General features: G+C 41.7%; 8 protein-coding genes across 13 annotated transcripts in view; 6 read left to right on the top strand and 2 right to left on the bottom strand.

The window, feature by feature from the left end:
- LOC134334333 (protein Smaug homolog 2) overlaps positions 1 to 3,143 on the top strand; it is a 13,623-nt gene extending 10,480 nt beyond the window's left edge. Inside the window, exon 12 of the mRNA XM_063016589.1 lies at positions 666 to 3,143. Coding sequence (XP_062872659.1) covers positions 666 to 694 — 29 coding nt within the window. The 3' untranslated portion in view covers positions 695 to 3,143. The remainder of the gene's footprint in view (positions 1 to 665) is intronic.
- Positions 3,144 to 5,186: 2,043 nt separating this feature from the next.
- Positions 5,187 to 12,878, top strand: LOC134334326 (cilia- and flagella-associated protein 251). Its single transcript, XM_063016577.1, has 6 exons — positions 5,187 to 5,199; positions 6,565 to 6,593; positions 6,758 to 6,836; positions 7,035 to 7,100; positions 9,626 to 10,212; positions 10,319 to 12,878. The coding sequence occupies exons 2-6, from the start codon at positions 6,588 to 6,590 to the stop codon at positions 10,385 to 10,387; spliced, it is 807 nt and encodes a 268-aa protein (XP_062872647.1). The 5' UTR covers positions 5,187 to 5,199; positions 6,565 to 6,587; the 3' UTR covers positions 10,388 to 12,878.
- A 1,065-nt stretch (positions 12,879 to 13,943) lies between these two features.
- On the top strand, positions 13,944 to 17,167 carry psma6l (proteasome 20S subunit alpha 6, like). The gene is made up of 7 exons (XM_063016578.1): positions 13,944 to 14,128; positions 14,785 to 14,879; positions 15,162 to 15,243; positions 15,353 to 15,508; positions 16,104 to 16,282; positions 16,412 to 16,506; positions 16,944 to 17,167. Exons 1-7 carry the CDS (start codon positions 14,053 to 14,055, stop codon positions 16,999 to 17,001), a joined length of 741 nt encoding a protein of 246 aa, XP_062872648.1. The 5' UTR covers positions 13,944 to 14,052; the 3' UTR covers positions 17,002 to 17,167.
- Positions 17,168 to 24,631: 7,464 nt separating this feature from the next.
- otx5 (orthodenticle homolog 5) lies at positions 24,632 to 28,673 on the bottom strand. Of its 2 annotated transcripts, XM_063016783.1 has the most exons (4): positions 28,577 to 28,673; positions 28,366 to 28,380; positions 26,645 to 26,796; positions 24,632 to 25,267 (listed from the first exon to the last, which is right to left on the bottom strand). In XM_063016783.1, the coding sequence occupies exons 1-4, from the start codon at positions 28,671 to 28,673 to the stop codon at positions 24,632 to 24,634; spliced, it is 900 nt and encodes a 299-aa protein (XP_062872853.1). The 2 variants fall into 2 exon arrangements, with proteins under 2 accessions (XP_062872853.1, XP_062872854.1); XM_063016784.1 differs by lacking the exon at positions 28,366 to 28,380.
- A 10,962-nt stretch (positions 28,674 to 39,635) lies between these two features.
- On the top strand, positions 39,636 to 67,357 carry LOC134334669 (mitogen-activated protein kinase kinase kinase kinase 5-like). Its single transcript, XM_063017089.1, has 32 exons — positions 39,636 to 39,848; positions 53,486 to 53,543; positions 53,784 to 53,874; positions 54,161 to 54,225; positions 54,757 to 54,812; positions 55,071 to 55,118; positions 55,699 to 55,741; positions 55,903 to 55,975; positions 56,802 to 56,933; positions 57,026 to 57,088; positions 57,690 to 57,771; positions 57,953 to 58,069; positions 58,669 to 58,750; positions 58,967 to 59,025; positions 59,589 to 59,653; positions 59,741 to 59,785; positions 60,058 to 60,078; positions 60,213 to 60,264; positions 60,480 to 60,642; positions 60,804 to 60,895; positions 61,271 to 61,312; positions 62,275 to 62,353; positions 62,478 to 62,554; positions 63,452 to 63,512; positions 63,672 to 63,774; positions 64,466 to 64,524; positions 64,872 to 64,975; positions 65,082 to 65,259; positions 65,717 to 65,785; positions 66,235 to 66,327; positions 66,450 to 66,576; positions 67,034 to 67,357. The coding sequence occupies exons 1-32, from the start codon at positions 39,693 to 39,695 to the stop codon at positions 67,128 to 67,130; spliced, it is 2,652 nt and encodes an 883-aa protein (XP_062873159.1). The 5' UTR covers positions 39,636 to 39,692; the 3' UTR covers positions 67,131 to 67,357.
- Positions 67,358 to 69,069: 1,712 nt separating this feature from the next.
- zmp:0000000529 (WD repeat-containing protein 20) lies at positions 69,070 to 76,195 on the top strand. The gene is made up of 4 exons (XM_063016471.1): positions 69,070 to 69,420; positions 72,806 to 72,988; positions 73,309 to 74,667; positions 74,820 to 76,195. The coding sequence occupies exons 1-4, from the start codon at positions 69,076 to 69,078 to the stop codon at positions 74,877 to 74,879; spliced, it is 1,947 nt and encodes a 648-aa protein (XP_062872541.1). The 5' UTR covers positions 69,070 to 69,075; the 3' UTR covers positions 74,880 to 76,195.
- Positions 76,196 to 80,520: 4,325 nt separating this feature from the next.
- On the bottom strand, positions 80,521 to 97,733 carry sidt2 (SID1 transmembrane family, member 2). 3 transcript variants are annotated; one of them, XM_063017092.1, is made up of 28 exons: positions 97,072 to 97,733; positions 95,332 to 95,456; positions 93,705 to 93,869; positions 93,139 to 93,184; positions 92,863 to 92,964; positions 92,113 to 92,196; positions 91,536 to 91,635; positions 91,249 to 91,314; positions 90,982 to 91,075; positions 90,835 to 90,893; positions 89,850 to 89,861; positions 89,461 to 89,499; positions 88,896 to 88,973; positions 88,721 to 88,777; positions 87,741 to 87,856; positions 87,510 to 87,583; positions 86,905 to 86,971; positions 86,632 to 86,705; positions 86,267 to 86,390; positions 85,749 to 85,866; positions 84,931 to 85,067; positions 84,727 to 84,835; positions 84,524 to 84,600; positions 83,229 to 83,275; positions 82,654 to 82,759; positions 82,420 to 82,530; positions 81,326 to 81,439; positions 80,521 to 80,989 (listed from the first exon to the last, which is right to left on the bottom strand). In XM_063017092.1, exons 1-28 carry the CDS (start codon positions 97,288 to 97,290, stop codon positions 80,927 to 80,929), a joined length of 2,583 nt encoding a protein of 860 aa, XP_062873162.1. In that variant the 5' UTR covers positions 97,291 to 97,733; the 3' UTR covers positions 80,521 to 80,926. The 3 variants fall into 3 exon arrangements, with proteins under 3 accessions (XP_062873162.1, XP_062873160.1, XP_062873161.1); XM_063017090.1 differs by lacking the exon at positions 88,721 to 88,777; XM_063017091.1 differs by lacking the exons at positions 88,721 to 88,777; positions 89,850 to 89,861.
- Positions 97,734 to 104,937: 7,204 nt separating this feature from the next.
- sik3 (SIK family kinase 3) overlaps positions 104,938 to 107,500 on the top strand; it is a 40,127-nt gene continuing 37,564 nt past the window's right edge. For all 3 annotated transcript variants that reach the window (XM_063017269.1, XM_063017268.1, XM_063017267.1), the window contains exon 1: positions 104,938 to 105,219. In XM_063017269.1, coding sequence (XP_062873339.1) covers positions 104,938 to 105,219 — 282 coding nt within the window. The remainder of the gene's footprint in view (positions 105,220 to 107,500) is intronic.

The raw sequence follows: 107,500 nt of genomic DNA, 5'->3' as shown, positions 1-107,500 counted from the left end.
AAAATTAATAATAAATAATCTAAAAAAAAAATAGTAATAATAATAATGGTATTAATAATAATAATAACAAAACAACAGTAATAATAATATATTAATTAATAATAAATAATCTAAAAAAAAATAAAAAAATATTAATAATAGTAATAATAATAGTAATAATAATGATAATAATATTAGTAATAGTAGTAATAATAATAATAGTAATAATAATAATAATAGTGATAGTAATATTAATAATAATAATAATAACAACAAAACAACAATAATAATAATAAAAAATAATAATGGTAATAACAAGATAATAATAGTAATAATAATTATAGTAATATTGATAAAATTAAGTAATATTAATAATAACAATAATATCAATGATAATAAAATAAATAATAATCATGAAAATAATCATTAAAAAAATAATGACATTGACACTAAAAAGTAATAATAATAATGTATTAAATAATAATAAATTATCTAATAATAATAGTAATAGTAATGATAAACTACTAATAAAAATAATAACAATAATGATAATAATCTTGATACAATGAAGTAATAACATTAATAACAATAATAATGATAATTATAATGATAATAAACCAGAGTTTCTAACACTCATTACTTTATCACTGGCAGCACCGTAAAGCTTTTGTGTGTTTATGTTACAGATGGGATGGACCGAACGTCGACGTTATGAAACTAAAAGAAGCCGAATCGAATCTGAGCTCCTTCATCACTTCATGCAACCGAATCGCCTGCTCGCTCGCTCGGCCCCCCGCAGCCTGGAACACAAGGACACGCGTCACTACAGAAGAGATGAAAGCGAAAGTGAACATGTTCTCCTGATATTTTTCTACTTTATTATACTGAGTTTATTATAAATACAGATCACTATTATATAGACGGGACACGGTGGAGTGTGTGCAGAGCGCTGGGCATCCTCTCGCTCCCATAAGCTCCGCGGGGTGTTGGCACCCTGGCACTCTTCCTCCAGCTATAGGGCCTGAATTGAAGGGAGGGGGCGCAGGGGAGAGAAAGATTGGTGCTGTTTTTAAGGGCTCTTGATTAGCCTGTTCTGTCCTTTATTCAGGAGATGTTACCCCACACACACACACACACATGCGCACACACACTCTACGTGCTGACACGCTGCATGAGAAGCTTCTGGGCACTTTGTGAATTCCGTTGGCAGATACAAACACGTGGCATCACCGATGCTTTGTTGTTTATTATTATTATTATTATTATTATTATTATTATTTTTATACACCAGCCTCGATTACTGTTACTGTTCTGTGATGATGAATCTCCAGGGAGGGAGAAACTGAACGTCTGGGAATCCACGTCTGATCATTTAAATGCGGTTTTATGCGCCAGACGAGCACCAAAAACAAGAAGAACTGACGAACCGATGGCAGGTCGACTTTGTTAGGTCAGCGTGGTTAGAACTTCAGTCACATTCGATCAGTCTGCGCTCAAATCTCCAGGGTGTTGTGCCAGAACAGTGTCAAATTCCCTCTGGTCCTCAAGTAATGGAGCATCAATCATCTAAAAACGAAATCCTTTCTGGATTGTTTTGCTCACCTCTCTCTCTCGATTGGTCTGTAGATCTAAAATCGATCCTAAAAGCCGTAACATTATGACATCATTTTACTTATGACATCGTTCGACACCACTGTGTTCCCTTGACGATGCCGCTTCCATCGACACGGTTCCAGATGAATCGGTGGACCATCCTGTTCCAGCAAAACAGAACCGCACGACTCCCTGACCGTCGGGGTCTAGCATTACGGCTGCACCCTTCTCCCGGTGCGCCCGCTGTAGACCAGTGCCTTCGCTTTCTAAACCCGCTCAGATCTTTCCTTCTCCTCCATCCAGCCCCCCCGGTTCTGATCAGTATTTGTGCACTTGTTATATTTCTCCGCTCTTCTTTCATTCGGTGCATTTTCGGTCCCGGCCGGCACCTCTGAACATGCAGCTTAGGTTCGGCGCCACCTCGGACCTCGAAACGGTCCGTCGCAGGCTCTCAGGGATGCCCGTGAAAGGCCAGATATTAATTAATCAGCGCCTCGGCACTAAATTTCCCAACAAAACGGATCAGATTAACAGCTTACAAACATTTATTATTTTTATGTGTTTTATCCCCTGTCTTTGTGCAGTGCCATCGATCAGCCAGCAGAGGGCATCAATGCTGCATTCCTCATAACTGCAGCATTGACGCCCTCTGCTGGCTGATCGATGGCACTGCACAGAGACCCTTTGGACCAGCTGATCATCGTCTGTATGGGCGCCTGACCGGCTGGTAGCAGTGTCCACAGTCAAGTCAGCTTTATTTCCATCGCTATAGTCATACATCAAACTACTTTGCTAGTGCAGACGGCTGTAATCTGGCGGCATCTAGAAAAACGAGCGTCCAAAATGCCACCTCTTACTATTGCTTCATCCAGGTCAGGGTCGCGGTGAGTCCTGAGCGCCCGAGGAAACCCACACAGACGTAGGGAGAACATACAAACTTCACACAGAAAGGAATCGAACCCAGGACCTTCTTAAAACAAGAACAGAATCTTCACAAAGCACTTCGCTGTCAGTCAGAAGGAGGGATTACGCTGATAACTTAATAGCACTTGTTTCGCAAAAAAAAAAAAAAAGACTCACCACTACGTACGTCAGATATTAACGATATTATTAGCCAGACCGTCGAGACGCGTGTTCGATTAACATGTTTACACTTCACGTCAGTCGCCAAAGCAGAAAGACACTTGACACTGATTTTCTATCAGCAGGGGATTGTGGGAGTTGTAGTTTTTTGAACGTTAGAGCTGGACTCATTCATTCAAATCACTCAACCCCCAAAATCCTGATCATCAGCGTTTGTTGAACCCCGTCTCGTCTCGTCCCTCCCTGCCAGTCGAGAGATTTTATGAATCCCAGCCTGAAAGGTGCTTCTATAAATATATCTACGAGAAATCATTTGTATTTTCGCTTGTTTTTTGGATCTCCTTTATTCCTTGGATGGTACAGCCCGCTAGCGTGACGAACTGTAATAAAAGTCTTGAGGCCACAACAGGAGCGGAACGAGGAGCGTGTACAGGTCTCCCATTCGCTCCTGATTTCCTGTTTCTCTAGTAAAATGTTATTTCATCAAATCTGTGTTTTTGGTTCCTTATTTCACTTCACTGTGAATGTTTGCACTGTTGGGCACTTTCAGAACGAGAGGTGGAACGTCGAACCTCAAGAGCGTCTACAAACATACAGCACAGCTTAAAAGTTTACATACACGTGTACGACCCGTGGATTTCGGTGGATTTTGCAGCTAGGCTTTGATTGAAGGGGGCAGGTGGAGCCTAGCGGTGAAGATACTGGACTAGTAATTCGAAAGGTCGCTGGTTGCCACTGTAGGGCCCTTAGACAGTAAGACTGTAAGTCACTTTAGATAAATGCGTCTGCTAAATGCTGAAAATGTAAATATAAATGTACATTTAATGGGATATATGGGCAAGCCTTAGCCTAGTGGTTGATGTACTGGACTGGCAAACAGAAAGTGCCCACCACTGCCAGGTTGCTGCTGTTGGACCCTTGAGCAAGGCCCTTAACCCTCAGTTGCTCAGACTTTATATTTTAACAGTAATGTAAGTCGCTTTGGATAAGGGCGTCTGCTAAATGAATAAAAATGTAACTTAAATCATATAAACGAAGCATAAACACGACAAAATAGGTGTCCAATTATTCTGACTGCACACGTATCGAGCCACAGATATTACAGTCAGGAAAGATCTGGACAAGATTCCAAAAACAGGATAATAGATTTACAGATTAGATTACAGAATATTTTAAATCAGGACTGTTTGTTATTTTATCGACTTCAGGTTCCACAATCGTCCGAACAAACTACTTTGTTTGGAAGGAAAATCCAACCTCTCCGATTTCAAGTCGAGTCAGATGTATGTGGACCACACTTGATCACAATTCACAGTGACTACAGCATCCAGGATGAAAAAAAACCCTGATGTGTGATGAAAGTGGCAGAATAACTACAAGGAAGAAACCTTGAGAGGAACCAGACTCAACTGGGACCTCCATCCTCCTCGGGTGGCTTAAAATTAGAATTTGATTGAATAAACTTACATGTTTAATCAGAGTACATTATTCAGTTCAGTCTGTGGTAGAATAAAGTCTAGTAGTGAGTTCTGGACATTGTGAGGGCATCATATCCAGCAGGCCTGGCATTGTTGGCCTCAAGCTTGCAGGTTTCAACCACAGGTGGGTCAAAAGGTTCCCATTAGAATCACATCGTACATAGTTAAAATGTGACATGAACAAAATTATTAATAGTAAAGCAAAAAACGAGACCCCAACGCCTGTTATGTTTTGCTGACGAAAAAAAATTTTGGGTGATGTAAAAACCACCAAAAAACTTTTTTTTATTTATTCATTTTTTTTTTTTGGGTGAATTAAAAGCTGCTGAGAGACAGTTTAGACTGGTTACAGTCGAGCAGGTTTTATATTACCATGTGCTGTGAGGCTGACCAGTATGATGATGTTTTGTTGAAGCTGCCTCACAGAGATTTATTTCAGATGTTTTTCATATCAGTGATTTTAAATCAGAATCAGAAACTTAAACTTCTGCTCACTGACAGAAGTGACCCTGAACATCTACTCAGAAATATTAAATAAATAAAATCAATACTGGAGAAATGAAGGGTTCAGTACCACGTTCAGTGAACAGCACCGACTCCTAACGGGACCTTGCCAAGCTCGGTTGCCAGATACACTATTATCATGCACTCTGTAAAACAGTTAAGACTACTGATCACTCTGCTAGACAAATATTCTATTATTGATTCCAATATTTAGTTTGACACAGACAAAAGGCTGGGTTAATAGATATTGTTAATAAATTACTAGATCTATCTTTAAAACCATTACTGTAAATTAGGTGTTTTTTTCTTAACGCGAATGCGGGATTAATGCACAAGCAATGCGGGGTTTCCAACCAGGTCAGGCTAATCTGGCAACCCAGTATTTATGCTGTACAGTGTGTTCAGTACCGCAGCTCAGGTTCCTTCAGTCAGTCCGGTTTAATCTTAAAAACCGGGATAATTTCTCTCTGCACCTTCTTTACTACAAGCACAGGATCTGAATTTGAAGTTTAATCGATCATGGTTTTGTTTTACACTTCGATATTGTGCATATTTACAGCAGGTAAGGCGTTTTAAGCTGTAGCAGTCTAGACATGTTTGGCATATTAATCTGGGATTCAGTATAGACAAATTATTTATTTACATTTTGGTCGTTTTGTTATATATATTGAGTTTATACATTAATATCACAAACCCCATTAAGAAATAGGGGCTTGTTTATTTAAATGTACAATAGCTCATTTTCCTTAAGCGGTTCCTAGACCGTTATATTAGGGATATAAATTGATACACATTTGAACGTAGGTACCCTAGATAGGGTTTAGAATTCCATTGTTTCACACCCTATATAGTGTACTAATATAGGGTGTAAGAAGCTATTGGATGTTGGCGTCTTTTAAGTGAAATTTCAGGACGCAAATCATCAGCTTAGCCGTAAATCATCACAGACGTGTAATAATATACATTATAAAGCATAGATGTGTGTTATATGTACCATTTAATCGTAATTAAACCGTAAATATAATGTAGTTTTGTTGTAATGTCATGAGGACGTATCAGCGATTTTACCAAATACCTACATCATCCCTACATAAGTGCACTAGAAAGTGTACAAAATGACAGAGTTCTAGACTGTATCAAGTGCACTTAGCGACTAACAGAGATGCGTTTGGGATTCGACCGTTATTTGATTCATATCGTTAATTTTGAAGATTTCTGCAACTGTTGTTTGTCTGTGACTGAATAATTCTATTAATCTGGTGGTGTACAAAGCTATAATGTTCTGTAAGGCCGTTTAACTTGGTGGCATGTCGCACAACAGAAGGTGTCGTCAGTGTGCCCATACAAATAGGGCTAGTTTGATTGCTCCCATTTCGAAGTAAATGCTACAGTATAGTTCTTGGACTGATGTTGCTTCCAGATGCAGTTTGGTATCTGGTAACTCGGTAGTGAGCAATGTAACTGCTAGTTTGAGTAAATTAAAAATACGATGTATTTACATAGGTGGGTAGCACTGTCACCTCACGGCAAGAAGGTCCTGGGTTCGATTCCCAGGTGGAGCGGTCCGGGTCCTTTCTGTGTGGAGTTTGCATGTTCTCCCCGTGTCTGTGTGGTTTTCCTCTCACAGTCCAAAGACATACATTCAGGTCAAGGTATGAGTGTGTGTGTGTGTGTGTGTGTGTGTGTGTGATGGACTGGCGACCTGTCTGGGGTGTTTCCTACCTTTTGGCCATAGAATCGGACCCACTGCGACCCTGATTATGATAATGGTCCTAAAACACACTAGAAATTAATAAATGAATGTATTCATGTTTTAAATGTACTAACTGTAATCAGTTATTTATTAACATTTAATAATATTTCCTAAATAATGTTTCAGATTTATCAGTAGTTTTAATATTTTTCTCTGTTTTGGTTCATTTTGCAGTCGGATGTTTGCCGATATCAAATATGAAGGTTTGAAGTAATTTTTTATTCAATATTCATAATTTATATCAACAAATAGCCTTATTCAAAGATCAGCACTGAAACTGGTGAACTGTTGATACACTGAGCTTTACTCTGTGTGTGTGTGTGTGTGTGTGTGTGTGTGTGTGTGTGTGTGTGTGTGTGTGTTTTAGGGGGGTAGCTGTCTGGAGGACATCAGTATGAGGACAGATGCAAACCTGCCGCTCCCAGGTTGTGATGGAGGTGAATCAGGTGAGATTTTTTCTTGCTTTCTTTCTTTTTTATTTCCTTTAATTCTATTTTTCTTACTTTTACTGTATGTGTGTGTGTGTGTGTGTGTCTGTATGTGTATGTGTGTGTGTGTGTGTGTGTGTGTGTGTGTGTGTCTGTATGTGTGTGTGTGTGTGTGTGTGTGTGTGTGTGTGTGTCTGTATGTGTGTGTGTTTTCAGATGATGTGATGGCTGAACAGCGACATCAGGCTCTGCTGAGAGAGCTTCAGGAACTTGCTCAACATGGTCTGTAACACACACACACACACACACACACTGACAGGTACAGAGCTGACAGTTTACTGAAACTGACAGGTATAAGGGCCACGCCTCCTTTACTGAAACTGACAGGTATAAGGGCCACGCCTCCTTTACTGAAACTGACAGGTATAAAGGCCACGCCTCCTTTACTGAAACTGACAGGTATAAGGGCCACGCCTCCTTTACTGAAATGAAAGTGGCATAGGCCACGCCTCCTTTACTGAAACTGACAGGTATAAAGGCCACGCCTCCTTTACTGAAACTGACAGGTATAAGGGCCACGCCTCCTTTACTGAAATGAAAGTGGCATAGGCCACGCCTCCTTTACTGAAACTGACAGGTATAAAGGCCACGCCTCCTTTACTGAAACTGACAGGTATAAGGGCCACGCCTCCTTTACTGAAACTGACAGGTATAAGGGCCACGCCTCCTTTACTGAAACTGACAGGTATAAAGGCCACGCCTCCTTTACTGAAACTGACAGGTATAAGGGCCATGCCTCCTTTACTGAAATGAAAGTGGCATAGGCCACGCCTCCTTTACTGAAACTGACAGGTATAAAGGCCACGCCTCCTTTACTGAAACTGACAGGTATAAGGGCCACGCCTCCTTTCCTGATAATGACAGATATAAAGGCCACACCTTCTCTACTGAAACTGACAGGTATAAGGGCCACGCCTCCTTTACTGAAAAGAAAGTGGCATAGGCCACGCCTCCTTTACTGAAACTGACAGGTATAAAGGCCACGCCTCCTTTACTGAAACTGACAGGTATAAGGGCCACGCCTCCTTTCCTGATAATGACAGGTATAAAGGCCACGCCTTCTCTACTGAAACTGACAGGTATAAGGGCCACGCCTCCTTTACTGAAATGAAAGTGGCATAGGCCACGCCTCCTTTACTGAAACTGACAGGTATAAAGGCCACGCCTCCTTTACTGAAACTGACAGGTATAAGGGCCACGCCTCCTTTACTGAAATGAAAGTGGCATAGGCCACGCCTCCTTTCCTGATAATGACAGATATAAAGGCCACACCTTCTCTACTGAAACTGACAGGTACAAAAGCCATGCCTCCTTTACTGATAATGACAGGTATAAAGGCCACGCCTCCTTTACTGATAATGACAGGTATAAAGGCCACGCCCTGTTCAGTGGGCCTTAAAGGCTAAGCACCACCTAATGGACAACTCTAAAGATTTCGCATTAGTTTAGCTAGTTAAAAACCATAAACATGAATAAAATGTAAATAACTTGTTTAATTCACTAAAAAATCGACGATTTCAAGTAAATTGACGGAAAAACCCGAGGTCCCTCCGGAAATTCCAGGAAGTTGCAGCGTGACGTCACTGGTGGACAACAGTGTACTCCTACACCGTTATGACTGACTTGAACTGCGAATTTTCCAGTGCTGGTTCTTCAGATTCCGAAGCTATTTCTGAATTTAATGAAGAGGATGAATCTGCAGTGACAGTGGGGGTGCCTGTATAACATTTTTTCTCTTTCTTTCTTTCTTTCTTTCTTTCTTTCTTTCTTTCTTTCTTTCTTTCTTTCTTTCTTTCTTTCTTTCTTTCTTTCTGAAATGATTGAAATGTATTTTTTCGTTGAAAAAAAATGTACTGAAACGAATAATAACTTAAAATGTAGTATATATTGTTATGGTAATTATACCTACTAAATAGATAGTTAATAGTGGCGCAATAATAACGAGGCTAGATTTGCTTTGCTCTCAAGTCACATGCAGGTGCAGTACAGGTGTGTATTAGTGCACCGAGCACCATCAGAGAGAGATTTAGTGCTGAGGGGAACATCAATACTCCACTCAGATCCTCTCTAAACCACATCAGGTGAACATGTTGGTTTTTCTAGCGCGCATGATAACGCAGGTTTAAGGTCTTTCAGCCTTTATTCTATTTTTATTTATACCATATTTTGATCAGATTAGTGCATTTAAAATATTTAGCCTAAACACTTTTTTTTCCTTTTACAGTGTATATCTAGCCTAGGATAGAAGCTTAATTTAAACCTTTTTTTAATAGAGAAAAGAGAGGTGCATTCTTATAGCGCATCCCTGCTCTGTTCTGTATTTAACAATAAACACGCATTTGATTTGTCCTAAAGCTGTGTCATCTATATATCTATCTATATATCTATCTATATATATATATATATATATTTGGCGATAATATCAAATCGGTGTTGGTGTTGAATTGAATTATTGCAGCCAAACACAACGCACCTTTTAATCATTTTGCATCGCCTTCCATTCTACTTTTTGAGTTGTTGTCCACCATCTACGTCACACGTGCGACGCCTGTGACAGATTCCGAAGACCGCGAGCGACGCAAAACAACAGAATTTTAAGCCGTATTCCTTTAATTTGTAAAAAAAAAAAGTTTTCTAACTATCAATAATCACAAGTTAGGAACTCAACTTTCGATGCATGTATTTGTTTAAAACTTCAATATTAGCTGGTGCTTAGCCTTTAACTAAAATGGTTGTTATTTCCTCAGAGATTGGACGAGAGAGCGAATATGAAGTGGGCAGACAGGAGCGCGGCTGGCAAAACCAAAACGACGCAAGATGGAGGGACGAGGAGGAGGAGCAGGAACGAAAATGGGAGGATGAACAGGAAGACGATAAAGAGGAGAGCGCCCGGGAGCTGGAGGAGCTGCTGGCCGAGGAGATCCGTAAGAAAGAAGCCCTGAAAAACCAGGAGCAAAGACAGGCTGAGCGTGACGCCGAAGAGGAGGAGAAGGAGAAGAGGAGGAGGAACGAGGCGGAGCTGATGATGGAGAAGATGAAGGTGGAAGGTGAGCTGCAGGCACTGAAGGAGAACGGGACCGGGGCGGGAGAGCGGCAGGACAAGGAGGAGGAGCTGGAGGAGGTGCTGAAGAAGCTGGAGAGAGTGAAGGAGGAGGAAACAGAAGAGGGGCGGAAAGAGGAGGAGGAGAACAAAGCTGTGGAGATGAAGGAGGTGCAGCAGAAACGGGAGATGGAGAAGGCGAGCGATGAGAGGACGCGGCAGTTTGAGAAGGAGAAATACGCCGAGGAGGAGCAGGAGCAGGGAGAAAACGAGGAGCTGGAGGATGAAGCTGAGGTGAGGATTTATTCCTACATCACATAACGTCTCAACGTCCAGAAAATTACATGAACACACTGATAACCTGCGTGTGTGTGTGTGTGTGTGTGTGTGTGTGTTACAGGGGCTGGTGGAGATTGAAGCTCAGTTGAGGAGAGTGGCTACAGAGCTGAGGAAATTACACAGGGGTTAAACACACACACACACACACACACACACACACAGTACAAGCCATAATCTTTGCTATTCGTCACAAACACTGTCCGGTAATATCTCAACAACAGCCAAGTTACTCTCCATGCTGTGTGTGTGTGTGTGTGTGTGTGTGTGTGTGTGTATACAATTATATACAGTCTGTTTCATTCTATAAACTAATCAATATTTCTGTTAATCAAACGTACCATCAATCATCCTCCAGTTATTAGATTAATAATTAAACAAGCGGTTTGTGGTGTTTGTGATTTGTGCTATACATTATATTATCTTAATATATATATGCAGTGCGTGTGTGTGTGTGTGTGTGTGTAGTGCTCGGCTCTTACACTGTTAGGACGTGATCAGACTGTTAGTAGAGGTGCCAGGCCGTATGCCAGGCCGTATGCCAGGCCGTATGCCAGGGCTTTCACAGGGAACATGCCACGTTACATATAGATTATATTAGATTGTATTTATTTTCATTTAAAGAGGATGCCGCTAGTTGTGCCACGCTGCCGGTACAGGAATCTCTGGAATCGTTGGCTGCCACTACAGATGCCAAATGGGCTTACGATTAGTACTCAGCGCCCCTTTTCCTCCCAATTTAGTCGTATCCGATTCCCTGACGGTATTTCACCTCTACTGATGCAGACTCCTGACTAGCACACGCCCCCTCCGACACGTGTGCAGCACCGACCGCTTCTTTTCACCTGCACTGGGCGGGTTGATATGGAGATCCGTATAGCGCACTGATCGCCACCATCTCCACTCCAGTACTCTATAGATAGACAGACAAACATTTACATTTTCAGCAGACGCTTTTTATCCAAAGTATACAATCTAAGTGATTGAGGGTTAAGGGCCTTGCTCTAGGGCCCAACTGTGGCAACCTGGCAGTGGTGGGGCTTGAACCGGCAATCTTCTGATTACTAGTCCAGTACCTTAACCACTAGGCTACAACTGCCCATAGATAAACAGACAGACAGAGATACAGTATATAGATAGACAGACAGATAGAGAGATAGATAGAGAGACAGACAGGCAGACAGATAGACATACAGGCAGGCAGATAGATAGACAGACAGACACACAGAGATAGATAGATAGAATTGATAGATAGATGGATAGATAGACGGATAGACAGACAGACAGATGCTGTCCAAGCAGTTACCAGTAACCTGGCTGAAGGGCCCCCAGTGGCAGCCTGGTGCTTGAACCAGCAATATTCTGATTACTACTCCAGTACCTGAAGCTGTGAGCTATAAAACAATTCAACATAAAACTAGACCAGGGGGTGAATATTTTTTGGCACTTATTAAAAGTGTACCAGGTGTGTGTGTGTGTGTGTGTGTGTGTGTGTATGTATGTGAGTGTGTGTGTGAGTGTGTGTGAGTGTGTGTGTGTGTGTGTTCCATGTTCCCTAGGAAACCGCCCTGAGCTCTCAGTATTTAACCTGCCACGGAGGACGACGCTGCTAAGCCATCATAACGGACGATCTCAGTGTTAAATGTAATATTTATTATATTATTATATATGATATTTATTTCTGTATTATCGTGTATGTAGAGGTGTGATCCAGGGTATCCAACCTAAAGCAATGAATGAATATTAATCTAAACTATTTATCAACGATGCACTTTTCTTTACCGTCACTAATCATGTTTGTATAACCTGCAATATGTGACGTAAAAGCAACACGTGTATAAACCGTGTATTTAACATAAAGACTCGGAGAGGAAATAATAATAATATAGTAATACTGAATTTTAGAAATGTTTTGATGTCGACTGTATAATAATGATTAGTTTTATTGAGGATGGAAGAGTAGACGCTCTCTAATCTGTTATTATTACCTCTGTATAAGGAATCAGTCACTGTGTTTATTCTCACTCGTGTCCCGATTCACAGCGTCTGTACTTTTGCACTTAAAGCGCCGAGATTGAGCTAAAACTTGATTGTAATATGGCTAATATTAGCACACGGGCCAGAATCGCCTGTTTTTCATGCAGTTTTCCTTGTATATGTTAGCAAAATGCTCTGTGCTCAGCTCAAAGTCACTAATGCAGCATTTTCTCCTTAGTAAGTCCCGGCCAGCCCAAGCAGTGGCCTCACACCATGATTCAGTTCTGATTGGTTAAGAGGGAGAAAATAAAAACAACACAAATGCACAGAAATGTGTTTAAATGAAATCAAAGTATTAAATCATAAAATTTTTAAATAAACCTGTAAAATCAGGAAGGTTATTTACACAAGAGCTTAACGATAATTCTATAATCTAGAATCCTAGTTTGCTCAGAAGCTCAGTGATTAAAGGGGCGAGTTGCTGGGTACCATTGGTGTAACCACATATGAACTATTTAAGCTAGCCCAAATGCTAATGTTAGCCATTGAACGTTTGATGCTTGTAATAAACATGTTAATGACGTTATTGTTACCTAATGAATGAAGGCAATAAATCAGACTCACTCGAGTCAATCAAAACATGTAAATGGCTGCTGCTTTTTATTTGTGTTCCAGTAGCGTTTTATAACAAACAATTACACAGAAACACAGTCACTGTGAAACAGCCTTCCCCAAACTGTTGCCAATAAGTTGGAAGAATATGATTTCTTTTATATCATTAGTTATATACAGGTTAGGGTGTCACTAAAAGACCAGAAGTTAAAATCAGGGAGGTACAGTGTAAAGTGAGGAATGATGTGGCTGCGTGGCCGGTGTGACGAGGATGTTCAGTTCAGAAAAGGGGAAGAAATTCATCATGAATAAAGTCCAGAATAAAGTCAGAAATATTGTGTCTAAGAGTCGCATCCAAAATAAATGAGAATCTCTGGGTTTAATCCACAAAATGCACATTTTACATCAACGGATACCTTAAAAAATACCTTGACACCAGGAGGGATTTTACTGGGTACATGTGGTAAGTAAGCTTATTAGAAACCTGCTTAGTTTTATGTGTAAATAAATACCTGTTGGTGTCAGGTGTGTGTGTTCGTTATACCGAGTTACCTGTGCGACGTGATGACGTCAGGGACTCACGTCGCCTCTTAATATCTTAATATTTTACACACACACACACACACACACACACACACACAAACCAACAGAATAAAATGATTTAGTTTATAATATTTAATTATAACATTCAGGGAACAATTCAATAACAGCTCACACTTTAAAATCATTATTATTATTATATTATTATTATTACAGAGGTGTTTATGTACCAGCCTATTCAAATACTCCAGTGGTATAATGAACAGTATTTTAACAGATTAATACGGTAATAAAATGAACATATTATTTAAATTAGGTTTGTAGAGTCTCACAGCAGCTGCATGATAAATAAAAATAAAAATATGAATAATTCAGACTTCCTTGTGATACAAACTTCCTTATTCTGGGTGTAAATGTACTTTATACTAGCATACTAAACAGTATATGAATCCATCAGTGTGCAGCCCTGCTTCAGCATACTACCTAGTACAGAAGTGCAGTATACATGATCTACTGTGACCAATGACGAGCTCAGAAGAAAGAAAGTGAAAGTAAATTTAGAAGCTCAACACTGAAAACGTCCTCTCAGATAAAGTCTTCATTATCAATGTTTTAACTCTAATTTCTTAGTAGAATTTTATTTTGAGAACATTTGAACATTTATTTGAGATGGCTCGGGGTTCGAATGCTGGATTTGATCGTCACATCACCATCTTCTCACCTGAAGGAAGACTTTACCAAGTCGGTAAGATCCACACTGTGTCCACCTGAACATCAGAACCTCATTTAAGGTGTTTTAGAACCTGGACTCTGTGAAATATCTAGAGATTAGCCACTATTAACCAGTCTATTCTAGCCTAAATCAATAAATAATAAAGTTCGGTTCTTTGTGAGCTGCTTTTGTTTGCTGGGCTGATGAGAGTTTCGATGTGGTGGCCAAAATTACACAAATGATCAAAACAGATGATCGAATCACAATTGCAGTTACAGCCGCACAGGTGAGTCTACAGGTGAGATACTTAAAAAGCGTCAAGTAAATAGCAACATGAGGCAACTCACAGAGTTCCAGAAAGTCTGCACAGTGGGTGCATGAAATTAAGCTGCATTCATAATAATACATGAAAACAGTGTGTAATCTTTTAAAGGTAGGCATCAGCAATGATGAACCTCTGGTGCAAACGGTCAGACTTTACACGAGCACAACAAAAACACGACCGTCATAAATTACGATTTAGAATAGAAGAGAATCTTTTGTCACTATACACAGGTACAATGACATTCTAATGAAAACACCACCCTCCATCACACACATTCTGATAAAAAACCTTGAACTTTAAACGGCAGGTCCTCTGAATCGAGTCACGTATTGCAGCTTTAATAATAACAGACTGTTTGTTACAGAGTACGCCTTTAAAGCCATCACCCAGAGCGGCCTGACCTCGGTGGGCATCAGGGGGACCGACTGCGCCGTGGTCGTCACGCAGAAGAAAATTCCGGTGCGTATAAACACTGAATTAATGCATGTTATTTACTGAAAAGTACAACAACGTCTTGTGGAGAGCCGTATAGCGCACGGACAGTCTGTTATCCCTGTCTCTGTGCAGCGGCATCGATCAGCCAGCAGAGGGCGTCAATGCTGCAGTTATGAGGAATCCCCTCAGCATTGACGCCCTCTGCTGGCTGATCGATGCCGCTGCACAGAGACCCTGGGACTCTAATATACTGTAATTGTAAGAGTGTGTGTGTGTGTGTGTTCATGCATATCTTCTAACACACAGGACAAGCTTCTGGACGCTTCTACTATTACAAACATGTTCCGCCTCACGCCGCGTATCGGGTGTTTGATGACTGGACACTACGGTGAGGGTCTCACACACACACAGACTAACTTATTTATGTTGCTATAATGATCCTCATGTTGTAAACAAACACTTCTCTCCTCCTCCCGCTCTGTCGCCGTGGTGATTAGCGGACGGTCGCTCTCAGGTGCACCGCGCCCGTCTGGAGGCGGCCGAGTGGAAGCACAAGTACGGCTACGACATCACGGCGGACATGTTGTGTCGCCGCATGGCCGATATCTCACAGGTCTACACGCAGAACGCCGAGATGAGACCGCTGGGCTGCTGTAAGAGACGCCGTGCTAAACACAGAACCATAGCGGATAGATGCTAACGAGACTAGCTAAATATAAAGCTAGCTATGTACGAAACTAGCTATAAACAAGAGTAGCTACGTACGAGACTAGCTAAATATGAGATTAACTAAATACAAGACTAAACACGAGACTAGCTAAATACAGGACTAGCTAAATACGAAACTAGTTATATACAAGACTAGCTAAATACAAGACTAGATAAACACAAAACTAGCTAAATACAAGACTAGTTAGTTACAAAACAGGTGAAAAACAAGACTAACTAAACAAGACTATCTACATACAGACCTAGCACACGTGAGACTAGCTTAATACAAGACTAGTTAATTACAAAACTAGTTAAATACAAGACTCGTTAGTTACAAGACTAGCTAAACAGAAGACTAGTTATGTGCGAGACTATGTAAATAAAGACTGAGACTAGTTAAATACAAGATTAGCTAAATACATACTGGGAGTACCTAAATTAAAACTGATGCTAAACAGAAGATTAGCTATGTACAGGATTAAACTCATGCTAGCTTGATGCTACGTCCCTGTGTGTGTGTGTGTGTGTGTGTATCAGGTATGATGCTGATAGCGGTGGACCCTAAGCTCGGCCCCGTCCTGTATAAATGTGACCCCGCCGGGTATTTCTGTGGTTTCCACGCGGCGGCGGTCGGGGTGAAACAGACGGAGGCGAACGGCTACCTGGAGAAAAAAATCAAGAAACGTCCAGAGCTCAGTTACCACCGCACCGTGGAGGTAAAACCGACCGCGTTATTCTGTTCTTACATTCTTATCAACCGCTGCATCCTGGTCAGGGTCACGGCGGGTCCAAACAAATAAATAACAGAATCACTGTGACGTCTCTTTTTACCTCCGGGTCTCTAGATGGCGATCTCCTGCCTCTCCACTGTCTTATCAATGGACTTCAAGGCCAGCGAGCTGGAGGTGGGCGTGGTTAGTAAAGACACGCCCAAATTCAGGTATGTAGAACACTGTATGTACACTATATGACCAAAAGTATTTGGACGCCTGACCGTGAGCTTGTCGGACGTCCCGTTTCAGCCAGAACAACATCCGCACCTCTGAGAAGCTTCTTACAAGACTTTGAAGTGCGTCTGTGGGAATTTGTGTCTGTTTGGTCAAATGACAGCGTTTGTATGTGTAAGGCTGGGCACTGATCGATCAGTCGGTGTTCCGGTTCATCTGTTAATCTGTTGCTGCCCAGTCTGAAGCATTTCCTTTATATCACTGATTTATCTGACCTGTTAGTGACTGTTGTGGCTGAAACACACGAGTTCAGTCATTAAAAGGGGCGTCCAGATACTTTTGTCCATATTGTGCATCATTCTGTAGAAACACTGTGATGATTTGGCTTTTACTTTGCACTGATTCGAGTCTTTATGTCTCTTACGTTCAGAACTCTGAGTGAGGAGGAGATCGAGACTCATCTGGTAGCGATAGCAGAGAGAGAGTGAACCTGACGCCCGTCCGGTCCTCCCCACAGACGTTCCTGCTTCAAAAGCATAATTCATCTCTCATGTAGTTTAGTTTCAGTACAAACTCACGTCATGTTCGGGTTTTACAGAATAAAATTCATCACGTTTGAAATAAATCGCTTCTAATAAATGTTGTAATACGTCCTGCCTGGTGTGGCCCTCGTGTGTGTGTGGGGTCGAAGCCCTGAGATGGAACCAGACCCATCACGATCCTGATCGGGATACAACAGCTAGATTTTATATAAATAACTAAACTAATAAACATGATAAATGCAAATTAATCCATAATCAGAAAATACAGAATAAAAAAACCCACAATTGAACTAAACTTGTTAAATGTGTTAAAGATGCAGATGTTGGATATTAACTGAAGTTTCTGCTGTGGATGTTAAATATAATAATGCCACACAGAACGAATTTTATAACTTTTTATGCCACAATCAGAAAACAATAATATTTTAAAAGCTGAAACGTTCACGATCATTGTGCACAAGTGACCAGAAGTCTCAGACTACCAGTGAAAATGCTTTAGTTTTGGATTTTTCTCGTCATTCATTAACATCTTTCAGCACAAATAATCAAATCAGCAAACAACTTAAGTAAAGGTGAAACCTTTAAAAACACTCACATTTACTTTTTATTTAACACATTTAAAGATGCAGAGATACACACTGTTAGAGTGAGATTCTTAAGATATTTTAACGTGTGTAAATGAACTTTAAATAAAATAAATGGTTTAATAAAAGTGTTTATTAATTAAACTTCTAGAGAAATGCGATTTTGTTCAGTGTACACTTCCTGATCTGAACACTGGGTGGCGACAAATGCAACAGTATTCAATATTGATTGGCCTGATTCCACAAACCTGCTTCTAATTCGTCTAATTATTAGATTATATAAGGAGCCCAAATCATAAAATTAGAGAAACTATTTGAGTAAAAAGTAAAAATCTTTTTTTTAAAAAGCTCACATTTTTTTAGACTGATTTCTTGATTCTTTTCATTAAAGCACATGATCAGTCAACAAAATCAACATTTCACTCAAATTCTTCTTCTGATTGTGTGATTTGTTGTGATTTGGTCCACATCTATGTATATTTTAAATATTCTTTCAAAAACAAAAATATGTGCAGTTTCTTTTAGAATTCCTAAAAACACAATGTCACATTAAAACAATAGTGACACATTTTTAAGATGCAGAGATACACACTGTTAGATTGCAATCCATGAAGCTGATATTTCAATGTGTGTAAAAGAAGTTTAAATAAAATAAATGGTTTAATAAAAGTGTTTATTAGTTAAATGCCTAAAATTTAAAAAATCAGTTCGATTTTGTTCAGTGTGCACTTCCTGATATGAACACTGGGTAGCGACAAATAAAACGATATTCAGTGTAGATCGGAACTGATTATTCTACTCGCCTGATTCTAATTCGTCTAATTAACACATTGAATTTGTTAGGTTATAAAAGGAGGTCTGATCATCCCGGTTCAGGTTCGATTAACATATCAGCGAGATTCAGAATTTATAGACGTTTCAGCGTTTTATCCAATTGTATTTTCAAAGCAAATTTCAGAAGGTTGCAGGTTCAAGCATCACCGCTGCCAAGTTGCTACTGTTGGGCCCCTATGAATGGCCCATAACCCTCAATTATTCAGTCATATAATACTGGTCAAACACCTAACACACCTAAAACATGTGATCATGAGGAACAAATAACTGGTTCAGGAATCCTGGTTTTGGAATCTAGGAACGTGGTTGGATGTAAAATGGGGTCTTCAAAGGCTACACAGTCATTATTACGGTCAAATCTTACTGACCCCCTAAAGCAGCATAGCCCATCACTAGCACGTCACTCAGCTGATGCAGGAATTTCTAAGTTTTAAATACATTAGGGACTCGACTGTGTACAATTCTGTGTAATATGGAGTGATGCACTGTGTGTGTGTGTTCACCTTCCTGAAGGTGTGTGTGTGTGTGGTTTCATTAGCAGAAGGATTACTGACCGGCCTTCTGTCTGCTTTTCCAAAATGCTGACCAACAGGATCCAGATTAATGAGAGGGAGACGCGGGCGAGGAAAGAGGGCAGATGTCTGGAGGGCTTTAAAGGGTAAAACAGGACGCTTAAAGCCCTGGTGTGTGGGTGTGTGTGTGTGTGTGTGTGTGTGTGTGTGTGAGTGTGAGTGTGAGTGTGAGTGTGAGTGTGAGTGTGAGTGTGAGTACAGGGTCGGGAGTGTTGAGTATTTATATCCAGTCCAAGATTTTTGTTTTCCTCTTATTAATCACTTTTTTCCTGATCAGCAGGAATCGATCATGGTCAGGGTGCCAATTCATCTCAGGGCAGCACCCACACTCACCCACCCACTCTCTCACTTACACATATAGAAAATCAACATCGGTCAATCCATATTCTGCATACTGTGAGGAAAACATGCAAAACTCAGACAGTGATCACAAACAAGGATCAAACCCAGGTTCCCAGGTCTCATGCTGATGTGCAACACCTACTGTACCAGCTGTGCCACCCTTAAATACACCAATCACCAATCAAACAAAACCACCCGGAAATAAAAGTATTATATTAATGATAAACAGATCTGGTAATTATACATCTGAGCTGAGGGAAATCTCACCGAGTGGCTGTTTTCCTCACGGCGCTCCAGACAGCACCAACAGTCCTAAACACCAAGAGTTCTAAATGTGAAGATCAGAACCCTCAGAACCCTCAGGTGTTTCCCTCATGGTCCTGTTAACTTGGATAAGTGGTTTCATAATTGTTTTACTAATACAAACCTCATTTTCAAAAAAGTTGGGACGCTTTTTAAAAATGCAAAAAAAAACTAAAAAGTCTAACTTGTTAAACAGCTTGAACTTTTATTTAGCTGATAAAGGTACTAAAACATTTTCAGTGTTTTCAATGATAAATTATTCTATTTTATTAATATAAAAAACAGAACGTGATACCAGCAACACACTCACAAGAAGTTGGGACAGAGACAAAATAAAAATGATCATGTAAAGGTTATACAAGTAACACCGTTCTGGAAGCTTCCACGATAAAAGGAGCGTCCACCAAAAGTGAGCAAGGAAGGGTTGTGGGTCACCACTCTGTGCCAGACTCCCTGAAACATCTTCAGTCAGTTTAAAGACACACAGGAAGCACAAGATGGGACAGAATTTGGATCTTTTACCATCTACATTTATAACATCATGAAAAAGTTCAGGAAACCTCAGTGTGTAAATGCGCTGCTGAACTTGTGTGACCATCAAGCTGTCAGGCGGCATTGTTTGAGAAGTCGCTGTGTTACCATGATGGACAAAGTCACGTGGACTCGGGAGTACTTTGGAGAACCGTTGTCACTTAACACAGGCCGCCGCTGCATCAGGAAATAGCTGCTTTTATTCCTGATAAATATTATATCATTCCCTTGATGCGCACACACACTACTTGGCCACACACACACTGAGCAGCAGGTGTTTAGGAGGGGGCGCCCTCAGGAGGCTTTGTCCCTGACTGGTACCAGTGTGTGTGTGTGTGTGTGTGTGCAGGGGGGGGTTAATCCCTTTGTGCACTATGCTGTACTAATCACTGTGCCTCTCTGGGTCACGTAATCTACACACACACACACACACACAATATGTCATGTCTATATTGAACACATCGACCGTAGATGCTGCGCAGCACCGTGAGTCTCAGGGACGTGGGTTTGAACCCTCTCTGTGAGGAGTTTCTTCTTACATCCCAGAAACATGCAGGAAGTGGATTGGCTGATACAAACTGTTCAAGATAGCACACGTTTCTAAAACACAAATCACACTGTCCACAGTCAAGCAAGCTTTACATCACCATGGGTCTAAAGGATGTCACGCAGGGAAGAATCCTGATTTACCTTCGTACATTATTCAGCATCAAACATCCGAAGATCCTGAAGGTGCAGATTTAAAGAAGAGCTTGCTTGATTGTGGACAGCCCTAAATCAGCCCTAAATCTCTCTTTCTCTTGTACGATTATATTGACTCACACTTTAATTTACAGAAAAAAACATGTTATTGGTTTAAACCTAAAGAATTTAACCTTCAAATCTAATAAACATGTTATTCTGCACTGATATCTTTGTGTCTCCTCATCACCTCCAGAACTCTCACAACCCCGAAATCTGACGGACTCTCCTGATTGGCCGAAACGACCTGCACTTATTTGGATTACTGTGTTTTCCATTAGTCGCTGCCCCTGTTCTGCATCATGTGACCAATTGCATCACAGGATTGAGGCCATGGCTGGATTAGGATGCTATGATTGAAAGTGAGGAACACAGAAGGAAGGAAAAACAAAAACAGGAGCACAGAAGCACCGTCTGAGCTCCACATATAAAAAAAATGAAACAATAAGATGAACACAGAGTAAGAAAAGAGACGAACACAGGGGTGTGTTACAACAACACCAGCTACTCGCTCCACCAGTGTGCAGTAACTTGTTTTAGTGGTTGGTCACCAGAAGCTTCAAGTCATTTCCAGAACCTCTCCACATGAAGGAGTTCTACTCCGAGAGCTCATTTTGGCCGCTTGTATCCACGATCTTGTTCTTTCGGTCTGTACTCAGAGCTCATGACCATAGGTGAGGTTTGGGACATAGATCAACTGGAGGATCATGTGGACCCATCACCCGCAAGGTCCAGGTTAAGGGTGAAGTGCAATGCTTTTTGGGCACAGGACCGGGGTGAAGGGGCCCTTGAAGGGTGACCCAACTTCAACCCCATGCCACACAAAAATAAAATGAAAATCTTTAGGAAACTCTTCCCAGAACATTTACAGATGGTTACAGCCACATGGAAGAGTGGGCGCTCCGTTATAACACTTTTTTAAAACTAGAACTGTGTCCACACACTTTTGGTCACGTAGTGTGGAAACATCTGAGCAGAGAGGATGATGGACATGGTGAGAGAGAAGAAGAGAAAGTAATCCTGATTAATTCACTTAGTGAAGTGATGAGGAGCAGGAACAGTAAGAGGATTGAAACGGTTCCTAAATTAGATCAGGAACAAAACAAAAAAAAACGTAAGGAGAGACTGAGAACCAAGAAAGAGACGGAGAGAGAGAGAAGTGGGTGTCTCCTTTATTCGGAATAATCTGATGCTTATTTTGGGCCTCTGGTTGTAAAGAATGTGAGGAATTTGAAGAGAACACTGGTGAAGAGAAGTAGAAGCAAGTGTATCATATTTGATACATGAGGTTTAGAGACCTCTACATCATCAGTGTGTGTACTGTTTTCCTAAAAACCCTGATGTGTAACGTTAGAGACATGTCTTCTGCCCCCTGGTCAGTTATCCATGTACTGCATGTACCAGAGACCCTTTTATTGGGTCAATCTGTGACCCACCTGTGGTTTGGCATTAATGTTTTTACCAATTCTATGACATACAGGGTTAAAAAAACACTCACATCAGGAATATTTAATAGATTGATGAAACTTGATATTTTGTCATTTATTTTGTTGTAATATTGTGTTAAAAATGTTTGTATCAAATTATATACAGCAGGTATGTAAAGTCTTTATCAGTAGATTGTCCTTTTATGCATTTCATCCATTATGAATTCCATCATGCAAAAATCAACACTATTTAATTATTTATGTGAAGTAATTAAATGTATAGATGACATATTATAGGTTATAAAAATGTCAGTTTTCATTCTAATTCAGTCTAATTATAATTTTTATTAATGCAGCCCGCTGACCCTGAGGATGGCATCTGGACAACTAAACTAAAATTGATCTTTTCCATTCAATTCAATTACTTAAACCCACACCTACTTAGTTATACCAGTTATTCTTTCATAAGGTGAAAAAATGCCTGATGTATCAAATATGCTACAAAACAAAACAATAAATGCAAAGTCTTATTTACAGGGTTAAAAGAAAAGCTTTTCTGCTTCTTCCTTGAGAGACTTTATTACTCGGTGAGACTGGCAAGTGGTGTCACAGTAGACGTTCCAACTCCTGCCTTTCTTAAGGACAGACTGAATGCATGAGTGTTAGACTGTGGAATGACAACGAACATAAGATTACCTAAAACTTTGTTTACTTTATTATTTTTTGTTCTTGTTTAAGTAGATAAGCTACAGAACTGTCAGGAATTACATCGACAAAAGGCACAAACACGTGATTTAGAGAAGCGTTTTAATGTGTTAAAAGAAAACCATCAAACTTTAAAATCTGAAGATCAGAAGCAAAAACACACAAAATAAAAATATTAAAATTAATAGCAAAAGCAGAACAGAAGCTTCTAACAGTTGAAATGCAAGAATGATTTTCGTCCTGGCTTTTACACACCAGCATGATCATGGAACACGTGTAGGCCGATCCCCTGAGCTCAGAAAGCAGGAAAAATCATCAGAATTAAACGTTTTTTAGGCTGTTTTTACAAGTCAAGATTCGAAATAAATGCAAAGATTTATAACTTATTATAACTGATAATAAACATGATTAATATTCACAAACGAAAAAACAACAATCAAAAACACAATCATGCAAATTTTAAATGTTATTCAAATTATTCAGATATAAATGAATCAGTTTTATTACTGAATAATGTTGTCATGTTAATTATTACGTTATAAATTATTCAAAACTATGAACCACAATAAACAAAGAAAATTATAATTACATTAAAATACAGAAACAGTTCAAACACAGAACATGTAGAAATGTGTTTATAGTTTTGCTTTATATTCTGTGATTTTAAAAAGAGGATACAAACCATTTTATTAGCACCCATCCCATCTTAGTCGTATCCAAATCCCCTAAACTGCGGCAGACCTCCACTCCTGCCCGAGGAGGGTCATGACTAACACACACCCTTATCTAACACGTGTGCAGCACCGACCGCTTCTTTTCACCTGCACCGGGCAGGTTCATACGGAGATCCGTATCGCGCATGGTGCAGGTCTCTGTGCAGCATCATCGATCAGTCAGCAGAGGGCGTAACTGCAGCACTCTCACCCTCGGACGAGCTGATCGTCTGTACAGACGCCCGGGTGGCCGGTAATAAACGATCAAACTTCGGTGAGTCGATCAGAATTTTGAGAGAGAAAAACTACAAACACGAACCTAAACTAAGTAAATAACTTAACACTCACTGGTCAAACTAGTACAAACAGAAACAAAACCTCTCAGCTGCTTGAATTAGTAACAGTTGAGGAAAATAAATGACTCATGGCAAATCTGTACTGAAAAAAATGGAATTTGATGTTTATTTCTCAAAATGTTTTATGTAAAATAAAAAAAATTAAAAGAGCAAAATAATCGTAATAAAAACGACCTGGAAAACTTGGATGAATTCCTGTAAATTAGCGATCGTGAGATTGTGCTGACGCTATAATTGTCATATTACAAACAGCTTCACATCAACTCCAGTTTATTAATTTGCATAAATTTGAACGACTACTCGACAAACGACTTTCATTTAATAGCTTGATATTTTGTTTATATTAAACGCTCGTCTATCTGAGTGTGTTTAATAAAATTACAGGCAATACATGAAATCTAAGACGTTAAAGACACAGTCGTTAACTTTCTGTTCATCTGAAATTCCCTGCTCAGCGGCGCCCCCTGCCTATAACACCTGGAACTTCCAGGAATTCTGGTCCTTGTAGTCCAGGCAGTCGGCCGCTCCGAAGTTAAGCTTCCACGCCATCGGGTCTTTATTATAGTCCAGACAGTCGATGGTGCTGAAACCGAGGGACGCGGCACCGTAACCCTGTGCGGCCTGAGACTGCCCGAGAGTCATGGAGGACGAGGAGCCGATGGGGCTGAGAGCGCCCCCTCCGGTGGCTGAGAGCGGCGCGTGCATGGGAGACAGGTACGAGCTGCAGTCGAGGCCGCTGAAGTAAGACGAGGTGGTGGCGTAGGCCGGAGCGTAGGCGGGCGTCTGCGCGTACGTCATCGCGTAAGCGGTTTTACTCGACACGCAGAGCGGATCGGCCAACGGCGAGACGGAGGCGGGGCTCCAGATGGACACGCTGGCGTTGGCGTTGGACCCGCTCGAGCTCGGCGTGACGGCCGGCGGTGGGATCGGTGGTTGTAGAGCTACAGGGCTGTACGGTGCATTGATGTTAGAGTTAGCCGTAGCGGGGTCAGAGGTCGTCTCTTGGGCGGGAGATGATTTCTTTTTGGTAGGGCGGGGTTTGGGCTGGCCGCTGCTCTGCTGCTGCTGCTGGCGACACTTAGCACGACGGTTTTTAAACCAGACCTGAAAATTACAGAAACACGAGACTTTAAAATAAAAACTGTAAAATACGTCGTCGTAAATGAACCTCCGTCTACACTGAGCGTCCAGTGAAACAACAAGCTCAGGATCCGTCAGCTCACCGTGTAGTTCAGATTATTATTATTATTTCAGATAAGCAATTAAAATGAATTATTTTATTCTTATCTCGTGGTTTATATTTGTGTTATGATTTATATTATAAATTACTTAAATGGCTAATAGAGACTAAACCTGTGATTACCTCCAAACTGCAGTGAAACCAAAACTTGGAATTGATTCAGTGTCTGGAATCACAGAATCGATTCATTGTTCCAATATTCATTCTATTATTTATCCTGGTCAGGGTCACAGTGGGTCTGATTTAATAGGGAAAGGCAGGAAACACCCCGGACAGGTCACCAGTCTGTCACAGGGTGATTTCTAATAGCTCTAATTGTCCTGACTGCAGGTCTTAGGACTGTGAGGTGAAACCGGAGCACCTGGAGGAAACCCACACAGACACAGGGAGAACATGCACACAGATAGAACCCTGGGAATCGAACCCAGGACCTTCTTGCTGTCAGGTGACCCCACTGTACCTCACTGTTCTATTCGCCCCATGCAAACCAAACCAGACCAAAGCGTGGGATATGACAGACCCAATCAGACCCAATTTTACAACTTAATGCTAGTAAGTAGAAGGTAAAGATTTTAAATAAACTAAAACTACTTCATTGTACCTATAAGTAACTGTTGGTATTTTTGCTACTTTCCATTTTTAAGACCAAATAAACCTTTTCTGTAAATTGTCAGATAATTTATATATATTTAAATACAGTGAATAATATAAGTAATGTAACCTTAGATAAGTTTAGTACTCATAAGTTTTTAAAGTTTGTTTTAGGTTGTAAATTTTATGTTCTGGAACATCCTGAACATTTTGGTTCCAATAGGCACATAAAAAATGTTTTATTAACTAACTGACATTTACTTTTATTTATTATTAAGTAAAAAGCTGTAAAAAGCTTGAAATGTAATAAATATAAAAGTGTAGTTTAGACTAAAAGCATTTCCAAAAGTTAATAATATTTTACATTCTAGATTAAAGGTGGATAGTAAGACGCCACATATTTTTTTTTACCTTTGTTTATTTACCTGTTTTTAAGGTGCACTAGACCTAAAAACAGACTGAATAGATGCAGAAAGGCGGTTGAACGTTGATCAAAATTCATTTCTACAGTAACTACATCCACGCACCGCTGCAGCCACGCCCTGACCACGTGGGAGCGTTTACCCGGTTCTGCACCAGCACCACCATCACCTGTGCATGTACAGGTGAGAGGGGTGGCGGGATCACGTGATCGGGTGGAACACACTCACCTGGACCCTGGACTCGGGCAGGTTGATCTTTAGCGCCACCTCCTCGCGCATGAAGATGTCGGGGTAGCGCGTCTTAGCGAACAGCGACTCCAGCACATCCAGCTGCGCGCGGGTAAACGTGGTCCTCTCGCGCCGCTGCTTCCGGGGCGTGTCTGCACATCAATCAATCAATCAATCAATCAATCAATCAATAAGTTACATTAATAAATGTGTCTGAAATAAACAATAGAAATGACTTTACATGGTCTCCAGATAATCAAATATTTTAACTTAGTGTCATTTACTTATAAAAATGTCAATTGCATATTTTTTTTAATAAAGGAACAAGTTGTGGATTTGTTGTAAAAATAAAATATTAATAATAAATATAATATATTACATATAATAAATATAATAATATTATTAATAAATATAAATGCTTTAATTGTATAACAAAACAAAATTCAATTTGAATACCAAAAGTGGAACTTGATAATGCTTTGAATGCGTTAATCTGTGTGTGTGTGTGTGTGTGTGTGTGTGTGTGTGTGTGTACCTGTATGAATATTTTATTTTAGATTGTTGCTTTATTGACATAACTGTCACTTATGTAGATATTATTATTATCCTTATTATTAACTATATTAATAGTAATAATAATATAAATATTAATAATAATAATAATAATAATAATAACAACAATAATAATAATAACAATAATAATAATAATAATAACAATAACAATAATAATAATAATAATAATAATAAGAAATAACTATTTAACTTTTCCCTCGTAAATTACATTCAATGTTGGATTTATTATTTTTCATTATCCATAATAGGAAATCTTACATTAAAATCCTAAATGAATAATAAGAAAGCTGATTCGTGTTGTGTCTGCTAATGAATTAATTCACTGATGAATTTTATTTCATTTATATTATTTTTTGTCTATTTATTTACACGACTGGCCTCGAATGATTGATGAGAAATGAAGAAGCTCAGGTTTGATCCTGTATCGATATACAGAGGATTTAATGAACTTTTCAGGCCAGTTGTTTTTATATTTGGACATTAAATCGAAATCAGGTCCAGAATTAATTGTAGGTAATTAAACTTTTACTTTATTACTTTATGAGTTTTATTCTGTTCATTAAACTGGGCAGGTCGTAGATGCTGATTTTAACATCCATGTGGGCATTAACAGACCCCCAGTGAAGCTGGAAGGGTTCAGACATCAGCACATCAGCACATCAGCACACATCAGTCTAATGATGATTATAAGAGTAAGAAACTTTATTTGTATGGATTCAGGATGATGTTGATCGATACCAAATACCAACCAGATCACATCCTCACATCATATTTATTCAGTATATTTATCACCAGTCTGTCTGAATAAACCTGTCCTGTGTTGGGACATTTTATTAGACATTCTTGTGCCATCTACCTTCATCCGATCCCATTTAACCATGACTGAAAGATCTAAACTAAAGTTAAGACATGCAGTACTCTGCCTACCTAAAGGGGTTTGGTTCTAAACCTTCAGCAGAATCTCTCTGGGTGCTTAACAGTCCAAAAAAAACAGCATTACTTTTCATTAACTCCCAGTTAACCAGAAAGCTCACTGGACCAGCATGTCCAATATAATTAACCAATCGCTCTGTCTTTACCTGATTCCAAATATTATAATTATATAAATTCTCACATTTAGAATTCTAAAATCTGCTGAACCCCAGCACAGTCTGGACAGTTTTCTTTTCAAACACATCTGTTAAACCTATAGGATTAGTTTGAGCAGAACATCACCTAACTATACTGGAATCTGGACCCAGTTTAATCAACACAATTTAATGGCAAGATTTGTGGTGGTAAATTAAACTTGGTGCTATTATCAGTTATGAATATTATTATTAGTTTATTAGTAAATAAAATAGAAGTTAAAGGACTTACTTTGGTATCCCACGGCGGTGTGGAGGAGGTCCATGCCCGGCCCGGACAGTGTTAACCCGTTCACTGCGTAATGGGGCTGTTTAATGTAGGACATCATTCCTGCACCCCCTATAAACTCTCTCCTACTCTCTCTCTCTCTCTCTCTCTCTCTCTCTACCCCCACGACAGGTCCTCTCTCTCTATATTCCTCTTCTCTCTGCTGAATTGTTGCTGTTTTTTAAGCAAACAGAAAAACGAAATGTTATTTGTACTTTAATTCTATTTTCTCTCTGCGCTCTGATGCTACTCTGGACTGGATCTGTTTCTCTTCACCGGTTACGCGTGCGCACTGGGCGACGATCCTGATCCTTCGGTGAGTCTGTGACTGGGAGTCTGGGAGTCTTGGTCGGTGTGTTGAGCTTGAGACTCAGCCGAGGACTGAGAGGACCAAGAAGGAGACGGGCTAATTAGAGAGGGACAAGGTGGAGAGAAAGAACTCCCTCCTCCAGCTCTCTCTCTTTCTCTCTCTCTCTCTCTCTCTCGTCTTACACCTTACACCATTAAAGTTTCAACAGAAATACTTTACCCCAATCAAAAAATATATAAAATAAGATGAAATGAAAAGATTCATAAAAGATTAATTAAGTTAAATTATTTCAGCTCAAAAAGCCTTCAGACGAACTTACTAAGGCCCCAGAACTTACTGTACCAGTGAACCACAGTAAGAGTAATAATAATAATGATAATAATAATATTAATAACAACAATAGTAATAATAATATTAATAGAGCCCTTGTTTCCTAAATGAAAATGAAAAAGAAACTCAAAACATTAAATGAAGAAATTATATTCATAATAATAGTATAAAAACTATTAATCCTTAGAGGTTAATTGTATTCTTCATAAATGTATTTTGTATTTAATAACTATTTTAATTATGAAAAATGCATCATTATGCACAATGAATGATTTAAGGTTGTAATAGTGTCCCAAATGTGGCTGGCCTGAATAAACTTTAAGATTCAAGAGGCTTTATTGCCATTTCAGCTTTATACAAGTACATACTGAAACGAAACAACGTTCCTCCAGCACCGGGACCGGGACCAGGACAACACAGAACACAAGAGCAAACAACAGAACACACACAGTGGACAGAATAACAGAAACACGCTGTGACGCGGTTATAAGTAATTAGATTTAAATACTGGAGCGTGTAAATGATCATTTATTAATAATAAAACTCTTAATTCTCCTGTAATAAATTCTGTTTGGTAAATGGTGACATGCTGCTTAAATTCTGGTACTAACAGCACAAAATTCTGTAAAATTTGCGACACAATTATAACCTAAACTCATTCTGTCTAATTATAACATTGTGCGTAATGATGCATTTATTCATTATAAATCTAGTTATTAAATACAAAATACAATTATGAAGAGTACAATGAACTTATATGGATTTATAGTTTTTATAATATTATTATAAATATAGTTTGTTCAGTTTAACTTTATTAATCAAACTAATTCAGAATAAATGAATCCATGAATAATAAGCACAAAAATGTATAAACGCCCCCATATCAAACTTCTGATTTACAGATATTTTCCAACATTAAAGTTTTATAAAATAAACAAAGTGCAGAAATTATTATCGCGCTGGTGGTGCGGGGAGGGTGTGTGTGTGTGTGTGTGTGTGTGTGTGTGTGTGTGTGTGTGTGTGTTTGGGGGGGGGGGGGGGGGGGGGGTATTTCGGGTGTTATGGGGGGTGTATTCTGGGGATTTAGACAACACAAACCTCAAACTGTTCACCTAAATCTAAATCCACGTCAACTTTATTCTTACAGAATTGATTTCATCCCAAACAACACATCCACATTAACAACCGACAACCAGCAATAATAATAATAATAATAATAATAATAATAATAATAATAATAATAATAATAATAATAACAATAATAATAATACTACTAATAATAATAATACTAATAACAATAATAATACTACTACTAATAATAACAATAATAATAACAACAATAATAATAACAATAATAATAATAATAATAACAATAATAATAATAATGATAATAATAATAATAATAATAATAACAATAACATAATAATAACAACAATAATAATAATAACAATAATAATAATAATTTAATCCACCTGTAATGTTAATTGTTCTTGTAACAAGTGTAAATTTACAGTTGACCTCTACAGTTGACTGGCTTTTTCTAAAAAAGGAATCTTATTTAAAATGTAAGTAAATCGAACAATAAATAAATGCAGTTGTTTTATATAGACTGTAGGCTATATGTTTTTCTTTTCTTTTTTTAAGTTTTTATAATTACTTATCTATATCTAACATTTTTGTGCTATTGTGCTATTGCTTTGTATGATTTTGGTTTGTATTTTTAATTATGCGTAAAGATAAAATAAAAAGTTTTATTATTATTATCGTCGTTGTCATTATTTTTATTACTATTATTATTTTTATTGTTGTTTTGTTGTGTTGTTATTATTATTTAATATTATTATCATTATTGTTAGTATTTATTGTTATTATTATTACTACTGTTATTATTATTATTATTTACTTATTTATTTATTTTTATTATTTATTATTATCCGGAGCAGAGAGGTGCTGCAGTTTGTCCTGAGCTGTCCGGGTTCTACATTCAGTGATTGTAAAGCCGATTCTCCGCGCTTTGTTAACGGAATCGGATTTATTATAAGTTTAAAATCCAAACTACAATAAGGGGTTTATCTGAATCTGTAAAGCCACAGCGCTGATATAAAGACAGAGAGGAAGAGAGACACACTGTGGCCTCTTTCAGGCTCCATCTCCATCATTTCAGACCCTAAAAAATTAAAACTAAACCTGCAGCATCGGCGCGTCTGCAGAGCATCAGCCGCCCATCCGACTCACCTGAGGGGGCAGGTACAGGTAAGATCCGCGGCATCCTCATCACTTACTCTCATTTACATCATGGGTATTATAGAAAAATTACAATTTCAAACAGAAAACTTTTAATGAACATAAAAAAATCCCAGATACAATCAGATTAATTCCATACGTGAGGATCTAAAATGAGAGGATTCCAGAGCAACATGTAACTCGTTTCCTTTCTTTATTTATTTATTAAAAACATGAAGAGAACACAAATATAAGCTCCTTCTTACCTGTTTAGTTAATAAAATGGCAATGATAACAATGATAATAATACATTGGCATTTAACGATGATAATAATGATAATAATAAAATATAATAATAATAATAATAATTCAGGGTAGATGGAAGGCCTTGTACAGAACAGGGCGAAGTTTGGCTGGGGGCGGAGGGCTCATATATGCTTATATTATAAGTAAATGAGTAATAAAATCTATTCAATTAATAATAAAAAAAGAAATAAAATGTGAGCTATTAACTTGTTTATTCACTAAATTCTTATATCGGTCCAGCTGGAAACAAGGTTTATTTAGCAGAAGTTCTGCTCACAAGTTTTACTCACAAATAACAAATAAAATATATTTGTATTAGATCACATTAATTTAAACAAAAAAAGTCAAACAGCGCGTTAAATTCTCCTTTTTTTAAATCATTTTTACTGCAGTGGAATTTTTCTTTGTGGTTGTACATGTGGTACTTTTGGACCCTGCAGGGACTGAAATTAAGGACACAGCAACCCAATAAGAGGCTTACAGTATTTAATCTGTACACACACACACTCACACACACACATACACACACACACACAACTCACACACACACACACACACACACACACACACACACACACACACACACACACACACGCACACACGTGGCCACATTTTAATCAGCGTCGCTTCCTACAAATGTTTCCATATTTTTGTTTTTCATCTTGTAATTCTGATGATTTCTGCATCTGTGTTGGTTATTTTATGTAAATTTTGACCCAGCAGATCATATTTATTTTACTTTTTAAACCTTGTTTTGTCTCAAGGGTCAAAAATGACCCACCAATATAATTATCACCAGATCAGATCCCATCAGCCTATATTCACATATAGGTATTCACACAGTCTGAGATGAACCACAGGTTGGTTCTGGATGTTTTCTGTATGTCTGTAAATTGTAATTAAGCTGCATTATTTTAGGGATTTAGTGAAAGTGGGTCATTTTTGACCTTTAAGACAAGAGGAGTTAACAGAATGTTGAGACTAAACAAGAATTTAAAACTTTATGAAAATGTATGTGGCAACAAAGTGATTTAATTATTCATCAAATCTGATCAGTTTTCTGTCTGGAGTTTTTCATTCCCGTGTGGATTCACTTCAAAACTCATAAAAGCATGCCAGTAGGTGGACTGATTGCTTTATTGCCACTAGGTGTGAGTGCGTGATGCCCCGGGATGGACTGGTGCCCTGTGTGCCCACTTCAGTTCACTACATTTTTGGTGCCCTTTATTTACTTATATTTTTTCTTGGCTTAATTGCTGGACTAGTAATCAGAACGTTGCTGGTTCAAGCCCTTCCATCACCAAGTTGCCACTGTTGGGCCCCTGAGTAAGGCCCTTAACCCTTAATTGCTCAAATTGTATTCAGCTGATGTGGATAAAATCATCCGCTGAATGCTGCACATGTAAACGTAAATGCAGTTGGTGGAGTGAACGTGGGTCCTGGGAACCTGGGTTTGATCCTTATTGCCTCTGGTCACTGTCAGGAAGACGTTTGGCATGTTCTCCTCTGGGTAGCACGGTTTCGTTGCACCTTCCAAAATAACAATAGATTGGTGTCCCAATGTGGCCCTAATCAGGACAAAATCATCACAGGAGATGAATGAATGACACTGGCTTGATCTTTACTTATGGTCAGTTTCTGTGTGGAGTTTGGTATGTTCCTGCTGTGTCATTGCGCAAGGAGCTTAAAGTTTGAACCCATGTCTGTAGGACCTTTATATAATGTAGCCACCCAGCCCTAATTCTGTATAATACTTTGTACAGCATGCCAACAAAACACAAAAAACATGCAGGAGGTGGATTGGCAGAGCTGGTTTGGGTCTAGAGTGAGAATGTGAATCTGTCTATGATGTCCAGCACTGGTCTGGTCCAGGCTGGGGTCTGGTTGGTGATGATTGAATGAATGAATAATTGTAGGATTTTCAGTACACACACACACACACACACACACACACACACACACACACACACACACAAACACTCTCACACACACACACACACACACACACACAGTTTAGCCGGTTTATCATAATGTGCTTTATCTGAAAAGTATCTAAGCTCGGGATAAAGAGAGAAACGAGCCGTTTGGACTCAGATTGACGGTGGATGGCAGGATGGATCGAACTGACCGGTCAGTGGACAGGAAACGATAGAAAAATAAGCAGATAATTAAATATGAATAAACTTTATTACAGGTGAGGGTCATAGAATGGTCACGTGATCTGCTGGATCTGTAAATATCTGGACGAGCGATTGGACGTGAGGAGGAACGGAGGGTCAGAGGTTTGTAGAAGAACGTGTGTGTGTGTGTGTGTGTGTGTAGCCCTGCATGATTTCTCACTGTCGTTCATTCATCTTCACCAACTGCTTCATTATGGTCAGGGTCATGTTGGGTCCAGTGCAGCCCAGAAACCCTTATTGTTGTGACGTACACCTTGGCCAGCATGCCAGTGCATTACATTAACAACAATTGGGGCCAAGGGTCGAACCCAGGACCCAGGACCCTGCTACTGCGTGGCTCCACCGAGCAGTTTTCTGGGCCTTGGCTCGGCAATCCGGGTTTGAGCCTACAGGAACATTAGAGGACCAGTACAGGAACATTAGAGGACCAGTACAGGAACATTAGAGGACCAGTACAGGACCAGTACAGGAACATTAGAGGACCAGTACAGGAACCCTACAGGAACATTAGAGGACCAGTACAGGAACATTAGAGGACCAGTACAGGAACCCTACAGGAACATTAGAGGACCAGTACAGGACCAGTACAGGAACATTAGAGGACCAGTACAGGAACATTAGAGGACCAGTACAGGAACATTAGAGGACCAGTACAGGACCAGTACAGGAACATTAGAGGACCAGTACAGGAACCCTACAGGAACATTAGAGGACCAGTACAGGACCAGTACAGGAACATTAGAGGACCAGTACAGGAACCCTACAGGAACATTAGAGGACCAGTACAGGACCAGTACAGGAACATTAGAGGACCAGTACAGGAACCCTACAGGAACATTAGAGGACCAGTACAGGACCAGTACAGGAACATTAGAGGACCAGTACAGGAACATTAGAGGACCAGTACAGGAACCCTACAGGAACATTAGAGGACCAGTACAGGAACCCTACAGGAACATTAGAGGACCAGTACAGGACCAGTACAGGAGCATTAGAGGACCAGTACAGGACCAGTACAGGAACACTAAAGGAACATTAAAGAAAGATTAAAGGAACATTACAGGAACCCTACAGTTGTTTCCTTTGTTTTGCCCAATGAATCGGACCCACAGCGACCCTGACCAGGATAACGTGGTGGTGAACTTTGTGTACTTTGTCTATATGGGGATGAATGTGGAGGTAAAGATTGTAGGTGAGTAATTATTATAGGCTGTTCTTTATGTATTAGGGGCCTGGGGTCGACCTTCACATCCGAGTTTTGCATGTTCTCCACATGTTCGTATGGGTTTTGTTTTTGTATCTCCCACCTCTGAGAACTTTAAACTGCTCCTAGTTGTAAGTAAGTGACTGAATGTGTTACACACAGGTGGCCTCTGTCCTTTGATTGTTCTTTCTGTGGGACTGGACCCACTGCAACCATGACCAGGATAAAAATACCTCACTGCTGGTGATTGGATGTAAGTGTGCTGTAACTGAGAAGAAAGATCAAATCTGTCTATAAGGAACATTTTGTTCTCCTGGGCTTTAGTTTGGACTGAATTGTGACAGAACACACACACACACACACACACACACACTCACACACACACACTCACACACACACACACACACACTCACACACACACACACATACACCACACACACACACACACACACACACACACACACACACACACACACACACACAGTCCTGTTCTGGCAGATTAAGATTAGTAATCCCTGGCAGACGACAGCAGGTGGGTGTCTGAGTGCATCATCGCATCAGCAAAATGTGTGTGTGTGTGTGTGTGTGTGTGTGGTGGGGGTGCAAGAAGGGCCTGGGTTCAAAATGTGTGGAGTTTGCATGTTCTCCCTGTGTCTGTGTGGGTTTCCTCCGGGCGATCCGGTTTCCTCCCACAGTACAAAGACGTGCAGTCAGAAAGTGTGTGTGTAGTATATGGTGGAGTTTTACTTAGAAGGTAAGGGGGTACAGTTGGTGGGGGTATGTGTGTGTGTGTGTGTGTGTGTGGTGTGTGTGTGTGTGGTGGATTGTGGGTGTTTGGGGTCAGGATGGTGGTGGTGCCACATGTGTGTGTGTGTGCGTGTTTGGGGGGGGGGGGGTAAAATGCATGGTGTTGTGCTGGTTGGGGGTTTAGGGTGATGGGTAGGTGCATTTTTGGGGTCAGCTTATGGCACGTGTGTGTGTGTGTGTGTGTGTGTGTGTGTGTGTGTGTGTGCTTGAGTGCATGCATGTGTGTGTGTGTGTGTGTGTGTGTGTGTCCATATGGCATCAGGCAGAATGCGAGGGCACAGTAATCAGGGAAATGGTACAGCAGCCTAATCCCAATAATCTTCCTCTGCACTCAGCCACGTGGCACACACACACACACACACACACACACACACACACACACACACACACACACACACACACACACATGCACACTATATAAATACACTGTATGGACAAAAGTATTGGGACACCGTTTCTAATGTTGAATTCATGTGTCTCAGTCACAACAGTGTGTAATAAATCAATCATATAAAGGAAGTTTTAAGCTTTTGACTTCTGACTGCAGCAACAGTTTAGGGAAGGACCTTTCCTGACCTCAGCCCCACTCAACAGCTCTGGGATGAACCGGAACACCGACTGATCTCAGTTCAGGGTCTCATGATGTCTGGGGAAAAGCAAATAAAGCATTTTAGAGCACAGACAAGATAGCGGAAGTAAAATATGGTGGTGGTAGCATGATGGTGTGTGTGTGAGTGTGTTTAATGTACAGTCACACAAGGTGCTGAACTTTCACACACACACACACACACACACCACAAACACACAATAGCCCTCTGATGCTTAATTGGGAGTGTAATCCTGTGGAATGTGTCTAATTAGCGCACACGGCCGGACAGGCTCTTACCCAACCACACAATGGAGCACTGTTAAACACACACACACACACACACACACACACACACACACAGCACCATGTGCTATACACTCACAGGGACAAAACTGATGCCCACAGTCCCGATAAATCAGTAAATACACACAAGAATTACTAATAAAGTTCTAAACTTTTCGCTGCATTTATTCTGGTGATTCTATTAAAAATAAAACATGACGTGTTACATTTAGGAATAAGAAGAAGAAAGAAGAAGCGTTTTTATTAAAGGTCTCAGACTTTTGGCCATCACAGTAAAACAGTAATATTTAATATTTATTTTTTACTGAATCATTTTTCTTTAACTGAGATCCAATAAACTGAACCCAACAAGCAAATTCCTCCAGTAATTTATTACAGAATTTTACTTCAATATTACTAAAATATACAAATATCTTCATACCAGGGTGATAAATGCAGACACGTGATGGATTAATGTGCATTTAAACTGGTTCAAACTTGCTAAAACAAGCTGTTTTAATTATGCAAAATTATTTATTTTTATTATTATTATTTTATTCATTTTAGATGTTCTGGAAGACACGCGACCATCAGGCTGTTCTGCACGACAGGAACTGCTTCAGCAGATATGGTTTGTGTTTTCTACACGTAAAGCAAAAGATTAACACACGCCCCCTCTGACATGTGTGCAGTACCGCTTCTTTTTACCTGCTCCAGGGTTCATACGAAGATCCGGATCGCGCATGGAGAGTCACAGACCTATCTTCATTATCCCCCGTCTCTGCAGCGCCATGATCAGCCAGCAGAGGGCGTAACTGCAGCAGTAATGATGAATCCTTACGACCCTCCCACCCTCGGACGAGCCCATCATTGTCAATATAGGTGGCCAGCTCTCTCAATAGCAGAGCTGAGATTTGAACTGTGCGACCGGAGCACTTTTTAACTCTATTTCTAAAATAAGTTGTACAAATTTAGTCAGCAGTTGTAGTTAAACAGTTAAGTTACTAGACTAGTAATCAGAAGGTTACTGGTTCAAGCCCCACCATTGACAAGTTGCCACTCTTGGGACCCTGATCAAGGTTCTTAACCTTCAATTGCTCACATTGTGTGTCTGCTAAATGCCATACATGCAAACTTATGAACCAGGAACTTCGTTAGGACCCTGTACACCTGCGTATTCATGTAATTATCCAATCAGCCAATCGTGTGGCAGCAGCATAACGTATAACATCATACAGACAGTATAAGAACCACATCAGGTTTCACTCCTGTCATCCAGGAACAGAAATCTGAGACTACAGTGGGCACAGGCTTACCAACACCGACCAGTTAGAGGCTGGAAAAACATCGACTGGTCTGATGAATCCTGGCTTTCACCTCAAGGTTTGACCCGTTTATATTGCTCACCAGTTTTAATAATGAGGTTCTGTTAACGTGAATGTAGCTTTTATTTGCATTTTCTTGTCAATAAAGCATTTCTGCATGCCGAACTGCCACTTACTGGATGTTTTTTTTTTTGCTTTTCTCACCATTCTGAGCTGTAAACTCTAGCGTTTGTGATGAAAATTCCAGAATATTTTGCTATTTCTGACTTACACAAACCAGCAACCACGACACTGTCAGAGTCACTCACATTTTATTTATTTGTTCTCCTTATGCTGGCAAATTGTCGAGTAACTTTGATCTAAAATCTAAATAAATCTTAAATAAACGTTTTGTGATTGAATAAAAAGTGTCTTTGTGCTATAATATAGTTTGTTTAATGATCTGAAATCATTGTACAGTATATTTTTACTCACAGCACTGTATCTATTCAGGGTGGCATCACAGCAAGAAGGATGTGGGTTCGATTCCCGTGTCTGTGAGTGCTCTCGTGTTCGACCAAAAAGTCCAAAAACATGCAGTCAGGTCAATTGGAGCTACTAGAAATGGCTCTAGGTGTGTGTGTGTATGTGTGTGTGTGTGTGTGTGTGTATCCTGTGATGGACTGGCGACCTGTCCGGGGTGTTTCCTGCCTTTCGCCCAGTGAATTAGACCCACCGCGTCCCTGACCAGGATAAAGAAAGTGAAACAAACAGTGAATGAATGTTGTTTGGTAACAAAAACAGCGCTTTGTCGCCACCTGTTGGTTATTTTGTATCACTGCAACACCAACCTTTTTTCCTTCCTTGATATGGGAAGGTTGTTCGACAAGATTTTTGAACGTATCTGTGGGAATTTATGTCCGTTCAATCAAAAGAGCATTTGTAAAAATAGTAACTGATGTTTGATCTGAATGCTTTGCTCACAACTGACATTCCAATTTATCCCCTATGTGTTTAACTGGATTAAGGTGAGGGCCCCATGCAGGCCATTAGATGTGTTTTAATGAGTTTCACACGTTTTAATGACTGAGGTCAAACTAACCTTATTTATATGGGCAGATAAAAGTCCTGAGCTGCAGTAAATCAATGTCAGCTTGTGTGTGTGTGTGTGTGTGTGAGTTCAGGTGAAGGTTTTTTCGTTTCACCCCAAAGAGCAACCGGAAACTGAAACTTTTAGCAGTGCAGCTTTGCAGAGGCAACACACACACACACACACACACACACACACACACACACACACACACACACACTCACTGTACCTCTGTGGTGCTCAGTTGAATCAATCTTGGTTTTATTTCCTGTTTGTCATTGTGTGTGTGTGTGTGTGTGTGTGTGTGAGGGAGGTTCCAATATGTAAGGAGGAAGAACGTGTACATGCAGTTCAGTGTGTGAGAGCCGGAGACTAGATACACTGCTCTGCAACACACACACACACACACACACACACATTTACACACACACACACACATTTACACACACACACACATGCAACAGAGTGTACGTTCATGCGTGTGTGTGTGTGCTCTTGTGAAGATGGACCATCAGAACCGAGCAGCTCTGGACATTTCCACCAAAAACCCTCAGGAGGACTTCGAGATCCTGCAGCGTGTCGGAGGAGGGACGTACGGCGAGGTGTACAAGGTCAGAGGTCACCGCCAGAGAGAGATATAATAATGCAGGTTTTATCTGTGTGGAATTAAAACTGTGTGAGAGCAGATAAAACAACACAGAGGAGAGAGAGAGAAGTTATAGTAAAAGTATTATTATTATTTTATTAATATTATTATTAGTAGTAGTAGTATTAGTAACACGATTAGTAGCACTAGTATTACTGATAAAAGTAGTATTAGTATAAATAAAAATAGTAGTATTACTAGAAGTAGTAAAAGTAGTAGTATTAGTAGTATTAGAAGTAAAATAGTAGTATTATTATTAATATTAGTAGTAGTATTGGTATTAAAAGTAGTATTAATAGTAGTATTAGTGGAAGTATTAGTAGGATTGGGATTAGTATTAGTAGTATTAGTATAATTGGGATTAGTAGTAGTATAAGTAGTAGTATTAGTAGTAGTATTAGTAGTATTGGGATTAGTATTAGTAGTATTAGTATCATTGGGATTAGTAGTAGTATTAGCAGTAGTATTAGTATTAGTAGTATTGGTAGTAGTATTAGTAGTATTAGTATCATTGGGATTAGTAGTAGTATAAGTAGTAGTATTAGTATTAGTATTAGTAGTATTGGTAGTAGTATTAGTAGTATTAGTATCATTGGGATTAGTAGTAGTATTAGTGGTATTGGTAGTATTGGGATTAGTATTAGTAGTATTAGTGGTATTGGTAGTATTGGGATTAGTATTAGTAGTATTAGTAGTATTAGTGGTATTAGTAGTATTGGGATTAGTATTAGTAGTATTAGTAGTATTAGTGGTATTAGTAGTATTGGGATTAGTATGAGTAGTATTAGTGGTATTGGTGTTGTAATTGCTGTAATTTTGAGCAAGCGAGTTTAAAAAAAGATCCCAGCAGAGCTATCGACCGGCCGGGTGCCCTCACAGACACAGGCCGTGTCAAGGTCGACAGTTTAACAGGTTTAACAGACCGGCCTCTGCTGGCTGATCGAGTGAATAATGGAGATCAGTAAGTGACTCTCTGTACGCGCTGCTGCTCTCTGACAGACTCTGTATCGGTATGTAGTGATGGGGGGGGGGGATTACACTGGTGATAAAATAGAACAGTGACGGTTCCTGGGGGCCCAGAACTGAAGCACCAGAGTTTATAGACTGATGGAACGAACGTGTGATTTTATGAACCTGCAGCACCTGAGAAGAACTACATCAGGAACCACAGAGGTGCCGAAAACAGCCCCAAAATAGAAAGATAACAGGAAAAGCAGAACGAGTGAAGAAGTCACTTCCTGTACGAACACGTCTGCTGAATCTGTGTAGAATTAAACACCACAGATCATTTCTACACAGTGTAGAATTGTCTGAACCGCGTGTAGAACAGCGTCTGTGTGTGGGGTTCACATTTAGTGATCGGGGGAGAGGATTAAACCCGGGTCCTCAGGACCAACACTGCTGAGCAGCACCCACACTACCTGCTGCACAGTGAACTAGTGCTGAAGAGGGGAATCGATCTGAGACGTTTCTAATAAACCTCGACTTTTGTGACAAATCATCCAACACCCGAGAAGGTTTTCTTACACTTAAAAAAATACAAACAATTATTTATCATTCTATAAAGGGTTTAAATGAGCACCTTAACGACATGTTTATTATTGTTTCTGTATTAAAGATAAAACAATTAGCTCATACACTCACCAGCACTTTATTATTTTTTAGATTCATTATTTTATAAGCTACAATTATTACAGAAATGAACTTATTGGTATTCAACTACTGACAAAATATAAAGCCGACAGCATCACATGATCAGAAATCATCCACTGATAAAAGGCTGAAGAACCAGCTCTAGTACCTTGTGTTCCTTATAAATACATTTAAATAGTAATTTAAAATCCCAACAACACTGCTGTACCTGCTACACTACCACGTTATCACCAGGTCAGTGCTGAGAATGATCCACCACCCTGCATTATCTGGTCAGTGAGGTGCAGCTTTTGACTGATAAATGAGGTACAGGGGGAATGGCAACGTGTTTGGAGCAACAGACTGATACCCGTCAGTAATTGTATACCCAAACATTTCATGATGAATGAGAGTATCAGACAGGTAGCCACAATCCTGCTTCTAACCATCAGTTTCTGACCTGAGTGTTCCCCACCTACCTGAACTTAACAGTCAGTAAAGTGTGTGTGTGTGTGTGTGTGTGTGTGTGTGTGTGGTGTGTGTGTGTCAGTGTGTGTGTGTGTGTGTGGTGTGTGTGTCAGTGTGTGTGTGAGTGTGTGTGTGTGTGTGTGTGTGTGTTGCTGCTGTGAACTTTTCGGAGTGTGACTGAGGCTCAGCTGTGGTTTTGTTTGACAGGTCGACGTTTATTTTTATGTTTTATGTGAAGGATAAAAGTTCTGCTTTCCTTCTGAAAACTGAGGACCAAAATTAAACTGAGAAAATAAAAAATAGAAATGAAAGAATTATTATTATTATTATTATTATTATTATTATTATTATTATTATTATTATTATTATATTTATTATTATTATTATTATTATTATTATTATATTTATTATTATTATTATTATTATTATTATTATATTTATTATTATTATTATTATTATTATTTTTTTTTATTATTATTATTGTTAGTATAAATATTATTATTATTATTATTATTACCATTATTATTATTAATATTAGTAGTAGTAGTAGTATAGTAATGCTGTAATTTTGAGCAAGCAAGATGCCAGCTGTGCTATCGACCGGTCGGGTGTCCCCACAGACGCAGACTGTGAGGGGTAGAGGTAGTTGAAGAGGTTCATCACTGCAGCTTTCACTCTGCTGGCTGGTCGAGTGAATAATGGAGATCAGTTCGTGACTCTCCGTGCGCCATGCTGCTCTCCGTCAGACGGGACGCCCGACTGTCTGTTCCTCTGGGTCAGGTCGATCCAGTAAAGAATGACGGGGTGATTAGCACCTCACGATGGAGGGTTTAGGTGTAACGCGGCACCTGCAGTGTTAAAAGGGAACAGAAACCGACTGAGGATGTTTAAACAAAACGGACTGTAACTAGAAATGGGCTAAAAAAGAACCGAAGCATAAACCGCAGTCCAGAGCGGTAAAAAGGAATACAACAGAGAGGTGAGCGCACATCGCAGGACCGAACAAGCTCTCGAAAAAAAGGAACAAGGGCACAGAACTAATAACAAACTGTAGTGATATAAAACACAAAAGCACTGAGAGATTCTGATGAACCTTGTAAACTAAAGTGTCTGTAAAAGCTGAAAAAAACAACAAAAGCTAAACATCACCAAACTAACAAACAAAGCCATGAACTAATCAGGCCTGGAACACGACAGGAACCAAGAGAACCAAGAGTAATGAGGCCGGTTATCCAGGCTGAAGCTAATAACGCTTGATTAGGCACAGACACTGCTTCTGAAGTGCCATTTAAAGCAGCATTGTTCTTCTTTCTTTTCAAGCGACCCACATTTTGTCCATGATTTTTACCGCAACTCAGGGTTGACAATCTGGTCCCACTGTGGTTCACAAGATGTAACGTAAAGCCTCCACAAAGGGGGCGCTTGTGTACAAGTTCATCTTGTGTCTGTGTGCCTGTTAAAATTCATTTATTTATTTAATTATTATTATTATTATTATTATTATTCTCCTCAGCGGCCCTAATTTAAAAGGACCGGCACCATCAATCAATCTGCGCAGCAGTGCCCCCTGCTGCCCCATAATCAAACCCAATTCCCAATTTAGTCGTATCCAATTCCCCTGTAGTGCTGCAGACCTCCACTCCTGACCACGGAGGGTCGTGACTAACACACGCCTCCTCCGACACGGAGAGCCACGCACTGATCTCCATTATCCCCCGTTAGGAGTACATAAACGTTGTGGGCCTCGTCCCAAATAACAAAGCAGTCTTGTTTTAAATGACGATAACAGTGATCACAGTAATTGTGGAGTAAAGTAGGGCTCCGTCCCTCATACCTGAGACCTGTTAGTGTCTCTCTGTCAGTGTGTGTGTGTGTGTGTGTGTGTGTGTGTGTGTGTGTGTAACAGGACTCGTTACACAGGTGAACAGCCGAACCGGTATGAGATGGTTTTAAATGAATAAACAACAGCGTGTCGGGGTGGTACGTGGAACGGAGGACGTGGTACAGCGCTTTCAGACAACAGTTACAACCTCAAGTTCCTCTTTTTTTTAAACACACACACACACACACACACACACATGATACACGTGGGCCGGTTGACTATATTCATAAAGGTCAACATGCAGAAAAAAGCCCTCTTATTTATACACAGTATAAAGAGGAACCAGTTTGGGAGATGTTCTAAACCCTCGGATGTTCCTCATACGTTCCTCTGCTGCAGCTCAGGGGTGTTCCAACTACAACGAGGAACACGAGGAACATGAGGAACATGAGGAACATGAGGAACATGAGGAACGCAGATATCAGTGATGTATCGAGGCATCTGAAGGTCACACGTTTCCTGTATAGGGTGTCTGTTTTTGAGACGTGTCTTCAGGGGCCTTAGGGGTTCTCAGGCTGTTTGAGGGCGTGGTCCACGTGTCTGTACCTCAGCCCTGAGATCTGGGTGCTGTTAGGAACTGTCCACAGGGGACCGATGATGTTGAGACTTTTGGAATGGTCTTTATAAACCCTATAGAACGAACAGTGTGTGGTTTGGGACACATTTACGACCTCAAACCCCTCTCATAAAAGTTGGGACGGTGTATAAAAGTTTAATTTCTTATTTTTGGCGTTTATTAGATTGCAGACAGGATGAAGCTGAGATAGTTCATCTTCTCTCTGCTTGACTTAATTTCATTTATTAATAAACGTCCATTCCTGCATTTCAGACCTGCAGCACCTTCCAAAAGAGTTGGGACGGGGGTGAAATTTAGTGTGACTAATGAGATAAAAACCTAAATAATGATGTGATTTCAAAATCTGGAGTCTCTGAGGAACAAAGATGATCAGAGGATCTCCAGTTTATCCACTAATGTGAGAGAAAACCACGTTCCTCACAGAAAGATCTGAGGGGATTTGCATGTTCTCCCTCTACAGTGCAGAATATCATTAAAGGATTGAAGGAATCTGGAGGAATTTGGGTGTGTAAAGGGTGACGGGGTGAGTCTGAGCTGAACCCCGGTGATCTCTGATCCCTCAGACGCCGCCACATCAAGAACCCTCGTTCATCACCAGCTGATAGAACCACACGCTGTATATGTTACAGTAAAAGTTGGGACAGTAAAGCATTTACCGCTGTGTAACGTGTAAAAAGACGTTTTGGCATCGAGGACACAGAGCGATGGCGTGTGTCCGTTATTTTGTCCCGTTCTTTTCTGCAAAAGTGTCTCAAGGTGTGAAACAGTTCAGGGTTCAAGATTCTCCTCACGTCCTCTATCAGGGACAGATCAGGACTGCAGGCAGGACCTCCAGCACCCGTACTCTCTGTAATGAACGAGGGTTCTCGATGCGGCGGCGTCTGAGGGATCAGAGATCACCGGGGTTCAGCTCAGACTCGCACCGTCACCCTTTACACACCCAAATTCCTCCAGATTCCTTCAATCCTTTAATGATATTCTGCACTGTAGAGGGAGAACATGCAAATCCCTTCAGATCTTTCTGTGAGGAACGTGGTTTTCTCTCACATTAGTGGATAAACTGGAGATCCTCTGATCATCTTTAGCATCAGGTCGTACATTTTAACGGCCACGTTATCGGGTGATTGTGAAACAGTCAGATCAGATCTGAGCAGATAAAACACAGGTTGGTGATGAGCGTGTCTGTGTGTCTCTAACAGAAGAGAAGACGTCTGATGGTTGGTGTGTTGGTTCTCTCACTTCTTCCTTTTAACCTGGTTAGCAGCTCTGCTGGGTTAACGCGCTGTGCAAAATGCAAATGAGGGGACGCGAGCTTCTTCCTGCACGTACCGGGACAGGAAAAACAAAAACTGATAAAAAACAACAACAATAACATTAAAAAAAACCTCAAACAGGCTGATGTTCACCTCCCGAATATCCTGCTTCAGTTATTAACCTCAAACCTTTCAATCTGGTTACGTTAGTGGGTTAGTATTTTAATGGTGGGCTGTTAGTGGGATCTTTGTAATGGTGTGTGTGGCCTGTGTAGTAGAGTATGTATGAAGTGCGGTTTGGGATATGACCTCATGTGTGAAACACAAAACGGTGTGTGTGGTTTAACTAATAATATTTAACTAATAAAAATAACGAATGACTAGTCCAGTAGTTTCGGACAAGTGATTAGAAGGTCGCTTGTTCTAAGCCCTCCACTGCCAAGTCCTCAAGTGTGATGTAGCAGAAACACAGAACAGTTTGTGTGGTTTGGGTCGCGTCCACACTGAAGTGATGATAGAAGGGTGTTTAATTGTTTTGTGATAAGGGTGTGCGGTTTGGGACGTGTCCACAACAGAGTGACAATTGTGAAGAATTTGTGTTAAGGTTTATGTCGCCTATGTAGGGCATATGGAGTGTGGTTTGGGACACGTCCACACTCAAGTGATGCTAGACAATTGTGTATGTACCATGTGTGTAATGATAAGGGTGTGCGGATTGGGACGTGTCCACAACAGAGTGACGATTGTGAAGAATTTGTGTTAAGGTTTATGTCGCCTATGTAGGGCGTATGGAGTGTGGTTTGGGACACGTCCACACTCAAGTGATGCTAGACAATTGTGTATGTACCATGTGTGTAATGATAAGGGTGTGCGGATTGGGACGTGTCCACAACAGAGTGACGATTGTATGAAATTTGTGTTAAAGTTTATGTCGCCTATGTAGGGCGTATGGAGTGTGGTTTAGGACGCGCCCACACTGCAGTGATGATAGAAGGGTGTTTGATTGTTTTGTGATAAGGGTGTGTGGTTTGGGATGTGTCCACAACAGAGTGATGATTGTATGAAATTTGTGTTGAGGTTTATGTGGCCTATGTAGGGCGTATGGAGTGTGGTTTGGGACGCGCCCACAGTGTGAGAACGTGTCCTCTGAAGACGTTCGTATTACGTGTGCTCTCAGTGAACAATTAAAAGAAATCTGAATATAAAGTACAATAAAGTAAGTGTGTGTGTGTGTGTGTGTGTGTGTGTGTGTGTGTGTGTGAGTGTGTGTGTGTGTGTGTGTGTGTGTGAGTGTGTGTGTGTGTGTGTGTGTGTGTGAGTGTGTGTGTGTGTGTGTGTGTGTGTGTGTGTGTGAGAGTGTGTGTGTGTGTGTGTGTGTGTGTGTGTGTGTGTGTGTGTGTGTGAGTGTGTGTGTGTGTGTGTGTGTGTGTGTGTGAGAGTGTGTGTGTGTGTGTGTGTGTGAGTGTGTGTGTGTGTGAGTGTGTGTGTGTGTGTGTGTGTGTGTGTGTGTGTGTGAATTATTCAGCAGAAACCGACGCCTGCAGGTTTGGTTCAGTTTTCATTTCTTCCATCCAGTTTGAATGACGTAGATGATGTGTGAACAGGGCTGTGTGTGTGTGTGTGTGTGAGTGTGTGTGTGTGTGTGTGTGTGTGTGTGTTGACACATACAGTGGTCCCACAGTGGTTTGGAGTGTATAGTCTAACGTCTCCAGCACCTACGTACTTCAGTTCTGAGTAAACAAGACTCACGTTACTTTCACCACTGTTTATAGAGAATTCAGTGTAGAGCTTTAAGATTTAGACTTAATTCTTAACACACACACACACACACACACACACACACACACACTCACACACACACACTCTCTCTCACACACACTCACACACACAGGAAGCTCTATAAACTTTAAGGTGTTAGAGCAGAACGGTAGACGCTCAGGAAGATGGTGTGAATAAACGTCTGAAACGAACAGCCTCGACTAACACTAACTAATTGCGTGATTAGAAGGTCGCTGGTTCTAGGCCCTCCACCACCAAGTGGCCACATTTGGATTTGGACCCTCAAACCTCAAGTGTCTGGATTGTATTTGGTCAGAAATGCGAGTCTTCAACTTTTTTCTTTTAGCTGCTTCCATCTCCCAGTTTAGTCATACCCAGTTCCTCTTCCTCTGCTGGAGACCCCTATGGTGTATGAGGAGGGTATATTCTCCTGACACGCCCTCCCTCCGACGCGATCCCTTCTTATCCCCCCGTACTTTGGTGGATCGGCGAGAGTCACACGCTGATCTCCACGTTCCTCCACTTCTGTACAGGCGCCTCGGGCTACTAACCAGGGTCCTCACACAGAGCCGAAGGCCATGCCCACTTTCAGTCCTGTCTTTTCCCACCCAGCAGACCAGTGGATGATTTTGTCAGCGGCACCGTCTGCACTGCCAGTTATGTCCACTAGAGGGCATGTTTAGTAGTTCAGCCACTTTAGAACCAGTTTTATTGTGTAGATTTGGGTCGTTTCTGTTCTGGAACGTCAAAGTTCATTAAACATGTTCTCCCTTAAACACTCTCCTGCTTATTGTGCCCCAATAACCTCAGTCTGACCATAAAAAAAGGATTTACAAGGTCCAGCTTGTAAAGCTTGTGTGAAACAGCTCTGAATTAACGCCAGACCAGTTTTGCTGGTTCTTGGATTCATCTGCACATCCAGACAAGTTTGTGTTGTGTGTTTTCCTCCTAACTTGACAAAGAGACCACTGTTCCATGTGCATTCGACTGTACTAATGATCCTGGGATGTGAAGTTGCTCAGAAGGTTCTGACAACTATTCAGAGCTTCCTGAACTTCCCATTGCAATGCTTTTGGCACAGTCTGATTGGTGCAGTCAAACCCTTTCTATTCAAATGGACACAGAGAAGTCACCTAGTCAGTCATGAGCACTAATGAGGAATTAGATGGAATTAGGAAGTTAAATGACAATATGTGTGTGTATGTAAACCTTTGACCCATCAGATTACTCAATGAAAACACAATAAAACGTTTATAAGAAGTGAAATTTGACACATAAAAATAAATTATGATTAAAACGTCTCTTACAGGGACGTGAACTTCAACTGCTGGTAAATTCAAAGCAACCCAGTTTTTCAGAGTGGAAGTGGTGGAGTGTGTGTGTGTGTGTGTGTGTGTGTGTGTGTGTGTATTTAGCAGGTGTTCTGTGTAAAGAGGAAATACAGAAGTGTGATTTTGATCTGCATTAGAGCAGCTTTATAAAGCCTCTCGTCGATGCTGCTTTTGTACCGAATCATGATCACAATCACATCATTATTATAGTTTTTATCTCATTACTCAGCCTAAATTTCTTGCGTCCCAACTTTTTTTGGAATGTGTTGCAGGTCTGAAATGCAGGAATGGACGTTTATTAACAAATGAAATGAAGTCGAGCAGAGAGAACATGAAGTATCAGAGTCAAAGCAAATGGAACAAACACTGCAGGGTTTTTAATTTGCATTTTCCAGACCGTCCCAACTTTTTCTGATTCAGGCCACAGGCAGAGGTCAGTTCAGTAATCACATACATTTTTATGGAGTGACCTGCTCGAATTGTGACTCAGTTGAGAACTGAAGTAAGTGTTTCAATAATGAAGAATTTTAAAGCAGTTCAGTGAACATCAGGAGCTTCAATTAATAATAATAAACTTTAAAATCATTTAGTGTCGGCCGCTCAGGTGGTGCAGCGGTAAAAACACACGCTGGAACCAGAGCTGAATCTGGAATACATCGGATCGAATCTCAGCTCTGTCTACTGGGTAGGCTGAGCGGCCACATGAACAATGATTGGCCCGTTGTTCAGATGTGGGCGGGACTAAGCCGGATGGTGTCTCTCTCTCATGACCGGTGCAACTACGACTCTGCTGGCTGATCGATGGTGCCTGCACAGAGATGAGAAAAGAGTGCTCTCAGGGTGTGTCTCTCCGTACACAACGCTGATCTGCATTGCACTCGTCAAAGTGTAGGTGATAAAATGCATACGGCTGCTGCCCACGTGTCGGAGGGGGCGCGGGTTAGCTTTGTTCTCCTCGATCAGAGCCGGGATCGGCATTGGTGGAGAGGAAGCGTGACGCAATCGGGCAATTGGACGCGCTAAAAAGGGAGAAAATGCATAAATAATATATACATATATATATATACAGCATATATACATATATAAAGCATTTAGTGATTGTGCTAGAATGTGTGTTTTTTCATTTAAGTTCTATTTGTGTAATATGATTTAGTGTTTAACAATCATTTAGATCGGGGTGATACGTTGATCGTGATCTACTGGTCGATTCAAGGTCATGATGAAATGGTGCAACAGTTTCTTTAATTTGCTGTTTGGTTACCACCAGCTACTCGCACTGCGAATATAGAAAGTTTTCATTCATCAGTAGCCAGTTTGCACCATTTTTGCATTGTTAGTGAAGATGAGAAACCAAAAATGCTTCGAATCGGGCAGGAATGCTGCAGAGACGCTGTTTCATTCATACGTGGAAGAAGCTGAGGAGAAATCTGAACCCTATATCTGACATTCATATGAAGTCAAGCGCTTCTGCTGGAAAGCTTGGAACTTGCTGGTTGAGGTAAATGTGCCACATATAACAGCATTTTTGGATCGACCTGCTCATGTGAATCAGCTTTTTCCCACATGAAAGTAATGACGTGTAGATATGGGTCCACCCTTACTGATAAGCACTTGGAAACTTGGTGAGATTTGGTATTAGCAGCTTCTGTCCAGATACATAAACCTGACCGACACCATTCAGTACAAATCATCAGAATAAAGTCAGATTGAGAAACTGAAGCGAATCATTATTGACAAATGATGAGGCCGAACCGTTAACAGTAGATCACGGTGACCCGGTGACTGAACTAGTAAATCTCAAGCCATGGAAGTATGGATGAGCACCACTGGTCCAGAGATGGGGAGTCAAGTTCGAGTCGCATGTAAGTCGCACACACAGCGACTTCAGACTCAACTCGGACTCGTTTCAAATGACTCTGACTCGACTCGTGACTCACAAAAAATTACTCGTGGACAACAGATGTCAGCAACATTAGTTACGTGTGACGATTATAATATATTTGATCCGACATCATTCTAATCGTGTCATTTTCTGCTCTCTAATAATAATAATAGTAATAATAATAATAATAATAATAATAACGCTCCGGCCGTCTTAACCCACAACACACACAATGTGTAAATGTTCCAGCCAGCTTCCGGTGTAGTGATGAAGCGTCGCTCCCTACCTAAAATGGTGGAATACCCTACGTAGTGCACTTCACAGGAACAATCGGGGTGAATGGAACGCTCCTACAGAATCGGTGCTAATGGTTGAAAGACGCTTTCCGAATTACAATCAGAGCTTCTGATTGTAATTGTTAGTAAGAAATGCTGTTATTTGCATTTATTCAGTTTGCATCACACAGATGACGTGGTAATGAAACGCTTGATCGGCTTTCTAACCACTTCCTGTTTTACTTCACAACCGGGAAAAGTTTGGAGGTTTTTAATTATAAGCACATTTACAAAATAACAGATTCTATTCCTAATGGGACGCACGCTTATGAATGTAATAGCATCTGAAAGAACAGAAGCTCAGGTAAGCAGCGGTTATGATGTTTTTGCTGTGTTTGGGATTTTCTGTAATGAAAACAAAACGTATCAGTTGAAGCTTTTAACTGGAACCTTCTTGTTACAGAAATTACATTTATTTACACAATGAGGAGGAAAGTAAAGACACGAAGTAAAACGGCTAAATACACTCGCTAATCTGTTGTTGTTTTTATCTGAACTTACAGATTATTTCTTTATTTCTACGCTACATTTATAATATATGTTTTGTGTAGATTATATTGACTCGTGAGTTGACTCGGACTCATATGTTGTGACTTGTGAACGTCTCTGCCCGGGTCTAAAGGCAATCGGACGGGGGGGTTACTTTTTTTACATCGCTGTACATAAATGTTTAAACTTCTTGTCAGTGAAGGACTCGGAACTAAAAACGTCTTCGGAACTTTCTGTTGTTTTCGGAATCTCTACATGACGCTGCTACCATGGTTGCTGACGTATGTGTGTGTGTGTGTGTGTGTGTGTGTTGTTTGTTTGTTGCGTTCTCTCATTCTGGGATCTATTTTTAAGTCACGGTTAAACCCGTCCCGCTCCGTCCAGCACCACCACCCAGACAGACGGCTGCACTTTCCACTCTTAAAGTCAGAAAGCTATTTCTGTCTGAGGTGCCGAGGTGGGCGAGCAGGGGGCGGTCTGGTGTTCTGGTGCTCTTTTACTGTCTGAGCGGCATGACCGGTTCCTCCAGGGGTGCAGAGTGAACCCAGAATAATTATGAAGTATAAAAAGCATGAACTTTAAAATCATGTAGGATTTAAAAACAATAATCGTAAGCGCTCGAACATTTCCACAAACAAACATGTGTTTATATTTAAGTTCGAACCTCCCGCACGGCTTCCTTCCGCCTCTAACAGCTAACCAACAAGTTTAATCCTAACAGCCGGCGTTCTAACAGCCATTTATTTATTTCTTTATTTCTGCATTTTCTCCTTTTTTCCTCCTAGTTTAGTCGTAGCCAGTTCCTCTCCCTCTGCTGAAGACCCCGATGGCGTACGGAGGGTATATTCTCCTGACACGCCATCCCTCTGACGCCTGCGTGCTCCACCGACCCCTTCTTATCCCCCCGTACTTCGGTGGATCGGCGCGTGAGGTCGGTCTCACTCAGGGAGAGTCACGCGCTGATCTCCACGTTCCTCCACTTCTGTACAGGCGCCTCGGGCAACTACTAACCAAGGTCCTTACACAGCCTCGTTTTTAGTCCCATCTTTTCCCACCCGGCAGACCAGTGGCCGATTTTGTCTAATGCAGGCACTGCCGATCGTGTCCGCTAGAGGGCGCCTAGTTGACTGGAAGCAGAATCTGGTACTTTTCTAGTAGGTTTTAAATTTTAAATCGGTGGTTCTCAATCTTTAGTCTTTTTAGACCCCTTAAGTTATGATTTTATTCTTACACTTTCAGTGAGGATGATAAAATGATCCATGATGAAGGTATAAATCTTGGTATTTTTTTTTATTTTGAGAACCGCAGTCGTGAGTATTTGTTGTTTTCGGAAAATACAGAAACCCACGAGTTATTTTAAATGATCTGCAGTGCGGTAAAAGGACAGAATTTTACACCCTGCAGGAGTTTTTATGTCTGCATCTCACAAAATGTCACCACAAAGGGCTCGAGCATCAAGGTTCCTCAGTTTGACATCATCTGAAAGGACTGTGTTGAAGAGAAACCGGTGGAACAAACACACAGAGTCCATTTGCTCAGGGGTCCAACAGTGGCTGCATAGCAGAGCCAGGATTTGAACCCACAATCGCCTGACTGATTTCCCAAAGCTCTACCCACTAACCAAGAGGACATTGACGTTTATGTAAACACACCCGGAATATCCACAAACCCTTCAGGATGGCGTTCTGAGGTTCAGACCGTGTGGAGACCTGGAGCAGTGTAACCAGGGTTGCCAGATTTTAATTTTGTAAGATGAGGACGTCATGGGTTATAAATTCATCACATGCTTTAGTCACCTGTCACCCCAAACTCTGCCACGTCACAGCCTGAACATACTGTATATGATTTATTCCAAACATAACAAGATTAATTTTATTGTGGCGACACATTAAGCTGATTAAATCTGTTTTTACCCCGAACATCCTGGTTTCCACCCCCTCCTGACTGCTGCATCTGTGTTTGTGTATTTTTTAGGCCCGGAATAAACAGACAGGAGAGCTGGCTGCATTAAAAATAATCAAAATGGAACCAGGTAAGATTTTAATTCACATTTGAATCCAAATGAACACGTACCAGCCAGCCGGGCATCTAAACAGACGATGATCGGATTCCACTGCACCCTTCTGCTGGCTGATCTGTGGAACTGCAACCTTTAATTCTTCTGTTATAAATATCAGTACATGTATATCTGTGTAGTCCATCACTGCCTGTGCTGTCAGCATGACAGGAGAACTTGGTTTGCTCTTAATGTGAGTTCTTTCTCTTCCTCCAGAGGACGATTTCTCAGTGATCCAGCAGGAGATCGTGATGGTGAAGAGCTGTAAACACAGAAACATCGTGGCTTACTACGGCAGCTACATCAGGTCAGACTGGGAACTGGGCATGACCATGCCAGAATTTAATTTGAAATCTCCTGGTACTTTATGAAGTCCATTATTTTATGTGTGAATTAGATGTTTTGCTTGGTCGTCCTTTTTATGACAAATCGACCAAAATACTCTTAGAACAACTACAGAAATGTGTTAGACTGTATGTAAACTTTTGTCCTCTGTATGTACAGTATATAAAATAAAATAATAACATAAATGATGTGTGTGTGTGTGTGTGTGTGTGTGTGTGTGTGTGTGTGTGTGTGTGTGTGAATCGTAGGCTGAATAAACTCTGGATCTGTATGGAATACTGTGGTGGAGGATCCCTACAGGACGTCTATCATGGTGAGTACAACACGGACCAAAAGTATGTGGACACCTGATGATCAAATCCCAACCTTTTACCAACAACCTTCCACTGATGTGGAATCAGTTTTTCTTTTCTGTAATAACAGTCTCAGCTCACATAAAGCTTTCCACTAGATTTTCAGCCATAGGAGCAGTACTCACTGTATTGTCAGAGTACTGTCACATTACTGTAAGTTGCTTTAAATAAAACCGTCTCCTAAATGCTAAAAATGCAAATAAAAATGTCAAAATAACACACAGGGCTAGTGTGAAAGGTTCTTATTACACTCAGTTAGGAGTTCGGTTTGCTCTCTGTATGTACACGTGGTTTTCCTCTGACTACTCCAGTTACCTCCCACCTCCAAACTGGCTTAAACTGGATTATCTGTACAGATGTAAATAAGTAAGCTCATGTGTGAGACTCTGTGATGGATTGGCGGTTCTGTCCCGAGTGTTTTTATTGGAGGTTCAGCATGAATTAAGACGCACTTAATAAAAACGTTTATTTTATTTCTATCTCTCTCACAGTAACAGGTCCTCTGTCAGAGCTACAGATAGCGTACGTGTGTCGAGAGATGCTACAGGTGAGATCCACAACCTTTAGATTCACATAAATTATCGGCTCCCTTGGAGAAAAGATACGAAAAAAATCCGACAGGTTACAGAGATCCGTATAGCGCACTGAGAGTCACACACGAATCTCCAACAGCCAGCAGAGGGTGTGATTTTATTTCTGTATCTTTACCAAGGGTGCCGATAAGTTCAGAACTGACAGTAAATAAATAAAAAGATGAAAGGTGACGTGAGTTCTGAAGTCCTGAGTGGTTTTGTGTTCCTGACAGGGTTTGGATTACCTGCACGGCCAGAAGAAGATTCACAGAGACATTAAGGTACACGCCGACACCTCAGCTTCAGTCTGAGTGGGTTCAGGACGTGATTTTGGGTGGATTGGTGTAGATTTTATATAAAATGATTTTAAAATTTGACATTTTATGTAGATAGATAGATACGCGGCACATGTTTAGCTGTGAAAGCTTAAGCACTAGCCCACAACTGCAGGGACCTGGGTTTGAGCCTGGTTGGAAGTCACTTCTCTTCAGCTCCAACAGTGGATTGTCTGAATATGAATCTCAGCTCTGCTACTGATCAGCTGGGCGCCCCCTAGAGGGCACGATCGTCCTCTAGTCTGCTGGGTGGGAAAAGTCGGGACTATAAAGTGGGCAGGGTCCTCGAGGCTGTGTAAGGACCCTGGTTAGTAGCCCGAGGTGCCTGTACAGAAGTTGAGGAACATGGAGATCAGAGTGTGATCCACTGAAGTACGGGCGAATATGGAGGGAGAGTGTGTCAGGAGAATATACCCTCCTCATACACCATCGGGGTCTCCAGCAGAGGAAGAGGAACTGGATATGACTAAACTTTCTGATCTGAATATTTTATACCAACATTAACAGAAATGCTGATATTTTTCAGGGTGCCAATATTCTTCTAAATGATCAAGGAGAAGTTAAATTAGGTAAGTAATCATTATTTACATTAGCTGAGTCACAAAATCATTTAAATATAATATAAATATATAAAATATAAGTAAACATTGTCTGTTATTAAAATGGACATAAAAATAAAGTCCATCCATTGTTCATGTACATCAGAATAATATAGATTTATTTTTATTAGCTGATTTTGGAATCTCGGCGCAGATCACCGCAACGTTTGCACGTCGGATGTCCTTCATCGGGACGCCGTACTGGTGAGTAAAGTACAGTCAGGCATAGACAGGACTGAGTTAGTCTTATTAACTCAATATAAGTTTGACCCCCAGTTGGTGCAGCATATTACTATACTAGCACACCACCAACACCACCACTGAGAGTACTAGCTTCAGTTCGTGACTCAGCGGTGCTGCCGGCCTGGCCTGGCACCCAACAGACACAGTTGGTCGTGTCTGAAGCATGAAAGGTCGGTCTGGTCGAGGTTTGACTCTTTGAGAATCCATTACTGACTGGTGTAAAGGGAGGGTCGGTGTGATGGTCGGCCGGTGCGGGGGTGGTGCAAGCGGCAAACAATAAATCATTATTATCATTATATAGCAGTTTTATTATTTTAATTATTGAAACATCTTCAGATGTATCTGGTTTGAGGTTGTTGATGTGGTAAAACTGGCCTAATGCTTATCATGTATACACCATGTGTCCCAAAGTATTTGGACGCCTGACTATGAGCTTTTCGGACGTCCTGTTTCATCTAGAACAGCAGCCGCTCTTCTGAGAAGTGTGTCTGTGTGTGGGAATTTGTGCCTGCTTTTGTACGGCTTGGCGCTGATTGATCAGTTGACATTCCGGTTCATCCCAAAGCTGTTGAGTGGGGTTGAGGTCAGGGCAGGGGAAGGGCCTTCCCTAAACTGTTGCTGCAAAGTCTGAAGCATGTCATTTCCTTTATACAGTCAATTTATTCCACCTGTTGGTGACTGCTGTGGCTGAAATACATGAATTTGATCATTTTAATTACAAGGGGCGTCCCAATACTTTTGCCCATATCATGTGTGTGTGTGTGTGTGTGTGTGTGTGTGTGTGCAGGATGGCACCTGAGGTGGCAGCGGTGGAGATTAAAGGTGGTTATAACGAGCTCTGTGATATCTGGTCTGTTGGAATAACGGCGATTGAACTGGCGGAACTTCAGCCGCCGCTGTTCGACGTTCATCCGCTCAGGTGAGTGTATATACGTATATACGATTCGTTTATATACGTGTGTATAACATGAATGTATAGATGTGAGTGAAAGTGTTCTGTTGTGATTCTAGGGTTCTGTTCCTCATGTCCAAAAGTGGATACCAGCCGCCCAAACTCAAGGACAAGTCCAAATGGTACCACTGATCTTCTTCTGCTTCATTATGCTTTTCTCTTCTCAATTTAGTCGTATCCAATTCCCCTCCACTCCTGACCAAAGAGTGTTGTGACTAACACACGTCCCCTCCCACACGTGTGCAGCGCCAACCGCTTCTTTTCACCTGCACATGGATCAGAGTCACGCACCGATCTCTGTCATCCCCCGTCTCTGTGCAGCACCATCCATCAGCCAGCAGAGGGCGTAACTGCAGCACTTATGATGAATCTCTGTTCAGCTATCGTCCCGTCCTTTACAGATACAGACACTCAGCCAATCGTGTGTCTGTGTAGGCACCCGGCTGGCTGATAGCAGAGCTCAGATTCGAACTTGAGAGCTCGAAATCCCAGCACTAACAGGCTAGCGTGTTTTACCGCTGCACCACCCAAACGCCCCACTAGCAAATAGTTTAATAATTTATTCTTCAATTATTACCCTGTAGTAATAAGTATAAATACTTAATTCAGTTAATTCAGTTAATTAAATCTTTATTTTGTAATGTTTTTAAAATCAACTGAGTAAAATCAAATGCAATCAAATGTGTGTGTGTGTGTGTGTGTGTGTGTGTGTGTGTGTGTTAGGTCGCCTATGTTTTATAACTTTGTAAAGTCGATGCTCATCAGGAACCCCAAGAAGCGGCCGGGTGCCAAAAAGATGCTGATGGTGAGTAAACACACACACACACACACACACACACACCTGATAGTACCACAGGTGGCGCTGTTCTACATTCTTCTGGACTATTTGTTAAATGAATGTGAATCAGCTTGACGTGTGTAGGAGGAAGCACGTGTTGTGTCCTGCTGATTGACGGGGGGTTTCGTGTGTTTTTCTCGTATTTCAGCACTTTTTTGTGACTCAGCAAAGCCTGAAGCAGGAATTAACCCAGGAACTGCTGGATAAACTCCAGAATCCTGAGAAAGTGAAAGAGTGTTTACAACCAGACGACGAGGACATCGAGGTACGAACTCACACCCTCGCTGCTTTCATTTAATCATCATGTTCACACACTCAGTGGTGACTTTATTAATAATAAATCAACTTTTTAACATCATTACAGTCAACATTAGAGTCAACAAAACCAGAATCACTCTTAAATCCTCACACACATACAGGCGTTCTTATCTAAACAGTAAATTCATTTATAAACATAAATAAAAGCGGAATTATAATTAAAAAATAATAACAATATAATTAATAATAAATAATAATAATAATAAATAATAATAATAATAAATAATAATAATAATAAATAATAATAATAATAATAATAAATAATAATAATAATAGTAATAACAATAATAATGAATAGTAACAATAATAATAATACCAATATAATTGATAGTAATACTAATCATAAATAATAATAATAAATAATAATAATAAATAATAATAATATTAATAAATTGTAATAAATAATAAAATAATAATTAATAGTAGTAATAATAATAATAACAATAATTAATAGTAATAACAATAATAATAATAATAATAATAATAATAACAATTATAATAAATAAATTAGTTAGATTCTATAGATTTCTCTCTGTGTTCTGACAGATTTCGGTGCCGAGCTCTCTGCGAAGAATTCACTCCATCAACAGACACAACCGAGCCGAGAGAACCAACTCCGACATCAGCTGTAGGGGCTCGACCTTCATTCCTCTTTTCTCTATATTGTTTAACTGAGTTTAACTATCTTACACTGAAAATAATCCATAAAACCCTTCAAACGTTCCAGCTGTGTGTAAACAAAATACCTGTGCGTGTGTGTGTGTATGTGTGTGTGCGTGTGTGTGTGTATGTGTGTGTGTGTGTGTGTGTGTGTGTATGTGTGTGTGTGTTTTCTCTGTTTCAGTGAATAAAATCTACACACAGAGACCCGTCCACTCCAAGCTGCAGTCACCAAACACTACTGTGAGTGTGTGTGTGTGTGTGTGTGTGTGTGTGTTGTGGTCTGTTTTGGTACACACTATATGAACAAAAGTATTGGGACACCCCTTCTAATATTTCAGTTCAGCCACTAACGGGTGTCATAAATCAATCATATAAATAAAGGAAATGACATGCCTGCACTGGTGCAGCAACAGTTTAGGGAAGGTCCTGCATGAGCGAGCTCTAGAAAGACATGAAGAAAAGTTACACAGAGCCCTGACCTCAGCCCCACTCAACAGCTCTGGGATGAACCGGAACACCGACTGATCAATTAGTGCTCACAACACAAATGCTGTCATGTTTTGGACTGAATGAGCACAAATTCCCACACACTGACACACTTCTCAGATGAGCAGCTGTTGTTCTAGATGAAACAGGACATCCTTCAAGCTCATCAAATACTTTTGATCATATAGTGTACGTAAACAAACCATAAACAAAGTGAAATATGGAATATGTGAGATGCTGTGATCATTTATTCTCATGTATACTGTCTAAACTTTAATAATATAAATATTTATATTTTATTTCTTTGCTGTGTGAAGTTACAGTGTTCGAATGAGTACGAGTTTGTTGGGTCTCCAGACACACCCTTCAGACGCCCCACCAGGTACTAACACTGATTTACCCTGTTAGTAACGTAACGTTTATTCGTGTGTGTTTGTGTTGGTTATGTTTGATGGTTTGTGTTTGACAGGGACGAGAGCAGCGACTCTGACGACGACTACGACGACGTCGCCATGTAAGAACTTTTCTCTTACACTAACAAAGTCACAAAATCCAGGTCCAGGTCAAGTCACGAGTCTTTAGGCTATAGAGTCCAAATCAAGAGTCTTTAGAGACACATGAGAGTCCAGGTCAGGTCATTAAGCTAGAGTCCAAGTCAAGTAATGACTCTTAAAACTAGAGTCCAAGTCAAGTCATGAGTCTTTAGGCTATAGAGTCCAAGTTGAGTCTATAGGTTAGAATCTTTTTTATTCATTTTTATGTTGATTATCCTGTTTGTCTCCACAGACCCATCAGTCAGTTCACCAGGTAGGTAACACACACACACACACACACACACACACACACAGTACTGTAGTGTGTAAGCTAAAATTCATGTTTTCATGCTGTGCTTTCCTTTTTACACCAAACCCTTTGTGTTTGTTGCCGACGTCGCCGTGCAGTAACTACCAGACGATGCCAGCTGATGAGATTCCACCACCACTTCCACCGAAGGTACATCAGATCCACCACTGAATAACCACCATCACCATCATGATTACTGTAATACTAATTCTATTATTCTACACACCGCCATTAAACTCTCCTCATCATGTAAAGCAGGGTTTACTTTATCAGAATCATGAATGAGATTATACAATTTTCTGCATCATCAAACTCTGTTTCTCACGTGTGTGTGTGTGCGCGTGTGTGTGTGTGCGTGTTTTCAGCCTAAGATTTGTAGCAGTTCAGATGAAAGCGTGAATGCAGAGGATGATCGAATGAGAACACACACTCTGTACACTCCGCCTCCTCTACTGCGAACCAGCAGTGGTACCCACACACACACTCGACCAGTGCCACGCCCACGCTCTGTCCGCAATGTAAACTCGGGTCAGTAACACACACACACACACATATACACCTGCACTTACACCTGCACTCTTGCACACACACTCTCTCTCTATTTTACCATTTTGAATATTTGCTGATTTTCTTTACACTAAGATATCAGAAATGTAAATGTTGTTTGTGCTCTGGGTGTGTTTTTGCAGACCCGTCCACCTTTTCGAATTTTCGTCCGGAGGTGGATCAGCCCCCGGAACTTCCACCCAAGTTAGATAAGAGGAGACGACAGCCGGCAAAGGTAGAGTGGGTTTAATCATTCTTTATTTCCTTCAACATTCCTCCCAATTTAGTCGTATCCAATTCCCCACTAATACCTGACCGAGGAGGGTCGTGACTAACACACGCCCCCTCCCACACATGTGCAGCACCGACCGCTTCTTTTCACCTGCACCAGGGTTCATACGGAGATCCGTATCGCACACGGAGAGTCACACACCAATCTCCATCATCCCCCAATCAGCCAGCAGAGGGTGTAACTGCAGCAGTTATGATGAATCTCACAGAGGATTTTTTTATTTAAGTCAGGATTGTACAGTGATGATGGATCTCATGTCTATGCTGAGAAATGCCTCTAAATGTAAGGGTTAATACTGAATGTTTTGTGTGTTGCTAGTTGCCACCTGAATGTGCCAGTCCAGCTCAGAGGAAACCACCGGTATGAATCAAATACGTTTATTTTATACCAGTCAGAGCTGCAGAACGGCTACGCTAACCGTAGGGTTTTTCAAACTGCAGAGATCAATTTTAACACATAAACACGACACGAACTTGTACACAAACGCCCCCTTGTGGAGGCTTTACGTTACATCTTGTAAACCACAGTGGGACCAGATTGCCGCTATTTTTATACGTTTATTTCATTTTGTGCTTCATTTTGATGCATGGTTTGTGTTGTCTGGGTTGTGGTAAAAAATCTGAGACAAAATGTGGGTCACTTGAAAAAAAAGTCTCGCCAAAACTGGACAGTTAAATCTTGATGTCTGTGGTGAGGAGCAGATGATGGGCTCAGAATTCAGCGTCCAACCTGCTGCTGGGAGTGTAATGGTGTGGGGAATGTTTACTTTAATCACACTGGGCTTTCTAATGCCAGAAAGGTTCCAGGAAAGGTTCCAGGTCTGGTTCCTTACAAGGTTTCTTCCTGTCATTTTAAGGGGATTTTTCCTGCCACTGTCGCCCTCGGCTTGCTCAACGGGTTTTTTGGTCTGTTGGTCCTGGATTTTGTAGAGTTGCTTTGAGACGATGTCCATTAAAAGCGCTATACAAATAAATTTGACTTTGACTTAACCGTGTCCGTCCCTTAGTGACCACAGTGAACCATTTTATCCTGGTTCCTTCCATCATAATGATGCACCATGTCAGTTGGCATTGAGTTGAGCGCTTCAGTGACGTCCTCTGTTTAATGGGTGTTTATTGGCATTAATGTGCAGCAATTATGTGATGCAGTTATGTCAACATGGACCAACATCATAAAGGAACGTTTGCAGAATCCATGTCATGAAGCATTAAGGCCGGTCTGAATCAGATGTGGTTCCACCCACAATTAGTACAATGTTAGTACGGACTGAACAATCTACATAATAACAACTGACCTTCTTCTTCTCTCTTTTTTTATTACAGATTTTCTTTAAAAAGGTTTTTCATGGCTGCCCTTTAAAAATTAACTGCTCTACATCGTGGGATCATCCGACTACCAAAGGTAAAATCACTACTTCATTACTTCTGCTCAATAATAGCTTCTGATTCCTCAGCATCATGATCGCTTTTATCCCACTGTGTTCTGATGTGTTTGTGTTTATCTTCTCTCTGTTCTCTCTCTCCAGATCATCATCTGATTTTGGGTGCAGATGAGGGGATCTTCACCTTAAACCTGAACAGTTCTGAGGCCACGCTCGAGCTGGTGAGAGACCCAGACACACGTCCTAAACACAGTTTAATAACAGATTTAAATTACACAAAAGCCACTCCGGCAACACTAGGGTTTCCAAACGGCTGGTTTTAGGGCGGACTGTCCGGTTTTTCATCTGGTGTAACTCCTGGATGGACACATATTTGTCTTCCTTTGTGGGATCTGATGTTCCTCCTTTTTTGGGGTCTAATGTTCTCCTTATTGGGGTCTGATGTTCCTCCTTTTTGGGGTCTGATGTTCTCCTTATTGGGGTCTGATGTTCCTCCTTTTTGGGGTCTGATGTTCTCCTTATTGGGGTCTGATGTTCCTCCTTTTTTGGGGTCTAATGTTCTCCTTATTGGGGTCTGATGTTCCTCCTTTTTGGGGTCTGATGTTCTCCTTATTGGGGTCTGATGTTCCTCCTTTTTGGGGGTCTGATGTTCTCCTTATTGGGGTCTGATGTTCCTCCTTATTGGGGTCTGATGTTCTCCTTATTGGGGTCTGATGTTCTCCTTATTCGGGTCTGATGTTCCTCCTTATTGGGGTCTGATGTTCCTCCTTATTGGGGTCTGATGTTCCTCCTTTTTTGGGGTCTAATGTTCTCCTTATTGGGGTCTGATGTTCCTCCTTATTGGGGTCTGATGTTCCTCCTTTTTTGGGGTCTGATGTTCTCCTTATTGGGGTCTGATGTTCCTCCTTATTGGGGTCTGATCTCAGGGGCCCAACAGTAACAGCTTGGCAACAGCGGGCTTGAATCAGCTACCTTTTGCTCAACATTCCAGTACCTAAACAATTGAGCTACCAGTGTACATACTGGTTAATGATGCACTTGAACTGGTTTTACTGTAATTATGATTAGAATAATTCCTAATTAACTCTTTATTTTTATTCTATTTGAACTTTATTTAGCTTTATCCAGGGAAGTGCATTTGGCTGTACACTATCAGTAACGTCCTGATGTCCATCTCAGGTAAGAACACCGTGTTGTATAGTTAAAATATAACATAACAAAGTTCTTATATATAGTATAACTTCAGTATAGTATAGTATAACTTCAGTATATTGATGGTATGTGGTGAGGGAAGGACTGTGTTGTAGCGCCGTGTTAATCAATCATGTGTGTGTGCAGGAAAATCCTCTCAGCTTCATTCTCACTCTATAAAGGAACTGTACGAGCAGGCAAGGAAAGAACACCGGATGGTACCGCTGCCCACACACAGATTAATACCCAGGTACACACACACACACTTATACACACTTATACGCACTCACTTATACACACGTATACATTTGCAGTATGTAGCAGATGCTTTTATTCAAAGCGACTTCCAATTACCATTAAATACTATTTCGAGCCATTGATGATCTTGAGCCTTACTCAGGGGTCCCAACAGTGGTAGTTTGGAAGTGGGGGGGCTTGAACCAGCAACCCTCTGATTACTAGTCAAGTACCTTAACCGCTGAGCTCCCGCTGCTCAGAAATTAATTAAATGTTTCAAGTTCCTTTATACCTTAAATCTTTTAATTGAGGCTTAAGGGCCTTGCACCAGGAATAAAACGCACAAAAATTAGGTTACCACTGTCCCACTAATCATTATTAGTAGGAACTGCTGCAGTTACTCCCTCTGCTGGCTGATCCATGGTGCTGCACAGTGACTTTCCATATGCAATATGGATCTCTGTATGAACTCGCCCGGTGCAGGTGAAAAGTAGTGGCGTTCTGCAGCGCCTGCAACTGTGGAAACCGCACGGTGCAGTTAAGAAACTTTAAATCGATGTGACCCTGATAAAACCAAATTCTGCAAGTGCAAACTAGCACACAAACCCAGACAATCACTCACACACACACACACATGTAACCACACATCTGCATTTATGTGCTGCAGTTCCACCACTCACCCACTGTTTCATTTACCTGAACAGGAAGTTCGCCATCAGCACAAAGATCCCAGATACCAAGGGTTGCCGGGCATGCTCAGTAGGTAAGGAGAACTGGAAGGACCACAGGGTTCCAAACTCAACACTACACAGATCCTACACATTTTAATTTTGAATGGCGCTGTCGCCTCATAGCGAGAAGGTCCTGGGTTCGATTTGCTTTCTGTGCGGAGAAAGCAAATAAGTAAAGAAATAATCCCAACCATCTCTAATAATAACACACAGTCATCCCACTACACCTGATCCTGAATACAACATCCTACAAACATCAAGTCAGAAAAAAATAATCCCACTAATCCCAAACCCAGAGTATAAACTAATGTTTTTTTACCCTTTATGCTTTTGTACGTGTACTGAAGTTGAAATTAATTATACGGTGATGATTGTTTAGCTCACAACTCTCAGCGTGGGTGTGTGTTCCTGTGTGGAGCGCTGGAGTCCAGGGTGGTTCTGCTGCAGTGGTACGAGCCCATGCACAAGTTTATGCTCATCAAGGTTAGAAACTGTTTTAAAACTTTTCTAGAGCTTCGTTTACAGACCCTTCATTAACAGGTATTCTTGACCCTAAAACCCTGTTGTTGTTGTTGTTGTTTCTCTGCAGGACTTTGATTATCCGCTGCCGTGCCTCCTGCCCATGTTTGAGATGTTGGTGGTGCCGGATCAGGAGTACCCGCTGGTGTGTATTGGGATCAGCAGGGGCCCGAACCCGGCACACCCGGTTCATCTGGAGCACATCAACCTAAACACCAACACGTCCTGGTTCACCAGCACCGGCCTCGGTAATTCCTAATCATCAATAATCATAATTAATCATCATTAATCATCATTAATAATCAAAAATCATCATCAATAATCATCATTAATTATCATAATTAATACTTAATAATCACCATTAATAATCATCTTTAATACTCAAAAAATCATCATTAATAATCCTCATTAATAATCATTATTAATCACCATTAATCATCAAAAATCATCATTAATAATCATTAATAATCAAAAATCATCATTAATAATCATCATTAATAATCAATAATCATCATGAATAATCATCATTAATTATCATCCTTAACAAGAAACAATAGACATGATTAGAAGTTTAATCATGAAGTAACATTATTATTTAGTATTATTTATTTTATGGTCAATATTAAGTATTGTTTTGTTTTGAACTGCAAAATCTTTAATAATAATAATAATAATAATGTGTGTGTGTGTGTGTGTGTGATTCAGAGAACCGGAGTTGTGAGAAGGTTCAGGTGAATCAGTTGGACGGCGACACACTTCTCGTTCTCGTTGAGAGTAAGTGAACGTTTTATGAGCTTGTTTGCCTCTCCTTTGGATTCCTGATTTAGAGGTTTTAATGGAGATCTGTGTGTGACTCTCCGTGCGTGATACGGATCTCCGTATGAACCCTGGTGCAGGTGAAAAGAAGCGGTCGGTGCTGCACACGTGTCGGAGGGAGCAGTAGAGGGGAAATACCATCAGGGAATCGGATACGACTAAATTTTTCTTTTTTGAAATCTTGTAGCTGTCTGATGTTGCTTTACTTGATTGATTTGTTTGTTTTGTTTGTCTTTCTTTCCTCGTATCACTGTTTGGTCACAAACATATATGTATATATATTTATATTTATGTATAATAATATGTATTCATTATATCTTCTCATTTTTAATGAGTAACAGAAGTTACTATGGTTTTACTCAGATGGGGAAAATGTTTGTAACCCTTGATTCATCTTTTTTCCACAGACATGGTGTACTTTGTAAATTTGGACGGGGTGCTGAAGAGCTCCAGGAAGCTGCAGGCAGAGGTCAGCTTCATTCTGGACGTAGAGTCAGTAGGTAAGAGATCCCACAAACTTTGTGAGTCTAGGTCCCCTGTCTTTAGTTTCCTGATAGCCTAAAGGAAACAAACATAGCTTACACAAAAGTCAAAGAGTGTGTGTGTGTGTGTGTGTGTGTAGTGTATTTTGAGGACACGTTATTGGCTTTATGGAAACACGGCTGGCAGAGGAGAGGAGAATCGTTACCAGAGATCCTACAGGAGATCACCGAACCACAGAAAACCTTCCGACTGGTTGGATCAGACAGGTACACACACACACACACACACACACACACATATATGCCCACTCTCATGGTTAAATTCAGTACATACTGAATAGTTTCCAACATTAAGCATACAGTGCAGGAGCAGAAAGAAGGGTTACTTTATCCTGGTCAGGGTCGTGGTGGGTCTGATTCACTGGGCGAAATTCAGAAACCACCCTGGACAGGTCGTCAGTCCATCACAGGGCAAACACACACACACACATACACACACACACACACACACAATTTTCCTGACTGCATGTTTTTAAACTGTGGGAGGAAACCCACACAGACACAGGGAGAACATGCAAACTCCACACAGAAAGGACCTAGACCACACACACTGCGAGTAGCACCTATGAGCTCCTGGTGCTGATTGTTCTGGATATAAATTGTTGTGTTTTAACATTATGGCAGTGTTTTAACTCTGTAAATGTTGTCTGTTGTGTTTTTACAGGATGGTGGTGTTAGAGAAGCGGCAGTGTGAGGACCAGTCAGGACTCTGTAATCTCTACATCCTGGAGATTGCTGAGAACTTTGTACTTATGCCCTGACACACACACACACACACACACACACACACACACACACACACAGGTATGAATATCTCCAACGCCAACACACCCATAGCTTAAAAAGTGGACGCTGGCAGCACAGTGCCGACCACTGGGTGTGAACCACAAACACACAACTCTACTGCTGTATCAAGACTCCCTGGTAAAGACATATGAAGGCATGTATGTATACAGTATATGCAAATAAAAAACACACACCGACAGTGCTCTTTTGATATTTGTCATTTGTGTGTGTGTGTGTGTGTGTGTGTTAATAGCACAATATCAGCAAAATTATTTTGATGATTATTTTGATGGAGTGGTGCTGCTAGTCTACTTTGTTTATTTTAGCTTGTGTGGGGGACGAATCAAATATCTGTCCATTATCGAAGACCCTACACAGGCTATAGGTAGTATAAAATAGATTTATGATGACATCACAATATGCAATATGCAAAGAGGCTATTAATTTCCCCTGTACCTCAATAAAATGCAGTGGGACCCCATTTCTGGGCTCATTGAGGCCCCCTAGTGAGCCACAGCCCCCTGGTTGAGAACCACTGCCCTGGTAGACAGGGTGTCCAGGTCAGCACCTTTCTGAATTCGACTGATCAAATGAAAGCACAAAAATGCACAAAATATGCTGTGCACTGTACAGCTCCAGATTTATTCATATTCTTGATAAAAAGCTGTAAAACAAAAGTTAAAAATTAATTACAAGCCAAAAACTGGAAGATTTTGGTCCTTCAGACTCACTTTGTAGAAGAAGCAGTTTCGGTTGATGCGTCTCTAGAAGCTTCGTTAGGGCGGCACGGTGGCTAAGTGGGTGGGTAGCACTGTCGCCTCACAGCAAGAGGGTCCTGGGTTCGATCACCAGGTGGGGTGGTCCGGGTCCTTTCTGTGAGTTTGCATGTTCTCCCCATGTCTGTGTGGGTTTACTCTGGGTGCTCCTGTTTCCTCCCACAGTCCAAAGACGTGCAAGTGAGGTGAATTAGAGATACTAAATTGTCCATGAGTGTGTGTGATGACTTTCCCTATGGGATTAATAAAGTTATCTATCTATCTATCTATCTATCTATCTATCTATCTATCTATCTATCTATCTATCTATCTATCTATCTATCTATCTATCTATCTATCTATCTATCTATCTATCTATCTATCTATCTATCTATCTATCTAACCTTGTGAACTGATGAATCTTGTGTAATGAGTAACTACCGTTCCTGTCATGAATGTAACCAAAGTGTAAAACATGACGTTAAAATCCTAATAAACAAACAAAAGCTTTGATATGATTTTCATCTTGAATTACTCTTGATCTGATGTGCTGCTGGTCGCAGTTTGATCGTGGAGATCCACAGACCGTTCCTTAGTGTTTGTCCTGACAATGCAGTGAAAATTGGGGACCTTACAGACCCGGGTTCGTGCCGTTTCAAACTACATCATGTAGTCGTGTTGTATTTACAGGAATCAATAAAGTAAACAGGATGAAACTGATCTCAAGTTGTGCCTTATGGAAGTCTCTAGATTGATAAAAACACTCAACAAATAAATAAGAACACAGTTTGAACACCACTGGTCAAAACACCATATTTAGGTTAGTTTTGGGTAGTAAATAATGGATGAATATTTATGATAGATAGGGGACAGACAGATTTATGGATGGATGGATGGATGGATGCTGGTGTGTTGATGTCAGTACCGTGCCGGTGGGTGAGCTGGAGTGTTTGGGTGAATCACGTGGCTGCATGATGAATCTATACGTCAGATTGAAGTGTTTTTAATAGAATAAATTGGGTTATACCGGTTATTAACCCGCTCATACCGACCCCGCCACAGCCGGGCTCCAGTTCTTTCACTCTCCGGCTTTTTTCCTTTCGTTTTTCCACAACGTCCGGGTCAGGGACGCGGTGTTTCCGGTACGGCCTCGCTGGTGCTAAAGATGGCCGGTGATGGAGGCGCTCTGAAGGATTTAAACGAGATCAAGTCTCAGTTCCGCACCAGAGAGGGATTCTACAAGCTGCTCACGCTCTCGGACTCGCAGCAGCGGGCCGGGTTAGCGCGCGCTCCCGGGGCCGGCGGAGCAGCCACGCTCGCGGGGGGCGGCGGAGGCGGAGGGGTGGTACCGGGCCCCGGCGGCTCGTCTCCGGCTTCAGCGGGCCTCCTGCCCCCGGTGCGGGTCTCCATGGTGAAGCTCCAGCCGGAGGATCCGAGCGAGGAGTCCGAGCGCGTGTGCTTCAATGTCGGCCGGGAGCTTTACTTCTACACCTACACCAACATCAAAAAGGTGGGCATGCACATCTGGATATTAATGATCAAATACATGCACGGTGTGTTCAGGGATGAAATCCAGCTGCTTCCAGCTGCAGCTCACACAGTCCCATCATATGGGTATAATGTTTCATTAGATTATTATTAACATCGTACTTTAATATAATCAATATCACGTATTTACCAGTGACACCTTCTGTAAAACATCAACTACATTATTGTACTAATTATTTACTCTTTATTTATCTAAGCATGTTATCTATATAAAACACATTATGCTTAGCAATCAGTGTGGCAAAAATAAAAACCGAGAAGGTACTGGATTAGTAATCAGAAGGTTGCCAGTTCAAGCCTCACCACCACTAAGTTGCCATTGTTGGCCCCCTGAGCAAGGCCCTTAACCCTCAATTGCTCAAATTGTATACAAAAAACATAATTGTAAGTCGCTTTGGATATAAGCGTCTGCTAAATGCCAAAAATGTAAATGTTCCTCCATGCTCACATTGATTAATTATAAGCAATTATTATTTACTCAGTTTTCAAATAAATGAATAAAATCCTTTAATTTACCTTGATGAGTTTCGGATCATTTCAAGGGGCAAAAATGAGGGATTTAATTAGAATCAAAATTCAGAATCAGAATCACTTTATTTCGCCAGGTATGTTACACATACGAGGAATTTGCTTTGGGGATACACATAATAGTCCACATAGTAGTACAAACAATACACATAATAGTACAGGCCTTGCTTTATACCGTACAGTGAATTCAGAAAGTATTTAGACCCTTAGACTTTTTGCATTCTTTGTGTTGTGGATAGACTTGCAGTTTCTAACATTAGTCTACACTTCGTCGCCCCTAATGAGGATCAAAACATTTTAAGAGTCTTATTCACAGAAGCACTGAGATCCTTTATTCACTATTTTGTAGAAGACCCATTGGCAGCACTTGGAAGCCTTTACCTGAATGCAGCAGATCTAATCAGCATGAAGACCTGATTGACCTTTATAAGGGCAAAATCATAAAGACCAGGTGCGCTCACAGGCAGCTGTGGTAAGGACCCATCAACGTTGGTCTGAAGTGATGCCAGAGGACATGAAGGCTATGATGCCTGGTACAGAACATCAGAATCTTCTGTGGGTTAAATTTTCAGATTATTTCAGTCATGGTTCTGATGTGAATCTGTCAACACAGAGGCACAACACAGTGGCATCAAACCTATCAGTGGCACTGTGTAGTCGTATGCCACTCAGAATGCCCAAGCTTACAATGGGCATGCAGGCATCAGACTTGGACCTCGGAGCAATGGACATTTTTCGGAGCAATGGACATTGGATGGACGGGCACATGTGCATCGTTTACCCACTGAAGAGCTGGTACCAGGATGCAAAATAGGACAATTCACCTTATAAAATACAGGAGTTAAAGGACCTGCTGGTAATGTCCTGGTACCAGATACCACAGGAATCCTTCAGATGTCTGGTGGAGTCCATGTCTCAGTGGGTCAAAGCTGTTTTGACAGCATTTTAGGAGGGTGGTCTTAATGTTTTGGCTCACCGGTGTTAATGAAAGAAAGGAAGAAGAACTTTATTTGATTAATATTACACAAAATGGACAGAATTTAATGCATTGAGCTTTTGGTCGGCCAGGCTGCAGATGACTGTCACTTCATACAGACTGTTTATGTGTGTTTATGTAATTCCAGGTCCAATATTTTATATTTATTTTTGTTTTGTAGTTTTGTTGCCTAGTATTGTAATTAAAGATATTTTGTAATAAAACATTAAGTACAAAAAGAACAAATAGATTGGATTGTGGTCTTTCTGTCTGTATAGTCTAATAAATAAAACGCTACATTAATTATTAAATAAATTGATAATTTATTGGTGAATAATGTATTGTATTCTGTTACCAGAATTGCTATAATTATTATTATTATTATGTTTAGCAAAACTGCGGCTAACCTGACACAGGCAAAGCTAGTTAGCTGTTATGCTAATAGGTAGCATCACCTTTGCATGATAACGTTACATGTTAAAATGGTTACTGCACTAATCGTCGTGTACTACCTGAAAGCTACCAAACTGAAAAGATTATATATTTATTTGTGAATTTTTTTATAACAATTAATTACAATTTTATTGATTCCGCTAGGCTAAGGCTAACTTCTTATTTCGGTCACCATAGCGACACGTCAATTATTGTTTTGCTCCTTAATATAAGTATATATTTTTTTGTCACGCTAATATAAAAATATCAGTGTTTTACTATAAAAGATGGCAATATTATTTTCCATTCAGGTTTATCTGGGATCGATATAATACGAATAATATTAACATTAGCTAGCTGATGTTATGTTGGGTCACGGTGTTCCGTACAGGCACCAGTCGCCTCTGTCAGTATCTGTTACAGTTCACTATCATTAAATTTATTATAATATAATAAATAAGTACTGCAAAGTCTTTCTTTTCTTGTTTGTTCTCCTCCAATTATTATCCTTTTGTGAGTGTAATGTGAATAAAAACAGCAGTAGGGATGGATTACTCAAATATAATGTTGATGTAGGATAAAGATAGAGCATTTGGATGCATGTGGTGTTACATACAAACATACAGTCAATAAATGTTGGATTAATTTTACAATTTTGACTGGTCTGAATTGGTTAAAATGTCTATAAGACATTTTCACTGGTATTAAACTTTTATGTACCAAAATCATTGTGTAGTAAAGCTCACAGACAGATTTACTAAAACGCCGGTTCTCCACCTAATCAGTATTAATTGATGTTAGTGTGTTAGGATTAATAATTCCACACTGTTTTTAAGTATTTGTTTTATATTACTATTAAAAAACGATCATTAAAAAATGATCCGGCTCTAATAGAAAGTAAACTAAAGTAAAAATTTATTTATTTGACCTATTTGTAGACACGTACTGCAGTGTAGTTAAACGAGTCGTTTTGGCTTTTGATGCAATAACAGAAACAATAATACAACCAATAAAATATCTTATTTGCAACAGAAATTACCTTGTTTATCCTGATCATGATTGTGGTGTTTTTTAATATTTAAACACTAGGTGTAAGGGAGGAACACTAGTCTATAGTCTCATTCAAAGGACAAGTTAGAGGTGGGAGAATACTAATCCATATCAGTGCAGATGAGGTTCACCATTACTGTTAGTATTCTAAATGTCATACTTTTGTACTTATGGTTTACAGCCACGTCTTGGTATGGAGAGATACTTTTGCAACTTTTTACAGAAAATATGAGTAGACCAGAGGGGATTGTTAAGGGGATTGTAAATCAGCCGTGGTTGGCGTTCCTCAGCACCATTAGATGTTGTTTTTGTGCCGTACTCTTCACACGTGATACTTAATCTGCTTTCTTTCTTTTTACAGGCGGTGGATCTCAGTAAACCTATAGACAAGCGTATATATAAAGGGACGCAACCCACGTGCCATGATTTTAATCAGTACTCGGCGACTGCAGAGAGCGTGGCTCTCATCGTGGGCTTCTCGGCTGGTCAGGTGCAGTACCTGGACCCCATCAAGAAAGAAACTAGCAAGCTCTTCAATGAGGAGGTGTGTGGGTGAGCTTATCCACTGGTTTGATTTAATTTAAATGTGATTTTACTAGTTCATTTTCTTTTAAAATACTCACCCTGTGTGCTATCGGGATCCATTTTCTACTTGCTGTCTGGGTCTTTTTATCACAACAGTGATTAATCAGAGTTCTGAGGCTTGAACTTGGTTTCTCTGAGACATTTAGCTGGAAACTAAGCATCTACTGCTCCAGTCACACAAACTCACTGATGCCAGGAATTAATAATTGGGGCAGGGAATACAAAAACCTAGAAATGTCCCTAAAATTTAATGTCTGCTCTTTATTTCTCTGTTTTTAGAGGTTAATAGACAAAACTAAAGTGACGTGTCTGAAATGGCTCCCTAAATCTGAAAACTTGTTCCTGGCCTCTCATGCCAGTGGTCACCTCTACCTCTATAACGTCGAGCACCCATGTGGCACGACGGTCCCACAGTATTCTCTGCTCCGGCAGGGGGAAGGCTTTGCCGTCTACGCCTGCAAGACCAAGACACCTCGGAACCCTTTGCTCCGCTGGGCGGTGGGCGAAGGTGGGCTGAACGAATTTGCGTTTTCTCCTGACGGCGTGCACATAGCCTGCGTCGGCCAGGACGGTTGCCTTCGCGTCTTTCATTTCGACTCTATGGAGCTGCACGGTGTCATGAAGAGCTACTTCGGCGGATTGCTCTGTGTTTCCTGGAGTCCGGACGGCAAATACCTGGCAACCGGAGGAGAGGACGACCTGGTCACCGTGTGGTCGTTTGCGGAGAGTCGCGTGGTGGCACGTGGTCATGGCCACAAGTCCTGGGTCAACGTGGTGGCCTTTGATCCATTTACCACCAGCATAGAAGAAGAGGAACCCATGGAGCTCAGCGGTAGTGAGGAGGACCTCCACCAGATCCAGGGACCGCTGAGTTTCGGTCGTGTTCGAACCAGTAGCACTTTGTCACGTCTTTCTCGTCACAGCTCCAAGGGCGGTGGGCCTTCAGTCACGTACCGCTTCGGATCAGTCGGCCAAGATACGCAGTTTTGCCTCTGGGATCTCACAGACGACGTCCTCTATCCTCGGCTTCCGCTGTCCCGCGCCCTCACCAACACCTTCAGCTCCAACGCTCCGACCTCCATCAGCACAGGATTAAACAACACGAGCGGAACCGGAGGAGTCGAAGGCCACCACCACCCTTCCAACAGTCATCAGACGCCATCCTTACCACCTCCCTTACCTCGCTCGCTGTCCAGGTCCAACTCCCTCCCACATCCCGCGGTCGCCAATGCCTCCAAAACCCAGGGTGGAACCGAGACCGGAGGGACGGTAGGAAGCGGAGGAGGAAGCACCGTCCCATTCAGCATCGGCCGCTTCGCCACGCTGTCGCTCCACGATCGTAAATCGGACAAGTCCGGAGCCGGAGGGGAGAAGGAGCACAAGCGCTACCACAGTCTGGGAAACATCAGCAAGAGCAACGATAAGATCAACATCGCGCCGCGGAACAACAGATTAGATGCTTCCAAGGTGCTGGGGACGACGCTTTGCCCTCGGATGAACGAGGTCCCGCTGCTGGAACCCCTGGTTTGTAAAAAGATCGCCCACGAGAGGCTCACGGTTCTCGTCTTCATGGACGATTGCATCATTACCGCTTGCCAAGAGGGGCTCATCTGCACGTGGGCGAGGCCGGGCAAAATGGTGAGTCTCCAAACCAAATGAATTCATGTATTTTTGCCAGGTTTATTTTATTTATTTTAAAAGCTGATTCGGTTTTAATTTACGTTGTATTTGTTTTATCTTAAATGTCGTCCTGAATCTCTGATCTGTGTCTCTGTTCCGTCCTGCTCCAGCACTCCTCAACACAGATATCAACACAGAACGGGAACTCGCCCAGCGGTACGGTGGTATAGCCCCACGCCGGAGCCGTTCGTACCCGCGCCCGCACTGACGTTTCCTGCTTTCCGGAGGCTCGACCCCCGCCCTCTGTGGCTGGAGTCTGGCGTGGCGTCACCACCTCTGATTTTGTCGCTGTAGATCCTCGGCTGAACCACGTTTATGTTTCATTATCATAAATAACCGCACACGGACAGGACGGCGGCACAGACCACCACAACGTTCCTTCATCCTCCCTCCGCTGATGGAATGACGAGCGAGACGAGGACGGAAAACGCTGCGGACGCCACGGCCGTCGTATCTTATTTATTTATTTTATGGTGGAAACTGTAGTAATTTATATTGTAAATAATCAGAATACTCTATTAAAGCAGAGGACTAAATGTATTAATAACGAACTCACATCATTAATATACGAAGATCCTTTATTGTACATAGTGGCGGTTGAGTTGATTATTATGTTTAGAGCTCGGAGGATAAATGTGTGTTAGCGTGTTTAGGATTTAATCGAGTAATCGAGTTACTGCATCCTGTAATCTGGCCTGTTTGCTTGACAGCTTCTGATCCTGAGGGTGTTTTCACATCTGGACTGTTTATTTCGAACCCGAGTCAGTTTAAGATCGTTTAGAGGTGCTGAAAACACTTTTTTTTGTAAGCTCTGACTGAAAGATTCACCTGAGCCGTCAATCAGTGACAAGTAAACACACAACACACGGTTCAAGTTAAAGCAACTGGATCGAACCCTCGATTTTGGAGCTGCGTCTGGTCGAATGTGTTATTCCACACAAACAGTTTAAGATTATTAATGCGAGTTAAGATGTAACTGCTTCCCCAGTGGGAGTGGCCTGAAAAGTGGCTAAAATTAGTTGATTTGCTGTACGTGTAAATGTGTGTTTATTAAATGACAGCACACAATCACCAGTGCTATAAAATAATATATATATAAGTGCAGGGTTTTTCAAACCTTCGGCATCGTGAGGTGAAAAAATGGGTCGCAGAGAAAAATAATAATAATTCAATAAATTGGTACGTTGGCGCCTCCTTATATTTTGTAAACCACAGTGAGACCAGATAGAGTAAGATGCATTGTTTGTGTTGTCTGGGTTGCTTGGAAGAAATGTGCAAAACCCTGTTTCAGAGGGGTCGTGTATTAACTCAGACCTTTTGGTGACCTGTTTGTCGCCAAACTCGCAAACATAGTAATCAGGCAAAATTCAGAACGTGGATGTATTCATATTTAATATTGAACCGAAGGATAATTCAATCTGCTCTGATTCCAGACCTGGCAGCCAGTGACTGATCGAGCTTTGAGGATTAAAATACAGCCACACCGAACACCATTAACACAAACTTTGCTTCAAACCTTCTAATCAGTGGTCCAGTACTGTAACCGTCGAGCTAACACTGCTCACAGAGTGGCTGAGTTTCAGTAGCTGTTTGGCCAAGTAGCTGTGACACTTGATCATGTATTATAAGATGTATAATATGTGCGCCAGGGTGGAACAATGGCTCAGTGGGTAGCACTGTTGCCTCACAGCAAGAAGGTGGAGCGGTCCGGGTCTTTTCTGTGTGGAGTTTGCATGTTCTCCACGTGTCTGTGTGGGTTTCCTCTGGGAGCTCCAGTTTCCTCCCACAGTACAAACATGCAGTCAGGTTTACTGTGTGTGTGTGTGTGTGTTCTCTGTAATGGACTGGCGACCTGTCCGGGGTGTACCCTGCCTTTCACCCAGTGAATTGTACCCACTGCGACTCTAAAACGAATAAAGCGTACCCGAGTACTCAGAATCACAAATATAGATCTTATATATCACATATTCACCATTTCTGGAAGATTTTGTCCACAGTTCCAGGGAAAAGGATAAAACAAACCTGCTCTAATGATGGACCACTCTCCCCAAAAAAGCCCAGTAATAATCCCGGGTACAAACAGATACTGAGACTGAATGTGAAAGCACCCTCAGCGAACATAAAGCCTGTAAAACCACGCCAGAAATGCAGCTAACACGTTATCGGGTGCAGCTTTGTGAGCGTCCGAAGTTAAATGCACACGTTACGTCTGTGAAGAAACGATAAATATTCCTTTAGTGACTGAATCTAGGCTCCGTTAACCTTCGCCTTGAACACAGTAATCTAGCTAGCTAACCCGACTAGGTAACCGAAGTGAGACGCTCGTCCTGTAGTTCAGTAACCCATCACTCTACTGTAGCATCTTAGCACGGCGTCGTTCTCTCACCTGCTCTGCCTCATGCAACAGTTTGCACATGTGAACAGGTTAGGCGGTCCGAACAGGTTAGGGGTTTACCGGCTGGTGAAATCACTTAACTAGTTAGATAAGTGATGTTTGATTTTAGTTTGCTAGTAAACGTTTGTTTTTTTGCTGTATGGGTGTAAATTCATGTCGATACGGAAACCGAGACTGCTGATCATACTGGAACACACCTGTAGGAACTCGTGTAGCTACAGTCAGTACCAGAATAACTGACACCCAGTGGTAAAGATCTGCGGTGTGGTTTGCTTAGATTAGTATTTCTAGTATTTGCCAGCGTAACAGGACTGAGTCTTCTCTTACAATGCTTGATAAACTCCTGATCGACGTATGTGACCCCAGTGACCTCGTTCTTTCATCCTCATGATCACCTTTTTATTTTCTGGTGTGGATTCGGACGTGTGATGATTGTCTTGCAGAAAATTCTGCATCTCGCATCTTCTGGTGCTTCATGGAGTCCATAATGTCACGTGACCTGGAGGTTCATGGAGCTTTTGGGGGGTAAAAAAGGCCCCAAAACATCACAGATCCCAATTCAGGTCTGATCCAGAGTCACAGCAGAGTCTAGCAACCCTAGATACTTACACTTAAGCTAACATAATGGAGTGGTTTCTTCTGGCACTGTTGATTTGCCTCTCTAACCGTCCTCCTCACTGGGAACGAGGCAAAATCCAGCTGTGTTTCATCCACACAGGTTCAATACAGCGCCAGTTGTTCTCACCTGTTAATTATTAGAACATTTCAGCATTTCTGGGTGTGTCAGGATGTTATACTTGTAATTTAAATAGAATTGATTGATTTATGGAGGGTTTTTAAAATTCAAAGTACAATTTCACCTTTTCTCAGCTCGGATTGGTCGGCATGTTGGCAGCCTGGTGAAACCCACACCGGTTGCTCCTGTTCTAGGTTTGGTCAGAACGCTCGGTGTGGTCAGTGTAAATTATGTTCTGTCATACACAATATTTAATTTCATGTTCCCCCCCCCCCTTTTTTTCTTGATTTAGTCATATCCAGTCACCCAGTTGTATCTCCTTTAGGGCTGTAGACACGTATCTAACACACGTCCCCTCAGCCACTTCTTTTCACCTGTCAGATAATCACATACCGAGAGTCACGCACTTCTCTCCGTTATTCAGTCAGTGTGTAGACGCCTCGACCCGCCAGCAGTAATGAGGAATCCCTTTGATAACTCTGAGATTCGAACCCAGATCTCAGTGATGGTGCGCCAGCTTTGTCCACTGTGTGGCCGGCTAGAATGTGAAGAAGACTGACCCATAATTCCATGCAAGGCTGCATTTACTTCCACTTAAGTCAGTGGAGTTTTTCCGTTAACATTCCTCCCTGCTCACAAGACGACGTGTCCAGTCCAGTTCAGTCCAGTGTCTCGTTACTGGAGATGCGCTGATCCGATACCTGAAACTTGGTTCTGTTTACATCCGCATCTTCTATCATGTGAATTAGTCTTCGAAGGCTTGTTAACGCCACTGGGAACACTGGTTTTGTGTTTGGTGCTGCCCCCCGTTCCTCATCACATTTCTAGTGGGTTCACTTTAAGTGAAGGCAGCTCAGAACCTTTATTTAGCCGTTTAGATGAGCTGTGAGTACCGTCCTCATCTTCAGCCCAAGGACGGATGACCTCACATTCTCACAGTGACTTGAATTCATTGTTCCCTTAAGAAAAGCGAATCGTTGTACTGTTACGCCCATCGTTATGATTTCTAGTTCATCCCGACGATCATGTGCTGCTGCTGCTGGTTTTATTTTAAACACGACTGTATCCGGGGGAATGAAAATCGACCGTCTTCGTTCTTCACCGTGTTTATGCATCCTAGTCTGGTTTCAGACAGTAAACAGCACTAACATCTCCGCGCTCCTGCAGACGACGAGCCGCTCCTCACGCCGCCATTCCACGAGCATGCGTTTCATTTCCGAGTACGTGAACGATCCTGCGGTTCCGCGGTGAAACCCGAGAGCGGTGACGTGAAGAACATCACAATGTGGATTTGTATATGAAGATCTGTTATTAAAATTCTTTAATCTTATTGATCTCGTGTTGTTTTGTCCTAACTTCATCACTTAATCTCTCACTCAGCTCGACACTTAATGGTTTTAGACATTTTAAAATGGTTAAGACATTAAATAAAAAATTCTATATTAAAATTCCAGATTGATTGTGTAAATAGAAGTAATAGAAATTGGGCCACGTTTCCTTTAGAGCAGCTTCAGTTCTTATCGAAACACAAGATCTGTTTATGGTGCTTTTGAAGCTTCAATAAAAAATAACAACAACAAAAACACAATAATCTTTAATAAGGGACAGATCTTTCTGTCGTGAGAATGCCGTGAGAATCTTGTGGCACATTGTGTGAAACGTTATTATGAAGTATGTAAAGCGGCAAGGAAACTGCAATGAAGAATCAGGAATGACTAGATTGGGATACAATTTTAGGGGAGGGAGTTAAAATGATCTTATAATCTAAGGGTTCAATAATTTATTTTAAAGAAATTGTGCATAAATTTAAAGTACAGGTGGAATTTAAGTATGTTTGAAGATGTCTAATATGGTAAGTGCAACAAATACAAGATAGATGAACCTAATAAAGCAGTCCGTAGGTGTGATTAATATTTACTGAATACTTTCTGTGCTATTTTATGATTTATAAAGAACTAAATGTTATTAGGCTATTAATCACTTTTAATATTAAAAAGCTATTAACGTCCCTATCACTGCCAGGCCAGGTTGTCACTGTTGGGCCCTTGAATAAGGCCCTTAACCCTAAATTGCTTGGATTGTGCAAAAGCATTTGCTAATGGTGTAAATGTAAATAAAGCCAATAAGAAATTTGCAGTCTTGATTTCTACTATAATTCTACTTTCTGGTGAACCACCTGCCCGTAAGCAAACCTCACTATCGATTCAACGATCCATCAAATTCTCCCTTTTCCTCCCAGTTTAGTCGTAGCCAGTTCCTCTGCCGGAGACCCCGATGGTGTACGAGGAGGGTATGTTCTCCTGACACGCCCTCCCTCCGACGTGTGCGCGCTCCACCGACCCCTTCGTATCCCCCCGTACCTCAATGGATCTGCGCGTGAGGTCGGTCTCACACACGGAGAGTCACGCGCTGACCTCCACTTCTGTACAGGCGCCTCGGGCTACTAACCAGGGTCCTTACACAGTGTTGAAGACCCCGCCCACTTTGTAGTCCCGTCTTTTCCCACCCGGCTGGCCAATTTTGTCTGCTGCACCGCCAATCGTGCCCGCTAGGGGGCGCCAAGCCGCCCGGTAGAATTATTCTCTTCAAAACAAATGAAGCTCAGGTTTTCTAAACGTACACGTGTTACACGTGTGTTAATGTGACCCTGTAGCACATGATGAAAACATGGTACGACACGTTTATAGTACTGAAAAACATAGAAAGACTTTATTCAGTAACCGTTCCTGCTCCTAAAATCGTTTCTCACAGAAGTGCAAAGATTCATTTCCATTTGATGATCAGAGAAGATCAGAAGAACAGCGAGAGCTACAGTCAGAGCTACAGTCAGAGCTACAGTCAGACCCCACAGAGACGAACGTCTTAACATGAAGGCCACAGGTCGGCACACACACACACACACACACACAGCAGTGGTTTAAAATGCGTTGATGATCGTGTGGCAGGACTCTGATCTGATTCGTGTTGAATCGTGTAAACCTCGGCGTCACGGTTCAGCCGTGGCGAGTTTGATTGGCACGTTCGATGCCCGTCCGGCGTCAGTGTCCGTCCGGAGCCCCGCCCCTTCCTGGACGCTGCTCGACGGGCTAAAAGACGTAGATCTTGTCCCGCTGGACCAGGTCCAGGTCGTCGTCCATCGTCAGCAACACCTACGAGAGGACCCACATATCAGGTTTAGGGGGGGGGCAATAAAGCTGAATAGTACGAATATTAAATATAATATAAAAATACATTTTCATTCCAAAATTATAAAGATAATAAACAATATATTTAATAAATATTAATACAGTTTTTAAGGTACTACACGTATAAAAACAATGATTTAAAAAAAACATTACAATTTAAAAATTACATATAATAATTAAAAAGAGGTTAATATAAAATAATACCAAAACGTTAATAAAAAATGAAAATCTCACTTGTTTTATTTCATTTAAATATTTAAATAAACTAGAATGTAAAGCTTGTGTTTGTGTGTGACGCACCAGGAAGGAACCGAACATGGCGATGGAGGAGAGGAAGTGCCAGATATCGTGATCGTCGAAAAACGAGAGGAGGATGCACTCCCGATTGTGCTCACGTGATTCCGCCGGCGTTTTCTACACACACACACACACACACACACACACACACACACACACACACACACACACACACACACACACACACAAGTGAATTGTAAAATATGTGCCCGAAGTGTTTGTGCCATTTTTCATGTAACAGCTGTTGTAGCAAGTTGTAGCCTAAAGGTTCTGCACTAGTAATCAGAAGGTCGCTGGTTCAAGCACCACCACTGCCAGGTTGCTGCTGTTGGGCCCTAAATCAAGGCCCTTAACCCTTAATTGCTCAGACTGTATACTGTAACTGTAATGTAAGTCGTTTTGGATAGGGGCGTCTGCTAAATGCCTGGGGAAACTGTTCCCATGAAGGGGTGTAGCTGGTCAGCAGCAGTGTTTAGGAAGGTGGTCGGGTCGGTAACGATGAACTGGTTTATAACCGATAACCGACTTTTAAACTCATTACACAGAGCTGAGGCTTGATCTGAATTGAGAAGGCAGCTACAGATCTCCACATAGAAGAGGTTCAGCCTGCTGATCTGAGACGCACCCTCACCCACCCACTACTGTTCAATAAATAATAGTATATAATATAATACATATATTACAACATTGGCAGTTTATGTAATTAGTAATGCACAAGGTGAACTGGCTGCCCTACATCACCAGTACATGTGGGTGAGTCGGTAAGTGGATGGTGAGGCACGTTGCCCAGTACACAGGTGGTCGTGGACACACAGCAACCCTGATCAAGATGAAGATGTTACTGTAAGTGATGTATGGTACTTAAAGTATTTACATTCATAGCATTGCTCAGCATACTGTGTGAGCAATTGAGGGTTAAGGGCCTCGCTCAAGGGCCCAACAGCAGCAACCTGGCAGTGGTGGGGCTTAAATCAGCAACCTTCTGATTACTAGTGCAGAACCTTAAGCACTAGGACACAATGTTGAGAATAACAATATAGTAAGTGAGTGAGAGTGTGTGTGTGTGTGTGTGTGTGTGTGTGTGTGTGTGTTCTGACCTGCCATGTACTGAGTCCCTGAAAGAAAAAGAAGAGGGCGAATCCCCAAACCACGGCGGTGAAGAGAATACACACGAACGGCAGAAGCTGGATCCTCTCACCACTCCGCAACTGCACACACACACACACACACACACACGTTAACGTATATCAACCTGAAAATATAAGATAAAACAGTGAGATATATTACGTGTGTGTGTGTGTGTGTGTGTGTGTGTGTGTGTGTGTTTGCACCTTCATGATGATGTAGAAGGCAAAATACAGCAGCAGGTTACAGATGGCGATGGCCAGCAGGTACGAAGCGAAGTCGTTCGGCTTTTTAATCAACCCGTACGCAGCCCTACACACACACACACACACACACACAGTAGTGTAAACACACCTCACTGTACTGGGTAGCTGAAAGGGTTTACCGAAGAGCCAATCAAAAAGCACCAGGGACCTAGACAGACTCTGCTGGGTGTTGACTGGGGATTGATCCTCACCCCTGTGACAGTGAAGAGTTCGGCACGTTAGGTGGTGGGACGAAACCAGACAACCTGGTGAACTGGCACCTCTGTACTGTTACTAGGTACGAGTGCATGAGGAGATGGGTGAGTGTGCAGTGCCCTGAATGGTGCCCTGTCCACACAGCATTCGTTCAGTGGAATGTCTGATATACAGTACACACACCATCGTGGATGTAGAAATTCGTTCCTTTGTTGGTTTGTTGAGTTTTATTAATATTATATAGTAATTAATCTATTTAGCATCAGTTTTGATTGGAATTGAGCACAGAAGTCTGATTACGCCCCCTCGTGGACACTTACAGAGACCAGTTCACAATGTTGCCCATCACAAGCAGCACCATCCGATCCTAAAACAACAAAAACACACAAACAAAAACAGGAACCTTTAAGATAATATTCCATCGTATAATTATACAAACATCCATAATGCATCTTTATTCTACAGATGTATTTGTTTAAAGTCTAAATAAGTTCTGTTCAACTACTTTTAATCCAAAGATTAGTTGAAAACCGTACTACAATTCCAGGCCGACCACATCAGTGAGGGATTAAAGCAAAGTAAAATAAAAATAAATAAATGATTTAGGTTTTGTTACTGTGAGCTCTTGTGTGCTGTCATTTGGAGCTGAGGATAAAGTTCGTGAACAAATAGGTGTCTGAATAATCTGTTATTAATTCAGGATTAATGATCTTAATCCTTGGCAAGAGACTGCTGTTCCATGTACTCCCAATTCAGTGTAGTCAGTCTGTCTTCCGCTGCTGGGGATCATCGATTGCATTCGAGGAGGGTATATTACTGCTCACGCCTCCTCCGACCCGTGTTTTCCGCCCGTGCATTCTGCACGGACGCCTCTAGGTGCGTTTGAAGACCCCACACACATAGTCCGGTCATCCCGCCCTAGCAGACACGGTGGCCAATTAGTGTCTGCCACAGGCACTGCCAATTATACCCGCTAGATGGCGCGAATCCGACCGGTGGCAGAGCCGAGGAGTTCAGAATCTCGGTGCTGGTGCGCCTGGGCGCCTCCCATGTACTTTTAGATAGGTGCAGTACAGCTAGCCCTATTTATATGGGCATGAAGATGTCACTAGCTGTCATGCATTATTTCTGACCCAGCAAATTTTGTCAACTGATTTATTTATTTATTAGGATTGTAACGTGATGTTTTACACTTTTGTAACACACGTGGCAGGACAGGTCACACAAGATTCATCAGTTCAAGGACATCAGGACAATTTTGTATCTCCAATACACCTCACTGCATGTCTTTGGACTGTGGGAGGAAACCGGAGCTCCACACAGAAAGGACCCGGACCAGCCCACCTAGGGATCGAACCCAGGACCTTCTCGCTGTGAGGCGACCCACTGAGCCACCGCGCCGCCCTCCGTCAACTGATTTTCAAAATACGACAAATATATGGAAAGAAATTGCATGTGGATCGGGACACAACCGAAGGGGTCGAAGCTCAGCTCATTTAAAAAAATGTTCCTTCGTCAGCTGCTTGCGATTTTAATTAAATCCTCATTAAAAATAATTTTAATGTTAGAGACAGTGTACAGAAGGAGCACGAGGGTTGAAACGTTGGTTACGCACTATGTACATGGGTCCACTGCACTGCCGAATACAGTCTGTGTAGATCACATACAGCATCCTGCGCATAATCCCCGAATCTGAAACACACACACACACACACACACACACACACACACACACACACGATGCATCGACGTGCTGTGCACTCTCCATACATGATTATAGATGCATCATTCTTTATTATAAACGCCGTGTGCTCTTACTCAGTCTCCAGCGGCCCATGTAGTAGAGCTGAGTGCTGAGCAGCAGAGTGGCGATGATGTGCAGCACGGAGAACACGATCCAGAACGCTGTGTTTCCCTTCCCGAACACCTGACGCACACACACACACACACGTCACGATTCGTTCACACAGGACAGATTCAGAGGTGCATCAAGGAAAAGTGAGTGTGTGTGTGTGTGCTCACCACTCCCAGTACAGAGAAGAAGATGACAGCAGCGAGACAGGCGTACGCACTGTAGGCACTGGCGTTGATGTCGGGGTGTCTCTTCTGATACAGCTTCAGCATACACAGCCCGGCGATCATGTACATAAACGACGTATCTGTGGGGAAACGCGACTTATTCAGGTTTTCGTTTCGATTTTAACTATTTTCCGTCCGATTCTTTGATCCTTTGTAAATACAACATTACCGAGGGTCAGGGAAACCCCCAAAAAATCACAGAGAAGCATTTAGAAAAGAGAAAATTCATCTACGATGTCTTATCAAGTACTGATCCTAATCATGTTTTAGGGTGTATCAGGGCGGTACAATGGCTCGGTGGGTAGCACTGTCGCCTCATGGCGAGACGGACCTGGGTTCAATTCCCTGGCAGGGCGACCAGGGTCCTTTCTGTGTAGAGTTTGCATGTTCTCCCTGTGTCTGTGCGGGTTTCCTCTGGGTGCTCCGGTCTCCTCCCACAGTACAAAGACCTGCAGACCTGCAGTCATGACAACTGGAGCTACTAGAAATTACCCCAAGTGTGTGTGTGTGTGTGTGTGTGTGTTTACCCTGTGATGAACTGGCAACCCAGGTGTGTTTCCTGCCTTGCGCTCAATAAATTAGACCCACCGCGACCCTGACCAGGATAGAGTGGTGGCAAAACAGACAATGAAGCTGCTGCAAAAAATATGAATGGCTCTGCTATCAGACCCCTGATTATTACCCCTCCTAGGGGGTATGTGTGTGTGTGTGTGCGTTTATTTACAACCCTCACGGCTTCATCACGTCCGTGTGTGTCGTACCGAACTGAAAGTTGGTGTAGTTGGGGCAGACGTGGTAGCAGGCGCTCAGCAGCCCCTCCATCATCAGGGCTGTGCCCATCGCGTAGTACAGGCCGAAGTGCTTTGGGATTCCACACTCCTATTAATACACACAGAGACAGAGGGGGGGATTAAAACCGAAAAACCCAACAAAATAGCCAATATTGACCCTTAGTTCACACTGGCACTACACTGCCAGCGCTGGGTATCTCCTGAGAGGGTATCTACCACTATGCCCTCTGTATTCCTCAACCCCAATCACTCCGGTAGTGGAGTACACGGGGAGTTTGGAAGTTTTAAGAGAGATCCGAACCCTAGGGAGTGAAGTCGTTGAGTTGGAAGGGAACTTCAGACTGTAGGGAGTCGAGAGTAAAATGTACCCACCACCCCCGAGATCTGCTGGGTGAGTATACCAAACTGCTGCACCACATGTGGAGGAAACTTGGTGCCAACGTGAACTGAAGGTGATAAAGGAAGCGAACTGTATGTGTTTATCGCACCAGCGCGTTCACAGTGTTGCGCACGAGTGCACGGTTGTGCAGGATGTCCCTCAGCAGCACGATGAGCAGGAAGAGCAGCCCGAGCATCACGTAGCCTAGGTTGCTGAGGATGTTGTTAAATGAGCTGCGCACACGCACACACACACACACACACACACACACACACACACACAAATGACTGTGTATGTTAATAAATAAAAAGGTTATGGTCCATTTTACACTGATCAGTCCTAGCAATCCTACGGCAATTCAGTTAGCAATCGCTTAGTAGAAGTTTAAAGCAGATAAAAACACGAGGCGGGTAACCGAGTTCGGCAAACCAACGACCGGTTCTCTAACTACCATAATCTAACAGGAACACACACCTCAGAGCTCCTAGAGGATGAGCGCACAGGAAGTTGTAGTAGCAAATGTCTTGGTTCCCGGTCACGTTCACGACCTGTTAACACACAGACAAACAAATCGAAGCACAGATTCAGTATCATATTATAAATGAGCCGCGATCCAAACAGCGGGAGTCTGTCTGTCTGTCCTGCAGGGCTGCTGTGAGGTGACGGTGCTACCCACTGAGCCACCGTGCCCAATAATAAAGAAACGAATTGTCATAATTGTTAAGAATTTTACAGTTTCTAACATACCGTCTGATATGTGATGACCAGCTGAATCACGGGTAGGGCATAAAACACCGCAATCGTGGCAATATTCCTGTACAGAGGATATAAATATAAATAAACACACATTAAACATTATATATTGTTGCATAAAGACAGGCAATAAAAATTCCCTTTATTTATTATTGTAAATTCTGTGCTGTTGTCCCCATGTACAGTGAGGAGGACGGTTAGATGAGCAAAAATTGGTGCCTGTACCAATAAACTATGGTCTGGTGAGACAAAAATAAACTGTTTTTAAGATTAAACAATCAGAAGCTGAATTAACTTCAGTGAATAATGATTATATGAAAAAAATCCCCAGGATCTCTCATGTTTTGTTGCTCTATGTTATATTATGGACACCATAACAGCCCAGCAGTACAATAATCCACAATACAATCATCCGTGTGTCCAGATCTGAGCACAAAAGCACAAAAGAACCTCGAGGATCTGAGAAGATTCTGGATTGAGAAGGGCTATTAATATTATTATTATTATTATTATTATAAAGGAGGTTCCACAAATTTGTTTTCGTTTTGTTTTACTGTTATTTTTTAAAGGTTGTTTTAGTAGTTTAGAACAATCCTCACCAGAAGTAGATCTGGTATTTCTTGCTTAGCACGCGGTTGTCCTTCCGAGCCAGATCAGAGACACACAGGTACTTCTGGAATAACAGAAACATGGAACATGTCACACACAAGCATGTTATAAAACGTTTTTCAGGGTTTTTGATGAATACAAAGATTTCTTTTCATGCAGCTAGCAGGAACGTACACGATCACGTCCTTGGTGATCATTTCAGGTCCGGCCAGCACGCTCACCTTGGTGCGGACGATGTTCTTGTCCGAGTCGATGTCGGCCAGCGTGTCGTAGTCGTCCTCCTCCACGGAACTCAGAGACTCCTGTCTGCATCGACTCACCGTGTCCAAGGAACGTTCTGAGAAACGAACACACTGCTGATTAAAATACGGTCTAAACGGATGTTGAATTATCTGGCGATTTAGCTCGGTGTTGCTAGACGTGTGCCGATATTTCATTCTCAAAACACTATAACGCTAGCTAAGTAGCTACTGTAGAGATTAAATCACCTTCCTCTGCTAATATAATACTGGTCATGGCTTGGAATGACAGTTTGGTCCACCATGTAGGTGAAATCTACATAAACATCATAAAATATTTAAACATCAACTCGAGTCAACCTTCATCCAAAATAGAAAACAAATCAAGGAATATACATAGACAGGTAGCATTTCTGCTTTCCAGTCATAAAACCCCTCTATTTTGGGGACTCTTCACATAGGGGGTCACAAAAATGTAACGTAAACATAAAAAGAAGCAGATTATTATAATAAGTGCAGACGCTGTGAGGTACAGCTTGCTGACATGATCTGATAAGGTCCAAACTCTCCCTGAAACGGAGGGGTCACTGCGGAACAAAGCCAGGATTTCATGAACCAAACATCGTTCCAACCAAAGCGATTACCTGTAACTCTTGTGTTGTGGTTAAAATGAACTAACTAACCAACCAAATAAACCTAACAGCCTATGTAACTAGCTTGTTAAGAATCCAAAAAAATCAACTACAAAGTCAGCTGATCATCGGCACACGTCTGAGCTTAACTCATGCCGTTACTGATCCAACAAATCACAAATTATTATTAAAGTTCAATCACTTTACATTCACGATCGGTATCAATAATGATCCTTTATTTAGGAATTTATCCTTAATTGATAATCTGGATCGGTGGTGCTGATTTGTCCGTGCTTTATTGATTTGATACTGATCGGTTGGGCGTGTCACCGAAGCGGATGGCTACGTAGTGAGAGCTGATTGGCCGTCGTTTGAAAGCCTCCTGTCCTGAAGGATGAAAGTATTAAATAAAGCATTAAATAAATAAAACAGCCGCATGGTATTAGAAACGGTCCACAGAGTCAATAAACATGTTTTAAACTGTGTGTAAGACTAAGTTTAGTACCCATGTATCCATAGTTGGTCTCAGTCGATGCCAGACTGTCAGTCACCGGTTCTGAACTCACTGTGCTGCCGTTATCAGCTATAGAACGAGAAAGATAGAGAGAAGGAAGAATTTTAATAACAGTTAATATAGTGTGTGCAGCACACACACACACACACACACACATATTTAGGTGCTTGTTGAGGTGAAACAGAATTTATTTTTACACAAATGACTCATTTCAAGTCAAAATTGTGCTTAACTGCTGCTTTTTCCGGCATTTTAGAAGCTTTTCTGACAAAAAAGAACATAAAACCGTCCTGCGGTGTGACGTCACATGACACTAAAATAAAAACGAGGCAAGTTCATATGCGGATCAGCCTTGTGTACGGAGAGCCACACCCTGATCAGAATTATTCCTCTACTCTGCGCAGGCGCCGTCAATCAGCCAGCAGAGGTCGTAACTGCCCTATCCAGACGGATGGCAGACAAATATTTTTATTTGATCAGAGTAAAATCAGGAGTCATGTGTCCCACTCGTACACACACACACACACACACACACACACACACACACACAACTCACCAAAAGAACCGTACTCGTATGGAGAGGTCGGACCTTTACCTGCAGGATGGAACACACCTGATTAATAATCTGATCATACACACACACGCCTACCCTGAAAGAGCCATATAAGAAACACAGGACACACGGATACAGTCTTAAACATGCCAGTACGCACGTTGACTCAGCAATGCATTTAGTCTAAATCGCAGGGTTAGTGCAAGTACAGAGATTTCAGTACGCTGTTAAAGTGGGTTAGTCAGGGGGTTTGTTAATACTGTGTTTTACCCAAACACACACACTAAACAGGTTAGTGACGCACACTAAATACGGAAGGACACACACACACACACACACACACACACACACACACACACACACACACACACACACACACACTGATTTCTTACCTAAAAGAGACGCTGAAGCATAAAAAAGAGAGAAAGAAAAGGTCAAAGTTTATCAGTACAGATATTTTATGTTGGATAAAAACTGTAAATGTTAAAGTTGTCAAACATCTACTACAGATATGTCAGACAGAAAGATGATGAGCCTTTTTTTACTATTATATTTCTGCATTTTCTCCTCCTTTTTCACTCAGTTTAGTCGTAGCCGGTTCCTCTTCCTCTGCTGGAGACCCCGATGGTGTACGAGGAGAATATATCCTCCTGACACGCCCTCCCTCCGAAGCGTGCACGCTCCACCGACCCCTTCTTATCCCCCGTACTTCGGCCTACTAACCAGGGTCTTTACACAGCCTCGAACATGCCGCCTACGTTTTAGTCCCGTCCCGTCTTTTCCCACCCAGCGGACTAGTGGCCGGCTTCCTTCACCACGACAGTGGCCGCACGTTGCCTTTCACACGACACGCGGTTGCACCGCTGAGCGCCGAGCTCGAAAACAATCCACACTATGGACTGACGGTACCGACGGTGTTATTCACGTGCAGTTTGGAATAAAATGGACTTTTATTTCTACAGGAACGCTCCGCAGCGTCGGCGTGGAGACGTAAGAAGATTAGAAACCCAGCAAGAGAATATACTTTATTGTTTCGTTAATCTGAGGGCGAATTATATTACATGAAGAGCTACAAAGCCACGACGAGGGAATCCGGGATGAGGAAGCCCCCCTCTCCAACGGGCACAACTGGCCGTGTCTGAGGGATGGAGGTGGACTGCGTTTCATTCATGCCCTGCTGTCCGGCTGAGACACCTGTATGAGGAACGGGTGATTCACAGAACAGCACAGCGTGTCTCTCAGTGCACTGTACGGCTCTCTGTGAGCCTCTGTAAGGCAGGTCAAAAATTGCACACATGTTAAAGGGGGTGCGAGACAGGCTGCAGCTCCCCCCGAGGAAATTGCAGCGGGGGAATCGGCGATGACGAGATTGTTTACCCGTTTCGGCGGGTGACATGTCGGCCGGCTTTAAGAGACACTCTCTCTTCTTGTTCATTCTGGAAAAATAAAGAGCATTACTACACATGTAGTGTACACACACACACACACACTGTGCCTCATATTGTACACACACACACACCTTACCTCTTGTTCTCGATGCAGGCCACCAGGAAGGTCAGCACATATAAGGACAGGAAGATTCCGAGGCAGAACGCTATTCCCACAACGTACACTTCAGCTAAAATACACAGGAAAGGGTTTATCAAATATAATTTATTCATTATTAAATGTATAAATCACGCTGCACAGCAACACTGATCATCTGAGAAAGATAAACAAGCAGCAGGTGGATTGGCTGCTCTACACTGGAGTGTAAGTGATTAATAAATGGATGAATGGCTTCAGACTCACTGTTGATGGCGGGTGAGACGACCACTTCCAGAGTTTTACTCCTGTTCCCAGCATCCAACAGCTCATCTGAGAGGAAGAAAAAACACTCCTGGTTACAGTCAGTAGACGTCAGAATTAGCTTCTGCCATTACGGATCAAAACAGAAAGGTGTTGTACCGCTGTACTGCTGTATAAGCGGGTTATAGTGGTTATAGTGGAGTCTGTGGTTTATTACTGATCACAGCATCAACCGAACGTGTTCAGATCGGGCGACTTGTCAGGACGGCGGGTTTTAAATAAGTTCTTACCGGGTAAGAGGGGGTAGAATCTGAGCGGCCCGCCGCACGCCTCGTCCTCCGTCTTTACCACGATCACCACGTAGAAGCTGTTACTTGGGAAGTCCTTCTTCTGTAAGTACAACACACAGATGAGCACAACTAGCTTATTATAACACGTCTTACATGGCTGGGCGCCATCCAGCGGGCATGACTGGCAGCGCCTGCAGGGAGGGATGACCGGAATATGTGGGTGGGGTCTTGAAGCGCTGTGTAAGTGCATGGGTGAACGAGTGTTCCATTAAGGGCTGCGCGCGGGTCGGAGGAGGCGTGGGCAGCGGCGTGCATGAAATATAGAAAAATATATATTATTTGTTTTTATCTACAGGTGAAAGGAATCCCAAAAGTAATCCTGTTCACTACAGTACACGCCATCATCTCAGCCCTGCCCTGTGATGCTGCTCCTGACTGACTTCCCAACAACCAACCACAATGTTTACACGCCCCGAGTGTGTGTGTGTGTGTGTGTATGTGTGTGTGTGTGTTTAGGAAAAACAAGCTTCCCTGTGCTGCTTTTATTAATGTGGATAGAGATGAAAGTAAGCTTCACCTGCACCGTGATGGCACCCTTCATGGTCATGGTCTGGTACATCCCAATAAAGGCCACGTTGTTGTCCAGATCAAACACAGGGCACTAAAAAACAAAAAACAACATTCACGGTTGAGCCTACACGTCAACCAAGTTAAATTATTAACGGTGACACACTGCTGAATGTCTAACCTTGTCTAGGAAACAGGTTCACACTGTTTTATGCTGATTTTATTAAAGAAATGAGGATTAGAATTAAAAAGTCCACCCAATCAAACAAAAAACAAACAAACTGATCTCATTTGGACAGTTCGGATGCGTAAATGTGGCTTTCCTGAGTTCCCCTGTGTGTGTGAAGCACTTACAAAACGCTGCTGCTGGAACAGCTATCTAGCTGCTGTCCAAAATAAAGAGACGCACTATTGATACTGGATACTGGTTATTATGGGCTAATAAAATGCATCACGTGGCTAACATGAGCACTTCTGTTAAAAGAAACGCTCCTTTTAAAGCACGGTCCATCAGTGGCTGTGTCCTAAACCATATAGTACTACTTTAATAAGAGTATTTCAGTCCATTATTGGTATCAATATCGTTTAGGCAGCTATGGTAGCTCCCAAACTGGGAAAGGACGTTTTTTGCAGTGGTCAGGTAGGATTTTGATTTGAGATTGATGAGTTATTTCCATAATTAAGACCTGAGAATTAAACAAAGGTGACCGAAGCACAAGAGGAACGAAAAACTGGAACTTGATGTGTTTGCGTTTCGAACCTGGATGTCCTGAATGGACATGACGGAGCAGGGGAAGTTCTTCTGAGAGTTCACTTTTACCACGACCGTATCCACGCCGTCCGGAAAGACGTACTTAAAGAACTGCAGAGAGGAAAACACAGGAGGGAAGTTACGCTGAACCATTTGTGGTCAACTGTGGCAGCAATCTGTGGAGATCATGAAGTCAGATGATCGTTTTTCATGGTCACGTAACAGGAAAGAAATAATGAGCCATTAAACAGCACCTGTAAACTCTGCTTGTGTGCGTTTACAAACCTGGGGCTGGGACGGAGTTGCATTAAAGCTGAACTTCTTATCGGTCCTAATAGAAACAGAAAACAGAAGAGTCTTAGGTTATGAGGTTTAGACTCAGAACAGATCAGTCTGATTATTTTAATATCAGTAACGAGAGATTATCAGTCAAGGTGGCTGCAGACTTTGACCCACACGCTGCTGATCAGACCTCACAAACACCGCATGTAATAATGCTTAATGTACTCAAAAACACAAAGGAAATACAAATAATGCCCCAAATCAGCCACTTCGGAGCCTTAAAATGCCCAAACGCTTCTGTAACTGAGATAAAGTACCCCAAAATGGCCCAAGATGTCCTACCATAGGCTATACATTTAACTAATGTGCATAAATCAGCCTCAAAGGGTCCTTAGATGGTCTAAAACACCCGAAAAGGCCTCAAGTGCCCTGAAGTGTACCCAGTTGCCCTCCTAAATACAAAGTACAAGGTGCCCACGATGATCAAAAGGAGCCTTAAAGCTTCCAGTAGTGGCGTAACCCAAAATAAATACATACAGGTGATGATAAACATGTGTAAGGAAACTCACTGCAGGGTGAAGCTCTCCACCCGGCTGACCTGCAGCCGGTAACTGACGCTGGTCGATGAGAGGGTGGACACGTCCACGTAGAAAAACTGGGTCTCGGACAGGGCACGCGTGGGTGGCTGGCACAGGGTTCGGCCCACCTGAGTGTACTGGTACTTCCTCTGGTATCTGCAGACACGGCGGGTGAGAACATATCACAGCTGATGCCACCATATCGCTTCGTATTATACAGATGACCACCCGTGTGGCCCAACGTGCCAAATGTAAAGTGTATTAAAGTCACCAACGTTCCCATTAAACCAAAACAATCATACCATGTCCACTATAGATCCCTAAAGCTTTCAAAGCTCCTTTAAAGACCTAAAAATACCTTTTGTAGCAAAAACTTTGTAGCTCACTAACCTAAGAGGCCAAAATCATTAACGTGACCCCACGAAGACCATCCGTACCTCCTAAACCTTCCCCCATTGTACCTCAGCACTATGTACAGCACTATTCCAATACGGCCTCTTAATGCTATTAAAATGCTCTGCAAATCAAAAGTGGTTATACGCATTGTGCTGTACGTATACAGAGATGTTTATCCATTTTAAGGAGTGAGAGATACTGATATTAAGTTTAATTATAAATGTTCAGCCTGGTTAATTCTTCATTATTAAAATGAGCCTCCGGAGAGGAAGCGAGACGTGTGCTATAAACAGCAGGTTTGATCACATGCACTGAATGTTTTGTAAATGGAAGATGAGGGGGAACCGAAAGCTTCTGAAACTGCGACATCCTGTAACGCAACTTCTCAGCTTACGATCATCAGGAGGGCGTGTGATCGTATGACTTTATGACTGTTTGTTTTTCTCGTTGTAAAGTTGGTCATAAAGAATCCCTTATATACACCCGATACAAACTGGCACATCTTAGGAAATAATAAATAAAGGCTCTCGGGAGGCACCGAGGTCTCAGGAGGGGTCGTGTGTTAGGTACGGTTCTCCTCGTAAGAAGTGACATATCCATAACTGGATACGACTAGGTTGGGAAATAAAGGGTAAAATGCAGAAATAGAATAAATATCGAGGTTTGAGTGTCTGGTACGATGCTATCGACCTAACCGGGCACTTAATACACACTACAGAACCATTTATTCTCACGGCTTCTAGATTCTATTAAAAGAAATATGAGGTGCCCTATTTCAGGCCCCATATAGGTTTGCCCAAGCACTCATAAACAATATGATGTACTTATCTACAACCAAGGGCGTACATTTTATTTCAGTGCGCCAATGGTGCTGCCAAAAGTTCTGTTGTTTTAAATAGGCTACAAGTTAGAATGTTCAACTAGTGATTCCAAAAACGGCCTGTATACGAGATAATATAGGCATCTTTAAAAATGATCATATTTATATCTACAATAATATTTGGAACTGGGGCGGCCCCAGGGATTTCCACCCCAGTCTAGTGCAATCTTCTATCTTATGATGAACTTTGGACTGTAACTTCCACCACCTCACTATGCTGTACTCATATTCTAATATTAATGCGTTATAAAATTATTACCTTATATTATATCTGTACAACACAAAGTTCTGTAATCTAATGATAATGACGAAGGTTATTTTATGTAACGTCAGGATACTCACAGGCCTCGGAGGATGAGTGGAACCTGAAAGGAGAGCACAGCCTGTTTCTGACGCACCACAAACAGCACGGGGCTAGGGTTAGTGTTCTCCGAGCGCAGCTCCACAGATACCCGTACCCCCTCCGTCTGAGGAGGAGAAGGATAGACGGTCAACACCCAGACACCAGCACCGGTAATACTGGCTGATATATATGATGTGCAATTTAGTCCTTAAGCGGATCACCCGTGCTCATATGTCCATCCATAGAAATTACAATAAACTACTAAAAACAGTCAATAATAAGCTACAGGAATGATACTCCAGAGGGAGTATTCACCTCGCCTGGTTGACGTCACTACAGGGTTGCCCGGTTCGGAATTTTCCAGCCAAATGTATTTTTTACACAAGAAGGGAAATGTGCAGCATTGTTCTGCGTGGTTTGCACCTACCTCAGAAATAAAAGTGTATCACTATTTAGATAAATAAAGATAAGCACAAATACAGGATTTTATTTATTTTTTATTATTATTATTATTATTTTTTTTTTTTACCCCTTTTAGAGCATCCAATTGTTTAATTAGCATCGTGCTTCCTCTCTGTCTATGCCGAACCCTGCCCTGACGGAGGTGATTGAAGCTAACCCGTATCCCCTCCGAAACACGAGCAGCAGCCAGATGCATCTTTGCCACCCACACATTGACGAGTTTGGCGCCACCTAGCGTTGCATGCGGAGAGACACACCCTAAGGGCACCCTCTCCCATCTCTGTGTAAGCGCCTCCAATCAGCCGGCAGAGAACGCGATCGCATTCTGACAGAGAGAGACCCACATCCGGTTCTTTGTCCCACCCCCCACATGAGCAACCGGCCAATCGTTGCTCATACAGCCACTCGGCTTCGAACCGGTAAAGCAAGGCTGGATTCGATACCACGCTTCTCAGAATCCAGCCCTGGTTGCAGCGCGTCTCTTTTTACCGCTGCGCCACCTGAGCGGCTTATTTATTTATTTTAAAGAGAAATAATAAAAGGGAAAATCTTCAATTTAATTTTGTTTAAAAAACGGGAAAATATCGTATCGTGAATCGCATCGTGGGTAGAGTGCATCGTTCCATCCCTAATTAATATATATTATTATTATTAATGCCCAACCTTAAGTCATTCAAGAGGATTTTTAATAAACACGGTCAAACTGCCAACATTAGAAAGCAAAGTCTATTTTAAATACCAATACAAAGCAAAACCACATATTAGAAAACAGATACTGATCTGGTAATCAGCAGGGTGTTGGTTCAAGCCCCACCCATGCCAAGCTGCCACTGTTACTTGATCCTTAACTCTCAATTCTCAGTCAAGGTAAATATTTACATTCTAATGAGAGAAAGTGTTTATATCTGATACGCTGTAGATCATTAGATCTGTCCTGTAACCTGATTTCATTCCACAAAGACTCATGGTCAGAACAAAATGACCCACTCTTACACGGGCTCTCTGTGCTAAAACTGACCACATTAGAAAGCCGTATCTCCTATAAATACCTGTACAAAGAAAAGGAGACATGTTAGGAAACAGATACTAAACAGTAGGTCAGTAGGTTGCTGGTTCAAGCCCCATCCATGCCAAGCTGCCACTGTTGGTCTCCTGAGCAAGGTCCTTAATTCTCAATTTCATGAATTATTTTTAAGTCAATGTAAACATATACATTCTAATGAGAAAAAAGATCATTAGATCTGTCCTGAGTTTACCTGTAATTGATCTGAGCTCACCTTGTTTCTGGACACAGTGTGGTTGAAGGTGTAGATGGTCTGCAGTTCATTGGTCACCTTGTCAAAATAGGGCACATCGAACTGACCATCCTTCTGTACCACCTGGACATGACTGGTATTACCTTCAGCCTGGGCAGGAGGTGGTGGGCACATCAACATCAACAGCAATAACGTACAGAGGGAATATAAGTAAAATCCAGATGCACAGCAGCTCCCCATAGTCCTGTTCACAGAGTCAGAGATCCAGCTCCAGGAAACAACTAACTAACCATAGTACACAGGGTTAACACAATATTCACCAGGTTAACAACCAGGTCCGTCATGAAAGTACAATGAAGCACATAAATACATCGAGTTATACATTACAAGCCTTAAAAAGTCCGAGTGAAGAGCGACATGACTGGAAATAAGTCACAAATGTTCTCTGCTTCCTCTGTGTGGAATTAGCATTAGCATTAGCATCGAGCCACCGCGGTGTACAGCCCAGCTACTGACTGAAGCAAAACACCTACTGACAGGAGCAGTCGGTTTCCTCTGTTTGTTTGTTTTAATCTTTAAAGATAAAACCTGCATCTATAATGTTCATTTAGACTCATCCGTGAGGTTATTCTACAAAACATTACTAAATGTGCATGTTCAGAGTAAACAGCTGGCTCTTCTGACTAGTCCTGGCAGTGATCAACAGAATAAGGCTGCGTCCCAATTCATGCTCCAATCTACTATGTAGTGTATAGGGACATCATTGTGTAGTGCGCTAGTTTCCCACAGTGTGTAGTGTAGCTTAGTATGATTGGGACACAACCGAATTGTCAACGGTTACTCGGCAGCGCCTCCTAGTGGTATGCAAATCTGATTTGTAAACACAACGTGATGCGGGTTTGTCCCAAATCAAATCACGGTTTCTTCCCTACACACTTCACCTCCAAATCAACAACAATAGCACAAAAGAAAGCTCAAGGGAATTTCTGATAATCAATACTAAACTACATGTAAACTGTCGATATTACATAATATATATACACATAAGAAAAGCGCTAAATAAATCCAATTTAGTATTATTATGCCTTTGAAGGGCATAGGGAATAGGAAACAGGAAATCGATTTGGGACACACGGTTCCTTTCTGTCAAAAACCTGACACACACCTGATCTTTATTGTATGATGATCATGTGAGGTAGCTGAGCTCCATCCTTCTGTGTTCCTCTATTGGACAGCCAGCTGTAAATACAACCACTGCAGAGCCGAAAGTTTGTGGACACCCCAAAATAGAACTCATATCACTTATGTCCTTATTGACCAGCACGTACAAAGCCACTGTTATTAAAATGATGTTTGTCTCCTCTGAGAAAGTGTTCTCCTCTAGATTTTAGAACTCTCAGTCAGAGTACTGATTTACACCAGGGAGATATAAAATAATTATAATTATAATAATAATTATAAAATAATTATTCATCCCCTCAGTGAAATGAACTTGTTACAGCAGCACAAAAGAATCGGAAGGAAGAGATAAAAACTTACAAGTAGAAAAGAAAGAGCACTGAGGGAGAGAAATACAAACTTAAGAGCTGCCAGTTACACGAATAACTGTAATGTGTGGATGTTTTATATAAAAATACAATATACATGTATATAACAATATGTGTAATATATTACATAATATGTATATATACAGTATGTTTGTGTATACGCGTTTGTGTCTGTATGTTTGTGTGTGTGTGTGTGTGTGCTTGTGTGTAGATTAGTGTGTGTATGTTTGTGTATGTATATGTGCTTGTGTGGTATGTCTATATGTGTATGTATATGTGTGTATATGTGTGTGTGTGTATATGTGTGTGTGTGTATATGTGTATATACTGTATATATATACAGTGTATCACAAAAGTGAGTACACCCCTCACATTTCTGCAGATATTTAAGTATATCTTTTCATGGGACAACACTGACAAAATGACACTTTGACACAATGAAAAGTAGTCTGTGTGCAGCTTATATAACAGTGTACATTTATTCTTCCCTCAAAATAACTCAATATACAGCCATTAATGTCTAAACCACCGGCAACAAAAGTGAGTACACCCCTTAGTGAAAGTTCCTGAAGTGTCAATATTTTGTGTGGCCACCATTATTTCCCAGAACTGCCTTAACTCTCCTGGGCATGGAGTTTACCAGAGCTTCACAGGTTGCCACTGGAATGCTTTTCCACTCCTCCATGACGACATCACAGAGCTGGCGGATATTCGAGACTTTGAGCTCCTCCACCTTCCGCTTGAGGATGCCCCAAAGATGTTCTATTGGGTTTAGGTCTGGAGACATGCTTGGCCAGTCCATCACCTTTACCCTCAGCCTCTTCAATAAAGCAGTGGTCGTCTTAGAGGTGTGTTTGGGGTCATTATCATGCTGGAACACTGCCCTGCGACCCAGTTTCCGGAGGGAGGGGATCATGCTCTGCTTCAGTATTTCACAGTACATATTGGAGTTCATGTGTCCCTCAATGAAATGTAACTCCCCAACACCTGCTGCACTCATGCAGCCCCAGACCATGGCATTCCCACCACCATGCTTGACTGTAGGCATGACACACTTATCTTTGTACTCCTCACCTGATTGCCGCCACACATGCTTGAGACCATCTGAACCAAACAAATTAATCTTGGTCTCATCAGACCATAGGACATGGTTCCAGTAATCCATGTCCTTTGTTGACATGTCTTCAGCAAACTGTTTGCGGGCTTTCTTGTGTAGAGACTTCAGAAGAGGCTTCCTTCTGGGGTGACAGCCATGCAGACCAATTTGATGTAGTGTGCGGCGTATGGTCTGAGCACTGACAGGCTGACCCCCCACCTTTTCAATCTCTGCAGCAATGCTGACAGCACTCCTGCGCCTATCTTTCAAAGACAGCAGTTGGATGTGACGCTGAGCACGTGCACTCAGCTTCTTTGGACGACCGACGCGAGGTCTGTTCTGAGTGGACCCTGCTCTTTTAAAACGCTGGATGATCTTGGCCACTGTGCTGCAGCTCAGTTTCAGGGTGTTGGCCATCTTCATGTAGCGCAACAATTCGTCTTTTAAGATCCTCAGAGAGTTCTTTGCCATGAGGTGCCATGTTGGAACTTTCAGTGACCAGTATGAGAGAGTGTGAGAGCTGTACTACTAATTTGAACACACCTGCTCCCTATGCACACCTGAGACCTAGTAACACTAAAGAGTCACATGACATTTTGGAGGGAAAATGACAAGCAGTGCTCAATTTGGACATTTAGGGGTGTAGTCTCTTAGGGGTGTACTCACTTTTGTTGCCGGTGGTTTAGACATTAATGGCTGTATATTGAGTTATTTTGAGGGAAGTATAAATTTACACTGTTATATAAGCTGCACACAGACTACTTTTCATTGTGTCAAAGTGTCATTTTGTCAGTGTTGTCCCATGAAAAGATATACTTAAATATCTGCAGAAATGTGAGGGGTGTACTCACTTTTGTGATACACTGTATATACAGTGTATCACAAAAGTGAGTACACCCCTCACATTTCTGCAAATATTTCATTATATCTTTTCATGGGACAACACTATAGACATGAAACTTAGATATAACTTAGAGTAGTCAGTGTACAGCTTGTATAGCAGTGTAGATTTACTGTCTTCTAAAAATAACTCAACACACAGCCATTAATGTCTAAATAGCTGGCAACATAAGTGAGTACACCCCACAGTGAACATGTCCAAATTGTGCCCAAATGTGTCGTTGTCCCTCCCTGGTGTCATGTGTCAAGGTCCCAGGTGTAAATGGGGAGCAGGGCTGTTAAATTTGGTGTTTTGGGTACAATTCTCTCATACTGGCCCACTGGATATTCAACATGGCACCTCATGGCAAAGAACTCTCTGAGGATGTGAGAAATAGAATTGTTGCTCTCCACAAAGATGGCCTGGGCTATAAGAAGATTGCTAACACCCTGAAACTGAGCTACAGCACGGTGGCCAAGGTCATACAGTGGTTTTCCAGGACAGGTTCCACTCGGAACAGGCTTTGCCAGGGTCGACCAAAGAAGTTGAGTCCATGTGTTCGGCGTCATATCCAGAGGTTGGCTTTAAAAAATAGACACATGAGTGCTGCCAGCATTGCTGCAGAGGTTGAAGACGTGGGAGGTCAGCCTGTCAGTGCTCAGACCATACGCCGCACACTGCATCAACTCAGTCTGCATGGTCGTCATCCCAGAAGGAAGCTGACGCACAAGAAAGCCCGCAAACAGTTTGCTGAAGACAAGCAGTCCAAGAACATGGATTACTGGAATGCCCTGTGGTCTGACGAGACCAAGATAAACTTGTTTGGCTCAGATGGTGTCCAGCATGTGTGGCGGCGCCCTGGTGAGAAGTACCAAGACAACTGTATCTTGCCTACAGTCAAGCATGGTGGTGGTAGCATCATGGTCTTGGGCTGCATGAGTGTTGCTGGCACTGGGGAGCTGCAGTTCATTGAGGGAAACATGAATTCCAACATGTACTGTGACATTCTGAAACAGAGCATGATCCCCTCCCTTCGAAAACTGGGCCTCATGGCAGTTTTCCAACACGATAACGACCCCAAACACAACCTCCAAGATGACAACTGCCTTGCTGAGGAAGCTGAAGGTAAAGGTGATGGACTAAACCCAATTGAGCACCTGTGGCGCATCCTCAAGTGGAAAGTGGAGGAGTTCAAGGTGTCTAACATCCACCAGCTCCGTGATGTCATCATGGAGGAGTGGAAGAGGATTCCAGTAGCAACCTGTGCAGCTCTGGTGAATTCCATGCCCAGGAGGGTTAAGGCAGTGCTGGATAATAATGGTGGTCACACAAAATATTGACACTTTGGGCACAATTTGGACATGTTCACTGTGGGGTGTACTCACTTATGTTGCCAGCCATTTAGACATTAATGGCTGTGTGTTGAGTTATTTTCAGAAGACAGTAAATCTACACTGCTATACAAGTTGTACACTGACTACTCTAAGTTATATCCAAGTTTCATGTCTATAGTGTTGTCCCATGAAAAGATATAATGAAATATTTGCAGAAATGTGAGGGGTGTACTCACTTTTGTGATACACTGTATATGTTTATATATATATGAGTATGTGTGTGTGTATATGAGTGTGTGTTAGTGTGTGTATGTGTAAGTGTGTGTATGTGAGTGTGTGTATATATGAATGTGTGTATATAAATGTATGTTTGTAAATGTGTATGTATATGTGTATGTCTGTATATGAATGTGTGTGTATGTGAGTGTGTGTGTATATGAGTGTGTGTGTGTGTGTGTATATACTGTATATGAATGTGTGTGTATGTGAGTGTGAGTGTGTGTGTATATGAGTGTGTGTGTGTGTGTGTGTGTATATACTGTATATGAGTGTGTGTGTGTATATATGAGTGTGTGTGTGTGTGTGTGAGTGAGTTTAAATTAAGAAACACCCTGACGAGGTACAGACTGAGCCCACACGACCTGGCCGTGGAGACGGGGCGACACACCCGGTCCTGGCTGCCCCGGGAGGAGAGGTCGTGTCAGCACTGCACTCTCAGTACAGTAGAGACGGAGCTGCACTTCCTCACCCGGTGTACCAAGTACCATCACGTCCGCTCCCAATTCTTCCCTAAATTTAATAACATCATCCCCAACTTCACCTCCCTCCCAGACCCCGACAAACTGCCCGACCTACTGGGGGAGCACAGAGAGAGCTGCACACTAGCAGCACTCTATACTCACACCTGCCACCAGGTGAGGGACAGTGGGTGACCATGTCTCATACACACACACACACACACACACACACACACACACACACACACGCACACACACACACAAACTGTTCGTTTTTCTACCTCATTATTGTAAATATTATACTTTTTATTGTTATTATTTTGCACTGTTTTTATTAATATTTTATTCTATTCTATATTTTTTGCACATGTAACTGTTCTGTATATTTTTGTTCTTTCTTATTTTTATTGTTTATATTTCTCTGTAACTTGCTTTGGCAATACGAATGTCCTTATTTGTCATGCCAATAAAGCTTCGTTTGAGTTTGAGTTTGAGTTTTGAGTGTGTGTGTGTGTGTGTGTGAGTGTGTGTGTGTGTGTGTGTATGTGTGAGTGTGTGTGTGTGTGTGTGTGTGTGTGTGTGTGTGTGTGTGGAGTATCCAGCTCCAGTGGAGGATGCAGTCACTTCCTCGTTGCCAGGCAACAGCTGTTCCTCAGAGATGCAGTTTCCCGCGCATTTTCTGTGCGGGTTTTAATCTCACGCGCACACAGACGATGTTCCGGTCACCATGGCGACGGGATTTCACGCACGCGAGAGAGAGAGAGAGAGGGAGGGCGGGAACAAACGAGGAATGAAGTCATCTGTTACGCTAACCGTTGCTATGGCGACATCCTAGCGCGGGCGCGGGCGCTGGGTGAGGGGCGTGGTCACTGCAGAGTGACGCACGGAGGAGGCGTGTCTGGTGTGCCGACAATATCTGACGCGGTCGAGCATGGCCTTCAGCATCTCATTGGCTGTATTTATTATATTAATTTATTTTAATTATTCAGAACAAATGTGAACAATCACAGCTATAAATACTAAGGTAATCACACAGCACAATAAAAAATGAACAATTAAGTCTAATTTTTTACTTTAAAATAACACAAATATTTCTACATTATTTTAATAACAAAGTAATAACACAGTTACTAGTAAGGCAGTTGTAGCCTAGTGGACTAGTAATCGAAAAGTCACTGGTTGAAGCCCCACCACTGCCAGGTCGCCACTGTTGGGCCCTTGAGCAAGGCCCTTAACCCTCAATTGCTCAGACTGTATACTGCCACAGTTCTGTAAGTCGCTTTGGATAAAAGCTAAATGCCAAAAATGTAAATGTAAAAACAAACCCTGAAACAAAATGTTGCACATGTAAAAGTTATTACACAGTAATATTGTGTGTGTGGTTTCCAAAGTTTAGTATAAGACTGGGTGTATGTTTGAGTGGCCCACAAAAAATGATCTAAGTATTTTTTATGTATTTATTTTTATTTAAGAACACATATAAGATTACATCAAATCTCAAAGCCAAAATATAAAGTACACAATAAAAATTTGATAAAAATGAAAAGATGAAAAGTAATATAAATAAAATATAACTAAAAATAAAAATAGAAATTTATAAATAATACAATTGAATGATTTTTAAGCAGTGTTTGGCGTTATTGCGTGATGTTGATATTTGGTCTGGTAATGAATGTGATAATTGGGATAATAATATTAAGAGAAGGTTGACGACAACAACAGTGGTAGACTAGTGAGTAGGGTTTTGGGATATCGACTGAAAGATTGAGAGTTTAAATCCCAGCTCTCTCATGCAGCCACTGTTGGGCCCTTGAGCGAGGCCCTTAATCCTCTCTGCTCCAAGGGCGCCGTGCGATGGCTGACACTGCACTCTGACCCCAACTTCCAAACAATCTGGGATATGCGAAGAAAGAATTTTGTTGTACTGTACACGTGTATATGTATATATGACAAATAAAGGCGTTCTTTCTATTCTATTCTATTTTATTCTATACTGTTTATTTTAATTTGAAATTATGGATAATTTTCCGATTAATACAATTATTTCAGTCAATCCAAAGGACTGAATAAAATGTGCAGTCCCGAAATAAGTGAACAAGGAATTCTTCATACTTGTGACAAAATGAAAAGTAGAATTCTAAGTAGAATTGTCTGACGCATTTGGCATTGACGTAAATGTGTGCGCATGCGTATTGGGTCCTGGTGCGTTTTTTGACAGAGTCACTTGTTCTTGGTACAGCGGCGGCGGCTGACGCACGCAGAGCAGAGAGAGAGAGAGAGAGAGAGAGAGAAGATGGCGGCCGTGTCAAGCGGAGCTGCTGCTGTGTCCGCCGCGGCCGCAATTCCTCACCCGGCCCGACAGACCGCGGTCATGGGCGGCCAGACCCGAGTCCCGCCGAGCTCCGCCATGGAGCACCAGAGCCGGGTCGCCGGACCGAACGTTGCGTGTATGAGGAGCCCGGGACAGGCCAGGCCGACCCCAGCTCGAGTGGGTTACTACGAACTGGAGCGGACCATCGGCAAGGGCAACTTCGCCGTGGTGAAACTCGCCACCCATATCATCACCAAAGCCAAGGTGAGCGAGAACACAGTGTACCCGGGGCGCGCTTCACCTGTCCGGGCTGTCCTCCCTGTACTGCCTCGGTACCGTATCGCTAAAAGCGCCTGGCTCAGATTGAAGGCTGTGTGTCAAATCTGTGACTGCGTACTGCACATGCGCACTGCATAGTGTGTCTCAATGACGGCGGCTCTGCCAGACCTAGTTCACTTCTCATGTAATAAGGAGTTATTTGGGATACAGCCCGTGGCCTGGCTATAGTGTTATGGTGTTATGTTGTTGTCGCTCTTGATTAGCCGTTTATCACCGTTTTCTTACCACTATTCTGTCATAAGACGTCCAAATGATTTATTTTGTGTTATCGTGTTTAAAAAAAAAGAACACGTTGATGTATTAAAATAGTTGACATGTTAATTTTAAGGACCGACAAAGACAAACTCGAGCGATGAAAAAACGCTAGCATTAGCCTCGCTAGCTCGAAAAATAACGGTTTCACCTCAGAATTTCGCTCTCCCCCTGTTTAAGTATTAATAAAACTAAACGTTGAACAAACGCCTGCTTACTGAATCAAAAGTGCGAGATTTATTATTAATAGCAATCCTGAAAAATGACAGTTTAGTGTCTGAGCTGTTCTCATTAGCATAATGAGCTAACCTGAACTGGCTAGCTAAGGTTATAATAATGTATTAGCGTGTTATTTACCTCAGTAAATACATTATTTTAATCTTTTCACATCTTTTACCAATTTAGTTAAACCTCATTTGTACTTTTAGGAACTTAAAACGTGCATTATTCATTTTATTGGGGACTTTCTGGGGGAACTTTTGACGAATTGCTGTGTGCTGCATAAAAGCCCCATGGAAAAGAAACTAAAGTCAGTATAAGAAGTTTATTACTAATCAAACCGATGAAAATTAATATTCAGAAGAAGAGTTTCGTCCTTAGATAAAACATAATGATGTTATATGTTCAGATAAGAGACAGGAAAGATGTCCAAGCGTCCAAACCCAACAACATTGTACCTACTGTCAAGCATTCAGCAAGCACGGAAGATACTTTTACATTTTCGGCATTTAGCGGAAGCTTTTATCCAAAGCGACTTACAGTTATGACTGAACAGAATTTTGAGCAATTGAGGGTTAAGGGCCTTGCTCAGGGGCCCAACAGTGGTAACTTGGTGGTGGTGGGGCTTGAACCGGCAACCGCTGAGCTACCGCTGCCCTTACAAATTAATTGGCAGATACAAATTGAATTAAATGGAAAAATCTAAATAGAATTGTACAGAATGTCTTAAAATGCTTCAGCAGAACCTTAAATCATCAGCTGGAAGATGCTGGACGCACTTTGCTGTTCAGATAGGACAGATAAAGTTCCTGTTCTTCTACTATTTTTCACCTTCTGACCTAAAGTGATCCTCGACCGGTCCTAGAAACCTCAATACAACGATAATAAGTCCATGAATTCTTGTTGTTTACTGCAAAACCCTGGACCGGCTGCCAATCTAGTGCAAAGCAACAGGGTACCTGGATGCCCATGTTGTCGTGTGGCGCCCGATCTACCACCACGTTTCTCCATGTTCGTCTTCACACCTGTTAATAAGTCGTTTACACTGAACACGTTCTGGAAAAAAAATGCTTCAACTTCAAACCAGGATTAAATCTGGGACGCAGCTCCATGTTCCATCCAAATTCTGAACTAGATTCAGCAGGATTTGCACCAGGAGCTTGTTTATAACTACTAGAGGCCTCACAGCAAGACGGTCCTGGGTTCCATCTCCAGGTGAGGCGGTCCGGGTCCAGGTCCTTCTGTCCTTTGCAAGTGAGGTGAACTGAAGATACTAAACTGTTCATGGATCTCGTGTGAGCAGTAACGACCCGTCCTGTCATGAGTGGAACCAGAGTGTAAAACATCACGTTATAATCATAATAAATTAATAAATTAATATTGTACGGTGGTGTTTTCCATATGGGTTCCGTTCATGACAGGACAGGTAGTCACAGGTAGTATCAGAATCAGATCAGAATCAGCTTTATTCTCCAAGTATGTTCACACACGCAAGGAATTTGTTTCCGGCTGTTGTTAGGCTCTCTACAATTTACAAACAACACAATATACGGACAAGACTGTGTGTAGACAATGTACGAATGTACATGTTCAGCAGAATTTGCATCTGTACAGAAAATATAAAAATAGCGTGAGATCAATAGTAAAGTAAGGTGCAGTCACAGTATTATGCAGTGTGGCATGTAAACAACAGTGAACAGCGGTCTAGATCCGCCACGGCCGATGTTGTATCTTA

This window comes from Trichomycterus rosablanca, chromosome 20 (genome assembly GCF_030014385.1).
Source record: "Trichomycterus rosablanca isolate fTriRos1 chromosome 20, fTriRos1.hap1, whole genome shotgun sequence".
Taxonomy (NCBI): domain Eukaryota; kingdom Metazoa; phylum Chordata; class Actinopteri; order Siluriformes; family Trichomycteridae; genus Trichomycterus; species Trichomycterus rosablanca.
The sequence above is the reverse complement of the archived record's forward strand: the minus strand, read 5'-3'. Positions and strand labels throughout refer to the sequence as shown.

Coding starts and splice junctions, on each gene's coding strand:
- LOC134334326 (XM_063016577.1), top strand. Junction 7,101..9,625: donor TCAGGAACTTGCTCAACATG/GTCTGTAACACA, acceptor TTATTTCCTCAG/AGATTGGACGAGAGAGCGAA. Junction 10,213..10,318: donor AGCTGGAGGATGAAGCTGAG/GTGAGGATTTAT, acceptor TGTGTGTTACAG/GGGCTGGTGGAGATTGAAGC.
- psma6l (XM_063016578.1), top strand. CDS start 14,053: ATGGCTCGGGGTTCGAATGCTGGATTTGATCGTCACATCACCATCTTC. Junction 15,509..16,103: donor GATGAGACCGCTGGGCTGCT/GTAAGAGACGCC, acceptor TGTGTGTATCAG/GTATGATGCTGATAGCGGTG. Junction 16,283..16,411: donor GTTACCACCGCACCGTGGAG/GTAAAACCGACC, acceptor CCGGGTCTCTAG/ATGGCGATCTCCTGCCTCTC.
- otx5 (XM_063016783.1), bottom strand. CDS start 28,673: ATGATGTCCTACATTAAACAGCCCCATTACGCAGTGAACGGGTTAACA. Junction 25,268..26,644: donor TGCCCGAGTCCAGGGTCCAG/GTGAGTGTGTTC, acceptor TGTAATTTTCAG/GTCTGGTTTAAAAACCGTCG.
- LOC134334669 (XM_063017089.1), top strand. CDS start 39,693: ATGCAACAGAGTGTACGTTCATGCGTGTGTGTGTGTGCTCTTGTGAAG. Junction 53,544..53,783: donor AATAATCAAAATGGAACCAG/GTAAGATTTTAA, acceptor CTCTTCCTCCAG/AGGACGATTTCTCAGTGATC. Junction 65,786..66,234: donor ACTTCTCGTTCTCGTTGAGA/GTAAGTGAACGT, acceptor TTTTTTCCACAG/ACATGGTGTACTTTGTAAAT.
- zmp:0000000529 (XM_063016471.1), top strand. CDS start 69,076: ATGGCCGGTGATGGAGGCGCTCTGAAGGATTTAAACGAGATCAAGTCT. Junction 69,421..72,805: donor CCTACACCAACATCAAAAAG/GTGGGCATGCAC, acceptor TTCTTTTTACAG/GCGGTGGATCTCAGTAAACC. Junction 74,668..74,819: donor GGGCGAGGCCGGGCAAAATG/GTGAGTCTCCAA, acceptor GTCCTGCTCCAG/CACTCCTCAACACAGATATC.
- sidt2 (XM_063017092.1), bottom strand. CDS start 97,290: ATGGGGAGCTGCTGTGCATCTGGATTTTACTTATATTCCCTCTGTACG. Junction 84,836..84,930: donor TCTTCTCTGTACTGGGAGTG/GTGAGCACACAC, acceptor TGTGTGCGTCAG/GTGTTCGGGAAGGGAAACAC. Junction 82,760..83,228: donor AACATTGTGAACTGGTCTCT/GTAAGTGTCCAC, acceptor GTGTGTGTGTAG/GGCTGCGTACGGGTTGATTA.